This window comes from Talpa occidentalis, unplaced genomic scaffold, assembly GCF_014898055.3.
Source record: "Talpa occidentalis isolate TD23 unplaced genomic scaffold, MPIMG_talOcc4v2.1, whole genome shotgun sequence".
Taxonomy (NCBI): domain Eukaryota; kingdom Metazoa; phylum Chordata; class Mammalia; order Eulipotyphla; family Talpidae; genus Talpa; species Talpa occidentalis.
Window position 1 is genome coordinate 50553281 of NW_026555331.1, and position 106162 is coordinate 50659442.

The 106162-nt window shown below is 38.1% G+C and overlaps 2 protein-coding genes across 2 annotated transcripts; one reads left to right on the top strand and one right to left on the bottom strand.

The window, feature by feature from the left end:
* The first annotated feature begins 265 nt into the window (after positions 1-265).
* SBSPON (somatomedin B and thrombospondin type 1 domain containing) lies at positions 266-29747 on the top strand. Its single transcript, XM_037505373.2, has 5 exons — positions 266-494; positions 14706-14900; positions 22315-22405; positions 24239-24415; positions 26224-29747. Exons 1-5 carry the CDS (start codon positions 281-283, stop codon positions 26339-26341), a joined length of 795 nt encoding a protein of 264 aa, XP_037361270.1. The 5' UTR covers positions 266-280; the 3' UTR covers positions 26342-29747.
* A 1286-nt stretch (positions 29748-31033) lies between these two features.
* On the bottom strand, positions 31034-62059 carry TERF1 (telomeric repeat binding factor 1). Its single transcript, XM_054692185.1, has 10 exons — positions 61734-62059; positions 56861-56956; positions 54111-54232; positions 52028-52114; positions 49024-49173; positions 46261-46373; positions 44235-44282; positions 42683-42783; positions 37740-37849; positions 31034-32225 (listed from the first exon to the last, which is right to left on the bottom strand). Exons 1-10 carry the CDS (start codon positions 62038-62040, stop codon positions 32049-32051), a joined length of 1311 nt encoding a protein of 436 aa, XP_054548160.1. The 5' UTR covers positions 62041-62059; the 3' UTR covers positions 31034-32048.
* Between the last annotated feature and the right edge of the window lie 44103 nt (positions 62060-106162).

Genomic DNA, 106162 nt, shown 5'->3' on the forward strand with positions numbered 1-106162 from the left:
GGTGTCCCGAGAGCTGATTGCGGGACGCCCCCTCGGAGCGGCGTCAGCTTCCCCCGGGTAGCCGCGGGCGCTGCACCCTCCCCGCGCCGGGACCGGCGCGCGGCCAGGGATGGGGAGGGGCGGGCTCGGGGGCGGGGCCGGGCGCGGGGCAGGGCCGGGCAGGGCCGGGCAGGGCTGCGCCTCGCGGGCCACTCGGGCTGCTCCGGGCCGCCGCTGTGCGAGGAGCGCAGCACTCGCCGCGAAGGTCTGTGCGGCCGCGGGCGCCGCCGGAGTGCTGGCCATGAGGACCCTGTGGCTGGCGCTGTGCGCGCTGACGGGGTTGTGGCCCCGGGCCCTGGCCGGCTGCACGGAGGCGGGGCGCTGCTGCCCCGGCAGGGACCCCTCCTGCTTCGCCCAAGGCTGGAGGCTAGACAGGGTCTACGGGACATGCTTCTGCGACCAAGCCTGCCGCCTCATTGGGGACTGCTGCTTCGACTACGCCAGAGCGTGCCCAGGTGGGTGGCTGGCAGAGGGTGGGACGCTTGGTTGTTCGTCTACAGCCAAGGGGTACAGGGTCCCACACCAAGCACCACTTTTCCAGAGGCCGGGGTCTCCAGGTCCCACCCATCCTGATGGGTCCAGCCCTTCTATCCCAGCCCATTTAGTCTTCTCCATCCAGGTACTCCCAGCTCCCTTCATCTTAAGTTCCTCTGGGTACACTCCATTCCATCTACCCTAGGGCTTTCCAGCTCCCACGATCTAGGTGCACACTGTACTCTCCCTCCACACTCGGCTTTCCCAACCCCTTCCATTTAGGGATTTTCCAGTCCAATTCATCCAGACTTAGTTCTCCAAGCACCTCTTCCCCGTAGAGTATGGAAGGAGCTAGAACCTTTCTTCTCCTGGAAGGGGGCAGGGCCACCTTTGCTGGAAGAATTTTCCAACTCAGGAACTCCACCTCACTAGAGTTGGCACTGGCAGTTCCAGGGGCACACCCTGGGTCAGGCCCTACCACTTTTCCTGGAGCATCTTAGGGACCTATGAGGGATGATGGGAGTTGGGGGGAATGTGTCATTACCCCACTTTGTGTGGAGGACTTGCTCTAGGAAAGTACTTTCTTCTGGAGAGCAGTCTCTTGGAGGACTACAGTTGTCTTCACCTCTAGACTCCAATATTTAGCACAGACCCTTCCTCACAGGACGTATTCCATGTATTCTTTGAATTCAATTTCTCTATATAGCATGATATAAAAACGTTTATCCTAGGGTGCCTATTATATTTTAATCTTGCCAGTTTTCCTTTAGGGGCTGTCTTTTTCATCTTTAAATTTCTCACAGTATAACCACCCTGGTAAGGACTCTATAGTGGTTGATTTAATTAAGTTGAAATGTAAAGGAAGAAATAGGTCACGTTCCTGAAGAACAAAGCATACCTGTGAGAAGCCAGCTCTAGAAGTAAAGTTACCCCATTCCCCGTTAATCACATAATGCCCTGAACCACTTTGACCTCAAGGATCCCAGCTTTGTAGGATCATCAGCATCTTTCTAGGTGAGTTCCTTGGGCCTGTGTCTTTGCCAGGGGAACTGCATGATGGGTAGAGAGGAGCCCCTTTCTGCCTCTCTGCTGCCAGTGCAGCCAGCCCATGGCAGGACCATCACCCAAGCCAGCTGCTGAAAGAACACCGTTGAAAAACATGAAGATTTTTTTGATGTTCGTCAAAAGTTAATGATTTACCTGTGAATACTGATCTTTTTGTGTAAGCTTCTTTCCCTCTTCTGCTCCAAGGCCAGGGTACTTTCTACTAAATTAAGACGAAGTGTTAGTTACTTAGGAAATGCAGTGCCCTCAGGCCAGGCATCCTAGCCCCTCCAGCAGCATCCCACCTAACTTCCCATTTGCCATAGATACCTGACTCTGTCCAGTTCAGCCTCACTGAGGTCGGATCATTCTTCCAGGGGGTTACCAACATCATAAAGATGAATACAGAATTTCTGTTGTCTAGACACTGTGTCCTGACCTCCGGTAAGCACAGGGTTATAAAGATGATGAGGACAGTATCTGGTCCCTAGAAGTTCATAGTCGAGCCAGGAACACACATGTACAAACAACTGCAACATACTTAGTGCCCAATTAAGGGATCTGGGAGACTGGAGAGGAAAAACTCAGAAGACCCAGAGAATTCAAGCAAGATTTCCCAGAGGAAGTAATAAGTAAACCTGGTCTTGGAGAATGAACGAAAGGTCTCTACTAGGAAAAGAATTCTAACAGGAAAACATAGCATGGTTGCTACGTTACCTGTGGGTATTAGTCTTTTGTGCCAGACACTAGTCTGGGCCTTGAGGCTCAAGTGGGGAAGAGGATAGACAGATAGTGATGCAGTTAGATATAGAGAGACTGCAGCGCAGAAGAGGGATGGAGAGACAGAGGCGAGATTTATGATGACAACAGCTTCCTAGTGAGATCTTACTGTGTCGCGAGCAGTTCCAAAATCCTCGATCTTTATTTGGACAAAAATAAATCCCTTGTTTTCAGTCAGGGAGGTTGAAATAGTAAAACAAAGAGCTTATTTTGGAGTGGAAGAATTATCAGGGTAAGGAGAGATGATCTTACCATCTTGGGAAGAACTCAGAAAGAAATCATAGCAACTTTGTAACTAGAAGAGGTGGGCCAAAGAAATAAACCAGAAAAAGAAATGGAGTCTGAAGGAATTTTAAAAGGAGCATATTCTGGAGCTCTAAGTGCCCTTCTCCAGGGAGTTAATGCAGCATCTCACAGACCTAAGCCAAAGCAGACACAGGATTGCACAGGCCCCTCATTGGTTAAGTTCTCTGCACTGGAAGTTTCTTGGAAAGGGAAGAAGAAAAGAGAGACAATGGGAGGTTGGCCACTTGGGGGATGCCTCAGGAGAAGGTTAGAGTGAAGGGCAAGATGGAGCTGAGACCTCAGTCCATTCAGCTTGGGTCCATTCATACTGACTCTGGGGGTTAGGAAAAGGCAGTGTTGGCTTGTATTAGGATTTTACAGGTGCAGAAACTGAGACTCTCAGAGGGCTATCCCATTACTCAAGTGAACACGAATGGGCGGCAGAGTGAGCTCTGGACCCACATTTAGCAAATGCCAGGCTGCCGTCAGTCATTTCTCTCTGTGTCAGTTCATGGGTGTTGCTTATTCCCAGATAATTAAGGCTCAACAGCTCAGAGCCCCAGGTTGCTCTCTTTGCCTAGAACCATTCTCCTTCTTGGAGTCTCTTCTGCTGTGTTACTTACTGAGGCTGCATGAAGCTTTTTTGAAACGAAGTATATTAAATGTGAATGAAAATGTAACTGTGTCAGTAGAACTAAGCATACTTTCTATTTGTTCTGATCTTTCCATCTTGATGAACACATTATTTTTACTTGATAGGCTAAGACATGAAATACTAGAATTTCTAAATAGAACATTTTGGTTATTTTTCCAAACTCAGTGAAATTGAAAATAAGTTTTTGCATCTATAGGACTACTAAACTGCCCCAGAGAGTCTTTTCTGAAACTCTCTCAGAAAATCTCACAACGACATTGTGTTTCAATACCAGTGATATATCTCCATAACCAGTAATATTCTCTCCCCAACAAAAAGGATAGAAAAGTTTCCATTGGTTGTGCTTGATGAGGGCTGGGGGGTAGGTAGAGGAGGGAATCAGATCCAAGTTACCTTTCCCTGAGGAACTTCTTGGAAGGCTTCCTTAGCAGGCTCATAACAGCCGAGTGTTTAATCTCTCTGCTGGTCCCTAGAGTCTGCATTTAACATTGCATTTATTTTTGATGAGCCACTTAAGGAAAGAGTTATAATTAACTCAAGTAGAACAGAACAAAAATTGAGTAGCCTATGTAAGCCAGTCTTCCTCTCGTGGATTTATCAGGAATCTAGGAAAACAACGGGCCCAAACCTGTGGACATTCATCTCTGGAGGAGAAGAAATGTTCTGCTTGAAAATAGAGCTTCAAAAACACACCCAAAGGAAGGATGTCACAGTCAATGATGGTTAGAAAGTTGAAACTGTAATGGAGCCACAGTGTTCTAGAGACCATATGTGGCCCCCGCCCCCCCCCCGCCTTTGTCTGTTGAAAAGATGAGCATCTCCTGGCATGAGTATTCCCCATTGACTTGACTTTGCAGATCTGACAACAGTCACAGAGGGTAGTGTTACCCAGTGTTCCCTTGGTGTCAGGCCCCCTCCCAGCCTAAACCTCCTGAATGTTTTGGTCTCCTTTTATAGGCACAGAATCCTGGGCACTGAGATGTTAAGCTTTAGGAGAAGCTCTGTACTTTGCAGGTTAGACTCCAGATATGTATTGGTAGAGCATGTGAGTCATCTCTCCCCATTCACTGTGTGCAAAAAATCAGGGCAGAAAACAACAAAAATGTGTCCTGCTTCTCCCTAAGCTCCCATGACTATCCTGGTGCTGCTTGATAACGTTTGTCAAAACACACGTGCAGCTGCTCCACCTCAGGATGTTATCTGTGACTCCAGAGGGCACTGCCATCTGGGAGTATCCACATTTCCTTTTTAAAATAACATTTTCCCTCCCTAGACTGAAAAATACATGGTTTTTTTGCTGAAAATTAAGAAAATATGGAAATGCACAAAAGAAACAACTCACCTGAAAATTCACTACCCAGAAAAAGCATTATCTTTCTGAGTATCACCGAACCCTTTTTTCAGGGTTTACATGGTACATAAAATTCAATTTTTTCCAGTGAGGCAGCTCATGTTACTGTCTTGTTAGCATTTCATAAACTTGTCCAGTTAATGTGTTAAAAGAAAAAAAAACCACTAGAAACTAGATAACATGATTTCTACAAGAGGAAAAAAATGACTTAGTCATTTTATTGGAACTTTAAGTGAGTAAACTGGCACTTGGGCAATATAGTCTCACTCACCTTTCAGAGAAGTTTTGCCAAGATCCCTTGGGAGAGGATATATATGGAGAGAGAAAAAGGCAGGTGACATATATATAAAAATGCTGTCCCATGGGATGTATGGGGGGGGAGGGGAGGGTATAATAGAGCTGTTTCCTTTTCCTTCCATAGACTGTCTAGAAACAAAAGCTGTTCATAAATGGTTCTGCTGTAGCTAAAATGTAAAACAGTATGTATCTTTAGGCCTGACTAGGACAATCTGAACATGAAAGAGAAAGTGCTTGATGGTGGGTGGCAGGGAGCCAGGAAACATGCACAACCAACTGCAACAGTAGGCAGGGCGGCTTACAAAGGGGAGTCAGTCTCTGAGAGGATCACTGGAAACTGCTGCGTGAGAATAAGGGCAAGGCCTTATGTTAAGCTGCAATAATCCAAATTCTTTTTATGAAATGAAAGCCTTTGGCTGTCAGCTCAATTTTTTGCTGTGTGTGTGTGTGTGCATTTGCCACTACCAAGAAAACATTAGAAAACTTTTCTTTTGAATTACTCTTTGGTGTCTAAAGATGGAGAATAGTGTGTCTTGTTCTGGCTACCCCAACTCACTAATGCTGTATTGGACTTGGAGAAAGTCCAGTGGTAATTCTAGAAGAGGAAGTGTCTAGAATAAGATGTGTCTGAGAGGTGGAGTGAAAATCCTGAAGAAGTCCATGCTGGGGGACAGGAACCTACTGGAACAGGAAGTCCATGAGTGGCACAGATAAACAGATTTTTCCCCCACCATATTTTGAAATTTTTGAGTGACGGAAATTTGGATCAAATAAAAGGAAATACCATTTCACACCACAGAAAATAAAATGAAAGAAGCTTGCAACTTTGAGGATGTGGGAATGGCAGTAGGTATAAATGGATTAAAAAGAATTTGAACGGGGCCTCCCCGGTGGCGCAGCGGTTGAGCGCTGGGTTGCGAAGCTGCCCGCAGCCTCTGCGGCACCGGTTCAATCCCCGGCTGCTCCCCGGCCACCGGAGGAGGGTCCCACGTGGCGCGCAGACCTCTCCTGCCGCCCGCTGCTCCCCTCAGCAGTGTACTTCGGTCCTTCTGCCTGCTCTGCTCCCTGCTCTGGCTCTGGCTCTGGTGAATTCTCTCACCCTCCCATGCTTCTGACTGTAACCAGTGCATGTATAAACAAACAAACAAATAAATAAATAAATAAAACATGCCTCTATTAAAAAAAAAAAAAAAGAATTTGAACGTCTTGTAGCTGCCAGAAGAAGGTGGGATATACTTAACTTGAAGGCATAGAAAAAATGCTCCTTCTGTTGGACCCTCTCTGGGGCCACCATCACCAGGACTGCCCAGACAGCGCTGGCCCAGATTAGGAATTGCCATGATTTTGGCTATAGAAGTTTCTGTTCTTGCTCTTCTGCCAACTTTCCTTCTGGAACCTCTGCCAGTGCTTTGGTTTCTGAGGATAAGACTGGACCAAAGTCCATTCTGATGTAGAACATTTTATAGGAAGGTGGTGGCTCTTGTGGTCTATGGCGAATTGCCCAATGCCATTTTGTCCATTCATTCATTTGACAAACATTTACTGAGCACCTACCATGTGCTAAGCACCAGGCATAAAATGAAAAATTCAACAAACCAATAACAAACTCTAAAGTCAGACTGTAGAATCAAGGCTATCAGAGGGGGGTGGTGGTGAGCAAGATATGGAGGTGGCCCGGGGAACTAAGATGAAGGGTTATAGGGGCTTTGGTGGTGGGTGTGGTGTGGTTACATACAATTGAAGAGGTAAGAACTTACCTCTGAATCATAAACAGTGTTGTAAACCAATGTTACCTCAATAAAATAAAAATAAAGCACATAAATATTTAATTATGAATTATGGGGATGCTGGAAAGTAAGGAACACTCAGCTCAGAAAAAGTAATTTTGTGGGGATATGTGTGTGTCTCTGCATGCACTTGTGTAGGACCTGGGAGACTACTTAGATCAGTTGATAAGAGGAGGATTCTCTAAAGAGGAGATAATTCGTCTGGGACCTAGAGAATTTGCAGAGCAAATGCTTATACGAAGTGTCTGATGTGTGAAAGGACTTGGTATATTGGAGGGGTAAAGACGCCAGTGTGTCTGGAGCTTGTAGCAGAGGCAATCGCAGGGGTACCTCCAGGTGGGAGGCAGGCACAGACCACACAGAACCTTGTAGTGCCCAGCAGGGAGTTTGGATTTTTTTCTAAATTCAGTGGTAAGCCACTGAGTTTAAAAGGAATTTTCAGGGGTCTCCCTGGTGGCGCAGCGGTTGAGCACTGGGTTGTAAAGCTGCCCGCAGCCTCTGCAGCACCAGTTTGATTCCTGGCTGCTCCCTGGCCACCGGAAGAGGGTCCCACATGAAGCGCAGACCTCTCCTGCCGCCCGCTGCTCCCCTCAGCAGTGTACCTCGGTCCTTCTGCCTGCTCTGCTCCCCGCTCTGGCTCTGGTAAATTCTCTCACCCTCCCGCGCTTCTGACTGTACCCAGTGCTTGTATAAATAAATAAATAAATCTTAAAAAAAAAAGGAATTTTCAAAGTCATTTATGCTTTTAAAAATCAGTGGTACATCTTTTCTGGACTAACGAGGAGATCAAAGAAGAAATTAAAAAATTCTTTGAATTGAATGACAAGGAGGACACCAATATCCTAAATGTATGGGATGCAGCAAAAGCAGTAATAAGAGGAAAATATATAGCAATAGAAGCTCACATCAAAAAACAAGAAAGAACTCAAAGAAACAACCTAATCTCGAAGCTCAAAGATCTAGAAAAAGAACAACAAAAAAACCCCAGAACCAGTAGAAGAAAAGAAATAATAAAAACCAAAGCAGAAATAAATGAAATTGAAACTAAAAAAACAATCCAAAAGATCAATGAAACCAAGAGCTGGTTCTTTGAAAAAATAAATAAAATAGACAAACCCCTAGCCAGGCTCACAAAGGAAAAAAGGGAGAAAGCACAAATACACAGAATCATAAATGAAAGAGGAGAAATCACAACGGACACAGCAGAAATCAAAAGAATAATCAGTAACTACTATGAACAGTTATATGGAAACAAGTTCAACAATCTAGAGGAGATGGACAAATTCCTACAACTCTACAATCACCCTAGATAAAGAAGAATAGAACACCTAAACAGACCAATTACAAGCAGCGAAATTGAAATGGTAATTAAAAACCTCCCCAAAAACAAAAGCCCAGGACCTGATGGATTTACAAATGAATTCTACCAAACATTCAGAGACGAATTAGTGCCTATCCTTCACAAACTCTTCCAAAAAATTGAGAAGGAAGGGACAATACCAAACACGTTCTATGAAGCCAATATTACACTAATACCAAAACCGAATAAGGACAACACAAAAAAGGAAAACTATAGGCCAATCTCCCTAATGAACACTGATGCAAAAATCCTCAATAAAATTTTAGCTATCAGAATCCAACAATGTATCCATAAGATAATTCACCACGACCAAGTTGGATTCATTCCAGGGGCACAAGGATGGTTTAACATCCGAAAATCAATCAACGTTATCCAACACATCAACAAAAAGAAATATAAAAACCATATAATAATATCAATAGATGCTGAGAAAGCTTTCGACAAAGTGCAACACCCATTCATGATAAAAGCCCTTGAAATTCTTGGGATACAAGGAACATACCTCAACATCATAAAGGCCATCTATGACAAGCCAACAGCCAGTATCATTCTCAATGGTGAAAAGCTGAAAGCAATTCCATTAAGATCTGGAACAAGACAAGGATGTCCACTCTCACCACTGCTTTTCAATATAATACTGGAAGTCCTAGCCAGAGCAATAAGACAAGAGAAAGACATCCAAGGAATCCAAATAGGAAAAGAAGAAGTCAAACTATCATTATTTGCAGATGATATGATAATATACATAGAGAACCCAAAATCTCCACAGAAAAACTAATTCAACTCATCAATCAATTCAGTAAAGTGGCAGGATACAAAATCAACACGCAAAAGTCAGTAGCCTTCCTATACACAAACAATAAATCTGAAGAAGAAGAAATCAAAAAAACCACCCCTTTTATTATCGAAACAAAAAAAATCAAATATTTGGGAATAAATCTAACAAAAGAGGTAAAGGACCTATACAAAGAAAACTATAAAACACTGTTAAAAGAAATAGAAGAAGACACAAAGAAATGGAAAGACATCCCCTGCTCATGGATTGGAAGAATAAACATTATTAAAATGGCCATCCTACCAAAAGCAATATAGAGATTCAATGCTATTCCAATCAAAATCTCAATGGCATTCTTCAAAGAAATAGAACAATTATTGATGAAATTCATATGGAATCACCAAAAACCCCGAATAGCCAAAGCTCTACTGAAAAAAAAAGAAGGAAATGGAGGCATCACACTCCCAGACTTCAAACTATACTACAAAGCCATAATCATCAAAACTGCATGGTATTGGAACAAGAACAGACATACAGACCAATGGAATCGAATAGAAAATCCAGAAATAAACCCACAGATTTATGGTCAACTAATCTTTGACAAAGGAGCAAAGACTATGCATTGGAGCAAAGAAAGTTTGTTCAATAAATGGTGCTGGGAAAACTGGGTCGCTACATGCAAAAGAATGAAGCTTGACCACTACCTCACACCATACACAAAAATCAACTCAAAATGGATTAAAGAACTAGACATAAGACCTGAAACCATAAAATACATAGAAGGAAATATAGGCGAAACACTACGGGATTTGCATATCAAAGACATCTTTACAGACACATCACCCAAAGCAGTGATAGTGAAGAGAAAGATAAACAGCTGGGACTACATCAAATTAAAGAGCTTCTGCACAGCAAAAGAGACAATAACAAAAACAAAGAGAAACCCCACCAACTGGGAGAACATTTTTGCACCCAACACTAATGATAAAGGACTGATCACAAAAATCTGCAAAGAGCTGATGAGACTCAGCAACAACAAAGAAAATAATCCAGTCAAAAAATGGGCAGAAGAGCTAAAAAGAAACTTCTCTGAAGAGGAAATGCAAATGGCCAACAGACATATGAAAAAATGTTCAACATCACTTGTAATCAGGGAAATGCAAATCAAAACTACCATGAGATACCATCTCACACCAGTGAGAATGGCACATATTAAAAAAACTAGCAACAACAAATGTTGGCGAGGATGTGGAGAAAAAGGAACTCTTCTGCACTGTTGGTGGGAGTGCAAACTGGTCCAACCACTATGGAGAGCTGTGTGGAGATTTCTGGACCTACTAAACATAGAGCTTCCATATGATCCAGCAATTCCACTCCTAGGTATTTACCCAAAGGACACAGAAACATCAATTCCAAAGAACACCTGCACTCCTATGTTTATAGCAGCACTGTTTACAATAGCTAAGCTTTGGAAACAGCCCAAATGCCCAAAAATAGATGACTGGATCAAGAAGATGTGGTACATATATACCATGGAATATTACTCAGCATTCAAAAAAGATAAACACATGCAATTTGCAGCAACATGGATGGCGCTGGAAGGGATCATGCTCAGCGAAATAAGCCAAAAAGAAAAAGAAAAATACCGGATGGTCTCACTCATAGCAGGAATCTAGAAAACTTAAATAAGGGACCAGGAAAATGAATATAAGAAAGTGAAAATCAAAATCAACAAAAAACTATGAACCAGAGACACTTTTTGGGGGGTGGGGGGCGGGAGGGGAAGGATTGGGGTCAGAATGGGGCGTTTGCAATTGTATGGGGGAATATAAAATAAAATTTAATATTAAAAAAAAAAAATAAAAATCAGTGGTACATCTTTTAAGGTCATTGTACTTACATATGGCCAGATAGCCCTGTAAGACATGAGAAAATGTGCCTTATTCTTGTTATGCACAGATTGATTATTCTGTTGTTGGCCATTCTCCTTTTGACTGTGGTGGTGGGGACAGTTCATAACCAGAAAACTCCTAAGGAACAGGGACAGGCTGACCCATCAGGAAGACCTTGATAATTGCCTGCACTCTGGATCCATCTATGCTCTTACTTCCTGGTGAATGAAGAGCCAATTGTCAGAACTTAGGTGTCAACTTCATCTTTCTGTTTTCTTCTATGCCTGTTTCTCTCTAGCTTTTCTCCATTTTCTTGTATACTTCTAGGGATCACTAACCTAATAAATGACTTCTACTCAAATTCATATCTCACGGTCAGTTTCTGGAGAAAATCAACCCGAGTATTATGATGAGTTTAAACAAAGAAGAGTTGGTCAAAGATTCTTGGCACTCATTAAATCCAGGCTTCTTGCCCCTGAAAAGGATGGAATGTCATAAAATTGTAACTATTAAGACATCTGTGATGATTTGGAGTCAAAGGAGAACATAGAGCTCACTGGGAAATAGTCTGTCAGCCTCCATTAATAGCTAGAGAAATGTGAAGAATGATTTTAAGAATGTATATTCGATATGCTAAGATGTAAACTTGATGAGCTTTTGTGGGAAGGGGACAGAATGCTAATGGAATAGTTCAAAAGGAAATTTGTGTCATGTGCTATAATATATCACTTCTGGTAATAAATCTGTCAGAAGTTCCTGCACTTCCCCTAACCTCCATGACCAGAGATCTCTTGTGATCTACAATGAATTACATTCCAAATATAATCAAAAGTTCACAAGTTAACCAAGAATAGAATTACTCATGCAGAATAGGAACAAATAATTTCAGATTAATCTTCTAATTCAAAATATTTTGTGGAGTACCTTTTTACTCGTATATTGTATGAGAACATTTTTCATTTTGTCTTACAATGAAACCTTTGAAATGATGGGTCCCAGAACACTCGATTCTCTTTATGGGGCTATTGAAAGAAGAAAAACAGCATCTAGCATTTGCCAAGGACAAAATTTAACCAATAGGAACAATAACTGATTCACTCTTGGTGTGAGTTGAGGACTTAATCTATGGATCTAACAATAAAATAATAAGCACTAGATATAAGAGAGTAATACTGGAATATTAAATTCAGTTAGAAAACTCCCCTTAATGTTAACGCCTATAAATGTAACCCAAGGTCACTTTGCTATGGCGAAGTTTTATTTCATGGTGATGCTTAAATATTAATCTTTGAAACAATTGTATTTAACAAAAGAAGTATATTGTTAAGTTGTTCAAGTCTAACACATCAGGGCATGGCTAGCTAGGCTTAGCAAAGAGATTTGGGGGAGAAAGAATTGTGTAGAGAAGGAGTCTTTCTCAATCAGCTCCTCCCCTATCATCTCTTTCAATGCCTTCTGGTCCTATGGACCAATTAAATCATAGGAATGTGAAAATAAAAAGGGAGGGGTCAAGGAGATGAGACAATGGCAGGAAGTGACTTGGTGATTTTCCAAAGGATGTGCACATGGAAGATAGAGGGAAGTTTCAAGTCTCTTAACAAGGTTCATTCTAGTGTGGATGTGTTACATGGCAACCCCAATGTGAAATGGTTGGCCTGAGTGTGGTTCCTCACCCACACACTTAAAGGGACTTACAATGAGACTCAACTCCAGGCACACACAAAAAGGTTAATAAAGGATTTATTTACAGAAAGGGGAAATGAAGAAAGGAATAATCCAGGGAGAGAGAGAGAGAGAGAGAGAGAGAGAGAGAGAGAGAGAGAGAGAGAAGTTGGTGAATGTGTCCTACCAGTTCCACTGAGCTGGGACCCCAATAGCACACTGAAGGTCTGTGAAAAACTAAAAACCCCCAATGCTCACATGTCTGGTTATATATCAAGCCCGGCTACTTAACTCCACCCTTAGTTCCCAGCATTCCTCCCTTTGGTGGTGATTGCATTATGGGATTTGTAGCTTTGGTGTCTTGAATTTCTGGTCTGGGATGGAGGTAAAGTCCATAAAACCTGTGTTTGTGGAGTTCATTCAGAACATCCTTTTCTCCCCCAACAGATGAATTACTCAAACAGGTAGATGATCAGTGATAGTTGGGAATTTTAGATGGTTAACAAAATATTTTAAAACTGTTTGAAATTTTTGAATCATCAACAGACACCTATGTTGCATGTTACCCTTTTCACATTAGGGGTTGCTATGCATTGCCAAATGACACATTGATCAAAAGTCATGAACCCTCAGCTAGAGTATTCTGAGAGGTACAGTAAGTTTTCCAATACAAACTGCCAGAAGCTCTAATCAAACTTGTAAAGAAGTGGGATGCTTTCTTGGTGAAGATATTATAACTCAAAAGAATGAAGGTGATTGTGAAGGAAAATAATAGAATAATAGTTATCTTTACTCTCTTTCTTACCTTCATATGGTGCCCACTTTGTGGGAAAGATAAGAGGTCTGGCATCTAGTTCAGAGGTACATTGGTTTCTTGTTCTTATATACAATTTCAAGTCCCAAAATAATTCTTTTTTTTTTTTAAAGATTTACTTATTTATGCATACAAGAGCTGGGGTACAGGCCAGAGATACGGGGGATGAGAGGATTCAACAGAGACAGAGTGGGGAACAGAACAGGCAGATGCTGAGGGGAGCAGCGGGCGAGACAGGAGAGGTCTGCTCTGCCATGTGGGTTGCTCCTTAGCCGGCCAGGGTTTGAACTTGTGCTGCAGTGGCTGTGGATTGCTTCATAGTGCAGGGCTTAACCCTTGCACCACCCGGGCGGCCCCCCAAATAATTAATTTTTAAAACTCATTATTAGGACTTTATTTTAATTTTATTATTTTTTAAAATGAAGTACCATTGCTTTACATCCTTGTTAATTTCTTGACAGTGTAGGATTTCGCTCCTGGAGTGTGGTCACCTTATCGCTCCCACCACCAAGGCATCCATAGTCCAATGTGCTCTCCTTCCTCTGCACCCCCTTCTCATGTCTCCCCCTCCCCCTCTGGATGCCTTAGGTCTATGGTCAGCTTTCAAGGGTTAGTTTTAAAGTTTGTCTTTGTCTGACCCTTTGTTTGGTTTCTTTGTATTTAACTGACACCATCCAGTATTTATGTTTCTCTTTCTGGCTTATTTTGCTTAGCATAATCCCTTCAACTCCATCCATGTTGCCACAAATGGAAGACTCATTAAGACTTTAAATGGGAAAGGTATATGTTCAACCACATTGATTTTACAGTCTGGCCAGGTTGCTGACTAAAGCCCAAACTGCCCTGATTCTGCCTGGTCATGGAAGTCCACGAGTAGTCTTGACCTGTGTGGGCCCAGGTTGCTTATCTCTAGCTGCAAGTCCCATAGTTGAGGAGTCTATGAGCCCTTGAGAATGAGGGTAGAGCTTTCAGAAGCCTAAGGCAGGGGTCCCTTGTATGGCCTTACAAATACCTGTGGAGGCACATTTGCTAGTAAGAATTGACCTGTGTAGGTGATGGGATTTTTGGTGGCTGAAGGACATTTTCTTTTAAATATTTTTTCCTTTACGTTTTCTCCAATGAATATGTATTACTGTTACAATAAAAATTTTCTCGGCATGTGGAGGTGAGAGTTAAAATCAAGGGAAAACAGGAGCAAGATCTGACCTAAGCCTGGGAGTTTGAGGAAGTATTCCGAAAGCATCTCTGCGGCCTTGGCTCAGACCCACCTTCTTGTTCCGGAAATATCTGCCTGCTTGGGGGAGGTTACCAGCTAACCATTATGGTGGGTGGAGTCAGCGTCAACTGGGGCCTGCAGAGGCTTTGTGTGTCCCTCCTGACGAGGGTTAAAACTCCATTTACTGATTAAACTCTACCGCTGATGCTGGCAAGAGCAGCCCAACATGCGGCTGGGGTTACTGAGATGAGCGTCCCCTGCTGTTGTTTTTCAGCTCGCCCGTGCATCGTGGGGGAATGGAGCCCCTGGAGTGGTTGCGGGGACCAGTGCAAGCCCACAGTGCGCGTGCGGAGGCGCTCGGTGCAGCAGGAGCCCCGGAACGGTGGCGCGCCCTGCCCGCCCTTGGAAGAGAGAGCCGGCTGCCTGCACTACTCCACGCCGCAGGGCCAGGACTGCGGGCACGCCTTCGGTACGGAGTTTTCACGGTTGCTGCTTCTGTTGCCTTTGATGACTTTCCGTGTCTTTGTCTATTAAGGGCCACGTGCTGTACAGGAAAGTTCCGTGAGCAATAGGAAATGTGCCAGGCTCACCACAGTAGATAAGAAGCACCGGAAATGCTTAATGGAGGAATTAGTGGCCTGGTAGCTGCACAAAGTCCTCCTTCCCACCACCCCTCCTCAGTGTGTTTATTACCCAATGGCTCCTTCTCTTGTGCTTGCACTTAGTGTAATGGGTATGCATATTGTGGGCTTTAGTGAACTTGATGGAGCTGGCAACAGAGCTTTAGGTAGGATGAGGATATTTTGCAGAGGATGCTAAGTGTCCAGAAGAATAGCTATTTCACTGTGATTCCTATTTATTCATGGTCACTCACTGCACATGTGTGAAAATAGGAAGAATATTATACATTTTTTTAAAAAAAAGATTTATTTATTTTATACAAGAACTGGGGTAGAGGCCAGATGTGTGGGAGGGTGGGAGTATTCACCAGAGACAGAGTGGGGAGCAGAACAAGCAGACTGACGAAATACACTGCTGAGGGGAGCAACGGGTGAGACAGGAGAGGTCTGCTGCGCCATGTGGGACCCTCACCAGCCGGGATGGAACCGGCGCTGCAGAGGCTGCGGACACATTCACAGCACGGCGCTCAACTGCCTGTGCCACCAGGGGAGGCCCAGTATATTATACATTTCTAAACATTGATAAATGATCCTCTTAAAACACCCGCTTCTCTCCTCTCAAGTCAGCTGGATTAGGGCTGATGTAATCAGATCTGCGATTTGAAAAGATCATTCTGGCGGTGGAGTGAGTGTCGGAGGGGTCAGGCTCAGAGAAAGAAGCGAAAGGCCATACCTGTGTTGAACAGATGGAACCTGATAGGGCAAAACTCTGACATCCCAGGATAGCAAAGCGCATATGCTTTCAGAGGAATCTGGACATTTTCATGCCAACATGACATGCCATTTTATTCTTTTTCGTTCTACACAAATATTTTTTGAGAATCTACTTGTTGCCAAGCACTTGCCTGGCTCATGGGGTCTCAGTGGTTAGAAAAATTGATGGGGAGCCTGCTGTAGATCACAGCCTAGTATGTTTGTATGTTGGGGAGAGGTGAATGATAACCAGATAATCCTAGGAAATTAATCTCAGAAAATTATAGTTGTAATTTGGTGCAACTGGTACCAAGCAAGTGAGAGCAGTGGGTGTGGGTAATAATCAGATTTCTGCTGACCAGGAGAGTATTTCCCTGAGGATGTGGAGGTGCAGCTGAGAAATATGGAGCTACCCAGGCAGAGAGGCCTGGAGATGAGGTATAAAAAGTTCCAGGGATTTGGAGGCTGGTGTAGAAAAATAATGTGTCCAAGAGAGGCACACAGCTTTATTGGGTGGTACTTGGACAAGGGTTACTTGAGAAGGGAAGCTCCTCACAGCGTGAGACTTGTAACCTATGCGGGGAACCCACCATCTAAAGGGGACAGGGCAAGGGGAAGGGGTGCTGTGCACTGTGGCAAAGTCTCCAGGGGATTTGCTGCTCCCTGATGTTGGAGAACAGACACTGCTCTAACGCAAACCTCATGACAACCACACCTGCTTCCTCACTGGTCCCCTGTGGCAGGTTGGATCATTTAAAGGATGCTTGCTTGTTTGAAAGCGCAGTTCCTTAAATGCAAAAAACAACAAAACAAAACAAAACAAAAAAAAACGGGCTTCATTTTCAAACTGTGGGGTAAATCAGCGAGACAATTTTCTCTACCAAAGAACTTTTCAAAGCTTTATTATGTAAGTATGCATTTTCATTCTTCAAGAAAGAAATCGGAATGTTTTCCCACTTTACTCAGTTATTTGACCCTTTACTCTCAAGGTCCCACTCCCTAAATCACTAGTGTTCTGTGGAATACACTTAGAAAATGATGGCATTTTAAGGGCAATCAAGTGGGAAATGAGAGAAACAGTAACATGAAAATCCATTTTTATGGGTTTTCCTAGGGCCCTGTCCCTGTTTCATACCATTTCCTATGCATTCATTTCTGTGTTTTGTTAATTTCAGATTCACTAAGCATCTACACTTCATGCCAGTGCCATGCTAGGTTTTGGAGACACAAATTTGAGTAGCCAATATGTCACAGCATATTATAACTCGGGTGCTGAGTGAGTGTTGTGATAGAGTGTGCTCAGGTTGGTTTGGGAGCATGGAGCGGGGCACCCACCAGGACCATGGGTCCTGCTGTGTGTGCCTGTGTACCTCCCTCCTCCGCTAGACTTCCTGTTCACAGAGCATCATGGCACACCAGTCCTTCACAGTTGCAGAGCAGAACTTCTGTGGATAGTTGGATATTGTTGATTCCTTCTTCGTAGTAATCCTGTAAGAGTGTATCAGGTCTCTGTGACCTCTGTACAAATGATCACAAACTTAGTAGCTTAAAACAACTCACATTTATTACCTCACAGGTCAGTGGGATGGAAGTCCATCCCGGCTCTCATAGGGCTATGATCAAGGGTGAGGCAGGGCTATTCTGAAGACTTAAGCAGGCAATCCATTTCCTTGCCTTTTCCTGGAAAAGGCAGGAATATAAGAGCAGGAAGCTTAGCAGAACTGGCCTGCAGTTATATGGAAAGTGAAGCCATAAAGAGGAGCTTGCATATTTAACTGAGGAGATTTCCAGGTGTTGAAGGTTTGATCTGGTTTCTGCTAGCTGCTTACCGTGAGATGGGAGAGGAAAGAGAAGATACAAGGAAGAATTTTAATCCTAATGGAACAAGGCCTTGATTAATTGGGAATGCCTCAGCTTCCCCAAATGGCCAAGGATGCTGAAATTAAGAGATTCAAACTAAGGGAAACATGGTCTAGAGAAAAACACCAAGAGTGTGACTTTTTGTCAGAAAGTTAGAGGTAATAGTTTACCTCAAACTTAGTGACTTAACACAAATGTATTACTTCTAGTTCTGTAGTCAGTAGTCAGACATGGGACTCACTGGGCTGAAATTGAGCTTCAGCCGGGCTGTTTTCCGTATAGGAGGCCTTGGGAGAGAATTTGTTTCCTTGCTTTTTCCATTGTCTTGTGGTTGCCCAAATTCCTTTCCTCATGGCTCTCTCTCTAAGCCAGCAGCGTTACACCTCTCTGTGCCTGCCTTCTGTACTCACGTATTCCTCTGGCCAACTTTTTGAAAGACCTGTGTGATTACATGGGGTACACTGGATAATCCTGGATACCCTCTTTATTTTAAAGTCATGTGATCAGCAGCCTGAATTCCATCAGCAACCTTAGTACCTCTTTGCCAGGTAACATAGCATATCCATAGGTTCTGGGATTAGGACAGGGATATGTCTGAGGGGCATTATTCTGCCTATGATAGAGGTAGGGAGGGTGGCATCATTAGGCCGAGAACACTGGTGTTTAGAGAGGTGACAGCACTTGAGATCCAGAGCTTAAACCTGGATTTCAAGGCTCTAGATCATGTGCATTCTCCCACCCTGTGGTAGTGTTTCTTGCTAATTGTCATCATTAAACTAACATTGCAACCACAGGTAACTGTAATTAGAGATATAGAGGGCCTTGTAAAGCCTGTGGTGAAACATGATCACAGAAGCAATCACTATCTTACAATGATCAAGTGACTATTGCATTTTCTTAATTAATTAACTATTTTAAGATTTATTTATGCATACAAGAACTGGGGTACAGGCCAGAGGTGCAGGAGAGTGAGAGGATTCATCAGAGACAGAGTGGGGAGAAGAACAGGCAGACAGAGGGGCCGGACGAGACAAGGAGAGGTCTGCTGAGCCATGTGGGTAGCTCCCTGGTCGGCCGGGGATTGAACTCATGCTGCAGAGGCTGGGGATTGCTTCACAGTGCTGTGCGTAACCCCTTGCACCACCAGGGAGGCCCTTTCTTATTTAATTTAATGCATATCATGACTATATTTTTCTCATAAAACCAAATCCAGAAAGTTCACTGAGTTTGTTGCACAGACTGACAATTGTTTATATGCATTTTCATCTGTAAGATCAGTTAGTTAATAGAAACTCTGCTTTCAGGCTGGCATCATTTATCAAACTTGCATTCTATCCTCTTTCACACTATGTCTACCAACCTGTGGTTCTAAGCCTGCTTTTGTGTCAGAGGACTTTATGAAATTCTCAAAGCAAGTTTACTTTCATGTTCAAAGAAAATATGTGTGGTGCCATGCTTTTAGAAGTGGAAGTTTTGAAAAACTGAACAATGGTAGGCTGATAGGATGCCAGAAAAAGTTGTCAAATAGCCTGCCAAAGAATGTATTACATTTGAATATTGTTGCCAGTAAGGAGAAAGGAAGGGAACCAGCATTTATGGTGAACCTTTGTCCTGGGGCGCCTGGCTACGTGCTTTTGCACATAAGCAGAAGTGGGACTGGAGGCAAAAATAATTTCTAAGTTATTAACCACTTGTAAGCAATGAAAATCTAAATTGTGGGGAATATTAAAAAGTGGTGCTGGTTCAGGCACCTCCGGGCGATCTGGCTCCTGGATTCTTTATTGAAGACTGGTGCCAGGGAGAAGGATACCCTCTCCATAGAACTTGCTACCAAACCAAGCCCAGGCCTGCAGGAGGGAATGAACACAAAGACTTGACCCTGAGCATGGCTGACCACAGAGGCTTGACCTTGAGCATGGGTAGGCGGTATTACAAAGCAAAGCTATTTTCTGTGTTGGGACTACTGCTTAGTCATTGACTTTATTTTTCCAGGAACTATGCTGTGTAAAATAATGAAATTTTGTCTCTGCATTATAATGGAAGCAGTCAAGCTTGGCATGGTTTTGGAGACTGCCTGATACTGCCATCATTTAGACATGAGCCTTAAACACATTTCTTTTTTTTTAAATTTTAACTACATATTTTATTTTACTCTATACATCTGAAACATTATCTCAACATGCAATCAATATGGAAAATTGACAAGATCATTTACAGTCTTCCTTTCAGAGGAAATCTTGGCAATCTAGTGTGAATTATACATTTTAAGCCCACCTCCATTTGAATGCTAAATTTTCTTTTTTCAAAAAAAATTTTTTTAATTGAAATAGCATTGATTTATAACAGAACACATTTCTTAACCTCTCTGTGCCACATTTCCCTCATTTTCCTGTGTGAAATGGGGAAAAAATAAGGTCTCTCTCAGAGGTTGATTGGAGAAGTAAATGCTTTAACACAAGAAAAATGCTTAGAATTGTACCTGGAAACTTCGACATGCATCATGTTTAGTTTTTATCTTTATTATAGAACTTTCTCTAAGGATTTTATATAAAAACTATATTCATATACTTTACTTACACATCTCTTTATTTTCTGAGCTGTACACTAAGTGCATTAACTTTGAACTTTTGTAATAATATAGTCAAGACAAATTAGGAGATCAAATAAATGCTTTGAGCTAAAGAAACAGTTTAGTATAATGCTACAAGGATTTAGCAGTAAATGTATTCTTCACTTAGTAAATAAATACATAAATGTATCAGTAGAACAGAAATTAAAACTAAACTCCTTTAGATGTTTCTGTTTTTGATGTATGAGGCAGAAAGAAGGATCTTCACATATGTGTACTCACTTGTTCTGTTTGAGCCTTCCTGTGGATTTTAGAAGTTCAAAAGCCACAGTCACATTTAGAATGCATGATATATTCTAAATGTTCTTTTTGGAAACAGTTAACACACTAGTGCAGCAAGAAAGAGCCATGCAGCAGGGTCTCCAAGGTGCAATCTAGATGTGGCTTACTTTCACAATGGAGAAATTAGGTGCCAAACCACCTGAGCCAGGCACAGTACTTGCAACTCCTAGAAGCAAGTGGCTATTTAGCCACTCTTGTATTATATTCCTCAGTAATACAAAAATGACTCCTTCGTTAAGAAAATCTACGAAAGAATTAGAGCTGCCATCTTGTGGCAGTAAGGAGCCAGGTAAAGTGAATCTGCAGGCTGGAAGCATCTATGAAGCATCCATTTTGTTCATATTGATGAATGATTTTAGCATCAAGTATCAGCTGAAATGTGCCTTTCTGGGATGGTCAGTTTCTGAAACAAAAGCTAGGAAGGATTGTTGAGCCATCTCAGTCAGAAGACTCAAAATAGGAACTGGAGGCCAAGGGAAGTGGAACCTGTGCACCTGGGGCAATCCTGTGACTTCTTTCATTCACTTGTAGACCCATTCATTCTTCACATTCATTCTTCACATTCATTCTTCACATTCATATTTATTGATTTTTTTTTAAAAAAGATTTGTTTGTTTATACAAGAACTGGGGTACAGGCCAGATGCGCAGGAGGATGAGAGGATTCACCAGAGACAGACCGGAGAACAGAACAGGCGGACTGATGAAATACACTGCTGAGGGGAGCAGCAGGCCAGACAGGAGAGGTCTGCCGCGCCATGTGGGACCCTCGTCAGCCGGCCGGGATCGAACCGGCGCTGCAGAATGTGTAAATGTGTGCGGACTACAGTGATACACCAAAAACTTTGTCTTTCAAGAGTTGATGGCAGAGTGGAATCAAGAATTTATCTCTAGGTGCTACACGGCTAAGATGCCTCCCTAGATTAAGAGGTAAAATAAGAAGGAGACACCCAAAGAAAACAAAAACAAAAGAGGAGACAGAATATGGAGGAAAGAATTCCTCCTTTTCTTTTCTCCCACCCCGAACATCAGAGTTGGGGGAGTGTTTGAGGAACAAAAGGAAGACGAGAGAGTCACTTTTTGACTTTCCTTCCCCGAGGTTGGCGTGAGAGCTTTGTGCTGGCTGCTCACATCCCAAGCTATAAGGGTGTCTGGGAAGCTGCCAGGGAACTGGAAGACTCAGGGATCACACCTTCCACTCCTTTCGCTTCTATTTTTTCTCCTCATTTCCCTTCTTGCTGATTGTCTTATTTTCTCCTTCTATTCTCTGGGCTCTCTCATTTGTAGTCTTCCTCTCTCCTTTTCCCTCCCTTTCCCTTCTAACCACTTACTTGTTCTTACCGAGTTTCTTCTCTATTTCTTCCTTTCATTAGAAAAAAAAAATCCCCCCACTTCTCTACATAGTATCTATTACCTCCTGTTCCCCCACCCACTCTTTATTATTTCCTTTTGGCTGTTTTTCCTTGCCCCTGGCTTCCTTTCCACACAGTGTTATTGAGTACTGCAGACAAGCATGTTAAATGCCTGCAGTCCCCCCTTTACTGCGTGTACTGAATACCCGCCAATCTTGATGGAGTTAGGTCCTGGGGACACTGTACGGTAGCTTCATTCCACTCTTGATGGCGTGCAACAGCCCTTTAGACTGAGAGATGGGGTGATTTAGACAGGTTTGGAGCCAAGTTTGGAAAATGTAGCTCTGAGTACTTGCTTGCCCGTGTTCAACATGACTCTCTTTTCTAGTCCCTGCTTTCATAACTACCTCTGCGTTTAACAAGGAAAGAGCAAGACAAGCTGCATCTCCACATTGGTCTACAGACACAGAGGAGGCCGGGTAATTCCATGTTTTCCTTTGTTTTGTTTTTTAACTTAGATTTTTTCATGGGTACGGTCAAGTCAGCTCATAATATCAGCGAGGAGTGGTGGGTTTCTCCTGTTACTTCCTCACTGACTCTCAGTGAAACATGATTCTCCACCACAGGGCTGGGAAAGTACTTGTCTCTCCTTGTTTGATTTTTCTCTGAGGTCTGATCTCCAACAAGAAACATGCTGTATGAAAATGAGAGGCTATCATCAGTCATACTGAGGATGCTCCTCAAAGTCTCTGGGAGCAGGGAGTCGAGCTCCACTCTCTTTGGGGTGATCCACATTTCCAGCTCTGAAGATGTCTTATTAAAACCTAATGGTACAGGCTGGGAGGCACCTCCGTGCTCACTTGAAGTCCATTTTTCTGCTCTCAGATCGGGACAGCAGGTGGCTGCAATTCAGATCCTCACACTGCCATTCACTAGCCATTTATCCTTAGATAGATTGTCCTTTTTATCTAACTTCAGTTTTTCCTTCTCAGAAGGTGAAAATACTATTATTGACCATATGGGGTAATTATGAGAATTTCATGAGAAAATGCCATTGGAGAGATGTCTGGGTTAAGCTGTCTGAAGCTGGTTGTAGGTACACTTTCCAAAAGTACCTAATAAATAGCATTTACAATGTCAGATTCTTTTTTCAAAGCAGATGCTTCCAACAGTCTTAATCTAGACTAATACAATTTATGCTTCTATGAGTAAGAAACTCCCTTAGTATAACTTACTTAGAATAAAAAATGAAACATTCAGGGCTTTTACTATGTTTTGTTTCCCACAAAAGTTTGTAAAATTGTGTTGCATTTAAGTACAAGACTCTAAAATATTCACCCATGTCTGGATGATGCCCTGGGGCTTTTAGAGCCTGGTCACATGTTCAGTATTACTTTTCCATGGCTTTGGAGACACTGGCCTTTGCCACAGAAAAACACATCTCAGCTTCCCCTTTCCTCTGTGATGCCCGGCATGACTTTGATGCTTGACCTCAAACCAAAACACATATCATTACCCCAGATTGGACTGGTGAGTTGAGTGGGGGTATAGGGAACATTTGAGGCCAGAAAAGCTTGGGTGCTGGCCTGGGAGTCAAGACTGCACTCCTGGGGTTCACATGTTCTCTGGCTAAGGCCAGTGCCTGTTCAACTGATTCTTAAAATATCAGCAACATTACCAAGGACTGTTTTCCTACTGAAATGTATTTTCACATACAACTTAGTAGTCAGAGTAGAGAGGATATAGGATATCCAAATTTCTGTAAATTCATGTTGAAGACATGGTTCAATCGTGGATTGAAAAAGAGCAAAAAGATTCACTGTAGTTGTCAGTCAGATGTTGTCAAAATTCAGTGAATGAGAAACTTTACAAGACATTCCAGGCTGCTGTGCAACCTTCGAAGATGCCCGGTCATACCTTCTGTATGTAGCCTGTCAAAAGTCCTTGGGGAGGGCCTCCCTGGTGGCGCAAGGGGTTAAGCACAGCACTGTGAAGCTATCCACAGCTTCTGCAGCACAAGTTCGATCTCCGGCTGGCCAGGGAGCTACCCACATGGCGCAGCAGACCTCTCCTGTCTCACCCACTGCTCCCCTCAGCAGTATATTTCAGTCAGTCTGCCTGTTCTGTTCCCCACTCTGTCTCTGGTGAATCCTCTCAGCCCCCACACCTCTGTCTGTACCCTAGTTCTTCTATACATAAATAAATAAATCTTAAAAAAAAAAGTCCTTGGGGAGTATGGTCTTCCTGAGATTTTTATAGTACTAGACCATCTCTAATGACAGCAAATGGAATTGTTCCCTTTTTTGATCCAGCTACTGTGTGGAGTTCAAGACAGAGTCCTTGACTCATCACTGTGCTATGGAAAACAGACCCCTGACTCGATGGATGCAGTACCTGCGAGAGGGGTACACGGTGTGCGTCGATTGTCAGCCTCCTGCAATGAGCTCTGTGAGCCTGCGTTGTTCCGGCGATGGCCTGGACTCTGATGGGTAAGGGAGGGAAAGTGGTTGAAGGACTATTATTGTTACTCATTTGGGGAGATCTGTCCTGCCCTTGTCCTGAACAGCTGACCAGTACCTAACAGATCAGCAAGACCTGGGAAGCTGGACGGAAAGTGAGGAGAACATTTCACCAGCAATTCCTGAGTCCAGTGCTCAGTACACATAATGGGACTCAGGGGTTCTGTATCAGAGATAAATGGGTAAATTTGTATACTTAGGTTCAGATTCATTTCCCCAATGATCATTGAAAACCGTATCACACCAAAGCACTGTTCTGAAGACAACTTGAATCACAGTTTCTTGGGGGAGTGATTTAAAATATGCCAATTCTTTAGCCCCAAAGTAGAGTGACTGAGTCAGAATCTTGAGAGTGGATATTTAACAAACTTCTAGGTTGATTTGGCAGATAGTAGGTATTTTTTGGCTTTGTGAACACTATGAACTCTTACAGCTACCCAGCTCTGCCATTATAGGATGAAAGCAGCTATAGACATTATGTAAAAAGATAAACTTGGCTTTGTTCTAATGAAACTATATTTTTGGTCACTAAACTTTGAATTTCATATGATTTCCATAGGTAATAAGATAGTCTTCTCTTTATAGTTTTCAATCCTTTAAAAATGTAAAAGTCATTCTTAATTCAGACTACACAAAAAAATGTGGTGTACTGGGTTATTGGGCCCAATTGGTCTTAGTATGCTGACCCTGCTCAGATGATTCCTAGCCACAGCAAAGTGTCAGAATCACCTGGGACAGTCATAAAATCAGAGCTGAGATAGTGGCAGGCTCAGCCTTGCAGAGGATTAAACCTATAGAAATCTATAGATTGATCCAAAGAACTTACACTGAAAACATTTTTTCATCCTGGAAATCTACTCCAGCCCTGTGCACATTTATCTTTAAATCTGATATTATTCTTCGTTAAGTGAACAGCAAACTTTGTTATTGGACTAAGGCCAATTCAAGTCACTCATGGATTATGGTTTTAAGTATGTCAGGTGGAACTGGTAAAAATAGAGATTAGAAAGTAAAATATGAACCTTTCCAGTTAATCATTATTCCCATAGTTTATTTTAATGTTTAATAACTTGAACTTATTTTTATTAGTCACTTGTGCCTAGTAGTCTCTGTATTGAGTACACCATATGAACAATAAAGTGGGTAAGGAATTCATATCAAATAGAAACTTAATGTTTAGGCTTAGTATTTTTCTGAGTATCTCATTCTTATTTTGACTTTAAATGAACTTATAATTTAATTTGTACCCTAAACCTTGACTTAGGGTACTAGTGACTTTTAAAATAATAATTTTAATAATTTCACTTTGCTCTTTTCATTTCTCCCATTCTTTTATTATGGAATCAAAGTGTTGAAAAGAATTACAAGAGATTATTTAGTGTAGACCCTGTAATTTAAATATACTTGAAGCAAGAAATCATTTTCCTTTTTGTGGCTCTTTATCTATGTCTGAATATATGATTAGATCAAGTGAGAGAAATGAATACAATAACCTTAAACTATTCTCTCAGCATGAGAGTGTCCTCAAATAGGGATTCATTGGTAACTTATTTTGACAGAATCCAAGAAGGGAAATTCAGTTTGTAATCACTTCTGTAATATATGTGCTGCCAAAGTGAGCACTGCAATCTTTTTTTTATTAAATTTCAATTTATAACACACTTCAAAACTCCATGTGTGATTTTAAAAAAAAAACCACTTCAATTTAGAATTTTGTAAATTAGAACTATCTTCAGTTTGCTTTTAGTGTAACTATCATTTCCAAAATATCATTTCAGAAATCAGACTCTCCACTGGCAAGCAATTGGCAATCCTCGATGCCAAGGAACTTGGAAAAAAGTTCGGCGAGTAGACCAGTGTTCTTGTCCAGCTGTTCACAGTTTTATTTTTATATAGATGCAATGTGGATATTTCAGAATGTGTTTGTAAACATGTCAAATGTTATCGGGTCATATTCAACACCTCGTAAGCCTTCATAAACTGTTTGATGTCTCTGACCATATGTCATTCCCACCCTCTGAAATAGAGAAAGAAAATTTGGGGGCCAGTTCTCAAGAAACACAGGAACTTTCTTTTCATTTTTACCAAGATGAGGGCCCAACCTAATAGTTTCTGTGGTTTTGTTTCCTTGACTTTACACCTGGAATCCTCCCATTCAGCAGGTGACTCACATGACAGAATTTGTATCTAAAGCCACGAAAATTACTACAACGTGGTCTATTGGTGTGTAGGTTGTCATTTAAGAGTATCCATGCTTTGAATCATAGATTCACTTTTTTTCTATTCTCTAATTCCTTAAAAGCTTCTCTATTAAAAAAGTGTATATGTATATTCTTACACATTCACATATATTATTTTATGGTTTCTAAAATAAAAATTTCAAGATCATCACAAATTTTTTTCCATAGGGCAGGTTAAGATTTAGTAAATATTTTGTAATGAAAAAAATCAACAGCCATGCTAAAAATACTGTTTTGTATAAGAAATTTTCTTCACTTACTTGAAAAGATCAATCAAATGTTCATTCTAAGTCAATTTGAGTTCCTTTTAAATGATATTTCATGACAGGAATTTTGTCTCTAATGAATGAAACAATTACTTGATTTGTGAAAATTCTACCATCATTAGCATCTAAGATTATTTTCAAAGCCTGAGGTCTGAAACTGACTAAAAGGATCTTTCAGAGTTCAAGTTTAATTGAAGTAAACTTACTACTTTTCTTTCTACAACTTATATCATAAAAGGTATGGATTTTATTACAAATGCTAGGACCTAAACACACATGGGGTGGGAGGAGAGAGGACAGGAGACGGAGAGAGAAGTTTCCTTATTTTATGACTGGGAAACCAGTGAACCAGACACAAAGTGGCTTAAGGATGTGATGAAGCCATTCTGTAAGTCAGCCATAGAGCCAGTCTCAGCTCTTCATCTAGGAATCAGGTTGGATGAAAGTGTGACTATGCCAAAGCCTGCTGAAAAAAGCAAAGTTCTTTTCATTTTTGAAACAAACTTTTATTTTTCGGGGAGGAGTTTTGCATTGAAAAACTGAATCTTGAGATTTAAACTATATGTGATCCATTCATTTTCATTTGTATAATACACTAACATGATTTACTAAAATACATATTTATTGGTAGTTATCATATGAGGAAAGAATGATGATAGTGAGCTTAACAGGGATGGATAAGTCCCAAATATTTAATGCTGAGAGTAACAGTGTTTCTGAATTTATACCCATTTAACTGTCAAAGTTGTTTTGTGGTAAATTAAATTCTTCAGAAATTAACAATAAAAAATTTGAATTTCATTATTGTTAGGAACTTCAAGCTTAGCATTAATATTTTAGGACAATTTCTACCATTTTAAAAGCAGTATTTTTGAATTTTCAATGTTACTTAATTTTTTTTATTCCAGTAAATAAACTTTGTTCACATTTTTTAAGCTCTTTGTTTGACTATAATCTACCCAAATTTCCTGGATGGGCCAGAGGATGAACAAAATTTACCGAAAACAAAACAAAAATCCCTTCAGAATTGATAGGTAGCTATAAGGCTATGGTGTATTTATGATTCCAATATGTGTTTTAACATTTAACCTATTTGTCTTATATGAAATCAGTGTTCACCTGCTGCATTTAGTATGCAGTGGATGGCCAGGACTTACTTTCATATAAGTATATATTTTTTATCAAATTTTGAAAGAATTTCATAGGCTTAAAGTCTTAATTATCAATGGTCTTGAAAAGTTTATTATTAGTTTTAGTGAAGTCTAAAAAAACAGTTATGAACTGACACATAGTCCAACTGATGAATGAAAAGGCCAAAATTTTATTTTCAAAGATAAAGATAAAAAAAAATTTAAGACTTCTTTTATATTCTTTTTTAAATGAGTACCTTACAGTTAAGTACATGGGTCTCTACAATGATTTGCTAACCCTGTGATTTCCTAATAGACTAATTTTCAAAAGTGCATGTAGAAAGTAATTCAAATAAAAATATACCCACTCAGGAAAACGGGGCGGGGGATTATGATGGGGACCCCTTAGAATAGTGGAAAAAAGAGAAGGAAAAAAGTAGAAAAAGGAACAGAAAGTAAACAAATAATTTAAAGATATAAAAACCAAAGATTGGAGATCACAAATCCAACATCAGGATAATGGGAATCCAGAAAGATAGTATAAAGAAATCAGAAAAAAATTAGCAAGGAAATAGAGTATTTTCATATTTTAGCACAGACTTCCAAAGCCACCAAGTGTCTGGCTTAATTAGATTAAAGAAAATGGTGGGACAATATATTCACATAAAGGCACATTACCGTGATACTGCGGATCATCAGTAATATTGAGGAATTTTTAAATTTCAAGAAAGGAAAAAAGTAGTTATTGGCAAAGGATCAGTCAATAGAATAGCAACAGACTACTCACAGCAACATTTGCTACTGAGGTCAACAGAGCAATGCCTTTGAAAGTATGATAGAAAATGTTTTCCAAACTTAAATTATATGTTCAAAAAATATATGCAATGAATAATTATTCATCAAATGTAGGAATAGTGTATGGATATTTTTAGACTTGGAGATAAAAGAAATTTCCATGGGCCTCCCTGGTGGCACAATGGGTTAAGACGCAACCTATGAAGCTGTCTGCAACCATTACAGCACAAGTTTGATCCCCGGCCAGGGAGCTACCCACATGGCACAGCAGACCTCTCCTGACTCACCCACTGCTCCCCTCAGCATTGTATTTTAGCCCATCTGCCTGTTCTGTTCCCCACTCTGTCTCTGGTGAATCCTCTCACCCCCACACCTCTGGCCTGTGCCCCAGTTCTTGTATGCATGGATGAATAAATCTTAAAAAAAAAATTTCCATTGTATGCATCTTTTCTCAGGATGACACAGTATGAGATGCTCTGGTTAGAGTGTACAAACCAAGGCAGAGGATCCAGGAACTAGGGAATCCAACTCAGGAGAGAGACCATTGGAAACTCCAGAGCAAAGAAGATGGAAACAGTAAGCTTGATTAACTATTTAGCAGGCCTGGAGAGCAACCAGACACATGGGAATATGAACAGGGATGTTACCAAGAAAGCAATGACATAACAATGTCTGACATACTTCAATATACTCACTTTGAATTTGGTAAAAAATTTGGAGATGAATAGGTGATGCATATATAGAAACTACATAACACAGGTGTAAAGGAGTTATAGAACAGTGCAAACACTGATTAATGATTTAACCAAAAACTGATACAAGCACACTGGAAGAACTGGAGAAGCATATGTATGGATGCAACATGTGTTGTAAATGATGGAGCCTGCAGGTGGTGAAGAAACTGTTAAAATGAGAAGCACCCCCAAGGTTAGCGGAGTGGGGTAGAACAGGCTGGGACTCATCCACATAGCTCCTGTACTGGATAGTAATGACAGCCAGAGGTGGAAAGGAATAGTCTTCCTGTCACCATCTTTAAAGCACTGTTGAAAAAACAATGTTATCAGGTAAAGTGATGTTTATAGTCCAGTCCCCCATAAAGCAGAGAAAAGTAAAGTGGATTTGGATGGAGCTGAGAGCTAATAAATTAATAAATGGCACTGAAGGGTCTTTATTTTTAATTTGTCTTCCATAAGCACATCTTCATACGTGGAAACACTTTATAATATTAAGCCTACTTAGACACACAAATTAGGGCAATCCAAGTAAGAGTGGTAGATTATAGTATCAATACCCTGATGTGATATACTGCAGTTTTATGTAATGATGCGGGGAAAATTGGAACTAGGGTACAAGGGGCCACTGTTTTTTTTTTTTTTTAAAGATTTATTTATTTATACAAGCACTGGGTAGAGTCATAAGCACGGGAGAGTGAGAGAATTCACCAGAGCCAGAGCAGGAAACAGAACAGGCAGACTGACAAAGTACCCTGATGAGGGGAGCAGTGGGCGGGGCAGGAGAGGTCTGTTGCGCCATGTGGTGGCCGGGGATCGAACCAATGCTGCAGAGACTTTGGGCAGCTTTGCTGCCTAGCGATCAACCGCTGCGCCACCAGGGGAGGCCCTATTTCTTATAACTGTAAATGAATCTATGATTATCTCAAACGAATTTAAGATAATTCACACAGAAGATGAAGTTCTAAGGAACACATTACCCATTTTTATTTTGCTTCAACTTTTTATATGTATCCATATGCTATATACAAATCTTTTAATCTGATATAGCTCTTTTAATAAGATAAAATTCTAAATAGGAAAGTACCATACTATGTATAATTGTGTAAATAGTATGAAGTGATGTTTTTTAACGGCACATAAAATAATTGAGTATTTTACAGTCTAGTAGCAATGTAGATTTGATGATTATAATAATGTGTTTGGAATGAAGAAATTGACAGGTAAGTCCACTCTGACTCATGCTGCCAGCTTTGGTATTATCAGTGTTTGCAATAAAACACAGTGACAGTGGCATGATAGAATAGAGCGAGTGTGGAAAAACAGTAGCATGATAGTGGCATGATAGAATAGAGCGAGTCTGGAAAAACAGTAATTGTCCACATTTCTGTTTACCATTATATATGTGGGATAAAAAAATTCAAAACAATGGGAAAGCAATGTACAAAACTTTAATAGTATATTAAAATACAGATGACAAAATACCACCATTTAACTTTTTGTGCAAATACTTTAATACTTCAGAATTTCCATTAAATTAAATAGAGCTATGTAACTTAAAATGCCAAATAATTCTACCAGTCTTTGACCAAATTCTCTAAAGAACAAAACACTGGTGAAAAGTCAAAATTGTCTATTTAGAACCTTGTTTATTATTTGTTCTAGACACACAATAACTATGGTTAATACCGATACAAGCATTTACAAAACACCATTTAGGCCCAATACTGGTATACTAAATAAAAATAGCAGAGAAACTGATTATTTACAGCACTAAGTTATAAAGCCTCTTTATTTTAAACTATCTTTGTCAAGGGTTTAACTCTAGAACTAAAGTTGAATGTATTTAAAAGAGACACGAAACCATTTCTGGTAATAGAGCAAATTTTGTCTAATTGGTGTTAACTATTTTCAAGATTGTCCCCCTTATTTGAAACTATTTAAGGAGAATATTTAAGTATGTTTTAACTCACACATACTTTGTACATTTATCATTCTATTTACAAATGACTTAGTGATAGATTAAGGTCATAAATCAAGTCATTACCTCTCAGGTCAAAGGCCAATTATTACCAATTTAGAAACTTCACATATATCTGAGTTGATGTAAGCCTACATATATAGGATACGTTAGCAGAAATTAATTTTTTCCTCTTACCAGGTTAATATTTTTTAATTGGAACAGGATTTGAGGGTAGGGGTACTGAAATCACTAGGTTTCAAAAAATTTACATTTTATCAAAGTAAAAAAGATTCTTAAAGAATACAATGATGACAGATAATCTTATACTGCAAATCCTCATACTAATTAAAAGATAGTGTCACAGAAAAATACTATAATGCTTTGAACAAAAATTATAACATTAATGACCACAAGATTTCAAACAAAAATGCAGTGATCAAAATATTTAACTGTCCTTTTATTAAGTTTTTACAAACATTCAGTCTTCATTATCTGAGCAAACCAGTTTTAGCTTCTTCATAGTCCTCCATCTGTCTTTCAACATGACACTCGTTCGGTTGTTGAATTTATAATGTAACAGTATTTTAGACCAGCTGCCCTCTCCATATTTCCTCACACCAGATCTTAGATTCATGTCTTCTTCCCAAAGCCATGCCTTTTGATAAAAAGTAAAAGTTATTCACAGAAACAATTTCTTGAAGAACATATTTCTATAAATATAATTTAAAAATTCAAATATTACTATCTTCAAGGGTAGAAAAATTTCTATACACATTTCTTAGATTTCTGTAAATCTTACATTTATCATGAGATTAAGGGTTCTTATTAGTACTGTTTTATGAAGTACATTGTAAGTAGGCTGCACAAGATCACACAGCTACAAAGTGACAGAGCTAAACATTAAGCTTACCCTATCTCTTAAGATATTTTTCTACAACTGTTAATAGATTGGTATTTATTAACCCCACATATCTCTAAATAGAATGTGTGAATATTTAATACTTTATTAAATATTTTTGGAGAAAATCACTGAAAATTCGTAAAGATCAAATTTGATATCATAAACAGAAAAAGTTACTATTATGTGGATTGTGTTAATAGGTGACCAACTAATTATTTCTTTTGACATGATAAAGGCACAATACGAGCTGAGTGATTATTTACTGTGTCTATAGTATGAGAATTTCCCAGGTGGACTTTCACATTTTCTTTAAATATTTATGGTAGGATTTCACATATATGAGGTATCTGAAGCAGTCAGACTCATAGAAACATACAGGAGAATGATGATTGCCAGGAGCAAGGGGGAGGAGGAAATGTGGAGCTGCTTAATGGATAGTTTCAGTTTTATAAGATGGGAAAAGTTTTGGAGATTGGTTGCACAACAGTGAGAATGTACTTACTGTCACCCACGGCACAATTAAAAACAACTATTTTATTAAAAAATGAATTTTTAGGGGGTCTCCCCTGGTGGCGCAGTGCTTGAGCGCTGGGCTGCGAGGCTGCTCACAGCCTCTGCAGCCCCGGTTTGTTCCCTGGCCACCGGCGAGGATCCCACCAAAAAAAAAAAAAAATTTTTTTAAATGAGCAAAAAACTTGAATAGACATTTCTCCAAAATAAATAAATGGCCAGTAAGTATATGTAAAGATGCTCAATATCACAAATCTTTAGGAAAATGCAAATCAAAACCACAAGGAGATGATATCCCTTCCACCCATTAGAACTGCTACTTTAAAAAATCAAAAGTGAAATGGTGCAGCAACTAGGAAGACAGTATCATGATTTTCAAAAATTAAAAATTGAAATACCATGTAATCCAGCAATTCTAGTTGTGGGTATAAAGTCTAAAGAATTGTAAAAGGGACTTGAAGGGAAATTTGTCTACCCCACTGATAACAGTATTACAACAGTCAAAAGGTGGAAGCAACCCAAATGTCCACTGAATGGATAAGCAAAATGTGGTATATAAAAGCAATGAGATTTATTCAGCCTTAAATAGCAGGAATTTAGAAAACCTAAATAAGGGACTAGGAAAAAGACTAGATCCTTATAATAAAGGATCAATCAAAATCAACAAGCAACTATAAACTAGAGACACACTACGGCAGGGGGTGGGGGAGAGGAGGAGGGAGTAGGATCAAAACAAGGAGGGTTGGGGATTGTATGGGGACTATAACCAAGATGAAAACGCATACATGGTGCAAAAATATATAAAATTAAAAAAAAAAAAAAACCAACAAAAAACGAAGGAAATTCTGATACGTGTTACAATGTAGATGAATCTTGAGAACAATTTGCTAAGTGAAAAAAGTCACACACAAAAGAACAAATATTGTATGATTTTACTTAAATACCTAAAACAATAAAAAATTCAGGGACAGAAAGTAGAATGGTGGTTACCAGAGCTTGGGTTAGGGAGAGGAGAATGAGAAGTTATTGTTTAATGTGTGTAGAGTTTTATAAGATATAAAGCGTTCTACAGAAGGATGGTAGTAATGGTAGCCCAACAATATAAATATTTTTAATGTCACTGAATTATACACTTTACTTTTTTTAAAAGATTTTATTATTTATGCATACAAGAACTGGGATGCAGGCCAGAGGTGCGGGGGGTGAGAGGATTCACCAGAGATAGAGAGTGGGGAACGAAACAGGCAGAATGACTGAAATACACTGCCGAGGGGAGCAGCAGGGAAACAGGAGAGGTCTGCTGTGCCATGTGGGTTATCGCCCTGGCAGGGGATCAAACTCATGCTTCAGTGGCTGCAGATAGCTTCATAGTAGGGAGGCCCCTGAATTATGCACTTTAAAATGGTTAAAATGTCAAATTTTTTATGTGTATTTTATAATTAAAGAAAATAAAAAACTCAGCTCAGTTGTCTGATGCACTATTAAAAAAGTATTCACGGTAGCTTGCAGACAAAGAAGAATTGAGAACAGTCTTATATATGGCTCAGTGCCATAAAACTGGCAGAGATAATGAACACCTTTGTAGAAGTCTATTTGGACTGTCCAAAATTTGATTCCTTTGCTGTTGTTATCTCCTCTGCTTTGTGAGTTGAACCCAAGGTATCTGATCTTTTCCATGCATGCTGATAGCTGATTCTCCTATCAGCAACTGTGCTGCCTACAGGTGCAGGGCTACTCAATCTCCAAAAGCTGATATGTCCTCCTATAACCTTCTAAGATATTGAGAGATCCAGAATTCACAACTTCTACTAAGCCAACCTACACTGGTTGTTAGTAAATGACACAAAACCAAGAGACACAAATTTTGTAAGACTGGGGTAACAAGTTTAAAGAGGAGGGAAATAGACTTACTGATTAAAAGTACTTCAGAATGGTTTTTTTTTTTTTTAAAGATTTATTTATTTATGCATACAAGAACTGGGGTATAGGCCAGAGTTGTGAGGGGTTTATGTGTGTGTGTTTGAGAATTCACCAGAGACAGAGTGGGGAACAGAACAGGCAGAGTGAATGAAAACTGCCACATGTGAGTAGCATCCTGGCTGGCTGGGGATTGAACTTGTGCTGCAGATTGAACTTGTGCTGCAAAGACTGCAGATAGCTTCACAATGCTGTGCTTAACCCCTTATGCCACCAGGGAGGCCCAGCACTGGTTTATTAATCTTTGGGGTCACATGAATCTTTGAGAATGTGATGAAAGCTATGACTGTTTCACAGACAGAGATATCTAAAATTTTACATGAAACTGCAAGGGCCACTTCCATTTCCCCTAAGAAACCTATAGATTTTCATGGTTCCCAACTTAAAAATTTCTGTTGTATAAGAAATTGTCACATATTTATTGAGCTCTAAAAACTAGTTCCTGGTTTATGCAAATTTCTGCAATGAAAGTTTTTAATGGACCAAAATTTCAATGCAAAATAAGATAAAATTTGTCATTCCTCCAAAACAGGTAGTCCTATTAAAAAGTCAAGAGTGGAAAACTAAAATATTAAAGTGAGCAAACAGCAAATAGATTATGTATCACTTATATTCTATTATTTAAGTTATATACAGTCATGAGTTGCTTAATGACAGGTATACATTTTGAGAAAAATGTTACGTGATATCATTGTTGTGTGAGCAGTGTATAATCACAAACCTAGGTGGTATAAACAAAACTTACTGCACACTTAGACTATATGGTGGAGCTATTGGTGCCACCATTGTATTTGTGGGTCACTGTTGATCAAAATGTTCTTAAGTGATGGAAGACTGCAGTTGATATCTTATATTGTTTTTCAAATACAAATGAAAAAAAAAGGAGAAACTTTTTGTGATACACAGCTATAAATAACACCTACAATCCCATTTGGAATTATTGCTAGAAGAACTACAGGGAAAGATTATGTAACATGACACAGAGAATTTCACTTTTGGGACCAACAGGAAAAACGTTTAGAAGTGTCGCTCCAGTCCATATAACAATTGAAAAAGTCAAATAGATAGTTTTCTTAGACCCATTAATGAATCCATGTCAAAGGGCAAACTGCTAACCTGAAAGCTGAAAAGATATAAAGACACACACACAGACACACACAGACAGCCCGCCCCCTCCCCTTACCAAGAACAAAAGCTAATAGCTGGAGCCTATGTAGTAGAAATGCTTAATGCTAATATAGTGGATGAATTGATGGAGATCCACTATAGAAAACCTTGAGCAAAAAACCCCAGGAATCCAATCCTAATGGAGCTATTTTACAAACTTTTTGAGTTTTACTTCTAGAAGTCCCACTGGGTTCTCAGGGTGAAGTTGGGCGGGGGGGGGGGGGGGGAGCCTCCCCTGCTTTTAGCAGGCAGAATGAAGGAATAGCGCTTTTGAAAAACATTTAGAGCATTCTGTTCTTATTCACAAAAACTTGCCCTCAAGGGAAACTATTTTGCTAGTTCCTAAAAACTCTACTCCAGGCACCTTCCTGTCTCACCCAAAAGGGAGAAATAAAAGCTGAGAAAAGTGTCAAGGTCTTAGCCCAGGTTCCCTAAACGAATGGAACTAAATCACAAAACTACAATACCCCTGCCCCGTCTAGCTTACCAACACATTATTTGAGCTCCTATATAACAATTGCCTTAGCTGAAAGAATTGCCTCAGCCCCTTAATAAGGAGTCTCTAGGGAAATGCAAAGACAACAAGAGATAAAAACATGGATATTTTAGCTTCTGATACTTAATAGCTACAGCAAACAGTAAACCAGACCCCCCTCCTAGCCAGATAAACATAAAACTTCACACCAAAGGCCCATTTACCTAAGCAACTTTTACCTAATACATCATATCCAGACATCAAGGAAGAGATAATATGGTACATTAAAAGACAAAATAACAATCCAAAGGGACAAATCAGTATTAAACTCAGCTGTGGCAGTTATTTTGGAATTATGAAACTGGGAATTTAAAGTAACTTTCATTAATATGCCAAAGGTTCTAATTAAAAAAAGCAAATATGTTAAAACAGATGGGTAAATGTAGACAGATGTAAACCCTAAGAGACAATCAAAATGTAATGCTAGAAATCAACAATAAAGAAGCAGAAATGAAGAATGTCCTATCAAAGCATACAGATTAGACATGGCTGAAGATTCAGTGAGCTTGAAGATGTTAACAGAAACTTCTCAAATGAAGAACCAAGAGAAAAAGAAATAAAAAAGCGTCAAGACTAGCCAAGAATTGTGGACAATTACAAAAGGCATAACATACATGTAATAGAAAAAGAAGAGAAAAGGAACCAAAGAAAAATTTGAAGGACTATGACTGAGACGGGAAACAAGTAAAATGAGTATTAAAATTGATAGAACTTGCACATGGTATCTTGATTTTTTTTTTTTTTTTAAAGCACAGAACCTTATTGAAGTTGGGTCCATATTAGGGAATTATGAATATTAAAGTTTATAATAGAGATTTAAGTTCCATCTTACATCTGATGAACTGACTTTGTAATAAATAGTATTACATTAATTCTAAATACATACTATCAACATATGTGGGTAAAGTATTTTCATGGAACTTAGAACAACCATCAATTAATCTAAGATTGCAAAAGTAACGATAAACAAAATAATGTTCTACACTCAAGATTAAGGTTGAACAGGGTTTATGTGAAACAAAGCCATTAAAGTTATGACTTTAATGTCCATTATATACTAAATATAATAAACAAAATACCTGCTTTCTTCTAGAACGGTGTTTTTCAGGAGTTAATGACTGACTGTGTAAATCACGCATTTTCTTGCTTTCAGTGGCTTGTCTATGGCTTTCTTTCTTCTTTCTTTCACCTTAAAGTAGAAATACTGTCATCAAAAAAACTTTCACATTAAGTTTTGTTTTCAAATGGTCACCAAAAAATTCCTATTTACTTTTTAACTATTTTAAAGAAAGTGAACTGCTCTATTTTTCTCCCTTTGAAAACAGAAATAGCTTGGTACAGGGTAAAGACAAGTCTTTGAAAATCAGAAGGGTTGTGCTTTGAATCTTGATTATGTCTTTAAAAATATGACATCTCACCTCCTAGAACCCGTCTTTTCATCATGTTACAAAAATATTTACCTAAAATAATGGTCTAAGGAGTATTTGACAGTGTAAGCTGCACAGTTAACTCTTAAACAATGTGGGAGTTAGGTGTGAGACCCCTCCAAAGAGAAAATCCTCATAGCTTGACTCACTTTTGACTGCTGCCCCTCCAAAACTTAATTACCGTTGTTCCTTGACATCCATGGAATATTGGTTACAGCAGTACCTAATATCCACAACTAATATCCCCCTAATATCCACAATTCCTGGCTGCTCAAATTTCTTTGAGATGGCCCTCTGTACCTGAGAGATCCACATCTGCAGTTGGTTCATTCTGTGAATGTGAAACCTTTGAATATCAACTGTATTTATAGAAAAAAATCCACATAATAAGTGAAAGGGCACAGGTCAAAGCTGTGCTGTTCAAAGTTGTACAGCCCTGGGCCTCCCCGGTGGCGCAGCGGTTGAGCGCTGGGTTGCGAAACTGTGCGCGGCCTCTGCGGCGCCGGTTCGATCCCCGGCTGCTCCCCGGCCACCGGAGGAGGGTCCCACATGGCGTGCAGACCTCTCCTGCCGCCCGCTGCTCCCCTCAGCAGTGTACTTCGGTCCTTCTGCCTGCTCTGCTCCCTGCTCTGGCTCTGGTGAATTCTCTCACCCTCCCGCGCTTCTGACTGTACCCAGTGCATGTATAAACAAAACAAACAAACCAGCAAACAAATAAATAAAGCATGCCTCTATTAAAAAACAAAAACAAAAACAAAAACAAAACAAAACAAAAAAAACAAAGTTGTACAGCCCTTTCTTCACTTCCTCTTTCTTATTCATAGTTTAAAGACAAGAAACAAATGTATATGGAACTAAAAATAAATATGCCTGTGATTATTGAAAGATCACTGTTTATGTGAAAAACCTAAAATTGGGGCCTCCCTGGTGAAGCTTGCCACAGTAACTGCAGCACTCATTCAATCCCAGGCTGGCCAGGGAGCAACCCACATGGCGCAGCAGACCTCTCCTGTCTCACCTGCTGCTCCCCTCAGCAGTGTACTTCGGTCAATCTGCCTGTTCTGTTCCCCACTCTGTCTCTGGTGAATCCTCTCACCCCCACACTTCTGGCCTGTACCCCAGTTCTTGTATGCATAAATAAATAAAATCTTAAAAAAAAAAAACTCCACAACACCTAAAATTGATTTAAAAAGGGTTTTTTTTAGTAAGATGGCTGGATATAAGACCAATATATGAAACTTAATAGTATTTCTGCAAAGTAGCAACAGTTACATATTTACTTAAACAACTGAAAGAGAGTTAAGACAGTAACAAAAGTAGCATTCTACAGGAATAAATCTAGCAAAAGAGGTCACCATATATATATAGTGAATTATAAAGCTTTACTGTGTGTGTATGAATATGAGTAGATAAGATATGTAGTTGAATCTATTTAAGACCTGTGTACAGACACACACACACACACACACACAATATATATATATGCAAGGCAATCTAAACAGAGAAATACACTTTTTGTGCATGCATAGGAACTTACATATTTTTAATTGTGTCAGTTATCTCCAAAATGACCTATTGTTACAATGCATTTTCAAAAAAAAAAAAAAAAAAAAAAAAAAAGGAACAGGGCTCTTTGTAGAACTTAGTGAGATTATTTGAAGGTTATATGTGTTAGAAGAGGTTGTCCAACCACGGGTCCTGAGCATCTCTAAAGTTATTGTTGATGAGCGGTTTCTGCAGTTTGTCAGATAACTAACAAAATAGGTCAAGAGAACCATGGTGTAGCAAATCTCTACTGAGGGAGGGGATGGGTTTGTTTGCTACCTGATATGATGTTTTGCTACTTACTCAAATGTTAAGCCTTTGACTTCAAGTTTCTTAGCTACCACCTACATAGCATCTACCCAGGCCCACTGTACTGGAGTAGGGAAATTAGTGCTACTGTGCTGATGTCATTATATTTGTTGGGTTGCAATAATCTGCCTTGCTTTGGGACCTATGAAGTGATAGTTGGTTTACTGATTGCAATTCTATATGAAGATCCCCCCTGCCTCCCTGCCCCAACAACATAAAATACCAGAATATGAACAACTGTCAAGATACTCCTGAGGAACAATAGTAAGATGAAGAGTATGGTCCTCCATCCAGTATTTCATATGGAGTTCTATAAAATTACAGTAATTGAGAAAATGCTACTGTTACAGGAACAGACCTTTTGTGGTTAGACACCAGTCAGGAAAATGAAAACAACACTCATTACAAAGAGTGATTTTTATATTGAGAATTGTTTAAAAAGGTGCTAGAGAGCTGAAAAAACAAGAAGAAAATAGATTCATAATTAATAGAGAAATCTACAGTTATGGCTGAAGATTAATAAATCCATTTCAGTAACTGGTAAAACAAGCAGGTACAAAGTAATTATACATACCACCTAAAATAGAAAGCATTATGAGTCAACCTGACCTGATTAACATTTTTCAACATTCCACTTAACAGCAGAAATCACATTCTTCACAAGTGCATTATCAACAGTCAAGAAGATAGACCCATATCTCACCCAGTAAAAAAAGGTTAAATGAAAAAAAATAAAGATAGAAATTCTACAAAGTATTCTCAGGCCAGAGCCAAATTAAAATGGAAATCAACACTAGAAAGATACCTGGAATGTCCTTAAATACTTGGAAATTAAATAAACAACTTCTACATAGCTCAGAGGCCAAAAAAAAAAAAAAAAAAAGTCTCAAGAAAAATGAAAAAATATTTTTGAAGTAAATGAAAACACAACATATCAAAATATGTGAGTTATAAGTATGATTAAAGAAGAATTTATAGGATTAAATGAAAACATTAGAAAAATGCAGACATCTAAGAAAAAAAACAATTCAGAGACAAAGAGTTGAAGTCAGATTTGTCCACAGTATCATACACAATGTCAGAAAACAAAGGAGTAATGTTGTGAGGAAAAGTATTTTCAAATTATATTATTTCCTTTGAGGAAAAAAATAGACATTCTAGGATATGCAAAAATTTAGAAATTATAGTACTTATAAGCTCTTCTTTAAAATAACCCAACCAAACAAGGAATAAAATGAAAAGAAGCTCTAGAAAAAGGGAAATTCTGGTCAAAGGATTAGTGAGGAGCAATATAACAACTGAAGTACAAATTTAACTGCCTTGGATTTATGGCCAGAAAACAGAATGCTATAAACCTTGATCACATGAAATATAACTAACAAAAATTGGGGATTTGGTGGGAGACACTTTTTGCCAATATGATTTCTTACAGCTAAAATAAATAGTCTTGATTGATTTTTAAACTGACTGATTAAACTAATTTTAAAATACAGTTTAAATTTACATTGATAGAAGCAACCTAAACCAATCTCTCAGAACATTTTATATTCTTTTTTTCTTCATTTTGGAGAAAGCACATAGGTCACTAATATATTTCTTATGAAATAATATTTATCTGAAGCTTACTGAATCCTTTAGATTTAAAAAATATATTTTACAGTAACATATAACTTGGTCACATTTTCCGAAATTTTTGTTTTGAATCTCTCTGTTCTTTCACTGAGGCAGTCTGTCATAGTAAATAAGGATGAGGGGCTCTGAAATCAGAATGTCAGATTTCAGATTCTGGGTCTGGTTCTGCTCCTAATTTATCTGTATGATCAGGGCATTTTATTTAATTTCTTCCTATCTTAGCCTCCTCATCTGTAAAATGGAGATAGGAAGATTTTTTTGAGGATGAAATGAGTTTGCATATATGAAACTCTTAACTCATATATGAATCACCATTCAACTGATGGCTGTTAAGTTTTTTCTGTATAGAAAAAATTTATATGATTTATTTGCATTCAACTTCTCTGAATTAATTTTTAAATATATGGGCAGTCTTACAAATCTTAAAACTATTTTTTGAAGTGTTTAAAAAATTAAAAAAAAAAAAAACACTTAATACAAAAGAAGCTAAGAGCTTCTAATTGCAAAGAGAGCAACCTGGAAATTTGGGGAATATATATATTACCAACCTCTAATAAAAAGTCAAGAAATGTGCTAAAATTCACAAGATTCTAGGCTCAATATCCAGTCATGGTCAAGACACTCTGTAATGAGGTATGGTCTTCACCAAGGTTTGACTACTGATCAACTATTTAGACTATAAAAAATATATGCTTCCATTTCTTTAAATTATTAGGAAATTAAAAGTCCAAGAAAAGCCTCAAATTATTTTAGTAGTATGATTCCTACTTATTTTGCAGCAATTATCACAAATAACAATAATCAACTATACTGATGCTTTAGGTAAGTAATTATTTCAATTTGCTGAATAAAGTTAAGGTAGAAAAGCAGCAAAACGTTTTATCAAAAGTACTCTAAGACAGGCAGCTGGAATAGTCTTAATTAACATCATCTCTAATTAACTCTATAAAGTAATGGTATTTCATATCTAAGTTTCATTTCACACTCTGAAGAGTGTGTGTGTGTGTGTGGATGTGTGTGTATGTGTGGTGGTGGTGGTGGTGAATGGCTGGATAGCTTTTGAGGACACACTGATTCTCCACTTTTATAACTGTAACAACAGTACTCACTTTGAACAGTTTCCATTCTTTCTTCCTTCTTATTAAAATTGTTTTGTCGGTTTCCATTTTTCAACTTAGGTAAGAAGAGGTTCTTGCAAGTCTTGTAAGACCTAAATAAAATATGAAAGACGTGGTTGGTTCCACAAAGACTAGAAAAGCTATGGAAAAGGGTAAATGATTTTTCCTAATGTCTGTTTGAGGACCTTCTACTGGCCTGTTTCCCTGCGCTCCCTTTGCTTGGTGCCCAGTCTTTAACCTTTGGCCTCTTAAAGACTTTTGTTGTTTGACTTCCTTCTCTCCCACTACTTATTTTCCCCATCTCACCTACTCAGAAATCAATAATCTCCAGCTTCCCAAGGAAACAGATCAAGAAAAAAAAATTCTCAAACTATAAAGTACTAAGTTTCATGCTCTCTTGTGGATTATAAATTCCCCCAAAGACATTTAAGGGATTTCCCTCAAATTTCTTTATGATGGCAGATACCACTTAATCATTTTTATAGCTCTCAAAAAGAGCTTGTTTGGAAATACAGTATATGGCACAATTTTTTGACAGCCCTGCAAAGATGGTTATTATTAAAATTTTATAAAGGAGCAATATAAAACAGTTCACATAAGCTTAGATAACTATTTTGTCATCAATCTACAATCTGTGCTTTCATCCCTATAAATGTTCTATTCAACCTATTAATCTTTTTCCTCCTTCCCAAAACTTTCTAATGTGCTCTTTAAACTGCTATTCTCAAATTACTGACCAGTTCCCCCACCTCTTTTTGTACTTCTCTCTTTTGTGGCCTTCTTGAGAAGAGACTGGCTTAATCTCCCATGAACCACAAGGGTCACAGAGATGGGTCTCCCTACATTTCATTTCTTAAATGCCATCTTCAGGATACTGCTTTCACAAAAAACTTAGCCCTTGAGGATTCATTCTATTGAGGTATTATCACCATCCACCATTCTTTACAGACACAAAGCACTTCCCATCATTTATAAATCTTTCTCTTAACCCCAAGTGCTGCTACTATTGCAAATTATTTCATTTCCAATGACCTCCTCCACACCAAGTCTGACATTCCCTTCCATAGTCACAATTAGAAATCCAACGGCTTGATTTCTGAAATCATTCGTGTAAACTTTCTGCTCTCTGAACATTTTGTATTGTTTGTCACATTTATAGTTTTTCAAATAATTTCATAAAACTGGAACTTGAGACAGTCATTGAAAATGAAAGCTCCATTTGTTTGCTGCCTCAGCAACATATTGTCGTTTCTACGACCGAATTATTTTAATAAACATCTGCTTTAAGTTCAAGTACTCCCCATATGTGCATTTCAATAGTGGTCTTGTAGTTACAATGTGAAACAACCCAAGATCACAGAGGCAGGTCACTATACTTTGGAATTTCAAGACTGTGAGGGTCTTGAATACCTATTGAGGTAAGAAGGTCACTGTAAGATACTCTTGAAATCATACTATTTACATTATAATATTTCTAGGTCTGCATGAATTGCTTTAATCAAAGTTTTTAAGAACACTGAAGGCAAATGTCAATTTACTTCACCTTGATAAGGATACCCCTGATGATTCTGTTACCGCAGACTGTTTAATACTTTAAGAGAAAAAAAAATTGTAAGAATCAAAACAGAAGAAACTTTTCATAGGATAACATAATACTTTTCATATTGTCAAATAATATTTCAATGTATAAAAAATATCTTTGGAAAAGAAACCCTGGTAACATTAGGACATATACAGTCCGTTTACAACATGGCTAATTTTGCCCAGATGAGCTTACTAGAGATATTAAATCAAGCTTACCCAAACATGAGTTAAGTAGAATTGATGAGGTAATTAAGCATTTATGTTTCTCTTTCAAAAATTCTTCAATGGATCTTTTTTCTTTATAAATTCAAGTTTAATTTGTTTCAACTGAATTTTTTAACAAATTCTTCCCCTTCAATATAGTTAAAGCTAGCTTCCACAAACATAAGGCTTACCTGTAAATATCTTAATTATCCTTTAAGGCTTTACTCAATGCAAATACCTCCGTGAAGCTATAGATCTCAATTCCTTTAGCATTTAAGTCTAGCTCTAAACTTTAACAAAAAATTATTTAATGTCTGCTGTTTGTTTCATGTATGTAATTCTTACTGCCTCAAGTAGACTTTAAGATTTATCACAGCAAAATATACCATGTATTATTGATAACACGATGGTTTCATCTTTCCTAGCACTTGTCTGGTCTACCTTGCATCACCCTTCTTGATTCTATGCTAGCTTCACTTGTGTCCTAAGGATTCTTGTTCTGATACTGCTAACTGTGACATATTTTTTACTCTGATTCTATTTGTTTCCAGGATGGTTTTGATATTTGCTTGAATCTTAATCATAACACTTGGAGAAAACTGCATATATGAGGAAAAGGAGGAGTAAGATACAGAGAGACATGTGAACAACAAGAATTCTGTTTTACATATAATGATAAAACTGTGTCTGTGTCTAGGAGGTCATGTGAAATAAGTGTGTGATGCTATATAAGAATACCTCAGAAAAGTGTTTAATATCTCCAAGAATCATGGTATGCTGAGTCACAAGAATGCACAGGATCTTAATATTATTAAATTTTGTCTAAACGAAATAATTGAGCCAATAGAAATGATACCTCAAATTCTCAAAAGGGGTCAGAAGAAAAAAAGTCAATGAAAAGATTTAAAAGTCTTGGGCAGAGCATGGCAATGCTCTGAGAGGCAGGCACGAGGAGTCAACTATAAGACTGAGCTCAGACCTGAAGTGTGACCAACACCATGTTCATCTAACTTGGAACTAGGTCTCATATGAGTAAGTAAGCGGTTAAGGTAAAGGATCTATAGAACTCAGATTATAGCCCCAGTTATATTACATCCGTTGCCAAATACAATTATCCAGGGATCATAGGGGTTTCACTGTCTGACTTTGCATTAAAGGTGAAAAGACAGACGGAATAGATGGGATTCAACAGAAAAAGATCTTTGTAATGGCAGAATTTAATCTTCCTTGATAAAGTTAGTTTCTAAAGCCAAAGCAAAAATTAAAAATCAATTCTGGACAAGGGTGTAAAAATTACCCTTGGAAAACCCTGGACTTTTTTATCTCATTATGTAGGACTGACACTGCCTGTTTCCACAGCTTTGGAACAATGCTATTTCTTCAGCTGAGTACCAGCTAAAGCAGTTATCTCACATGCTCAAAATACTAGAATAAGCCTCAATACAGTGAAAAAAATGACATAATGAGGGCATTGGGATTTGAGAACTAAGAGACATAGATAATTCAGGTTTCTAACCTCGACCTTATTCCAAATCACATGCACCCCTAGAAAGGTAAATGAAAGTATTCACATTATTCAAGGTGCACTATTTTTTCTCAGCTTATATATAGGAGTATGTGTAATCCATGGAGTAATTCTATAGTACTCCAAATACCCAATGTTAATAATCACTAAGGGGATATATCCACAACTCAGTAATTTTTATTACTGATGGGTACTAAGTATCACTTTTAAATAAAATTAGCACATAAAACAAAAATATATTAATGAATTTACAAACCTTTTTTGCATGTCCAAAGTAACTCTGGTTTCCATTTGAGTATCATCATCATTAGGTTTATCTTGAGAAGCTGTCATTCTTGCTCTTTTACTTTCCACTACTTTTGCTGCTGCCTTAAAAAAGGAGTTGCAGGAGTGGAAGAAATGCATTACACCATTTAAATAAATAGCATTAAATTAAGTCTTCTAACATTTTCATGGTCACAATTTGATAGCCACAAGCAAAGAATCTGTTCATAGTTATAGAGGGAATTGCACTGTTATTTTCACCAGTAACTACAATGTCACCAGTAGTTACTTTAGCACCTATTTGGTTTATAAGCATTTCACAGCACATCTTTTTTTGTCAATGAATTTGACAAACAATGCTATCTGAGCAATTTTAAGATAAAAGGGTACTTAAAAATGAAAAAAAAAAAATCAATTAAAAACTCCAGGTATTTTGAAATAAAACTACTGTAAAAATCAAGATGTTCCATTGTTATACAGTAAGTCTCCCCCTCAATTTCATGTTTGGCCCACACAGGCAAAAGCCTGCAAGATGGCAGAGACCATCTGCAACTTTGGCCTTACTACCCCTTGAGGCCACACCTGCCAGCCTCTGTCAGCTGCAGGCTGGCTCTATCACAAAAAGATTTTTGATCATTATGAAAATCCTAGAAATGTAAGTTCCCTTGACAGGACATCTAAAAATGGTGAAGCTGGACTGATGGGTGATGCACATCTTTTTTTTTTTTTTTTTTTTGTGGGACCCTCGCCAGTGGCCGGGGATCAAACTGGCACTGCAGAGGCCGCGGGCAGCCTCGCAACCCAGCGCTCAACCGCTGCGCCACCAGGGGAGGCCCTATGAAGCTGGACTGGTGGGATCCCACCATGTGGTGATATGCTATTTAAAGACTCAAGTGGATGAAAAGTGGAAGATTATAAATGATGAGGGTTTAAAACATTTAGCTGTGGTTCTCCAACTGCTGCCAGATCTCTTGCCACTAAAAGGATGAAAGTGAAGATAGTAGAGGAAGGCTTGATCATGAAAAACAGGTATTACCAAGGAACTCTGTGTTCCTCCTATGAAACTACAGTGCTCCAGGCTGGCTGAAGATGCAATCAAGGCCACCCTTGTTATTACAAATAAGAAAGAAGAGGCAGAGAAGAAATGATCCCTTAGGTGAGGCTCCCAGCAGATCATGTAGTTGTTTGTCCACTTGCCATACAATAGCCACTGGCACTACAACAAAAGAGCTTTGAGATACACATAGTACTTGCTGTTCACAGTATGGTTCTGATCAAGCAAAATAGTTTCATTGTTCTGAATCCTGTGGTTTCTTTCAGCCACCTCTATCACCTTAACCCAGTTTGTGTATATTTTGAATTGTATGCCTGGCCTTAAAATTGCATTCAGTAATGAAGTCTGAAGTTCTGATAGCTCACAAAGCACACAAATATCTAATTTTATCTGACTCTACTTTGGGGAAGATTATAAACAGAATGCCTTGATATGATTATTTGATAGAACAAGTTATTGTACACAAGGAAGATCTGCATATGGATAATGGAATGACAGATAAAATTAACCCTTTGCACTCCGAACCATTCTGGACATTGGCTACCAGGTACTCGACGCTACTTTGCGGCGGAAACATGCATTTACAGACCCTCGTATTATTTAGTATAATTTTGGAACCAAGTAACGTATTATAATGATATTGGACTTATATGAATTGGGTGACATCGAGGAATGTGTATTTGCAAAAAAAACAATATTTTATTGTTCATAATTTTGCACAGTATGATAAGTTTTGTAACACTCCCCAATATGCATTGCAGGCTGATTAGTGCATGTTTGACATGTCTGTATAGAGGTCTATCTGGAGCTCATCTTCACTACTACTTGTGTCATAAGACTCATTCGTGGTTGGACGTTTTGCCATTGTTCTAATAAAAAATATGAATAAATGCATGGGTTGAAAATTTCTAATTGTTATTACTAACTGACAAGATGATATTTACCAAAATAGCTTTCACCAAACAATTTATTCACTAAGAAAAGAATCACTTTTCCGATTTTCTCCTCGTTAGATCTATGTGCGCTGCTCGAAGCTTCAAACCAAAATGAGCTCAGCTTTGAAAATCTTTTCCTCCAGATGTAGACTTGTTTATTTGTAATGATATATCTCATTATACAGTGCGCACTATGTTCGAAAACCGACCTTTCTTCTACAAACTCCCCTTATTGCTCTTTTCAAGTGGCGTCGCGAAGTGCTCGGACCGTCGTGAGCACGCATCTCACGTTACAATATTTTGATTTAATTTCTTGTGCCATTTCAAGATAAAACTTCAGGGAAACATGCATGTCTCAAAAAGTTGCGTTGAAATAACTCAATTCCCCGTAATCACTAATAAATTGAGAGGGGACATCCGAGTGATATGCTAGAATTCCGATGTCCCTGAGAGGGGACAGCAGAGTGCAAAGTTTTAATACTTTTGAGATTGAGAGAAAATAAAATATTACAAAAAAATTTTTAAATGTCTCCAACCCCATTTTACTTTTTCCAATAATGTGTAAAATTTTCTTTAAAAATTTAATTAAAATTAAATATTTGTCTTCACTTATTTCTTAATTTATTCTGATGTTTCCCCCTCAACTTTTGTCTACAAAATCACAAAACAAAATTTTGATTAGTTTTTAAGGATTTCTATTTCAAATGTTCTCCTTTATAACAATTCCTTCTAAGTTATTATTACAGTCTCTCTGAAATATGCATACCTTCATTAAAAAAGTTGATGATTTTTCACTTAGCACATAATTCACATAACTCTTAATTTTCTCCATCATTTGGTTGTAGCTGAAATGTTGAAAGATAGAATGGAATGTATCCTTCTGAGAGATTATTGTAAGCAATTTCCTTTTTATAGGCTAAAGAAGAAAGAGGAAATGTATTAAAACATAAATCACAAATAAAATACAAGAAATTCTGTCATACATTATTAAACTGAAATCACTTTAAAAATTCAAAGAGCTACAATTAAGAGACTTAAAAATTTCTCCTCTTGGGCCTCCCTGGTGGCGCTGCGGTTGAGCGCTGGGTTGCGAAGCTGCCCGCGGCCTCTGCGGCGATGGTTCGATCCCTGGCTGCTCCCCGGCCACCAGAGGAGGGTCCCACATGGCGTGCAGACCTGGCGTGCAGACCTCTCCTGCCACCCGCTGCTCCCCTCAGCAGTGTACTTCATCGTTCTGCCTGTTCTGCTCCCTGCTCTGGTTCTGGTGAATTCTCTCACCCTCCCTTCTGACTGTACCCAGTGCATGTATAAACAACAAACAAACAAACAAATAAATAAATAAAACATGCCTCTATTTTAAAAAAATAAATAAAAAAATTTCTCCTCTTTTAAATGGTCCACCAACATTATTTTTTCATTTTAAAAAAATATATATTTCACAATACACAAAAGGACAAAATTTAAGCTTTAATGTTCATTATCAAATATAAAAAATTAAACATTATCAGTATAATTGAAATTCTTGCTTACTACCATAATTTGACTGGAAATCCTACTCCAAGCCTTCTCTTTCAAGGGAACCATTATGCTGAATTTACAATCTACCATGCCCATTCATTTCTTTATGCTTGTACTATATATGTGTTCATATACTATTGTTTAGCACAGTTTTAACTTTATACAAGCGGTATTATACTACATATTACTCTGAAACTTGTCATATTTTACTTATGACATTTATCCAAGTTGACTTGATATCTGCAGAACTAGTTATTTCTCACTGTTATAAAGTATTCCACTGATCAAAAATGAATTTATTTATCCATTCTCCCAGACTTTTGAAAACTTTACAGTTATTTCTCTTATCACAATGCTGTGAACATCTTTCTACATGTCTTGTTGTACACAATATACATTTTCCTTTAGACAATATGCTTTCAATACTGGTTGACTAAAAGCCATAGGGCTTTTAAAAAATTTCTACTTCTTAGGCAAGAAATTATCTCAGTGGGGCCTTTTTAAAAAAAATAAAATAAAGCTTCATTGCTTTTCAAATATGCAATGGAAGTGAAAATAGCTACTTCAGAGTATTTATCTAGAATTAGAATTGCTGGAATGCACGCTTATACATTTTGCTAAAATGCTCTCCAAAGTTTACTATTTTAACATTCTTGAGTAGAGGTGTGACAATCTAATCATTTCTTTACCTTTTCAGTCAACTGTTGGTATTTTAAGGCATTTTAATTTTAATTGTTGCCAGTCTGATGGATGGGACTACTATTCCAATATATCATTTGGTATTTCCCTTATTATTAACACGAGTGATGTTTAAGCACTTTCCATTTTGCTTTCTGGCCATAAGGTTCTTTTCTTTGTTAAGTACACGTGAAGTGGCATTTTCAGTAATTTCAAAGTGCTAAGGCAACAATGTAAGGACAAGGAATCCAATAACCATATAGGACTTTCAGGAGAAATCTCTGGAGGGTTTATACCCTAGAAATAGGGGCAACTTAGAGATAAACTGAGCTTTACTAGAACTACTATGCTCCACTTGGCTTAGTCCTTCAGTGAATGAAGATGATTATGTCCCAGTTCTATACCAGCAGTACAAAAATTCATTAGTCATCAGGGAAACAAAAATTAAAACCCAATTAATATTACATATTTGACAAGACTAAAATGAAAACCACAGATAAGTGCTCTGGAGCAACTGGAACTCTTCTACACTACTGGAAGAAATGATATAGCCATTTTGGGAAAGTGTGTGGCAGTGTCTACTAAAACTAAGTACATGCATACCCTAGGACTGATCCTTTTTATTCCTAAGTATGTATTCTATAGAAATGCATATGCATAAAAGACATGTAAAGGGACAGAAAAAAATATAGAAATTACTCAAATGTCCATCAACAGAACATTTCGATAAAGAAACAATGAAAAATGTTGTTGTTACAAGCAATAATATGGATCTTAGAAAAATTAAACTTGCTATATGATTCCAATAGATAAAGTGCAGAAATAAATACAACTAATTCCGGATGTTACAAATCAGGATGGTGGATAGTCTTGAGAAGGTGGGAAGGAAAGGACTAAAGAGTGCTAGTAATGTTTTTTCTTGATCTAGAGACTTGTTACACAAGTATGTTCATTTTGTGAAAACTTACCTACTTAAACACAAAACAAAGAACATGCTACTATTTAATAAAAACATTACTAAAAGTTACAAAACTACTTTCTTTGAATAACCTTATTTACTTCATTAACACTGTTTTTAATATTAAAAAACTAAGTTCCACTGACCTTAAATTAACATTATTTCCTCTCTCCCCAAAATTATAATGAGCACATAATAAACTTCTGGAAAAATAAGTAAGTTATAATACCTTCTTCTAACCTGCATTGTCCAAATATGGTAGCCACAGGTCAGACCTGGTTAATGAGTCTTTGAAATGCATTAGACCTGAATTTAGACATGTGCAAAATATACTACATTTCAAGGGTTTAGTACAAAAAAGTAAGTACAAAGTACAAATACTTCAATATGATGAGTTTTGGGATATATTGGGTTAAATAAAATGTTATTAAAATTAGTCTCATTTGTTTCTTTTTACTTTTTAAATGTGGCTACTAGAAAATTTAAAATCTCATATGTGACTTGTATTATATTTCTATTGGGCAACATAAAGCATTCCTTTTCTCCAACATTCTTTCAGTTTTCCTCACTCCATAAAACCAGTTTTAGAATTCTATGATTTTTAACTAATAATTACCGTGTGGTTATTTGAGTCACCAAATATTCTTTCAAAGACTTCTTGTGCTTCTTTAAAACTGCCATTTTCCATGCAAACAGCTATTGCCTAAAAAAAGTAGCACAGTACATACCTTAGGTGGTTAGGTTGCTTTTTAAAAACCTAATTATTGTTTAATATTTAAATGATTCTCAGATGAGTTTAAACTACTTCATTTAAAATATTTTTATGGGGGGCCTCCCCGGTGGCGCAGCAGTTGAGCGCTGGGTTGCGAAGCTGCCCACAGCCTCTGCAGGGCCGGTTCAATTCCCGGCTGCTCCCCGGCCACCAGAGGAGGGTCCCACATGGCGCACAGACCTCTCCTGCCGCCCGCTGCTCCCCCCAGCAGTGTACTTCAGTCCCTCTGCCTGCTCTGGTCCCCACTCTGGCTCTGGTGAATTCTCTCACCCTCCCGCGCTTCTGACTGTACCCAGTGCTTGTATAAATAAATAAATAAATAAATAAAATATTTTTATGGAGTTCAACAATTTTAATTTGAAAAAGGCTATAAAATACTTTAAAAATGAAATAACTGTGATTTGAAAATGATAAGAATTATTTTCCAAATGGCCAGCATTCTATCTCTTTCTAGTTTAGGGCAAATGAAAGACAGCCACTAGTAAAAAGGTAAGGAACTGTGCCATATACATTTGGGGTCAACGTAATTATTAATTTTGAGCAAATGGACAATGAGAGAGGTAGTATTTGTGATTAGTAGAATATATTCAATTTGCTAGTTAGGATTTCTGAAAACTGTAACAAACTTAGGAAGCCAGATTCTTTTAAATAATCATTTTATAAAGTGGTCTTTTGGATATCAATGATGGTAGGACATTACCATCTAGCTAGCTTTGTAAACTTAGCAAACTTTTTAACCTCTCTGCTCAAACTATCTTACATGCAAAATGGTAGAAATAACAGTATCCATATCATGGGGTTGTTGTCAAGATTAAAGATACATATATGAAAGTGCTTAGAATAGTATTTGGCAAAATAGTGACATATTACATGTTTGCTATGTAGCGTATTTTTACCCACTCAACTTTTCATTGGTATATTACAAAGGTCAGCTCCTTCCAGAGTCCCATAAAATGAGGATAACATGACAAATCTCTTTGCCATGGGTTGAAATTTTCAAAAGCAGTTTTTGTGCTACCCATTTCCTTCTCATTCTACTTGGCAGTCACCACACTAACCACTAATAATTAATTCTTGGGCATTTTCTCTCCCACTTAATCCATATAAAAAATTTCAAGAGTCAGGGCCTCTACAGTGGCACAGCGGTTAAGCGCTGGGCTGTGAAGCTGCCCGCAGCCTCTGCAGCGCCGGTTCGATTCCCGGCTGCTCCCCGGCCACCAGAGGAGGGTCCCACATGGCGCGCAGACCTCTCCTGCCGCCTGCTGCTCCCCTCAGCAGTATGCTTCGGTCCTTCTGCCTGTTCTGTTCCCCGCTCTGGCTCTGGTGAATTCTCTCACCCTCCCGCGCTTCTGACTGTACCCAGTGCTTGAATAAATAAATAAATCTTAAAAAAAAAAAAAAAAATTTCAACAGCCAGAAAAAGTTTAGTTAGAAAATCTCACCTACTGCTCTCAAACCATATTTTCCCCATTACATCTTTAAATGACTGTTTTGATGTCTTACTTTTTTTTTAACAGGCTAGTCCTAAAATTCTCTCTACATGATTACAATTTTACATTCTTCTGATTATAAAAATCAATGAACTTATTAACGATACATATTCTATTTTTGTCATATTTATAATCTTTAAATACAAACTGACAGAGCACATCCCACTAGTTTTTGAAAGTTGGTGGTGATCAGATCTTTAAAGACATGCAGCACATTTCCTGAAGTGGGAGCAATATACACATTATATCCAAGTCCTTAGTGCTTATATCAGTGCTATAAACCAAAGGACTATAAACATGTCGGGAATATAAGCCAAAATTTCTAAAGAGAACAATAAAAGGAAATTTTACTCTGGGTTTACTTTCCACTTTAGGTAGCTCTTAATTTCTTTAGATATATTTTTACAAAATAATAACTATAAATACAACAATCATACCTGAATTTTAATTAAATTTTGTATTTCTTCATAAAACATGTCATGCTCCTCTTCGATTGAAGCCCAAACCATCAGGGCTGATTCTAAGGGTGTAATTCGCTCATCACTTTCAAACTGTGCATCTTTTAAAAACAGAAAAAAATAATTTAACAGCTAAGTAGAAATTTATTTGTCAGTTTTTTATACATTAATTTCACTCATTAAATACTTACTGAGGGCATACTACATTCCAGGGACTGCTCTTGTATTTATTTACAAGTTTAGGGCAATGACAGGACTTTTCAAGTTAATTTCCTCATAACAATCAACTTTAAAAATGGAAAAAAGCTGTTTGGTTTACGAAAAATTTCTTTACTAACATATTGATTTCAAGAACTAAAATAAACTTTATTTTACTTGAGATGTCATAGTAACAATTCTTAACTAGTTTACAGGTCTAACTGCATTAAAACAAACATTACCTAATCCTCACTACAAAACCTGTCTTCCTTTTGTGAAAGTGATACAGAAAAATGCATATATGCTAAATCTTAAAAAAAAATTTACAGTTAGACTTTCATTTCTAGGTAGAATGTAGAATACTGCAGCAGGCCAACATTTCCTTTATAACTATGAAAAAACTGGACAAATTGTAAATTTATGTTTTTAAAGATGTAGGACAGTTGCAGAAGCAATGAGAATGAGAATCATTACAATTCCAGAGGAAAAAGTCCTTCTGAGGTGAGGTAATGATCTGCAGCTATTTTCTTCTCTGGTTTCATTTAATAAAAGGCTAAGGATCCAGTTCTTGTATGCACAGACAGACAAATCTTTTTTAAAAAAAAATTACAACTTTAAAAAATAGTAAAATAAAGCTATGTGGAACAGAGACTGAAGTTAACATGGAAGCTACGAGCCACATGTCATTACTGAGCAGTTAAAACGAAGCTACCCCAACTGAGATCTGCTTTTTGTAAACAAGTTTTATATGGATTATATAATAAAACACATTTTAGAAATATTGAACTAGGTTTTACTAAAATTAATTCCACCTTTTTTTTTTTTTTTACTTTTTTAATGTTACTAAAAAATTCTCAATCATGTATGTGGCTCACATACTGGGCAGTGCTGCTACAGAGCAAACACTTAAAAATTAAGCAAAGGGATAACACACACACATGATCCTCAAAAACCACGGGTGCATGAGTCCACTTACATACGGATTTTATTTTATTTTTTAGTAAATACATTAGAAAAGTTTTTGGAGATCTGCAACAATTTGAAAGAATTAGCAGACAAAATGGGTAGACTTGAAATATCAAAAAAACTAAGATAAAGTTAGGTATGTCATCAGTGTATAATGCATACAGAGATAATAGTTTATTTTATTATTTACAACCACAAAGTACACATAAACCTGTTATCACAGTAGAAAATAATCTCTCATAGTTTTTGCTTGTATTTCATCCTTAGTGCCATACTGTAAACCCTGAATAACAAACATGGAACCTATGAGAAGCACTACTATTGATGATGTAAGTGCTCCCAAGAAATAGAAAAGGTATGACATTACAAGAAAAAGCTGAATTACTTGATATGTACCATAGGCAATACTGATGTGATTATTGCATATGATTTATCTTTAAAATAGATGATATAAGCTTTCTTGATATCTTTTTTTTGAAGGGAAGTTTGTGGAGATTGGGTGGGAGAAACTAAGATATACTGGACAACTGCCATCTGTGAACATTAAAAGGTCTTGTCACATTTAACTTACAAAATAACTGTCAACATATGATCTGCATGGTCTGGAATTCTTTTGTGTCCATATCTGTCTTTTTTAATTTATCTTCAGTAACAGACCCAGACCTACTTATAGTTCTGTCTTCCACATGGACTCTGCCTCTAGTCCTATCCACTTAATGATCCTGGCACCAACTCAAAACCTAACTTCTTATATAACCCAACACAAACCATGCTACAGGAGCCACAGATTAGTGAGGCCACGAGAAGGCAGTTATACAGTGGGATTCTATGTAATACAACATGTTTATAAGTAAGCAGTTTCGTTTAAGTATGGCCTACCACTTGAAATTGCTGGAAAACCATTTTGAAAGAATAAAAACCAATTAGATATGCAGTTATGTGCACTAAGATTCTTTCAAATAACCATGTGGTAAATACCATTCATTTATTGAGAAATTAAAGTAGTTTACCCATTATAATCTAAAATGAACTATGGGAAGATGGGAGAGAGATACAGCTATAAATCACATTCCTTTACATAAATAAGTGCTGTCATCAAGTTCAAGTAAGAGTCTTAAATATCATAGGAATCACTTATAACAAAGTTACCATACATTCAAATTTAGAGTGAAATTGCCAAGACAGAGTCCAAGAAGAGTGGCTGCCTAACAGCATTACCAGAATAACCTGGGAATTTATTAAAAAATGTACATTTCAGGATACTTTACACATTATTGAGTCAAAAACTCATGGTGGGTAAGGATACTCTCAGCATTTTGTTTTTTAACAAGTTCTTTAATGACTCTGATGCAGACTAAAAAGTTTGAGAACCACTACTCTATGAAGACAGGTACACTACATTTCTTTTGTTTGCTTAGGGATGCAAGTATATGGATGTATACACCAAATGAATGTGTGTAAACCCTTAAAAAAACAAACAATAGTTTTCACCTGATTCTTCTCATTGTCTTGCTGTTAGTTACACCTTGAGATACTGCTAATGTAAGATAAAAATACGTATTTACCAAGTGTTTTTCCTGCTGCAATTCTTGTCAAAAACTGACATATGTAGATAGTTCTCAATTGATAAGCTGTTAAACTGGACAATCCATGAATAATAGCTGAAAAAGAATAAGTAAACTTTAATCAAACAAAACAAAAAATTAAACTGATCCAGCAGTGCCTCTGTCTGGTTTGTTTGTTGAGTTATGTGATATAAAAATGACCATAAACTTAGAACATCGTTCCTCAAAATAAAACTGATGTTTTACATGCAGAATACTTTAAACTACTTTTATAGGCAGCATTATATATTCCCAAAAAGGGAAATTTTGATCCAAACCAAAATGTATCGAATTACTAGTTGGAAGCTTATTTTAAAACTTAAAACTCCTATGTTAAGGAAACATTTTATATTATTTGTCAAGGTTTCGGTTAAGTGAGACTGTTCAGTTTACAAAGTTTTATGTTAAAAACATAAATAACATTAATTTCACAAATACCTGAATGCTCACCCAGAGTTATGCTGGGCAATGAGTACAAACCTACAATAGAGAATAAGAAGTATTCCCAGACCTCACTGAGTTTATTAACATGCTGCAGTTAAAGACAAAGGAGAAAACAAAGTAAAAATGTGAACAAAACCAAAAATGTACATCATACAATCATACAATAAGGAAATATAGAGCATGTTTAAGCAGTTTTTAGAAGAGGTAATATGAGGCAAGACTTCTTTGAAGAAACAGTGTTTAAGTTAAGATCTGACAAACTGTCAGCATTATACTTTTCCTAGAGGTTGGCTGATGTGTAATAACTTTTATTAAAGGTAAAATTAGTAACAACCCCAAAATGTGGCCTCCCTGGTGGCCAAGGGGTTCAGTCTCAACGCTATCACCACTAGGGCCTGAGTACAATCGTGGCCAGGGAGCTAACCCACATATGGCATAGCAGACCTCTCCTATCTTGCCCACTGTTCCCCTCAGCAGTGTATTTCAGTAAATCCACCTGTTCTGCTCCCCGCATTCTCTGGTGAATCTTTCACCCCTGCACCTCTCGCATAAACCCCAGTTCTTCTATGCATAAATAAATGAATAAATCTTTTTAAAAAAAAATCACCTAAAAAGCAGTATTATAGTCATTAAATAAATAGATGCATTTATTTGTTTCCTCAACTCTAAGATTGTATGTATGCTTCCTCAACTCTAAGATTCCATGATCTTATGCCATTCCAGAGATTATCTGACTCAAATACAGTCATACAGAATTAAACAGGGTTTAAGGAGAGCACAATGCTTAATATACTAGTTAAACACAATTCATTCAATATGCGTTTACTGACAAGCTACTGCTTGACTGGTGACTGTGAAATAAAATAGATCCTGCCTCTCACGAAGGTTTTAGTCTGACTGAGAAGACACAAATTAAATGAAAGGTTATGCAAGTGACTAATGAGAACTTTAATAAATTCCATACAGTGTAAGTAGCCAAAAGAAAGAACTAATTCATTCTAGTGAAGAATGTCAAATCACTTATCTCTTTACTTCCCTTCATATTCAATTTAGAGACTAACATGCCATTGTCCTTCTGTTCTTTGTACCTGCTTAAGCAAAAAAACCAAACAAACAAACAAACAAAAAAAACCCAAAAAACAAAGAACAAAAACAACAACAACAAAAAAACAAAGGCAAACACCTAGTCTAGCTGAACTAGCTATTAATTTTTTCAATATCTGTATGCAAGCACTGATGAAAGGAAAAATACATCAGGAAGGATTTAATGGCCAGCAACAACAGCAACTATATTTAAGCACTTAGAAAACCATTGAGCACTTTATACAAAGGTTTTCATCTGGGGTTGATTGTGGTCATTTGGTAATGGCTGGAGATTCAGTGAACCGTAGGTTATTGACACCTTAGTAGGCTGAGATCAGGGATCCTATTATATCCTATAATGCACAGAACCACACTCCCAAACCCCTTCACTCTGCTGCATAAACCCAATAAAGAAGTACGTGTTGCAAAATGTAAAAATTTTTGAGGTTGAAGAATCTTGTTTTATACTTATCAGTTCCTATCCTTTTCTTTGCAGCTTTAGTAATTATATACCATTATTACCACTTTACAGATGAGGAAATTAAGGTAACAAAAGGGTAAGTAACTTGCTTCAGGTTTTACAGCTATGAAATAGAAGAGCTGGGAGTCAGACTCGGACAATTTACTTGCATACCCTTTTCTAGACTTCTTTCCATAATAGGGGATATGTTAAGAGTAACATACTATGTAAAAGACATTATCTAAGGTACATTGAAGTGTGTGAACAATTCTGAATTGGAATAAAAGAACTATGAATTTTCAAGAGTTGCATACTTTTACAATGAAAAATGTAGCAGATAAAATTGTGATGGAAGTCTTTTTGTTAAAAACGGGAATACAGAGGCAACACTATGTTCACAATTTGACAACCATTACTGGTTAGCAGTGCAACTTGAAAAGGTTTACTCTTTTTGGGTTTCTATGCCCCTAACCTTAAAATATTGGGAATGGCCTAAAGTATTCCTTTGGATCTTGATTTAGCAACCTGAGAAGTCTGCACTATTTTTTAAAAAAAAAAAAAAAAAAAAACTTTCACATTTAGAAGGGTTTTAAATTTACAGATTATGATAGCAGAGGTAGGATTTATCCTCCACTCAGTTCCCCCTATTATTAACATTGTAAACCAGCATGTTATGTTACATAAACCATTACTATTTTTTATTAACTAAAATCCATGCATTACTCAAATTTTCTTAGTTTTTCATTTAATTCTTTTGCTGTTGCAGAGCTTATCCAGAACATATTATATTTAGTTATTATGTCTCTTTAAGCACCCATGGCTATGAAAATTTCTCAACCCTTGGTTGGTTTTGAGAGCCTTGACAATTTTAAGGAGTAACAGACATTTTGTAGACTGCCCCTCTGGTGGAATTTATCTGACATTTTTCTCATGATTAATCTGGACAGCATAGGTTTTGAGGGCGATCATAGAACTGAGTTCCATTTTCATCAGATCATATCAAATGTACAGAGTACTGTAACTGTTGATACTGACATTGACCTTGATCACTCAAGTATAAGGTTGTATTAGCTTTCTTTACTCTGTAAAGTTATTCCCAAATGACTTCTTTGGAAGTCACTACATACAGAGCCCACTTAAAAGTAGTTATGCTCCAGGGCCTCCCTGGTGGCACAGGCGGTTTGATGGCGAGACTCCCACATGGCGAAGCAGACCTCTCCTGTCCTGCCCACTGTTCCCCTCATCAGTGTACTTCATCAGTCTGCCTGCTCTGTTCCCCGCTCTGTCTCTGGTGAATCCTCTCACCCTCCCACGCATCTGGCCTGTACCCCAGTTCTTGTATAAAAATAAATAAATCTTAAAAAAAAAAAAGTAGTTATGCTCCACTTTTCTGAGGACAGATCAACTCCATAAATTATTTGGAATTAATCTGCATGGGGAATTTGTCTCCTCTCATATTCATTTATTTACTGGATCATTTATTTACATCAATATGAATGAAATCATGAGTATTTATTTTATATTCTGGGTTATAATCAAATACTATTTTATTTATTTATATAACGAGTTGTTTCAGTTTTGGCCACTGGGAGCTCTTTTAGTTGGCCTGGGTCCCTTTATAATCCACCATTGTGGGTTATTTGCCTTGCTTTTCTGTTCATCTGGTATATTTCTGTAAAGAACTCTGGTTCCCTTTATTGGAGAATAGTACTAAAAGCCAAGATCTGGTGCTAAGTATACTTGTTGTTACTAGGATCACGCTGTTTCTATACACTTCATCCAACAAACAGAACATGGAAAATGTGTGTATACTTACCTGTTAACATTTGTACATATGAGTACAAATATATACAAACACATTTCTATATATATTCATTTATAACTAAACAGAAGTTCATACTGATGTTTCCCGTTCCAATTTATTGATTTTAACCTCCCCTCCAAAGAGGACCTTTTACTAATTCTAATTATGGTGAACTGGCTGCATTTTAGGATTTAACTTTCTAATTAATATTAATTATCCATCATCCCAGTGTTAATTGTGACACAGAGGAAAAGCTGTTGAACTAAGGACAGGCTTGGGTATGGAAGACACTTTTTAACACATCCATACTAAGGTTGCTCAACTAGTTTACCCTACAAACCAAGATTTGCATAAACAACAGGTTTACCACGTGATAAATGTGACAATACGGTTTTCTGAGAACTTCCTATAAAATACTATCCTGGGGCTGTATTCAGCTGCAAGAAGTTGAGCGTATTCAAGAAGCTGAGTGCCAACAACATTAAAATAAATACCTGAGCATTTGTCATGCAAAAAGCCAGGCTGATCATCTCCAAGCTAGAAGGTCTTTGCCTAGGCATTACATTTCACTGACAAGTTACTTTTTGCTGCCTCTACTAAGCAAATAGGCCAAAAGAGGTTGAAATACCTGTCAAAGAAATTGTCAACAATGATGCCGAGCGGTCACTCGGAGGCCACAGGGACTGCTGAATAAACGCCACTACAAGAACACCTTAGTATAAACACCAAATACCTGAGCCAAAGGAGACCAAAGGACTGACACTGGGTGGGCGCAATTTTGCCCATTTTAAGCTTTTTTAATCAACCTTAGAAAGGGATCTTACATTCTCATTTTACCCATCAGTAAAACCGAGCAGCAGGTTAACAGGCAGAAGTGGATTCCAACCACCGTTCACCTCAATTGGGGTGCCCCGGCTCTCCACCTGGAGAACCCCAATCCCCTCAGCCCCCCCCCAACTACCCCCAACCCCCCCCCACCCCGCCTCACACTGCGGCTCCCGCCTCCTGCGCAGCTCGGGGCCACGCGGCGCCCCCACACTCACCCTCCGCGCTGTCGCGGGTGCGCTCAAAGTCCTCCGAGCGGCCGTCGCGGAAGGCCCGGCAGAGAGAGAGGCAGAGGAAATCCAGCATCCAGCCGGTAGCCACAGCCTCGGCTTCGGCCACCAGGCCCCCGTCCTCTTCTTCCGCGGGCGCCCCCATCTGCATCTGGCATTCCAGCAGTTCCTGGCACTCGAACTGTTCCTGGTCGTCTCCCGCCGCGTCCCCCAGCCGCTCTTCCAGGGGTTGCGCATCCTCCCCGTCCGCACACCCCCGCGGACTGCGGGCGGCCGAGGCGGCCTCCTCCGCCATGTTAAATCACTCCCGCCGCTTGCGCCGCTGGGAGCGCAGAGCGACGATTGGTCTAAGCTGGAAGTTGTGGGCGTGGCCACAGAAGGGCGCTTCCGCCGCTGTAAATCACCAATCACATCGCCAGGATGGGCGAGTGACTCGAGTCTGGCGTCTGATTGGTCGAGATCTGTTCCCGCCTCTGGATTTTGAACTCTCTGCCCCCTCCAGGCAGAGGCCTTGTTGGCAAACTGGTCAACTTCAGACTGGGCGATGGAGCGCTTGGGAGGTTAGGGGTCTGCTTTAATTCATCCTAAAATGCAACATTGGATGGAAGGGCTACACGGATAGTTAAAATGAAAAAGCATTTTACCCGCAGGGTACTTACAAACAAAGAGGTGATTGGAATTTGCTACCGTTATTAAAGCGTAAAACTTCAGACCCTGGTATTTATCTGACAGAGTTGCTGCAGGGTCACAAACCAAAACTGTTTCGACGAATTTATATCAAGAGCTTCATCCTTAACATGCATCAGAAGCAGCTCTGGGCATTGTTAAAACAATTTGTTAGGCTTCACCCCCAGAATCTCTGCTCTACATGTCTGAATTGAAGTCCTTGAGTTTGTAGATCTGGTAAGTTTATAGGTCATAGTGAGGATGCTTGTCTGGAAATCACATTTTGAGAACCCCTGCTCTACAAAGGAAGTTCTCAGAAAACCATACTGACACATTTCATTATGTGGCAAACCAAAGAATTCGACAAATCTTAGTTTATAACGTGGACTAGTTAAGCAACCAAAGGTACTGATAGGTTAAAAGGAGTGTTTCATACCCAAGCCTTATCTTAGTACAACTTTCTTCTGTGTCACAGTTAACACTGGAAAGGTGGATAATTAATTAATATTATTTAGAAAGTTGAATCACCATATGGGTGATAGATACAGCAGTTTATTTACTCTAGAAATTCATTGAACATAGTTTATGCACTTTACAGTATGTGCATCACAATTTCCTTAAAAAGTTTTCTTTAAAAACCTTTCTGTTTATAACACAATCAGCATTATCAAAGGCTTATGTATTTTAATTTTACACATTTATTATTGTTTTAAGATTGTAAATCTAATGTTCAGGTATTAAAGCACCACATTATAGCCATTCAGAACACCTATGTTGGGATGCTGTCTATCGGTTACCCTCTAACTGACCTGGGATAAATTTTGCCTCAGTTTCCACCCCCTACATATTGGGCATAAATATCATGTCCTTATAGACTTTTGGGTATAATTAAAGGTTTTGATAAATGTAAACTGTTTAGAAGGAAAGCCAACTACCCAGTAAATGCTCAACTAATATTAGCTGGAAAGGCAGGTTATTTATGCCACTGAGAAAAAGAGTGATGAGTTGGAGGGATTTTTCCTTCAGGTTCTAATAAGCCCATGGAAGTAAGTCCTGTTTGCAAACAACACAGGGGAACAAAGTCTAAGGGAATAGAGGTTAAAGTATATTATGAACACAGCAAACAAACCCCAGGGTTTCAAACAAACTTTTTTGTCTGGCAAGGTTCTCAAGAGGAGCCTACTGCTTCCTTTCCTCAAAACCTCCTCAATTCCCAGGAAGGAGTTAGGGTTATTTTTAAGTATATCAACCAGTTTATTCAAAGTCATAAACTGAATATGTTTTCCTGTGATATCAATTTACTGAAACTTTTTTTATATTTAAAGCAATGGTATATAATGAAGTGAAATGGAAAATACATAGGGTTACATCATAATAATCAACAAAATTTCAATTTGGGGTTGTTTCCAGTTACATGCTGCAATCTCTGTCCTCTTGTATTTCACTGAAGAAAAATTAAGTAACATTGACATAATAAGGTGGGTCAGGTAGGGGGAAAAAAGTTATTTTAAAGTCCTATTCCAGCAGAAAATCAGTAATACAGAGTCTTACTGATTCATGGGCCAGAAAACCATCCTGGAAGAGACCTCTCATAAAAGAAAAAAAATTTTTTTAAGCCTGTCCATCAGGGTAGATGGTAAATTTATTTTTATGAATTAATACTTTGACATCGCTATGATCAGAAATCTCAACTGTGGTAAGTGTAAAACAGCTGTATAAAACAGACAATACATAAACTCACAATAAGTTTTTACCCACCATTTTAATTTAATATTGTGATGGGCAAACCAAACACTTGGCATTTCAGTAAAACTCATATGTGATGAGTAACCATTCTGTGATGAGGAAAATTTTTTTTGGCAGAAAAGTTTATAATGTATCCTTCCTTTATGAGTACTTTAAAGGAGGTGGATCCTCACAGTTCAAGATATAGACGGGTGGGTGAGAAAAGGGAATCCTGCTTTTGATGATTTTAAAGTCATTCTGTTACAGGGCAGGGAGAGGGGCAGCCCAAACCCCGCAAACCTGCCTATTCTAAATGGGTTCTGCCATCCACCGCATCAACACAAAACATATGAGACTTTAATGGGAAGGAACTTCAATACAACTAGGAAACAAGACAGGAAAGGCAAAGAATCTAGTTTCTAAATCAAGCACCCAAAGTTACCCGTCTCCTCGTGGGTAAAACTCCATCAAATGGGATTGGCCCAGAGCAAGGCCCCAAAGCCTGCCACAAGTCTAAAGCACCTTCCAGTGGGGACCCACAGAAAAGGGTCAGAAACAACCAGACAAGCTCGGAAGGAAAAGAGCAAAATCAACATCAAGATAAGAGATGCCATTGTCACCTCCCCATGGGTCTCACCCACATCTGTGTCACCCCGTCCACTGCCAAAAGACAAGCGCTTTTGCCTCAGCCACCTCATTCTGGGCTTGGCCTGCTTGGCTGCGTGACTTCAGAGTTAGACTAGGAGTCTGTCTTTCTCTCCCCACCTCATTTTCTCCTTTGAACCTCTTATGGATTAAAGACCTTCAAGCACGCTAGAGTCTGGTTACTTTGCCTGGCGGGGTAGGTGGCACAAATCCTTAGAATGGATATCATGGCTTTTTTTTTTCCCCTCTTATCAGTTTGGTTTGCTATCAATTTGATCTGCTATCAATAGTAAATATTTTAGTCCCTGGGGACCAGATCAGTTTCTTCACGTGTCTCTAGGCTCCATGTGCCTCCTCCAGGTCTCCTTCTGGCTCCATCCTGCTTCCTTCCTCAGTCTCCTCTGCAGCTTCTTCTCTCTCTGCTCAGCTCTACCCTCCATTTGGGTGGGGCAGGGAACCTGGAACCTCCCCCTTTCCTGGGGACCACCCTGTTTCAATTCCTTGGGTAAAATTAGAAATTATATTTCTTGCAAACTAATTGCTGCAGTTACCTTTCATGAGGGAGGGAGGTTTGTTTTGTTTTGTGATGACCCCAAAACTCAACATGGGACCAAAAACTGAAGATTTAATGAGGCAAATTTGACTTCATATCTGTTATGCCTTCTCACCGTTAGAGCTTTCCCACAGTGAAATTCTGCTGGTACTGATTTCTCACCACTAGACTCACTGATAGAATAGCCAAATGACAACTGGACAGAGGTACTGTGGAATGATTTTGCTATGGGCTGAATTATGTGCTCCCCAAATTCACATATTGAATCTCTAACCCTCAATGTGACTGTATTCAGAGATAGTGTCCACCTGAGAAGAGACACCAGCAAACTCACTCTCCATCCTTTTCCTCTCCAGCCATGTGAGGACACAGTGAGAAGATTGTCTTCTGTAAGCCTGAAAGAGACCCTTCCCCAGGAAGGGAATTGACTGTACTTTGATCTTGACTTCCCAGCCTCCAGAACTGTAAGAACATATGTATCTGTGGTTTAAGCCACCTGGCCTGTGGTATATTGTTATGCAGACCCAGCAAACTAACACAGATTCCATAAAGCTCAGATGACATTCCCCATGGTGATGTAATTCTCCAGACAGTTTTGCCTTTGACTATAGTCTAAGAAACACTTTGAGACTCATGTTTCTTGTATCTATCATGTCAAACATTTGTCACTAACATAAGCTGATGGTCTCATAAGTCATATAAATTGTTTTATTTCTACCTTTATAAATATCTTATGGTTATGCAAATTACATATATAATTTCAAAACATTCCTTTTTGCAGAGTACCTATTGTGTAATGTGCACTTTACTAGAAAGGTACATGGTAAATATGAAGATGTTATTCCTCTCCTTAAAGAATCACACTCCTGTTGGGGACACACACACATAAACACACCCTGCACAGAAACATCAAATTACTAAGCTATACTTATAGTAACTTGACAGTAGTAGGAGTTCGGCGGAGGGAGAAAGTCTAAGGCAGTGATATTGTGGTAAGAATGTTTGAGCAGAGGTCCTTAGTATCCTTATAGCAAAGGGGAGAGAAGGGAGACCTGGGTGCAAACTAATTTTTTAAATAGTTTAGGTAGCCTAACACATGAGTTTTGCTATGCTCACAAATATTTCCTAACCTTAGCTGTGCATCACATTTTCTCAGTTGATCAAGGTAGACTTTATAATCATTAAATCATAATTTCTTGGACCGAAGCTTGAATAGTTGTGTTTTTCAAAATTTCCCTAGGTGATTCCAATGCAGAGCCAGAGTTGATAGCTACTGAATTGCACAAGTAAAATGATACACATATATATTTCCATTTCCACTTGAGGCAGTGGACACTTTATAATACTGATAAAGAAGCACACTCCCACTTCCAAAGACTTCTTCCCTTTTCAGAATCAATAAATTAATAGTAAGACTGATGGAGGTTTAGACTTAAAATGAAGCAGGTTTCAGGAAGGTAATTATTGTTTTAGACAATTCTAATGTTTCAGAGCTTTTAACATATTTAGATTTTTGTTGCCCCTGAGATTTTATATAATAAGATTTCATGTATCACAGGAATACTGTGGGGCATCTTAGTATATGGTGATCAGAGTGGGGCTGTCTTGTTCTGTAAGAAAATGTACTCACTTCAGTCCTTGAGTACAATATTGGTTCTCCACAACCATTTTATTTTATTTCTTTAGTTTAAAAAAATACATTTCTGCTGTATGACTCTAACAAGTCCCTGATTAATCAAGATTCTAAAATGTGTCTGTCAAAAGTAACACAATAGCATTGTATGTGAGTAAAACAATATAATTGCAAACAGCTGGGTACTTGGGGGACCACTCCTGCTTCTACCCTCTTCCCCTGGAAATAAAACAACTCTGGATAAAACAATGTATACTAGTAATGCTTTTTAGTCCTGGAGTGAAAAATCAGGAAAATTTATTGACCATGACAGCATTAAGAAATACATTGTGTAACATCTGCTTGTTATAATAGTGCATGAACCACCTGTGCCATTTTCAATTTTCTAGGAACCACATTTAAAAAAGGTAAAATTAATTTTAATATCATCTCTATTTAATCCAGTATATCCAAAATAGTTTTTCAACCTGTAGTCAATATAATTATTATTTTTTTAAGATTTATTTATTTATTCATGCAAGAGCTGGGGTGCAGGCCAGAGGTGCGGTGGGGGAGGGGGGTGAGAGGATTCACCAGAGACCGAGTGGGGAGAATAGGTGGATTGACTGAAATACACTGCTAAGGGGAGCAGCGGGTGAGTCAGGAGAGGTCTGCTGTGCCATGTGGGGTCACCTCCCTGGCTGGGGATCGAACTTGTGCTGCAGTAGCTGCGGATTTCTCCATAGTGTGGATGCTCAACCCCTTGTGCCACCAGGGAGGCCCTTAATGTAATAATTATTAAGTTTACATTTTTTAAATGTCTTCAAGATCTTGCACGTATCTTACATTTATACACATCTCAGTTTAGAATAGCCACAATCAAGTATTCTCATAGCCAAATATGACTAGTGATACTGCACAGACAGTGCAGTACTGTTCAGCTAGGATTTTAGACTGTGGAGTCAGAGAGATATGGATTTGAATTCTTTCTCCACCAATTTCTAACTCTTTATCTTCAAGCAAATTGATTAATTCCTTAAAGAGCTATTTGATGGATTAAGGACTCAATAAATATATAATTGTGGTAGTTGGTAGTCATATCAGAGTGTTCTTTCTCTCCTGTGCCCAGGAAAAAGATTTGTTCAAAAGTTTGTGTTCAGTCTAACTTTTTCAACAAGTAGCTTTGTGTCATCTTGGGCATGATTCCCTCCCTCTCTCTGTCTCTTTATCTGTCTGATAGGAAACGATGGTAACTTAGGGAAGGATAGAGTTTTCCTCTACCTTCTTAGGGTCCCTGGCTATGTCTGAAAATTAAGCTGACACTAATGAATAGGAGAAAAGTATATATATATTATTGAATTTTTACATATACATGAGACTTCACAAGAGAATGAGCTTCCAAAAAAGTGACCAGAGCAGGAAGCTTTTATGACAAGGAATCAATAATTTTACTAATTCATGTATTTATCCACACACTAATGTGGATTATAAATTTCTGTGTATAGGACATAGAACATGTGCTGTATTGGTCATTGCACTCATTTTTCATAGGATGTCTTATATAAATATTGTGCCAACAAACACATCTTGGGAAATGCTATACAAATATGTGCAGATATCAGCTAGTAAGGTTAGTCTTTGATACCACACAGTAGCATCCCAATGGATCTCTTTGCTTTTGTTTATACCAAAATATTTTTTTTCACTTGATTAAAACCTATAATAATGTTGTGATCACTCTTAAAATCGAGATCCCTCACTAAAGCCTAATAGGCCACGCTCTTGCCCCTGCTATATTTCTAATCATAGCCTTAGAAACTCTGTCTATTGCTCATTCTATTATAGCCATCTGATCTTCTTGCTACTCCTCAAATAGGGCAAGCTTACTTCTTCTTTTTTTTTTAATTAATAAATTTTATTTTTATATTCCCCATACAATTGCAATCCCCCCATTCTGACCCCAATCCCTCCCCTCCCACCCCCCACCCCCCAAAAAGTGTCTCTGTTTCATAGTTTTTGTTGATTTTGATTTTCACTTTCTTATAGTTATTCATTTTCCTGGTCCCTTATTTAAGTATTCTAGATTCCTGCTATGAGTGAGACCATCCGGTATTTTTCTTTTTCTTTTTGGCTTATTTCACTGAGCATGATCCCTTCCAGCGCCATCCATGTTGCTGCAAATTGCATGTGTTTATCTTTTTTGAATGCTGAGTAATATTCCATGGTATATATGTACCACATCTTCTTGATCCAGTCATCTATTTTTGGGCATTTGGGTTGTTTCCAGAGCTTAGCTATTGTAAACAGTGCTGCTATAAACATAGGGATGCAGGTGTTCTTTGGAATTGATGTTTCTGTGTCCTTTGGGTAAATACCTAGGAGTGGAATTGCTGGATCCTGTGGAAGCTCTATGTTTAGTAGGTCCAGAAATCTCCAAAAAGCTCTCCATAGTGGTTGGACCAGTTGGGCAAGCTTACTTCTGCTGCAAGGCCTCTGTACCTGCTGTTCTCTGAGTGATGGTTGTCAAATAGTTGCCAACCCATTTCATTCGAATACGCCTTTCTTCAGAGAAGTTTTCTTCAACTATTCTAAGTATTTCCCATCTGTAATACTTTCCACAGTATGTATCACTAACTGATAATATTTATATTTTAGTTTCCTCATTAAAAAGTCAGATTCACAAGGACAGCCATTTTGTCTGGCCTATCCACAATGTGTCCTCAATTCCTGGAAGCATTGTCACATGGTATGTATTCAATCAATATCTATTACATTTTTCTTAGGCATGGCTAGAAGCAAATTGTTACAGGTATCTCCTGCTTTTTGAAATCATATTACACTGCTTCACTTTTACAAAAGACCTACAGTAGTACTTGTTCTTCCTAACCAAAAGAAATCCAAAGAGAATTTTCATTTTCATGACAGAAAGGAAAAGTGAACAATCAGCATTTGTTTTGTGGCAGTGTACCCCTGGGCAGCAGGTATGGCACCACCAAGCTCCTTCCCCAGCAACAACTTTCTACGGGCTGTGCAAATATCATTCAATTCCTGCTTATACTATATATTAGTGTTACTTTAGGTTTTATGTGTTGTTTGGTATGACTTGGAGGGTTAATTTTTGAGTTTTACTGGTAGTTAGCCAGGTGTTCTGGCTCTTTTCTAGTTCTTCTTCTCCCTAAAAGACCCAGGACTCCAGACCCCAACCAAGTTTATTCTCTTTGTTTCTGTTCCTTTGGTCTGGAAGTCCATGTCTTTCTCTCTATAAAGACTTAAAGCCAAAAACTTCCATGCTAGATCAATTTTTAGGAATAAGTGCATAGCTATATGAAGGCAGAGCCTCTAAATCCTCCCATTTAATGACTTAGGATGTCACAGCACATTGAATTATTCTCCTTCACAAGATTATTGCGGACTTCCCCTGGTGGCGCAGGTGGTTGAGCGCCGCCCTGTGAAGCTGTCCGCAGCCTCTGCAGCGCCGGTTCCATCCTGGCCTGCCGGCGAGGGTCCCACATGGCGCAACAGACCTCTCCTGCCTTGCCCGCTGTTCCCCTCAGCAGTGTTATTTCACCAGTCTGCCTGTTCTGTTCCCCACTCTGCCTTTGGTGAATCCTCTCACCCTCCTGTGCATCTGGCCTGTACCCAGGTTCTTGCATAAATAAAATATATATTTTTTTAAAAAAGAAGATTATTGCAAATGGTAAAAAGGATATTTTGCCTTGTGTAAGAGATTAACTAATCTAGAGAAATTACTTTTTTTTTTGTGGGACCCTCGCTGGCAGCCGGGGAACGAACCGGCACTGCAGAGGCTGCAGGCAGCCTCTCAGCCCAGTGCTCAACCTCTGCACCACCAGGGGAGGCCCTAGAGAAATTACTTTTGACCTGTCTCAGGTCACAGTGATTAGAGCTGGGAACAAGTCTTAGTTTTCTCTTGTCAAGGAACTGTGCAGTTTTGCGTGGAGAAGAATGCTCAATTTTTGGTCAGTGAAGTATCTAAGCAGAGAGAAGAGAACCTCTGGGGTCTGGTTGAGTGACTCAAAAGCTATAGGAAGGGGAGCTTGGAGAAGTTCAAGTTTATCAGCATGGGCTGGTAATTGATTAAAGATGGATTTTAGAATTCTTTATAAACCTCATTTACACGTTGTGGTTCAGAGCAGAGAGTCAGACTGATTTTCCTTCTGTCTTTGCCACACATTAGCTGTGTGATCTAAGGCAAACCAGATAACTTCTGTGCTTTGGTTTTCTTCTTTGTAAATTGGAGGTCACAATAGATGTCTCCTAGAGTTGCTGTGAGAATTAAATGACCTAACCAAAGAAATCCCTTAAACCATTGTCTGGTCTAAGCACTCAATAATATCAGCTACTACTGGATTTCTCCTTTGTCCTAATTTTCAAACATTTTTGTATAGATTCCCTTGGCAACTTTAGCTTACCATTATCTTCATAATTAAGAAGAATTATGTCTCTCCCCTCAGTTTAAATCTTAAAATTTTGTTTTTTCTCCCAAGGGGAATGATATCAATAATAGGCCAATTCAACCAGCAGAAAATTGTAATTTCATATATATTGCACTCATACAAAAATTTAAAACCTGCAACTCATATTTTATTATGTATGAATACATTCATATGAAGAAGTTCGAAAATAATCTTCAGAAAAAGGAGCACCAAGTAGTGCCCTCTTCAGAGGAGAAGGGGAACAGAAAGGACATCACTTGTATATAACTGTCTTATTTTAAAAAAGATCTGAGGTAAATATGGCAAAATGTTGGGATTTTTTAAGACTGGGGGACAGGTGTGTATTTACTATGTGATTGTCTATACTTCATGAGTCTGAAAAATTTCACAAAATCTTTTAAAAAATAAAAATATTCAGAGTATAATTGGATCTTAATTTTAAATAACAGATTTGACAAGAATTGCCCTTCCCAATTAAATATTTCCTTGACTAACCAGACTAACTTGACTACTCATATTGTTATATCTGGTGATACATTTATTCTTCTCAGTAGAGGTCACTATATAATGAAACATTTAGTTAAAGAGTAGAATATATCATGTTATTCTCCCCATGCAAATATTTGTAATCTTAAAAAAAGACTGAAATTCTTTCTTGGAAGCCCAATATGCCAAAGTGCTAAACATACATGGGAAGGGGCCAGAGATCCAAGAAGTTGGTTTGAAAGATCCAAATACAAGCAACGCTTCTGAATCTTATTAAGTTTGCTCTTTCGGCTTTAGGAATTGTTTCCGAGAGGCTTACCAAGCAAATTCACATTATTAGGAAAACTCATATCCATTTAGAGCCAGAGCTGGCTAAAAGCAACAGGTGCAAAGAGGATCCTTGGTGACCTACATAACTAGGTTCATTAACATCCATAATAAATCCCTGCCCAAGGGGACACTTGGCTGTCATTTTCTGAACATGCAATCCATACAGAGGCATGTTTTGGTCATGAAACTATACTGTACCTGCGAACATCACAGGACATTCCACCCTGCCTTCTCACCCTCACCCAATAATCCTATAAAAATCCTAACTCCCTTAGAAAGAGGAGACAGTACAATGGGAGCTATCCCTTTGTCTCCTTTATTTGAGTAGTAAAAAAAAACAAAAGTCTTTGACACTGACTTGGTCTTGTCAATCAGTTGGCAAATGTCAGGCGGTGAACTCTTTGTATTTGGTAACAAATTTATTGACTTTTTGATCTACCAGTAATCCAGAAAGTCAAAAAACTAAACATTGAGGGGTTTCTACAAGGGAAGTTTTATTCCCTGGTAGGGCTACCAACGAGAACACAATAGAGCTAGCCTTCTGAAGAGCTGTGTTTTCAAGCAGCCATTTAAAAGAATGTATAGGAGGAGGGAGGAATATGTATGCAAGGGGTTTCATGTGGTAGCCTGAGGAGTTTCCTGCTGGTCCAGTTATCTCACAACCGTGGATGTTTTCAATCTGGAATGCTTCCAATGCTTCATTCTCCTATAACTGGGTGATAAGGACTCTCTTCTCGCTTTCTTTTCCATAGAGAATGGGGGTATCATTCTCTTCATCTGCTTCCTGCTAAACACAGACAGCATGGTAACCTGGAGAGATAAAGGTAATCATTCTCAATTCCTAATTTACATTTCTATGTTTTTTGTGCATGCGAACGACACATCAAAATCCTATATTATTTACTGCTCTCTGCATGTGTGGACTATATCTTGAGGCTGCATATTATCTACTAAGCCACCTGTGCTGGATGGTCATGGCACAATCAGTCTGAGCAACTCAGAAAACTGTTTTTTCATGGCCTTACATTTAGGCATCAACCTGTATACTCCTTTTGTCTCCAGGCCTGAAATAACATAGTGTGGTGTATATGAGTGAGTCTTTCCCAAAGAAAACTTCTCAGCCTTCTGCAAAACCTTACTAGAGGCAGCAACCACCTTGAAACATATAGGCCAGCCTAAGACAGTCCCATCCAACTGCTTGGAAAATACCATGGATCTTCTCATTTTTCCTAGGACTCCTGAAGCCATTCTTACCTCCCCCTGAACAAACAAACCACATGTCTTCTGGGGGTTTGAACATTCTAGAGCCAGAGCTGAACTCAAGTTTTTTCTTAAAAGTGACAAATGCTTTCTGACACCCACTAGTTCATTCTAGGGTCACCACTCACTGATTGGGATAAACAAGTTGATCTCATAACCAGTGTTTAGCAAGCTCCTTTTAGAAATCAAAAGAACTCCCCCTCCCAAGTCCGCTTCTGGGACAGGACAGCATAGCCCTCAGTCCTGCAGGAGAAAGAAACTCAGGCAGGGCCTCCCTGGTGGCACAAGGAATTAAGTCTCAGCACAGTGAAGTGAAGCTATCAGCAGCCACAGTGGCATGAATTTGATCTCCGGCCAGGGAGGTGACCCACATGGCTGCTGACTTGCCTGCTGCTCCCCTCAGCAGTGTATTTCAGTAGATCTGCCTGTTCTGCTCCCCACTCTGTCTCTGGTGAATCCTCTTAACCCTGCCACCCCACCTCTGGCCTATACCCCAGCTCTTGTATGCATAAAATAAATCTTTAAGAAAACTCAGGCAGCTGCTAGGACTAAGGGGCAGCTTCCTAACCACCAGACAAATCCTCAGAATTTGTCACCGACCTATATTGAGTGTAGTGCCAGCAAGGCAAGGAGCAGGTTCTCTACCATCTGAGCAGATGGGTAAAGGAGAGTCCTGGAGCCCTCAGTGGCTTTTTCAGACTTTTATTGAGCTTTTTACATCAATTGTAGTGTGGCAACCAGGTACACAGCAGGGAGGGGGGCAGGAGGCTGGGGAGTCTTCACTCTGTGGGCTCTCTGCCTTCTCTCGTGGTCTCTGTTTCTCTGCTACTGCTGCTGCTTCTGCTGCTGCTGCTGTTGTTGGCATGTCCCTGATGCCGTCCTTATATGCCCAGTCTCTCAGCCCAGGTGTGCCCACCTATGCATGCCCACACCCTACTCAAGGTGTCCGCCATCAGGCACACATGCAAGCCCATAGGTATGACGGTAGGGCGGAAAATGCTGAATTTTCACTTACCCTACCCCAGAAAACCAAACAACAGCAACAAAACAAACATCCAGGGTTTTCTGCAAAGGTAGTGCTATCACAGGGAGTGCAGCAGGCTAGCCTTCCGAAGAACCCTTCTTTAAGCAACCATTTAAAAGACTATATAAAGGAGAGGAAGGAGAATGTATGTGTGCCCAAGGGGCTCCCATCATGGAGCTTTACAAGGAAACTGCTGGGGTGCGGATGGGTGTAGCAACCCTGCATTTAATGGTTACAATTTCAAATTTTAAGATTCCTCTCTCTTCTCTGTAATGAATTACCTATTGAAGTAAGTCCAGGAGAATTAGGGGATTCAATCAGAGGTTCCTCAGTGTGGTGCCAGGAAGGCACAGAGCTGATTCTCTCTGATCTGAGCAGACCCGGTAAAGGAGAGTCCTGGAGCCCTCAGTGGCTTTTTCAGGCTTATTCAGGACACAGCAGGCAGGGGTGCTGGGAGAATGGAAGGCCTCCCAGCTCCCGACAAATCTTCACTCTTGCTGGGCTCTCCGGCATTTTTTCGTGGCCTTTGCTTCTCTGGTCCTTTCCCTCTGCTCGTGTCCCCTTGATGCCGCCCTTATAAGCCCAGTCTCTCAGCCCAGGTGTACCCACCTACGCATGCCCACACCCTACTCCAGGTGCCCGCCATCAGGCATGCATTCAGGACTGCAGGGATCCATCATCAATCCTAATGGCGGGAGGGCAGAAAACCCTGATACTTTACTTACCCTACACTCAGGAAGGTGAAAGAGGCCAAGGTCCCCTAATACACATCTCTACCCAGCAATTATTAGGTTGCAGTGCCGGAAGCATCCTTGGAATGCTCATTCTGTGTCAGGATTGATTTTTTTTTTGTTTGTTTGTTTGCCTATGACAATCTCTTTTCTACCATTGATAAGTCATCTCTCTGGATCATTTTAGTATGCTTCTGGTTGGAAATAACAACAAGCCCAATTTAGAATAGCTTAAGTCACAAGAATATTTTATATAATAAGAAGGTTAGTGTAGGTCAATTCCAAGTTAGGTCAATCAATGACTCAGCATAGATCCAGGTTCTTTCCATTTCTCCGGCTACCTTGCTCCATATCTTCATAGATATATTTTGCATCATTGTTCATTTTTGTACATTATTTGATTTCTCCTCTCAGGTATAATCTCTGTAAAATTCCCACCACCAAGTCACCCATGAACCATCACTATAGTCTCTTGTGCTCTTCCTGCCACTGTTTTAATCCCTTTCCCTCCCCTTCCCCTGTTGAATGTCTCCAATTTATAGTTCTCTGCTAGTTTTTTCTCCCCCCACCCCCATCCCTTATTTGGTTCCCCTATACTCCTCCTACAAGTGAAACCATCCAATATTTTTATTTTTTCTTCTGACTTATTTCACTGAGCATAATCTCTCCAGCTCCATCCATGAGTTTATCTTTTTTGATTTCTGAATCGTATTCTTTGTTTATATAAACCACATCTTCTTGATCCATTCATCTGTTTTTGGGCATCTAGGTTGTTTCCACTATCTTAGCTATTTTAAATAGTGTTACAATAAACATAGAAGTGCAGATTTCCTTTCCAATTAATGTTTTTGTGTCCTTTGGGTAGATTCCTAGGAGTGGAATTGATGGGTGTAAGGGCGGGACTGGCCATTGTGCAGGTTTTCTAATCCTATGCAGACCGGGTAAAGGAGGAGTCAGAGTCCTCAGTAGTTTTGCAGGTTTTTTATTGGGGTTCACCAGGCATATGGCAGGCATGGGTGCTGGCTGGGGGGCTGGGAGGCTGGCCGGCCTCCCAGCCCCCAGCAAGCCTTCACTCTATCTGGGCTCTCTAGCGTTCGTTCTGCTGCTTCTCGGCTTCTCTTTCGGCTTCTGCTTCGGCTTGTACTGCTGCTGCTGGCGTCCCCGAGACGCCGCCCTTAAAAGCACAGTCTTAGCTCAGCTGAATCCCATCTACCTATGCCCACACCCTATTCCAGGTGCCCGCCATCAGGCATGCATTCAGGACAAGAATCCATCATCTATCCTGATGTTGGAAGGGCAGAAAAGCCTGACATTTTCTTTACCCTACAATGGGTCATATGGTAGCTCCATTTTTAGTAGACTGAGGAACCTCCAGATAGCTTTCCACAGTGGTTGTGCCAGCTTGCCTTCCCACCAGTAGGGTAAAAGGGTTCCTTTTTCTCCACATCCTCGCCAGCATTTGTTTTTGCCAGTTTTTTTTTTTTTTAAATATGTGCCATTCTCACTAGTGTGTGGTGGTATCTTATTGTGGTTTTGATTATATGATGATGGATTTTTTTTTTTTAAGATTTATTTATACAAGCACTGGGTATAGTCAGAAGCATGGGAGGGTGAGAGAATTCACCAGAGCCAGAGCGGGGAGCAGAGCAGGCAGAAGGACCAAAGTACACTGCTGAGGGGAGCAGCGGGTGAGGCAGGAGAGGTCTGTTGTGCCATGTGGGTAGCTCCCTGACTGGCTGGGGATTGAACTCGTAATGCAGAGGCTGTGGATAGCGTTATAGGTTGTGTTTTAACCCCTTGTGCCACCAGGAAGGTGCCATTCCACATCTTTAATAACTCTTTTAGAATGACTTTCCTCTGAGTTACAAGAAGATAACTGCAGACTATCCTCTGCTAGCGTGAAGAATCCCTCTTGTGTTTTGTAGAGAACAATATTGGTGTTCTACCCAGAACCCTTTGAACTTTGAATCTTCCTTTTTTGCTTCCTTTTTCAACTGTGTGTACCTATTCCTCCCTTTGACTTCTTACTGAGATAACAGTTCAGGTACAGAATGTGTGATTGGAAGATGTCACTCCACTGTCTTTTAGCTTTCAGGAATACCATAGAGAGATCTGATGCAATTAGGATTTTTAATCTTTTGTTTGTAAACTTTTTTTTTTTTTCTGTCTGGTGGGCTTCACAATTTTCCAGTTACTGCTAGTTACTATGAAATTTCTTGATACCCTCACTAGATGTTTTTATGTTTCTATTTATTATATTGAGTCCTTGGTGATTACTTTTAATCTGGAATGTCATTTAATTCTATCTCTTATGTTTGATAAATTATATTATTTCTGGTAATTTCTTTCCATCTGTATTTTTCTGTTTTCTCTTCTGGAATTTCCAATAGCTAATTATTTCAAACTTAAAAATCTGGGGGTGGGGTGGGGGAAAATAATAAATAAAATTTAAAAATCCACTCTCTCAATATTAGTAACTTTTTGTTTTCAATTTTTGGAAAATAATCTCAATTTAAATATTTCTTTGAAATCTTATTTCTGTTGACTTATCTTTTAACATAGAATAACTCTTTTTAATCAGAATGTTTCTTTTAAAAATCATGTACCATCATTGTTTCACAGATGTCATATTTTCTTTTATCATTCTCAAGTTATACATTATAGTTTGTCCCTACTCTAATTACTTCTGTTTCCCTCTCTGAGTTCTTTGGATTTTTGCTTGTTTGTTTTTAGATTCTCTCTTTAAGATTAAATGCTCTCCTTGCCTCATAATCTTTGTCTATATTTGAGAATAGAACATGTAAAAGCTAATTGGGGGCAATATATGTTGGTGGGACTTATCTGCTATGGACCTGACTGGCTATAAATTTGGGGGTTTCCACTGCCTTCTCTGTTGATTATTTGCTGTAATGCTCATAGAACTTAGAAAAGTACTATGCTTATGATTACAGTTTTATTATTATGGTTATACATAGTGTGGGGTCTGAGAAAGAAGGCAGAGCGTCCATGCCTTTTTTTCTGTTGAGTCAAGACATATTACTCTCTTGGCATATCAGTGAATTCACCAATCAGGAAGTTCCATTAAGCCTCCTTGTCCAGTTTTTATTGGGGTCTCAATATATAAGCATGATTGATTAAATCATTAACATGTGATTGAGCTTATTTCCCAGGCCCCCTCACCTCTTCATAGGTCTGGCTGTCCAAAGTCCTAACCCTCTAATCACATGACTGGTGTTCCTGGTGATTGTCTCCAGCATAAGGGTCTCTTTCCTTATAGTCATTATTATGACAAAGATATTACTATTTTTGGAAATTACAAGGGCTTTTAAAAGTTTTGTGCCAGGGACCTGAGACACAGGTCAGGCAAATTATTAACAATAAAAGACTAAGTAGAAGCCTCTGAAGAGCCCATAAAATCTCTAGGACAGAGTGTCATTTCTAAATCTGCCAGGCTGGGCATGTGATTAATAAGCTGAGGACAGTCATACTACAAGTAAGACCTTTCCTACTTTCCTGTTCTTCTCTTCCTCTGTGCCAGCCCTGGGTGAGTAAAATGTGGTAAGGGAATAGAAAACCTGATACCAGCCAGTTCCCACCTCCACCCCAATTCCAGTCTTACCATTCTGAACTAGGCTCAAACTGGGGGGAAAAGTAAAGATTTGACATTAAATTAATTCATAGTTTTACTCCTTTCTGTTCTGTACTGAACATTCTAATTATGGTATTCAGTCTGCGTTTGTCAATTAAACTGACTATAGAACCAAAGAGTTAAGAAGAGAGAAGTTGCAAACTGTCTACATTTTCATCAAAGGTCAGGATGAAATTATCCACATTAAATATAATTTAAAAGAAAGATGCAATAAAAAAGTAGGTGGGTTTTGATTAAGTCATTATTGGGGATTGTTCAACTTACCAATTTCAAATACTGACATACACACAGTTTCCATTTAAAGTAGGGTTTCTCATTCCTGGGACTGTTGCCATTGGGGTCAGATAATTCGTTGTTGGGGGAGGCTACCCCCCACCCTGAATACTCCAGGGTATTTATAGCAGCCATGTCCTCTACCCATAGAAAGCCAGTAACACTCTATTTCCCCACCCCAAGCTGTAACAGCAAAGTATGTGTCCAGATATTGCCAAATGTCCCTGAAAAGGAAATTGCCCTCAGTTGAAAAACACTGATTTAAAGTAATGCATTTTTAAATCTAAGAATTTTGTGATTCAGTCATCCCCTAATTTATTTGTTTTGAAAACTCGCATGGTCATACATTATCTATTTTTTAAGCAGGATATAGCTTAAATTTTATTTTTGTGGTTATTCTCATATTGAAATAAGTTTGTAATCTTCTTGTGGAAAATTTGTCTCATGTTAGTCGAAAACCGACAGAATTTTAGGGCAGTCAAATGAATAGTCTGTTGCTTAATAACTATATTATTTTTACAATGCCTTTAATCTTATTAAATGAAAATGTTAATAAAATCAGTGTTCCTTTTTATTTTATGAAATAACAAATGATGATTATATTATACCAATTTACTATTATTACTGCACGTATGCCAAAATCTTAACCAAGCAAAACCTTCTTGTAGCATCTGGTACTACAATGAAAACTTAAGTGTAATTTTTAAAAAACTGTTCTTCAAGAAATTTTCCATGTTTCAGAAGCTTTGACACAACAGGTTTTGATCAACTGCTTTGGTTGCACAGAACTCTTCTTTCATGTTCTTGACAATAGTAGGAAGAGTAGCCAATGGAGTGGCGTGACCCCTGCTACTCCTGCAGGTCCAAGGGTTTGAATCTAGAAAATTCCCTTCATTATATCAGAAGTACATATTTTTTTTTTGTTTGAGAATTAAGTGATAGAAGTAGTTTTTGTGTTTCTATGTGCCCTTTCTCCCCTACACTATTGACTGCTTCATCTCTAGCTATTATTGTAGTTTACCTCTCTAAAAAACTGCCAAGGGTTTGAGAGTTTACATTTCTAACCAGTTAGCCTATTAATGTTTCATAGATGCTGGCAAAAGACAGGACAGTCTTAGATTCAAGACAAAAGTCTTTATTCTTAAGCACAGCAAGTGTGAACATAATATTTCCCTCCCCTCAAGTCCCACTCAGAGGGGTCCAGGCGGGTGCTATGGTACAGTGTCTTGTATTGCTTGGAGGAAACTTGGGGATTCCATTGCTTTTCCAATGAGAAGTAAGCAAGTCTTCTTTTTGTTTGGGGGGAGACGTTACCTTATCCCTCAAGGTTTTTTGTTACAAACATGCCCCTGAGAAATTGCATCTCTAACTTTATCAGCATGAGTATTCAATGAAACTCATAGCATATGGTGATTTTTTTTCTCCCAACAATTAAAATGTATATATAGGCCACATCTATGGACTTTGGGCAAATCAAACAAGTTAGTAAACATACAGATGTAGTAAAACATACAGATGAACTGATCTGAGACACTTTGACTTAAAAATATGTGCTTTCAGTTTTCAGTAGTTTGGTCAAATCATCTATACCAGTCTGGACTATCAATATTTTTCAGGAAAAATGGGCATAAGAATTGGAAAACAACCCTAATTATAATCCTAATTGTGAGAGAGCCTTTGCAACTTAAAAATAATGGAAGCAGCAATTTATTCCTCATTGCTACATTGCAGGCACTCTGCTGAATGCTGTACAAAGTCATTATGCTAATCTTCACAGAATTACTGCAATATATTATTCACATATTCCAAGTGAGGAAAAGTGAGGCTCAGAAAGTTAACTAATCTACTTGAAGCCATGTAGTTAACAAGTGAAGAGCTATGTGCACTGAGGTCAAATCATTACTCTTTATTTTTAAAGTGATTCCTTAGAATCGCAACATACATAAATTAAATGTTCCACTGAGAACATTTACATGTCCTACATTTACTACCATCATCAAGTAGTATTCTCAGGAAGTTAAGTGAATTTTCTAGATCCATACTACCTACTCAGAATGTGGTTTGCAACTGGTGCTGGTCTGTGAACTATTGATTACTGGTCCACTAATGAAAAAGCTGAGATTAAGTATTTAGAAATTTTTATGTCAGTTAATTATTGCTGGGACACCCAAACATATAATTAGCAGTCATGTCTTGTTGAGAGGGGTTAGGCATGTTCAGGAGTTGTTGAAATTAGCACTGTAAGTCTCAAGGGCATATAATGGGAGCTGCAGTTGTTCACTGTAGGACTGTATAGTCCAGTCTGCAGATTGCAAATAAAAAAGAGACTGACCCTTCACCATATATTTCTTGAGTGCTGTTCTAAAGTGACTTATATAAACTAAACCAGTTCAGTACAGGTGACAGAAAGTGTCACTTGTAGAAGAAGGGCCTCCTTGGTGGTGCAGCGGATTGAGTGCAGCGCTGTGAAGTTGTCCGCAGCCTCTGCAGCATGGGTTCGATTCCCGGCCAGCCAGGGAGATGCCCACATGGAGCGGCAGACCTCTCCTGTCTTGCCCGCTGCTCCCCTCAGCAGTGTATTTTGGTCCTTCTGCCTGTTCTGCTCCCCACTCTGTCTCTGGTGAATCCTCTCACCCTCCCGTGCCTCTGGCCTCTACCCCAGTTCTTGTATAAAAATAAATAAATCTTAAAAAAAAAAGATGGATGTTAGAGAGCTATTGTATGTAAGAAGGGTGAGAATGCTAACAGACTGGACAAGAAATCAGCATTGTACAGTCGACAGATGTTTTCCCATGATCTATCAGAAAAGCAGGAAAACACAATCAAAGATTATATGAACACTGGCAGACTAGCATCAAACAACAGACAGGAACACTGTGATTTACAGGTACAAGGTGTCAAGATGGTGACACACCAAGGCGAAGAGACCCCAGAAGAATTATGGGGATGCTACACAACCAGAATCAGACAGACAATTCTAACAAGGCAATGGATACATTTATCAACCTTCTTGCATTGTCAAGGGTCAATTGCCATGTCGTTTGATCTGAAGCTAGTAAGTCGAGATAAATGAGGACCCTTGACTGGAGCAGAGAAGATGAGGGAAGAGAAAGGTATTTCAGTTCATGCAGAGACTGGGGTCACATTATCAAAATATCTTTGATAAATTTAATAAAATTGGAGTGATTAAATAAGTTGGATTATTTTTTTTTCCAGACAGCATCCTCTCCTCTTCTCCCCCCAACCCATCCATCCATCCATCCATCATCCATTATCCACCCAACCTCATTCCAAATAGTACTTTTAGCAAAAATATGACACACTTTTGTAAGAATGAGGTGAAAACAAAATAGTATTCTTTACTGTGCTATGATTCTAAAATATTAACCATGTGAAAAAAGTAATAATCTCAAAAGATATATAAAATTCAAAACCCAGTAATATAAAAGGTGGTAATGTTGATTAGAAACATCTTAGAAGTTCGAAGACACCAACTAATTTTAAAAACATTCCAGTTGCCATCATTATTTTACTTAGTATGACTATGGCCAGATGAAAGTATCTTGGTATAGCTATTGACATGTTATATAATATAGAGATTAAGGGTAGAATAAAAAAATTTAAAAAATTTCTTTCATTAATTTGTCTGTTGGGCAATTTTCTACTTATAGCATTTTCTTATAAAACTAGAGCTATATATGCATTGATTCTTTAAGAATAATGTTCTTACCCTGTGGCATACATCCGAACTTTACATTTATTTTAGAAGAGTTATGAAAGGATCAATAATTATGTTCTTTTATGTTCTGGCTATAGAGTTCAAATATATATTTATTGTGTTATTTTCGCTAGTTTAAAAATGACAGAATTTCTTTATGTCAGAATAACCAGTAACTCTGTAATGGCCACTAATCCACTGTACCTGAAGGAAGGGTCTGTTGGAAGGGCCCATTGCCACTCAGACTCCCCACTTTACTCACTTTACTATGTAATAATGCATTTGAGAATAAACTACAGAAATGTTTCATTACATACGTAATATTATTTATACAGATGCTATTCTTTGCAACTCATGATGATGAATGGATGAATGCTGGATGGATGCTGGATGGATGGATGGATGGATGATTGGTGGAGTGATGGGTGGGTAGATAAATGAGGTGTTTTTTTTTTTTTACTATGTAACAAATCATCTCCAAAATTAGTCAATTAAAATAAATCTTCTCATTTGTTTCATGAATCTGCAATTAGGACAGGACTAAGAAGGTTTGAATGAAACCTGCATCACACAGTGTTAGGGGAAGCGGTTTGGCTGAGGCAAACCAGAAAGTGTGCTAGGCAGAGGTTGTCATTGTCCACAGAGTCATCAAGTGTTATTCTTTATTACGGAGTTGTTTAAACTCCACGCTAGTGATATTTTGGCTCCTTGGCTCATAGACAGACTTCTTTATTGTGAACTGTTCTGTGTGTAGTAGGATGTTTAACAGTTCTAGCGCTCTTCCCACCAATTTTGACAACCAAAAATGTCTCCAGATATTGTCAAATGTAATGTAAAAAACAGAACACTACTGGTTAAAAATCATTAATGTGTTATTTGAGGCATTCGCAAAGGCCTCCTCAGGTTCAAGAGGGGAAGAGACAGCTTCCTTCTCTTTGTGAAAGAATAGCAAGTTCTTTCAGAAGAACATGGGATAAGAAATAACATCATGGCCATTTTTAGAAAGTATAACCTGCCATAGTAAAATTTCAATTAATACTATAAACTAAATGTTTGTGTCCCCTGAAAATTCATATGTTGAAATTCTGATCCCCAATTTGATGGTATTTGGAGATGGGGCCTGTAGGAGATTAAGTCATGAGAGTCAAGGCCTTATGTTGGGATTAGTGCCCTTATGAGAAGAGAGTTCATCCTTCCTCTCTCCTTACCTTTGTCTTGGGATCTCATCAAGAACTAAGTTGTATGACACTTAATCTTGGACTTACTTACCAGCTTCCAGAACTGACAAATGTCTGGTGCTTAAGACACCCAGTCTGGTATCTTGTTCTATCTGAACTAAGATAGCTAAAGAGTATACTTTTCTTAGTATTTTCTGTGCTGATTATTAAAGTCATTCCAGAGTTGTGGTGTGATCTCTGACTCTAGAAAATTCTCTTCTTATTCTCATCAAAACAATATTTCATTCTGAATGTACCATCTTGACAATTTTGTTGGTTACTCAATTGTATGAAACAATACTCAAGGTGAAAACCCAAAATCCAATTAAAATAAATTATTTGCTCTATAAATCCAAGAAATTGGACTATTTACCTTTATTTGTCCCATTATTCCCAGTGTACAAATTTATGATGCATAGACATAATGTCTTGCCATCAAATTTTCAACCTTCAATGATTTTGTTCTAATTTTTAGACTTGATTAATTCCCTTTCTGTGACTCTACTGGCATAATACCTCAGTGAAACTTCTTGCTGTAGTCAATGGAACTGAGCACTAGTGCCATTTTGATGTATTTTCTCTAGTTTATTAACATGTCTGTGTACAGCATCAGGATAAAACAAGTGTTTTAGATGCCTATCTTCATATTGACATGAAGTCTGAAGTTCTAAGAATCCTAGTTTTAGAAGTAACTGGGAGTAGCATTTTTTTAAAAGTAGAACTTAACGTTTTACCCAAGAATATATTAAATTATCAGTTAGAAGTACTCTCTCCTACAGATTTATGCCATAAAAACTGCCCTATGCCATTTCCTCTATAATTCTTAAAGTACTACCACGACAACTCCCTGAAGAAGGTTTGGAGGGCTATGGAATGTGGGCTTTTCATTCTCAGTTTCATTTTTATAAAAAGATTTTTAAAGGATATGACTTCATTTAAAAACTTGTAAGAGCTTTCCATAAAAACTTATCTCATCCTTTTGAGAAATAGGTTCTCTAACATTTGCTGAATATATTCTATGTAAATTATCTCATTGAATGCTTGCAACAACCCCACAAGGTACTATTATCTCTATTTAACAAATAAGGAAACTTGCCTTAGTTGCTAATCTTGCCAGTAGCAGAGCTCTAATTAACTGCAGGTAGTGCACTTTGAGACCCCATGATCCTGACCATTGCTCTACATTTCCAGCAGTCACATAGAATCAGAAGGTTAGCTATACCATCAGGCTGTGCTGCACTCTTGGACTTATTGTTGGAGTGGAGAGAGTTTGGGAACCAGATCAGACAAATAAGTCTGGATTGGATGGATGAATTGTTTTTTCCTAATTATCCTTTACTAAGCAGAATGCCACTCCAAAACTCCACGGCTTAAAACAACTAGTTATTTCTCATGATTCCCTGAGGTGGCAACCTGGGGAGCCTTGCCTGACATTATTCACGTGTTTACCATGGTTGGCTGGGAAATATTCTTGATGGCCTCACTCACATTTCTGCCGGGTGGTGTTGGCTATTAGAAGGGCTGCTTTGGCTCTCCTCCATGTGGCTGTTCACCTTCCGCTAATTTAGAAAAGGTCTTTTCCAACGTAGTGATCTCCGCTTTCCAAAAGTGTGAGAATTGAAGTTGCAGTATCTCTTGTGGTCTATACTCTGCGATGTGCACAGTTTCTCCTGCCACATTCTTTGGTTCAAGTAAGTCATGGACCTCTACCTCTTGATGGAAGATGCAACAATATTATAGTGCAAGGGGGCATGGCTGCAGGGTAACATGATTCTTTGGGGGTCTGGGAACCATTATTATAATTAATATCACAGTATTTCGTTATCTGTTATGTACAAATGTGTAACCAAGTCACCTCCTCCTTCCCCCCACCAACTTACAGGCTCACAGCAATAACCATTTTGCTCACAAATCTGTAAGTAAGAAACTCAGATGCATTTGATGGGGAGAACCTTTTTTTCTCCTAGTACTGTCATAGTTAGCAGGGGCTGGAGGGCTCTAGGTAGTTTTAGGAGGGTTTCATCACAAGTCTGGCACTTTATCAAGGACAGCTGAAAAGACTGGCTGGTCCTCTCTTGTTCATGGTGTCACCTGGCTTCATACATATGTCTGGGTTCTCAGGTTTTTTTGTGTGGCCTCTCCTTCCATATGGTGTTGCCTCCATAGCCTATATTCATGGCCTCTCCTCTTTGGAGTAGAATAGGTTGGACTTCTTTCCATGGCACTTAGGATCCAAAAGAATGAAGATACTCTCAGGCCTTTGGAGGCTCAGGCCCCAAAAGAATAGCACAGTATCACTTTTTCCATATTTTTGGTCAGGGCCAGCCAAATCCATCCCAGATTCAATGGTAGGCAAATAGACTTGCTAGGAGAATAATGTTTGTATAGAGATGAGAGGTATTGTTGAAGTTTATCTGTATAGACTTAATACTACAGTGTTTGATTGACTATGGAAACACAAGAAGTTGGGGTCATAAGGTTAGTCTGGGCTGGTGACTACCAAATAAGGGTCTACTTACAAGCCATCATGACACAATGTTAGGAGAAGGCAGCTATTCAGGAGGAAAATACAAATGATTCATTCAATCAGTAATAAACTAAGTGGTTGAGAAAGGAAGTAGTATTTGTTCTGCATGTGTTTTTTTCATCTCACTTGACTGTGAGATGAGCAAACAGGAACCCCTTGCCCTCTGTAGCCAGGGGGCATATTCAGCTTTTACACAGGAAGCCACATAGGGGTCTGTATCTTCCCCAAAGTCATTTTGTCCTGATCAGGTTAATGTGAAATTATCCTCCCACGGATGAGATCATAAAATACCCCTTCCAACACCACGACTTGGGCAGAACCCAGAAGCAGATGGCCAGACAATATGGAGGCTCTAATTAGGGAGAGAAAGCTGTAGGACCACCAAAATAGAAGGAGACATCCTCCCTCGGTAGTAACTAAGCAGTTGTAGGCATTTTGCAGAGTGTTTTGGAGGAAGATGAAGGCTTATTTTTGTCTGAGTGTGCTATGCAAGGTCCAGGTGAAATTCAGCTTCTCCAAGTGCCTTTGTTTTTTTTTTTAAACCATTTCACAAGGAAGTATTTTAGGGTTTGATTTTTAAAAGCTTTGAACAACTTCTGGTATTCCCAACCCTGGGAGAACTGAAAGCAATGAATATTTTCAATTTTATGTATTAAATATTCTGTGGTCTATACAGACTCTCCAGGGCTAGTGTTCTTATGGCAACAGCATAATAATAATAACTGATATTTAAGAGAAATATTTTCCTTTTTCAAAGCTTGTTCATATTTATTATTTACTTTCATTTTGTTTTACTGGAACTCTGGGTAAATGGTGAGGAATCAAAAGCTGTAAAACATAAAATGGTACCACTTTTGCATCAGTTTCTTTTGAATTATTTGGAAATTTAAATATTTCCTTCTGTAGTTTAAACATTCACTATTTTTAGTGAAAACCAAAAAGCATCATATTTGGAAGGCAAATTTTAATTATAACCCATAAATGCTTATTTTGTTCTTCCTCTAATGAGAGTCATAACTTATAGTTCTTGTATGTGTCCCCGGTAACACGCAAAATAAAAAGTAGTGGTGTAATTGGTTTAATTAGGCTTAACATTTAAAATTGTGTGTTTCAAGATTATTAAGTTTTGTTCAGAGCTAATGGGTACAGTGCTCATTAGTAGGTGGGAATAAAGGTCTGTGTTTGTCCCCTTCTCATTCTCTCCCTCTGGATAGGTCAGGGAGCCCAGCTTAAGGTATATTTGTGTCACATGACACAGGCTCAAGGAAAATCCAGATTTTGTGGGGCTTAAAGCTTTTGCTCTTTCAGGGACTTGAATGGGTCCCTTGTAATGATGTGCTTTGAAGTTAAACTGCCCCAGTTTTATAGAAAATGAAATCTTGCCAGAGCTGGAAGAATTACCAAGGCTGGGCTCCATGACTAGAGAGGTGAATAGAAGGGTCGTTGCAGGGAGGAATAGGTAGGAACCAATTTTACAGGAGGATTGCTTTAAAAAAAAATAGGGAAGGGGAGCATGATGGAGGATTATTGGGGTTTTGATTGTGGGTATGGTACGAAGATATAAATTTGTAGAGGTTTGGACCTATAACCCCCAAAGCAGATACAATGATGCAAACCAACTATATCTCAGTAAACATAACTGGGAAAAAAAGCAATTAAACATTTGTGGGGTCTACAGGAGACGTGAACAGATGCTATGTAAAAGCATCCAGAAGAATAGATTATAGAAAAAATTTATATGTGTTTCTATGGAAAACTACACAATATCTATACAGCATATCCTTCTAGGTTTGAGATAGTTGTCTTTTATAATCTTTGAACTACTTGACATCTCTTTTCAAGCTGAGGGACATGACATCCTGTTTGGGTGGAAGAGTTTTATTTGATTTCCTAGTCTCTGGAAGAAAAGCAGTTTTGCTCCCATTTGAAATTATGTCCCTGTGCTCCATAGAAATTTGTGCTTTTGGATTTTCCTTTAGACTAATTCTGATATCTACCTGGTTCCCTGATTGAATGAATAAGTTATTTAACACATGTTCAAAATGCACATATATATATATATATACATATGTGTATATATATGTGTGTATAAAACAAATACTTTGTATTTTAGTTTTCCAATTTTTAGTCCTAGCATTCATCAGACATTTAGAAAACAATAATACTAACACTGTATGATACATTTCATGCCCACACACAGAACTTGAACAAAGTGAAAAATGGCCTCTGAGTCTTTCTGATAACCTAACTTTTTCTGCATATAATTTTGTTCTCCTTGAGAAGAAGTCTAAATCATAGCAACATTATAGACTGAAATTTGACTACATTTTTGACATCTCAAATTCGATGTGAAAAAGATTACAAACTCTAAGGATGCAAAATAATAAATTGCAAAGCAGCAATAAGCCTAGTTATCTACCTGAACTAGAAAATTTCCAAAACTAGAAATTCCAAAATTTTCTCCACAGCAGAAAGCATCTTGGTGAAGAGTGAACTGGCTATGCAGGGAAGTCATGACTCAGGCTATCAAGTTGCAAGGATAATGGGAGACAACAGTGTTCATGGCCATAGAAAAACATTTTACTAACTCCCACTTATTTTCTAATCCGCTAATCTAATCTGTCACTTCCTTTACAGATTTTGTCAGGAATTTCAGAGTTCTGATCCTTTGGTTCTCTTATAGCTCTGTTCATATAATTTTCTTAGGCTACTCAACACACTGTATTCCTTCTACCCTATGGCTGTCTTTTATCTTTTAAAACCTAGGAGATAGGGCTCTGCTTTATCCCCCTTTGGTTTTAAATTCCCAAGTACTTATTTGGAAACTGGCTTATGGTAGATTTAAGTAGTCTTAAAACAATTTATGGAGGCATTATAATTTATATAAAATAAAATAATCCACTTTAAGATACAGTTCCATAGATTTTGACAAATATGTGTGACTATGCTATCAATAATCCTAATTGGCTCTTTCTTTTCAATTCTTTAAATATTTCACTTCATTCACGTCTTGTCTATATGGTTTGTGATAAGAAATCCACTATAGGGCCTCACCCGTGGCATAGCGGTTGAGCGCTGGGTTGTGAAGCTGCCTGCAGCCTCTGCAGCGCTGAGGTTCGATCCCCGGCCGCCAGTGTGAGGGTCCCTCATGGTACGCAGACCTCTTCTGCTGCCCACTGCTCCCCTCAGCAGTGTATTTCGTTGGTCTGCCTGTTCTGTTCCCTGCTCTGGCTCTGGTAAATCCTCTCACCCTCCTACGCTTCTGACTGTATCCAGTACTTGTATAAATAAATAAATAAATCTTAAAAAAAAAAAAAAGAAATCCATTATAAGTTTCATCCTTATTCCTCTGTAGGTAAGTTATTTATTCTTTTTTCTCTGCATTCTTTCCAGATTTTCTCTTGACTTTGGTTTTTGCAGTTTAAGTATGATTTTTTTAGGTTTAGAGTTTTGGTATTTATCTTGTTTAGTATTTGCTGTGATTTGATGTCTGTCATTAGTTTTGGAAAATTCTCACAGTTCTTGGATAATCTAAATGAAACATTTCTTTTTCATTTTTTCTTAGAATTTTTATTTCTCTGCTTACATCTATTCTTGTATGTTGTCTACTTTTCCCAGTAGAGTCCTTAGCATATTAATTATAGTTATTTTAAATATATCACCAGATAATTAAAAAAAACATAAAGCTTCCATATGATTCAGCAATTCCACTCCTAGCTATTCACCCAAAGGACACAGAAACATCAATTCCAAAGAGCACCTTCACCCCTATGTTTATAGCAGCACTATTTACAATAGCTAAGCTTTGGAAACAACCCAAGTGCCCAAAAATAGATGACTGGATCAAGAAGATGTGGTACATATACACAATGGAATATTACTCAGCATTCAAAAAAGATAAGCACATGCAATTTGCAGCAACATGGATGGCGCTGGAAGGGATCATGCTCAGCGAAATAAGCCAAAAAGAAAAAGAAAAATACCGGATGGTCTCACTCATAGCAGGAATCTAGAAAACTTAAATAAGGGACCAGGAAAAAGAATAACTATAAGAAAGTAAAAATCAAAATCAACAAACAACTATGAACCAGAGACACTCTATGGGGGGTGGGGGTCGGGGAAAGAAGGGATTGAGGTCAAAATAAGGGGGTTGCAATTGTATGGGGAATATAAAAATAAAATTAAAAAAAGAGTTTAAATGTAGCTAAAAAAAATCTGTGTCTAAACTGATTGATTCTGATGGTACTTTATCTCTGTAGACTGTATTTTTTCTTGCCTTTTAGTATGCCTTGTAATATTTTCTTTGGTTGAAAGCCAAACATGTATCAAGTAATAGAAAATGAGATTAAAAGGTCTTTAGTGTGATGTTTATATTAACTTGGCTAGGAGTTTTTGAACTGTGTTTAATGTTTGTGATAGCTGCAGATGTCAAATGCATCTAATGACCCTGTTATTGTCTTCCCTGTTGTCTTTTAACTTTCCCAAGAACAATTCCTTAAATAGAGTTTAAGCCTTGTAGCTCTTCCAACTGTAATGTACTATTTTTTTTACTAGAGTCTTACTGATGTGATGGTAAAGTATGGGAAGGGGAAATACTCACGTGATTAAATCTCAGTCTCTAAAACAATCTACTAAAATAAGAAAATGTATAGTTTTTTTATAATAACTGTTGTCAAATGTTGAAATTATGTACTCATTCTTAATGGTTCTGTAAATTAATGCAATTCTTTTGGAACAGTATATAGTAATAAAGAACAATAGCTATAAATACAGTGAGGTCTTGTGTCCCATTATTCTGCTTTGAGGAATTTATCCCAAGAAAATAATTCAAAATAAACAAAGAAATATGTGCATAAATGCATTTATTACATCTTTGTCTACAATAAAAAATAGATTAGTATAAACTGAATTAACAGTATTCAGGTGTAGATTGGAATTTTGGTTGATTCTCATTGGAAATTAGGCACCACACTTTTTCCTCAACCTTAATTGAAAATGAGCATCTATTTCATGATATAAATGTGTAATACAGAGACTACAGGCACAATCCAGCAACTGGCAGTGATTACTGCTGTGAGAAACTCATAAAGTTCCTGGAGGCAAAGTCCACTAAAGTTTGGGGATCCCTGTAGCTCTCAGGAGTCTCTCACTTTCATGCTAGTTCACACTCAACCTACAGCTATTCATCAATATTGCCATTAAAGTGTTCTGCAAGTTTATAACTCCCACCCTTCCTTCACCCCCTTTTCAGTGAGCAGATCTTAACTGTGAGTCTCTGTATTCAGCTGTCTCTACAGATATCAGGGTGGTAATTTGCTTTATGACCTCAATTTTCTGATAGGTTCAAGAAAATTATTGAATTTTATTTGTCAGCTTTTTTTGCTGTTGTTGTTGCAGGGAGAGGAGTAACAACTTCTACACTCTTTACATGTTGGATCTTGGAAATTGGAAGTTCTAGTTGACTTTTTGTGGTGATTGCTATTCTGTATATAAAAAATAGTGAACCTGCCCCAAATCACTCAGCTTACAAATGATAGTACTAACTTGAAACTTAGATCCTCTGACTTCAAATTTAAGGCTTCTACTTCTCATATTTTAATTGTTACATAAACTATAGTCTTTAGATTCTCAGGAATTTACAGCACAGCTGGGGAGTAGACTGGACTGATTTAGAAAATATGAAGTCTCCAAGACTTCATTGGAGGCTGCAACTTTCTGGGGGGAAGGAAATTAAGAAGGTCTTAATTAGTAGAAAATTTCAGAAAGCTGAAACTTAGTTTTAGTTTAGATTTTGAAATAATTTTAAATGTCAGGTTTATACTCATTAGCAAGTCCTGAGATAAATTTAGTAAGCCTCTAATTTTTAAAATAAGAAATAGATTAAGACCGTATAGAAAAATCAGTTATTTATTTTTTTCACAAAATATTTGCTTATGAATTGATATAATATATTTTTATGATTGTATGAGCTGGATCACATTGTAAAATGTATTTCTTCCTATGGGTTTTAAGTACTTGGTCTCAGTATATAAATGGACAAGGGGAATAAATTCTTATTTTTTAAAACAGTATATAAACTAGAATGAAACCTCCCTGTCCTTTCTGAATTCATGAAAAATAAAGTCAATTATGTACTAGAATAAGCATGAAGATGTTTGGAAATGCAGTTAACTGAAATTTTCATTTTTGTGGGATTGTTTGATTTATGATTTTGAAAATTGGTATCCCATCCATTTGAATATTTAAGATACTTAAATGTAAAAATTTGGGTTCGAAAAATCTCTGTAAATCTAAGTTTTAAGATGATACTAGGTTAGTTTTGGGAAATGCTGTATTTTGGTAAACTGATGATCAGTTAGATTTTACTTACTGACCAAATTAAATATTTTTATAATGTTGTTTTAAATATTCAATTTATATATTTTATTTAATATTTATGTAAATATATAATTCACATTTACATATTTTTATGTAAATGCATACTTCATACCTCATACTTCATTTTGTATAAATTTTGTAATTTATACAAAAAAATTTTAGAGCAGTTTTTGGTTTACAACAAAATTGAATGGGAGGTACACAGATTTCCCTGATACCCCTACACCTATACACATTTAGCTATTCCCATTATCACCAGAATGATGTATTTTTGCCAGGGATAAACCTATATAATCACTTAAAGTTCATAACTTATCTTAGGGTTCACTCTTGGTGTTTGACATCTATCCATCATTATATTATCATGTAGAGTATTTTTACTACCGTAAAATTCCTCTGTGCTATGGCTATTCATCTCCTCCCCACCTCTAGCAAGCACTTTTCTATTGTGTCCACAGTTTTGACATGTAATTCATATTTTTATCCACTTGTATGCACAATATTTATATTTAATATTATCACATTTAATTTAATTTTATTAATACTATTATATTATATATATATAATTATATACTATTATACTATTATATTATATATATAATTATATACTATTATACTATTATATTATATATATACTATTATATACTATTATATACTATAATACTATTATATTATATATATAATTATTATATTATTATATATATAATTATATATTATATACAATTATATATTAATATATAATTATATAAATTATATAATAATATAATAATATATTGAATGGCATACTGTGCCATTGTAAAATTTAGATCTAGATGAAACTAACTACAAAAATTTTCATTATTAATAACTAATCAGGCTTTGATCAATTGCTTTGACTGCACACTTCCTTCCACATAAAGGCAGGCTAACTCATGTCTGCTTTGTGCAGAGCAGGTTTTTAGTCAGTGCAGCTTTGTTAGTGCAGTTTTGATTGGCGGAAAGCTCATCAAGCAATGATTGATTGCGTCTCAATCCTGGGTGGTGTATGGTGGCTGGTGTTATTCCAGGTTCTTCCTAGTGGTGGGTGGATATCAGAGCCTGCCAGGATATACCAGGTACCCAACACTTAATAGCCTCTCAACTCTATTTTAGTTATCAAGATTCAAATGACTCTAAAATGTTTCATTAAGTTTTGTCAAGATGAGCTCTGAGGAACCAGACCAGATAAAAAGAAAAATTTTCCAGCGTACATATATTTGATGGTAACAAGGCAAATATTCTGTTGACTCATTGCTATTGTTACTAAAAATCACAGATGTTCAAAATGGCCTTTAGAGATCATCCAGGACACCCCTTTTATTTTTACAAAGTAATGGACCCAGAAAACCAAACGCCATAGTGTCAAAAGGTGGTAAAACCAAGATTTCTTTTTGAAAATCACCCTAGAACTTCAGAAAAAATGAGCTTCACTCTTGCTTAGCAACTCAAAGTTAAAAAGAAGCATTTCTTCATATCCAGAACTGTTAAGCGTTGAATGGATAAAAGAAGAAATTATGGAATCATTTCAATTTCCCTAATAATTATTAATGATTAACTGGGATATGTGGTTATCTGCTGTTTCCCCTGTTCAGCTTCCCTTCACTATTCTCTTAGGAATGACTTTGATTTTTCTCAGGAAATTGGCTCTCTGTCTATTGGTGGGTATAATCTTCCCCCATCTTGACTAATTCAGGTTGAGCCAATTATAGCCTTACATTCCCTTGATCATAGTGATTGGTTTAGGATTCAGCACAACATAGAGGTGATGAGACTCAAATCTGGAAATATCAAGGAGGCCTGCTTTTTCATTCAAATTTCTTCCTGCTGGGGAGAGGGTGTCTACCTGAGAGTGAAGTCAACACAGAGAAAGCAGAGGAGACAAAAGGGCATTATTTAAACCACTGCATCTAGCCCTGTCTAAAGCCAGACATTCTGCATTTTTGTAGTTGAATCCATATGATTATAGTTGATATACTGAGCACTATTCTAACTTTTCTTTGTATCTATGACCCTTACCCATAACCAAGCAAGGCAGATTGTGATGCAAGGATTTCTTGAGTCTGTGCCACCTACATGCAATCTGAAGCCCCAAATACATGCCTTTTTCTCATTTCAACTTGACCAGGTTTCGTTTCTTGGTTATTACAGGTAATAAATGGTGCATAGGAATCTGAACTCAGGCCATTTAACTCTTAGACTTGGATTTTTGACCATCCACATTTTTATTAGTTCTAAAAAACAGTTCTGACTAAAAAAAGATTAAAAATCATGACCAGTGATTTTTAATAGAGACTAAATAATTGCCCCAGAATGTTTCTATGATTACAACTGCAATTTTATAATGTATTGTTTTATATTTGCAAAGATGACAGCTTAGCATCTTTGGCTCTTGGGTCATCTAGACAGAGAGCTCTTTAATCTTGGTGAAGCAATATTTTCCCTGGTAGTTTAAATAAGCCTGATTTCTCAGAGCTAAGGGAATTGTCCCCCTACTGCCAGACCCTTATTTCCTTGTTTGCTGCTTCCATCTTTAATAGTGGAGTGATCCTTCTGATGGTGGCTCATTTATAAAACAGTTACATTTATGAAGATTCTGAAATGGCCTTGGTGCTCACAAAGAGGAAATGGTTCTTTGGAGAATAATGGTTGATTACTTGTTCAGCAAGAGCAAAATTTTCCATTTCCACAAACAAGGATTTTTAGGCTATTTATAAAATTTCTTTTGCTGCCTCAATATCTGGGAACGACCCAGGGCAATTTCAAGCAAATTTAAGAAAAAGTACAAAGCCCCCAAAATGTTCACAGAAGGTGCTTTTTAAGACATGTCTGGTGGCAGAAAGTTCACTGAAGATAGTCAGTGGGAAGCAAAAAACAACTAGGATTCTGCAGAGGTAATCAAGGTACAAGTCTATCACCTTGTCTTACCTTCCTTTTCTGGTGAGTATTTCCGCTGGGGCTTATTCTCCAGTCTGAAACAATGGTAAGTAGAGGGGTGAGATGGGATCCAGATTAAAGGAAAGGAAGGAAAGATGAGCCCTAATGCTGTCACCCCACCTCCATTCCTCGATTTCTCAGTTTAGATCACCCCTTACTCTCTTGCTCTCCATCTGCGTCCCTCTTTCATTTTACAGAAACTATAATCTACCTTTTTAAAATCTTTTTCAACATTTTTAAATTGAAAACTTAAAATTAAAAAAATGGAAGATATGGTATACAAAATAATATTTATTTGTTTTTAAAGATTTATTTTATTATTTATGCATACAAGAGCTGGGGTACAGGCCAGAAGTGCAAGGGGGTGAGAGGATTCCCCAGAGACACAGTGGGGAGCAGAACAGGCAGATTGACTGAAATACATTGCTGAGGGGAACAGTGGGCAAGGCGGGAGAGGTCTGCTGTGCCATGTGGGTAGCTCCATGGCTTGGGGATTGAACCCATGCTGCAGTAGTTGCAGATAGCTTCATGGTGCTGGGACTATAACCAAGATGAAAATGCAGACATTGTACAAAAATAAAAAATGATGTAAAATATATATGCAAAACAATAAGTAAATAAATAACTTGATAAAAAAAGAAATAAAAATGAAAAAGAAAAAAAGAAAAGGCAGATTTATTGAATTTCCCTGCAAAGGATGGGGGTGGGGGAATAAGAGAGCGTCTGTGCAGGGAAGGAAGTTTGAAGCACTTTTATGTTCTGAACTTATGGCTTTCTAAGATTTAGGACACAGGATGCTGGCTGTTATCTACTAGAGCAGAGCATCAGGCTGAGTTTAGTCCCTTTATTCCTTTAGAATTGACATCAGCTTACAAGAGCCACCATGGGCTTTAAGATCTTTTTTCACCAACAGTCATCTGGTTCCCTTATCTGTCCAAGGTCTCTAGGCTTGCTTCCCATGGTAACGCTGCAGTTCCTCTTATCTCTTTAAAACTTCCATTCTTTGCCAGTCCAGGAAGAAATAGAGATTTTAACCTTATAAATCCCAACAGAAAGGACAATGGTTCAGGGAGTGGGGATAAATTTATTTACTTATACATACAAGAACTGGGGTACAGGCCAGATTGTGTGTGGGGGGTGAGAGGATCCACCAGAGACAGAGTGGGGAACAAAACAGGCAGATTGACTCCCTGGCCGGGGATTGAACTCATGCTGCAGAGGCTGAGGACAGCTTTGTAGATTGCATCTTAAGCCCCTGCGCCACCAGGGAGGCTCAGGGGGATAGATTCTTTCTGAGTTAGAGGGAGAAAAGTGACTTAGGAAGGAGTCATATCATAGATTAAAGAAAGGGCAATACCTTGAACTTAATGTACTAGGGCCTCCATTATCGTCAGCTCAAAATAATCTGCATAACTAGAGTAGGGCACCTTGAGAAGATGAACTCTGTGAATCTTGGGGTGGTCTGACCTGAGCACCTCCACAATATTAAAATACACTCAAATGAAGTTCTAACTATTATTATTTAGTTATTTGATTTTTTTTTAATTAAACCGCAGGAGGAAGATTACATCAAAGATTGCTTAGGAGAAGAAATATTTAGAAATTCCTAAGAATAATGGTATAGTTATTTCTCAGATAACCAAAAACATAATCTCTGAGTAATACAATATAGATGAGGAACAATAACTTTTCCTTTACTTTTTGAGGTTCTCAAGACCTCGATGTAATAAAAGACAGATTAACAAGAGAAAAAAAAAACAAGTAGAAGTTTAATAAAATATATATGTCTCAGAAATGTGAAAGCTACCCAGGAAAAACTCCCCCAAATGGTTCAAGTAACCACCTTAAATACCATCTTCAGCGAAAGACAAAGCTATGGGAGATTACTAGAAAAAGCACAGAAAACAAGGAATAGGTTGTTATTTTTAGGTGGCCTTCTCTGTTGATATTAGTTCCTTGTAATTTAGAGCTGTCCTTCCTGGTACAGAGGAGACATGCTTGTAAGTGTCCTTTACAAAAGGGTAACTTCTTGTAAGGACAGGAATGGACACAGTGCAGGTTTTTTTATGATCCAGCAGACCGGGTAAAGGAGGAGTCAGAGTCCTCAGTGGCTTTTTGCATATCTTTTATTGGGATTTACTGGGTACGCAGCAGGCAATGGTGCTGGGGGGCCGGGAGGCTGGCAGGCCTCCCAGCCCCCAGCAAGTCTTCACTCTATCTGGGCTCTCTGGTATTCTCTGCTTCTGCTGCTCCTTTCTTGGCTTCTCTTTTGGCTTCTGTTGGCATCCCTGTGACGCTGCCCTTAAAAGCCCAGTCTTAGCCCAGGTGAATCCCATCTACCAATGCCCACACCCTATTCCAGGTGCCCGCCATCAGGATGCATTCAGGACCGCAAGGATCCATCATCTATCCTGATGGTGGGAGGGCAGAAAAGCCTGATACCTTTTATCATACCCTACACTTCTAATCTGTTTTCAGCGCATCTGTCTCCGCTGTTTCTAAAAAATGATCAGCTCAAAATAATCCTTATGATGAAGAAGTAGATATTGGGATGACATAATTTGCTACTTTTCAGTAATTAAACTAATGGTTGACTGAATATCAAGCATCTAGTTTTAATCCCTGTCACTTGAAAAGCTTTATGAATTGTATATTAACCCTTTGGGCTAAAAGTCTTTATAAAGAAGAACATTATATAATATTTACCTGAGAAAGAGATTCAAAGTCTCAACCATCTGGCAATATTTTTGATTGTTGCCACTGGGCAATGCTATTAGTATCTAGTGGCCAATGTAAGAAACGCTACTTAACATCCTATAATTACAGGATACTCCCCCACAACAAAGGATAACTCCTTCAAAATGTTATTTAGTTGAGAACTGAAAAGTTTGAGAACACCTGGTTTAGATAGAGGAAACAATGTTGGAGGGATCTCAAACCTAGAACATGTGATGAAAGATGCTGGTTTCTAGCTTATACATTCTGATTTCCTTCCTTTTCTTCTTAATTACTCCATTCATTTGAGAATTCGAATTAGAGAAATTTTATTGTTCCTATTGCTGTGGCTCATTTGTTTACCCCATGTGTTAACCCACTGTGGGATCTGTGTCTGCTGATGTGCGTTCCCTACCTCTTTTACAGCCAACTCAATTTTTATCTTTTATATCTAAAGCATTAGTATTGTTTTAGTATCTAGAACATTTAAAAAGTTTAAAGAATATTTTCTACCCCCTCATTTAATCTAGTGGTGAAAAGAAGTTAAAACAGTAGCTAATTTCCATTTTATTATATCACAAAGCACACTCCCTTTTCTCTCTTCCCAACATCTGTTTAAATTACTACTAAAGATAGAGCTTCCATATGATCCAGCAATTCCACTCCTAGGTATTTATCCAAATGACACAGAAACATTAATTCCAAAGGGCACCTGCACCCCTATGTTTATAGCAGCACTGTTAACAATAGCTAAGCTTTGGAAACAACCCAAGTGCCCAAAAATAGATGACTGGATCAAGAAGATGTGGTACATATACACAATGGAATATTACTCAGCATTCAAAAAAGATAAACACATGCAATTTGCAGCAACATGGATGGAGCTGGAAGGGATCATGCTCAGCGAAATAAGCCAGAAAGAAAAAGAAAAATACCGGATGGTCTCACTCATAGCAGGAATTTAGAAAACCTAAATAAGGGACCAGGAAAAAGACTAATTAATACAAAGTAAAAATCAAAATCAACGAGCAACTATAAACCAGAGACACACTACGGGGTTGGGGGGGAGAGGGAAGGGGAGAGGAAGGACTAGGGTCAAAATAAGGGGGGGTGTGCAATTGTATGGGGAATATAACCAAAATGAAAATGCATACATTGTGCAAGAATGAAAAATGATGTAATAATTATATGAAATATTAATTAAAAAAAAGGTTATGCTACCTTTAAAAAGCTGATTTTAAAAGTTTTGACACCAGGTTAATATACCAAAAAGTAAATTTAGGGTTATGAAAATGTTTTTTACTCACCCAAAGTGGCTCAACCGTTGTACATTGCAGAGAATAAGAGTGTTCAAAATAATTTATGATGTACAAAATTCAAGTCCTTCCTTCTAATAAATTAATACAAAAGTTACTTTGAATATCAAAAAAAATAAATTTCCCTTGTCAAATCACACCTAATGTTCAATACTATATCCTGAAAAGTGAATTTCTGTTTTGTACATGACCCCCACCCCATCAATTTTGATAGTTATATTTATTTCTTTTCAAGATTTTGCTCTATTTTCAATTACTACATAAGGGAAAATCATTTAATTGATTTTCTTTTACATCTCCAAATGTGTCATTCTGTATCATTTCCAAAATTTGTTTAGGTTTTGACTTTTATTAATCTTTTATCCGTGTGTGTGTGTGGCATAGCTATGCTAAAACTATGGCAAACATCGCATACAAAAATGTTTGTTTCTTCGTAATTTGATGTAGTCCCATTTGTTTATTTTTTCTTGCCATTGCAGTCGAGTCTCCAAAGACACCCCTGCAGTCAATGTTGTGGAGTGTTTCGTTTTTGTTTCCTTCTATGTACTTAATGGATTTTGGTCTTACATCCAACTCTTTTTTTTTTAAAAAAATATTTATTTATTTATTTATTTATTCATTCATTCATTCATATAAGAACTGGGGTATAAGCCAGACGTGTGGGGTGGTGAGAGGATTCACCAGAGAAAAGAGTGGGGAGCAGAACAGGCAGATCTACTGATATACACTGTTGAGAAGAGCAGCAGACAAGATAGGAAAGGTCTGCTGACCATGTGGATTAGCTCCTTGGCCTGGGATTGAACTCGTGCGGTGGTGGCTGGCATAGTTTGATAGTGCTGAGATGTTAACCCCTGCTCCACCAGGGAATCCCCTTAGCAAGTCTTTAAACCATTCTGAGATTTTTGTGTATGGTCTGAGATAGTGATATAGTTTCATTTTTCTGCATGTGGCTGTCCAGTTTTCCCAACACTATTTGTTGAAGAAACTTTCCTCTTTATTGTATATGCTTGGCTTCCTTGTCAGAGATTAGCGATCCATATTAATGAGGGTTATTTCTTGACTATCAATTCTATTCCATTGATCTATGTGTCTATTTTTATTACACTGCCATATATTTTGATTATTATTGCCTTCTAATATATTTTGAGGTCTGGAAGTGAGACATCTACATTGCCCTTCCTTTTTTTGTCAAAATTGCTTTTGTTATTTGGGATTTTTTGTGGTTCCATGTAAATTTCAGTAATGTTTTACTGTAATGTTTTAATGTTTTACATCTTCTTTGAAGATGTTCATTGGAATTTTAATAAGAATAGCATTGAATATTTACATTGTTATGTGTAAGATGGACATTTTGACTATGTTAATTCTTCCAATCCATGAGCATAGGATATTTTTCCATTTCCTTGTTTCTTCTTCTATTTATTTTGGCAATGGCCTGTAGTTTTCATTGAAGAGGTCTTTCACTTCCTTTGATAAGTTTATTCCTAGGTATTTACGTACATGAGCTGCTTATTCCCATTGGGGTTAAGAAATGGGAGTAAGAAATAACAAATGAGTAAGCAAATAAATCAGAGCATTTCAAAGTATGACAAGCTATAAGGAACATAAATCAGGGAGATCTGCTAGAGAACACCACAGTTATATGATCAGGAGTTAGATGATGACTAAATCTTCTTTCTGTCTTCAACAGTGACTTAATTTCTTTTTTGTGGCATACTGGAGTTGCCTTGGGTGATGCTCTATCTGACATCCCAAATCCTGTGCCTCTTTCTTGGCTACCATGTGGGTTCACAGAAAGGCTTATGCCCTTGAAGTGGAAGCATTCATTTAAGGTAATTGGCATATGGTTGGGATCTGGCTAATATATATATATATATATATTTTTTTTAAGATTTATTTATTTATTTATACAAGCACTGGGTACAGTCAGAATTGCAGGAGGGTGAGAGGATTCACCAGAGCCAGAGTGGGGAACAGAACAGACAGACTGATGAAACACACTGCTAAGGGGAGCAGAGGGGGCGACTGGAGAGATCTGTCGCTCCATGTGGGACCCTCATTGGTGGCTGGGGATTGAACTGGCGCTGCAGAGGTTGCGGGCAGCTTTGCAGCCCAGGGCCCAACCACTGTGCCACCAAGGGAGGCCCCCTGGCTAATATTTTTAAGAAATTTAGAACTCATCATGTTAGATTTTCTCTTCCCTTGTGATTTTCCCAAAATGTAATGATAACAACAGAAAAGGAAGAAGTAAAAACTTAAAGTTCTGGCAATGAAATGATAGTCTGTTTATAGCTTTTCTCCTGCTCTATATCTTGATTTGATAATGATTTTGGTAATTTATAATTTCGTTTCCCAGCTTACTCTTTCTCCTGTGTCCCACTTCTTTCCTCCATTTAAACTGGAAGGTACTTTGTTCTGTCCCTAGGTAAGTCAATGGAAATTGAATTCTAGTTTATTTGGGAAGATCTATGTCACTCAACCTTCCTCTGAGTGATGGTGAGGGTGGGGACAAAGAGCCATTGATAGGTTAGACTTTATTCTATAGATGAGGATTTGAAAATAGAAAAATCAGATGGTCCTATGTAACAACATAAGTGTTGGGATGCCATTATTTAAATCTGATAAACAGAGCAGGATTTTTTTTTATTTAAAACTCTAGTTTCTTTGTGAAATGACTTTATAATAAGTACCACAAGGCAATTTATTGCTAAAATGAGGTGCAATATAGATTATATCATTCTGAATTTGGTTAGAAAAAATTTGAATTTTTAATATAGAAAAATGTTTAATGTTATTCATTGTTTAAATTTTTCTTTAAATCATTAGAATTTCAGAATCAGTTTCTACAAGTAATAAATGTTCATGAAATTAAATTCATCCTAAGATAAGACATTTCAGCACAAATTAGTTTATTTATACAAATTATAATGGCTCATTTGCTTGAGTTGTCAGAACTTTACCTTTGTATCATATCTAGCCCTTGCTTTGAGATATTTTTGAGAGTAATTCTCTAAACAAGTATTGTGCTTCAGCACAAAACGTAGGTATGTGATTAATAGAACTTTAAAAAGTGTTTTTGCAAATTGCTTGTCTCCCCCCCACCCTTCATAATTTTTCATCTGTGCTAAGTGGATGTGGAGACAATTTAATGAATACAATCTACCACAGACTTTAGCAAAAAATAAATTTGATTTTGGAGCACCGCAAATTATAGAATCTCGGAAATGAAAAGGACACTGAAAGGTCATCTGGTTTGTCCTTCTTCATTCAGACAGGTTTGCACTTCTCATTATGGCTGTGTGAGAATCCATCCTAATTCTGAAGACATTCTGAGAAGAAGATCTTACCCGCTCTCTTGTTATCACTAATGCAGATCATCCATCACTTGTGGAAAATTCGTCTGGAGGACATCTAATTTCCTAACAGTGGGGTTTATTCCCGTTTCCTTTAAATGAGTCTTCAGTGACAGTAACATAAAATTTCCGTTAACCAGCCACATTAAACAGAATTGGAGGAGCTAGTGTGTATAAAACACTTCAAACAGGTCTTAGCATGTGATGGCCTTTCTCATAATAATGTTATTGTGGCAATTTTTGTAGAGGGAGACATCAGGATCTTTGTCTGTCTGGTGATAAAGGAATACCAAGTAATTTTGGGAGTAACAGCTCTGACTGCTGCTGGTGGTGGGTTCGAGTATTATATATTTAGGCTGCATGCTGGTTCAGTGGGAAGGATTACAAGATCAATAGTTGATGTGGGTGAGGGCATGGGTCATAGTAGGAATGGCTGCACTGTTTGCCATGCCTGTGATGATAACTGCAAGTTCTTTGAGGGTGGGGGCCCCACCTTATTGGCCTTGGGTTCCTAGTACTTAGCACAATAATTAGCACTGACAGAGAATATGTATTGAATACCAAATCTTGGCTATTTAAAAATTTCCAAACAAAAAACTTACAAGTTACTATGTTTGCTATTCCTGTCTTCTTGTATGGTGTTAAAATTGAAAAAAAAAAATTGTCCTTGAACATAATGTTGTTCCGCAGATCAACCCTTTCTTTTTCATCTTTCTCAGTTTCCTATATTTGACCAGAGTGGTCATTGTGACTCTCCTCTGAAGGGCTTTCAGTTCTCCCAGGCTATTTGTGAGTTGTGGAAGCTAGAATTAAACCTGGTGTCTTGTTACAACATTGAAAATTGTGATGAGTTCTGATATTTCATGCTCAGTGTTGATGCTTCCTGGCATCACGCTGGCTTTGTCTGTGAGCAATAATAAAATGCAAAGACATGTTAGATGTCACCATGTTTCAGTTGATTAGGGGCTTCTATGCAAAATTTTGTCCTAATCCAGGTTGTTGACTACTTTGTAAGTCAAGTTCTAAAGTTCTATGGGATTTTATAATCTTCATCTCTTAGAAGACTGTCAGAGGAGTAGTCATAAGGACTGACACAAACCTTAGGGCTGGAGCAAGGCATATGCTCAGTTTGACTCCATCATTGTCTTGCTGTTCTATAGTTGCTGAGTCACACTATTGAAGAGGTTGAGTGTGGGAAAAGGTAGAGAAGGGAAGAAAAAAAGTCTTGTTTTTATTTTATTTTTTTTAGTTCTCTAAGAGTATTTGCTATTATTCCCTCTCCACCACCAATGCATCTTGCCCCCCCACCCCCACCCTGAACTGTGCACTGAGTATTTATTTTTCTAGAGCCAGGGGAAGTGGATGAATAGGTGTACTGGAGCAGAAAGAAGGAACTGTACCAAAGAGGTGAAAATTTTGCATTCCACCAAGTCAGCAAGGGGAGGGAAATGAGGGCTATTTTACTCCATTTCTCTTGTGTTAATTGGAATGGATGACTTCTCCTAATTATTTTCTTTTTTAGTCTTCTGAACTTTCAGTAAAAGAGGACTTGGGAAATGGAGTGTGGTATGTAAAAGAAGCTCATGTGGGAAATTTATATTTCCTTATGTGGATAGATAGTTCCCTCTGAATTGATTGGAAAATGCACTGGAACTTTTGACAGAAATGGTCCTGGGGGGTACAGTTAAGCCTATATGATGTGGGCACAGCAGGTTTCTTGGAATCCCTTTCTTCATCTATGGTTTTGGACCTTGAACATTAAAGGAAAAGGGCTCTGGCAGACTGATTGAGCTGTGAACATATAACTCCTGTCTACTTCTCAGAACCCTCCCTTGGATGTTTCTGTATAACCAGGCCGAACCTCCTATGTCCATAACAAAACCATTTTCTCTGTGATTCTTCCTCTTCTAAATTAAAAGACCAAAAGGATGGAACTCTCTTGCTTTAGGAAGATGTGTGGTGGTATTTGAGCCCAGAAGGCAGAGGGAGTGGGTGGAGGAAAGTGTCCATTGAGCCCAAGGTCAGCCCATTCTCTGCTCACTCCTCACCCTTCTGTGATCAGTGCAGGAGGTAATTGGGCACTTTAGTCATATCTGTTTTGGGTTACAAATACATCGGCAATATTTTAATTAGTATTTATTGTTGTCTCTTATTAATTTAAGGTAGCTAAGTGTCCTTGGCATTAAAAGAAGGGAAATGTTACTATGGAGAATTGCAGTTAGAGATAACATTTTAGATTATAAGCAAAGGTGTTTAAGGTAAAGACTATAATATAGATCATCAACATTCTATTGATAAACAGAATGAGGAATATTACTTTGATGGAATGGCAGCTTTGACCTAAATGGTCAAGTCCAAACTGTAGCCAGGATGCTTGCATTCAAATCCTGGATTTTCACTCTTGTGACCTTGGGAAAGTTACTTCTCTGTGCCTTGTTTCCTCTGCTGTAAAGTGGGGATAACAACAATATTAGCCTGATGAGGATTAAGTGTGTAAATATAAGACTCGGCATGTGGTAAGTATTATATAAGTTTGTTAAACGACTTTACCTGTTTCCTCACTAACTGTAACAGCTCACCTTAGAGGTCCTAACCCAATTGGCAGTCTTATCTTTGTTATTGGTCAGGCAGAACTGGCTGTAAAATTGTGGGGCCTATTGCAAAATAAAAATACTTATTTAAATATTATTAAAAATTTCAAGATGGCAACAGCAGGACATTAAATTCAGTGCAAGTTCTTCTAAGAGTCTGCACTTCTTTGCAACTGTACAGGGAACATAGCCATGAAGCTACTAGTTGTGGAGTGTTAGGTAAAGACTTGCTTTACCTAACA

Coding starts and splice junctions, on each gene's coding strand:
- SBSPON (XM_037505373.2), top strand. CDS start 281: ATGAGGACCCTGTGGCTGGCGCTGTGCGCGCTGACGGGGTTGTGGCCC. Junction 14,901..22,314: donor GGACTGCGGGCACGCCTTCG/GTACGGAGTTTT, acceptor TCTCTTTTCTAG/TCCCTGCTTTCATAACTACC. Junction 24,416..26,223: donor GATGGCCTGGACTCTGATGG/GTAAGGGAGGGA, acceptor ATATCATTTCAG/AAATCAGACTCTCCACTGGC.
- TERF1 (XM_054692185.1), bottom strand. CDS start 62,040: ATGGCGGAGGAGGCCGCCTCGGCCGCCCGCAGTCCGCGGGGGTGTGCG. Junction 54,233..56,860: donor TGCAGCAGGAAAAACACTTG/GTAAATACGTAT, acceptor TGTTTTTAAAAG/ATGCACAGTTTGAAAGTGAT. Junction 42,784..44,234: donor TCAGGGGTATCCTTATCAAG/GTGAAGTAAATT, acceptor TATTTTATTTAG/GTCTTACAAGACTTGCAAGA.